The 144,179-nt window shown below is 43.7% G+C and overlaps 3 protein-coding genes and 2 long non-coding RNA genes across 7 annotated transcripts; 1 reads left to right on the top strand and 4 right to left on the bottom strand.

Annotated features, from left to right (window-relative positions):
* Positions 1-9,824: 9,824 nt before the first annotated feature.
* On the bottom strand, positions 9,825-34,328 carry AMER1 (APC membrane recruitment protein 1). Of its 3 annotated transcripts, XM_037135156.2 has the most exons (3): positions 34,210-34,328; positions 26,185-26,303; positions 9,825-13,509 (listed from the first exon to the last, which is right to left on the bottom strand). In XM_037135156.2, the coding sequence occupies exon 3, from the start codon at positions 13,409-13,411 to the stop codon at positions 9,896-9,898; it is 3,516 nt and encodes a 1,171-aa protein (XP_036991051.2). In that variant the 5' UTR covers positions 13,412-13,509; positions 26,185-26,303; positions 34,210-34,328; the 3' UTR covers positions 9,825-9,895. The 3 variants fall into 3 exon arrangements, with proteins under 3 accessions (XP_036991051.2, XP_036991049.2, XP_036991050.2); XM_037135154.2 differs by lacking the exons at positions 26,185-26,303; positions 34,210-34,328 and adding an exon at positions 25,478-25,631; XM_037135155.2 differs by lacking the exons at positions 26,185-26,303; positions 34,210-34,328 and adding an exon at positions 25,320-25,471.
* Positions 21,049-27,875, top strand: LOC128627614 (uncharacterized). Its single transcript, XR_008391857.1, has 3 exons — positions 21,049-21,142; positions 22,459-22,576; positions 26,898-27,875. It is a non-coding gene; the product is annotated as an uncharacterized LOC128627614 (long non-coding RNA).
* Positions 34,329-36,103: 1,775 nt separating the features above from the next.
* On the bottom strand, positions 36,104-42,411 carry ASB12 (ankyrin repeat and SOCS box containing 12). Its single transcript, XM_037135173.2, has 3 exons — positions 42,251-42,411; positions 36,816-37,665; positions 36,104-36,379 (listed from the first exon to the last, which is right to left on the bottom strand). Exons 2-3 carry the CDS (start codon positions 37,609-37,611, stop codon positions 36,246-36,248), a joined length of 930 nt encoding a protein of 309 aa, XP_036991068.1. The 5' UTR covers positions 37,612-37,665; positions 42,251-42,411; the 3' UTR covers positions 36,104-36,245.
* A 2,396-nt stretch (positions 42,412-44,807) lies between these two features.
* MTMR8 (myotubularin related protein 8) lies at positions 44,808-112,526 on the bottom strand. The gene is made up of 14 exons (XM_037135151.2): positions 112,470-112,526; positions 92,468-92,590; positions 88,576-88,738; positions 84,815-84,972; positions 82,081-82,209; positions 80,790-80,924; positions 77,692-77,824; positions 75,959-76,068; positions 70,144-70,269; positions 69,232-69,281; positions 65,649-65,849; positions 63,469-63,597; positions 48,393-48,516; positions 44,808-45,161 (listed from the first exon to the last, which is right to left on the bottom strand). Exons 1-14 carry the CDS (start codon positions 112,491-112,493, stop codon positions 44,808-44,810), a joined length of 1,959 nt encoding a protein of 652 aa, XP_036991046.2. The 5' UTR covers positions 112,494-112,526.
* Positions 112,527-135,878: 23,352 nt separating this feature from the next.
* Positions 135,879-142,306, bottom strand: LOC128627615 (uncharacterized). Its single transcript, XR_008391858.1, has 3 exons — positions 142,179-142,306; positions 140,827-140,955; positions 135,879-136,218 (listed from the first exon to the last, which is right to left on the bottom strand). It is a non-coding gene; the product is annotated as an uncharacterized LOC128627615 (long non-coding RNA).
* Between the last annotated feature and the right edge of the window lie 1,873 nt (positions 142,307-144,179).

Below are 144,179 nucleotides of genomic sequence, written 5' to 3' on the forward strand. Positions count from 1 at the left end.
TTCCCTTCCCTACTTTATTTTTCTTCATTGTACTACCACTAGCTGACATTCTCTGTCTTTCGTTTATTTATTTGGGTTATTATCTGCCATCCCCAAAAGTAAGCCTAACGAAGACAGGGTTTTTCCCTCTCTTGTTCACTGCTGCCCCCTCAGCACCAAGAACAGAACCCGGAATACAAGTGTACTTTGTATTTGTTGAGCCAAAGAACATCTCTGCCTTCCGATGTGAAAGGGCTGTTACAGGCCCAAAGAGTGTAGAAAGCAGAAGAGATCTGTGTACAGGCTCCCAGGGACTAAGTGAGGCCAATTCCAGTTCAGTACAAGAAGGAATATCTTAGGCATTAAAACTGCTCTAAGAGGCCTAGCTGGTGTGGGCCAGTGGATTGAATGCCGACCTGAGAACCAAGGGGTCGCCGGTTCACTCCCAGTCAGGGCACATGCCTGGGTTGTGGGCCAGGTCCCTAGTGGGGGGGGCACATGAGAGGCAACCACACACTGATATTTCTCTCCCTCTCTTTCTTTCTCTCTTCCCCATCTCTAAAAATAAATAAAATCTTAAAAAAACAAAAACTGCTCCAAGAATCGATGCTAGTAGAGGTAAGCAGGAACAGGATGGATGGTGTAGAAGTAATTTAAGCATCAAAGGGGAAGAGTCTGGAAAGGGGCGTAAACCTGAGATTTTATGTTCTCCACTGCCTCATTTACAGGTGAAGAAACTGAGGCTCTGAGAAATTACCTGAGTTTCCATCAGTTGCAGGCAAAGCAGGGGCCGAGATCTTGGGATCCTGAAATCTAGAATAGTAAAATCAGTTTTTATGCCAATTTTAAAGATTTTATTTATTTATTTTTAGAGAAGGGAGGGAGAGAAACATCGATGTGCAAGAGACACATTGATTGACTGGCTGTCTCTTGCACACTCACAACCCGGGACCTGGCCTGCAACCCAGGCCTGTGCCCTGACCAGGAATCGAACCAGAGACCTTTTGGTTCTCAGGCTGGTGCCCAATTCACTGAGCTACACCAGCCAGGGCTCTTTTTTTTTTTTTAAAGATTTTATTTATTTATCTTTAGAGGGTTAGGAGAGAGGGAGAGAAACATCAATGTATGGTTGCCTCTAGTGCCTCCCCTGCAGGGAACTGGCCTGCAGGGAACCTGCCTGCAACCGAGGCATGTGTCCTGACTGGGAATCGAACCATGATCCTCTGGTTCACAGGCCCATGCTTCATTTTTTTTTAATAGGCAGTATTTTTGTTGAGGTGAGATTTATGGAAATATCTATGTGTGTTTGCATCTGTTGTCTGTCAATGACATGCCCCCCGCCCCCCTATTCACTGGCTCTTTGGAAGTAACCAGAGCCTTGACAGACCTCTCACAAGAGGGATTTCACAGTATAGAAACCAGAAGCAGGCTGAAGCCACCAAATCTATCATGCTTTTACAAAAGCCTAAACTCTCCTCTGAGAACATTTTGTCAGAAAGGAGAAGAATGAGCCTTTGGAAAGGCCAGAGAGAAATAAAGAAGGGAGATTCCCAATCCTCCAAGCTCCCTCTGGAAAGGGAGAGCTCATGAGTCTGGGGCAGAAGGAATTCATATGCTACTTACGACTGTGCTTTCTGCACGGGAATGGATGGCTCGAGGTAGCCAGAGGGAGGTAGAACCTAAGTGCCCCTGGTCCTCTACTTCCCCTCCCACACTGTGGGCACAGAAAATGAGGATGTCAGTGGTGACTGTAATAGATTAGAGATTAGTTGTCCTTGTTATAATTTCTGGGGAGCACAAGCACCCCCTGGATTCTGGTGCCACTCTTGGGGGGACGCCAGTCATGATTAATATGGACTTCTCTGCTTTCCTGTCAGAATGGGGAACTTGGAGTCAGAAGTCAGTCACTTTAAAGAAACCAAACAAGGACTATTTCTTGCACACCCCCATATCCGACACCCATGCCATCTTCGGCCTCATGAAGGACATGACATTATTTATAATCACAGCCTGGGTGGCCAGTTGGTGATGGCTGCTGCATGGGATCCCTTAGGCAGCCTCATGAGGTGCTCCACAGTCTGGGAGAACCATGTGGAAAATGCACTCAGGCATCCAAAGCAGGGAAGTGGAAAAGCAAGAGGGAAACTGAAGGACCAGAGGAGAGCAGCCTTCAAGAGCCCATCAGACAGTAATTATTCTCCTAGAGAATGAGACCGTTTCCCACTGTGGCCATTAAGTGATTTACAATTAAGTAACTCTTCATGAGGCGGTGCTCCAATTGACGGTGAAGGTCCGAATGGCAGGAGACCTGTTCTCCAGGCATTTAAGTGCTCATGTCTATTGACTCACTCTGCTATTCATCATCTTTCCCAGGCCACTTATTAGCAGGTTTAAGTGGGAGAAGAGTAGGGCCCACCTGGCTGGAACAATGCACCAAGATCCAAACCTGGAGGTGGAAGTGGGTAACGGCAGTCCCTCCCTGCGCTCATAAAGGCCCTGGAGCTGGGAGGCTTGGCTGGGTGCAATAGGAAAAGGAAGTAAAGCTTTAAGATGCTTGGTTTTGAGCCTGCTGCTGGGGGCATTGCTGGGATTCCGACCCGAGCACTGCTAATTACAGCTAACCAGCAGCCTCACTCAGGTACAAGGGGAAAAGCTGAAGGTTTGGAGTCCAGTGATCTGGCTGTGAACTTTGGCAAGGGTCTTCATCTAACTGAGGCTCAGTTTTCACATCGCAAATGTGGGTAACAGCTATGTGAACCTCACAGAGTCAAGAATGAGAGAAGCTAACGTAGATAAAGTGTGTAGTGTCTGGCACATACCAATGATGTTATGCATTCTGCACTTGGAGAATTATTAGTAGTAAGTTTTCTCTCCCACCACATCTTCCACCCCAGCCTGTACACCCTCTCTCTTGCTCAGACTTGCAGCCAACGTTGTGCATTACCACGATCAGGCCATTTCACTGTTCCATGCCTTGTTTCCTCCTTCATATAGTGGGGATGAAACCATCGGCTTTGTTCCCCTGTTGCAGAGGCCTTTTAGGTGACAGTGGAGACTGCCGACTTGAAAGTGACGCCCTCAGGTCACTTGCTTGTGTTGACTAACTAGGTCTTGCTCACAGAAGCCACATAGCCCCGCCTGTGTAGGAATGAAACTGGGAAATGACACAGGTGTTCGGGCAGTTGTCACTACCAAACCCAGTAAGCAATGACAGTGATGGAATCTTTATGGGCACTTTATTCAGATGATCTGAGAAGATGGCGGGTTCATACTCTAACAGACCCTCCTCTATCCAGGCCAGACTTTGTATACCAGGGAATAAACAAGGTGCGGTGAGGGGTTTTGAAATTCAGGGAGGGTCAGGTAGAAGAAACTGCAATATTCCTGTCCTGGGCGGTCATGTGTTCCCAGGGGCAGGTGGTCCTCTTTCTCTTCGTGGAACACAATGGCCTGTATGCCTCCACTTTTCTCCAGGCAGTAATCTTGAGCTGTGCCCCAGGAGGTGGTCTGTTTCCCTGGAGCCAGGATGGGCCTTATCTGTAGTTTCTGAAACAAAAGCTTTAACATATGCATTACTTACTAGGCTTATAACTATTTCCCTTAAACTAAAACTTTCCAACTCTTGAGTCCCCTATCAGGAATTCTGCAGGGAGAAGAGAACAGTCAGTAGAGTCCTGGGCCCAGTCAGGATGGAGGCAATGGGAGCCAGCAGCTTGCCCATCGCACCTCCCAAAAGGCTCACGTGGAGGTCTCTTATCTGGTGGCTTTCCATCTGCTCTAACAGACACCGGGAGCCAAGGCAGCCCACTTGCTGGGTGCAACCCCAGCCCCCAGGTGAGCCATCAGTGGGGCCGCCCAGGATGGTTGTCTCACAGATTGGAGCAAGGTCTGAAGAGGTTTCCTCCACCAAGGCCCCCTTCCGAGAGGCATAGGACTCCCCAGGCGGCCCCAGTGAGGGTGGCCATCAGTCACAGCACCACAGGAGGGGCTCTTACCCCTCATCTTGCCCCTGGCATCTTGTCCAGTCATGTGGGGCACTGCAGAAAAGAGTTCCACCCCAGGCCAAGGGAGTTCTAATGAGAGTAGGGAGCGCTGGACTGAAGTAGCTGGAAGAGTTCCCTGGGTCAGAGGTAGCCCATTTCCTGACTTGCTTATGTAAATGGGTGTAGTGCATGCCACCCACATTATATATGGAGAAACGGATTTGTCCAAGTCCCAACTGATGAACGATGGGCAACAATTAGGACATTCGCCTGCACCTTCCGGACTCCACAACCCCTGTGAATTTCCAATGGATATAATAAGACCTCCCAGATGGTGTTGCTCCCAAACCTCCCGGAGCAAACCTGACCCTCTTCTGCCTTCCATAAGCTGCAGCCTGGGGCAGAGAAGTCACTTCCTGTGGAGTATCAACACCCCTCCGAGAGATTCCCTCTTTCCTCTCTTGCTCATTTACTTTATTCTGGCTTTGCTTGACTCAGGAGTTCCTGGGGGCCACAGAGGTCCTTTGCTAGTCTGGGAAGGGGGTCCAGGCAGCCCTCCTGTGTTGTCTGCAGTGGCACTGTCCGCCGTGCTTTCAAGCAGCTATTATTTCAGGCCTCCTGGCTTGGACATGGCAATTGGATAGAACTCAAGGAAGCCCCCCATCTGGTGTCAGACCCCCTTGCTTGTCAGGGGCTGAGGGTAAGAGTCTGCATTAATGAAACCAAAGCTGTTAGCACCATCACCTTTTCCTGGTCGGTGGCACAGGGAGGACTTAAGTGTGGGCAATAGGAAGGGGAAGTGATTGCCACCTAGATTAGGACAAGCTGGGAAATCAGGGCATGCCCCCAAGGTGACTGGGTCATTACTGCGGTATACCTGTGGTGCCTAGCAGATGAGATGCACAATAAGGGGCGAAGCCACATGCTCCCCACTCAGCCCCGTGGCTGAATGGGTGATGCTGGCAGCTGCCTAGATAGCATGTCATCTCTACCCACTGGCCTGGGAGGAGGATGCCATTCCTGCAGCTTGGCCTGAGTCCCACCAGTAGACACATCCTTTTGGTGGAGCTGTCAGGAGGTGGTCCACCTTCTTGCTGTCTCCATTTCCCTTTAAGGGCAAACCCAGAAACTATGGCTCACAGGCACGCTGCCATAGAACAAACCACAAGAATGCACTTTAGTGACTGGGGGTCCCTCTTGAACCTGGTTTATTAGCATTCAGCAAAAGAAACATAGGTTGTTACAAACAGGAAGTGCATCAAGATATCCAGATGTCAGTGAGAATTGGGATCGGGGAGGTCACGATCCGGGCGACTCTGTGACGTCTCAGGAACAGAGAAGGGGAAGTGAGGGTGCATCCAGGGGCCACACTCCCCTCTCTGTACTGGGAGAGAAAGAACTTTTATACCTGGTGTTGGGATGTACTGCAGTTTCTAATTTCTTCCCTCTGTCCCCCAGCCATTTTATTGAATAGGACCTAAATATACATTCCTGGTTTCTTCCCTCCCACCCCAACCCCCGTATACAGCAGGGAAAATAAGCACCAATAGTAAACAGGAATAATAATTAAAATCCTGCCTCTCGGTAAGCCCAACCCTTATACATATACACGCCATGTGGATTTTCTTCTTTGGAGTGACTACAGGATGAAAGTGTGGGGATCAAGCTGGTAAGCCATAGCCCCCCCGACAGTCACTGTTTCCCAAAGTACCATCCATGTGTGAGCTGGAGCAGGGCCAGGGAGCGGGAATGGTGGTAGCAGGGAGAGACTCCCCCAAAGCAGCATGAGGGGGCAAGGAGGTCCCCAGTGTTTCTTCTGGGTGAATGTCCCAGTAACTGAGCTCCTGGTTAAGTCCCATGCAAGGGTTTCCTGGATAAGACGGCTAATTCCTGATGGTTTGAGTATCCCTGCCATCTGTCTCCCCCAACTTTGTGGGGAGACAGGGCATGGCTGAAACCCTCTGCCCTCCCCAATGGGTGGAGAACGTCCCTGTCCCCACAATGTTCCTTTGGAGAAACTTGACATGACAAGTAGCACAATATGGGCACTCTGGTTTCAAAACAAAAGCACAGAACATAAAGGAGAGAGTGTGCGTGTGAGAGAGTGAGAGAGAGGTACTTCCAGAGGGGTCTACAAACAGGGAAGGGTCCAGAAGAAACAAAATAAAGCCATAACACAACACACTGTCTACCAGGTTCCACATGCCTGAGTCACCTGGCATTTGTCTAAGTACCTGGGCACCTTCTGCTGTCCCTAGCATGGAGCGGGGGATGGACAGGGTGACACATCAGGGCTGGGGAGAGGGGCAAGAGTGAGGGCCCTGGGCAGCTGAGATGTCAGCCCTCTGCACAAGCAGCAGCAATTTTTGTGTCATCTTTGTTTTGTTTAAAACTGTAAACAGCACCGCTTAAAAATAAAATATATCAGAAAAGAACAATTGATAAACATTGTTTTCCATGAATATAAAATGCAAACAATACAAAAATAGATAATTGACTTTTGAGATATATATATATATATATTAAAAACAACTTGGATGCAACATACACATGGGTAAACTTGAAGTCTCCCTGCTAATCCCCCATGCCTCCCTCTAGCAATTGGGCCCGGGGGCCAAGGGCACGTAGGATAGTGGCCCTGGCAAGGGTGGGAAAGTCACTGGCAGCAGGATAAGGGAAACGCACCCTGGGTTTGAGAAGCTACTTCCCTCCTGGGTACAGCACAGAGGAGGGAAACTAGTGTCAACTGAAGCCTTTGGCCCAGGGGGCTCATGAACTTGTGCCCAGGCTGAGTCCAAATGGGCAGAGCAGGCCCTACCTGGGCCCCAAGGCAGGGCTTCCTCAGAGGTGCCAAAGCACCGAGAAGCTGGCGACCCTGGGAGAGAGGCCTCCTAGGTGGCCTGTTCTATCCAGTCACTGGGCCCCCAAGGACCATCTCATTTGGGAATTTTCGGGATCAGAGCTGTCTGGCACTAGGTAAGCCTGCTGGGTAGAGAGATGAGGGCAGCCACCTCGTCTCAAGTCACATCTTGCCTTGAAGTCATGTCCAAAGGCAGTATCCCAAGACCTTGCAATGTAGACATGGTGTTCACCTGGTCACAGCCTCAGAGGTGTGGACTTGACGTCAACACCTTTATTCCAGGCATCCTTGGCATCAGCCATGCAAGCACTGGCCCACATTTGGGAAAAGGCCCAGAGCTTGGCTGGTTGTTCCAGCATGACCCTGTATCACATGTCCCTAGGCAGGTCTTTCTTCCTCTTCGAGGCTGCAGCTGGGATTCGGCCAGCAGCTGCTTGGATCCCGAGTGAGACTCTAAAGGAGTCTCCTTCTGCAGCCATGCACCCTGACTGCCCCACTTATGGTGGTGAGGATCCTGTCCCTGGGCTGGCCAGGAACCGTGAAAGGACTTGCAGGCAGCAGTGTTGTCCAAACCATAAGCTGCTAATCGGTCCTAGGCCCTATGCTGTGGTGCACAACCTTCCCAAAGGCCAGCAAACTCCGTCAAGGCTATGACTTCTCCCTTCAGAGGCAGCGCCTCCTGCTGCCCTCCTGTCATCAAGGGCAGCTCTCAGCCCTTGGCCAAAGGCTGACCACCTACTTTTTTCTCTTCCCAGATAGGCCGGTGGCCCAGTGAGCTCTGGAGGCTGGTGATGGCTCTATTACCTGCTGTGGCTGCCAGAGTCCACATCCAGACAGGAGCTTGAGCTGCCCTAAAGGACAAGCAGAGACAGAGGAGGCAAGTAGTGGGTTTTCCCGTGGTAAAGGCATTTGGTGAGTGTTTACTTCCTGCCAGCCAGGCCAATAGTCAGCCCCACCCTCCCGGGGCAACTTTGGTGAGAGGACAGAAGGTTGGCATTTGGGCATTTCCCTCCTGGAATGCTGTGCTTGGTGTGAGGAGGGCTTTCCTCACCCTATTTCATTCTCCAGCACCAGGGCTGACACATCTCTTCATGATAGAGACAATGTCAGCCTGGGGAGCTGGTCTGGGTCCCTTGAGTGGTGGTGTTGGTGCCATGCAAACTTATGTGATGTTCCCAGGGTTACAGCTTCTACCAGCTGAGCCTGATCTGGGAGGGGAGGGGAAGGGCCCTGGGCCAACCCCAATCTGAGAAAGGGTGACAAACACCAGTACAAATATATCCCCAGTGAGGGGCACTTTGCCCACAAAGTCACCTCTGTCACTCAGGAGGCCAACAACACCCATTCCTAAGCCAAACTTCTGTATCTCAGGAATGGCAGGAGTCCTGTCGACCTCTTCACAGGCAAGAAGATGGGTGGGGGCAGGCCAAGGACAGGAGCGGCCATGGGGGGCGGGGGCACAAGGGTCATCATTTGTCTGGGTCAACGCATCCCAGTAAAAAATATTCCATTTGCTATTTCCAATCAAGAAATTTAAAAGGAACCTCTCGTATTGCTGATGAATGAGAGGCCAAGCCTGGGAAGATTAGCCTGTTGCAATGACTTCCCAACAGCAACTTCTCCCCACCAGTATTTCCAAGCTAGTTTACCACTGGCACTGTGCAAATACAGGGCAAAGGAGGGTGCCATTCATTCTATAAGGGCTACAACTGCCATGTGAATCGGCATCCCGAAGCTTGGTAGAGTGAGGGCAGGTCACAGTTTTCCCTCTCAAGAAGCCTGGTCTTTAGCTGAGCCTAAGGGCTCAGCTACTTGCAAAATGAAAGTTCTTTAGAGTTCTGGACAGCAGCCTAGGTGCCTTTGGTGTCCGGTCTCTTGGGAGTGCTGGCCCGGAGCTTCTTGATAGCAGCCAAATGAAGGGGCAGACAAGGTATAAGGAATTATTTTTAAGAGAGGAAGCTATTTTCCCTTCTAAGAAGTTGGGTTGCCTCAGGCTCTGCAAACTCTGAAATCCTCTCCTGTTGCCTCAGACAAATGGACCTCCATTTCCCATCCTTCCCCCCAGGGAACCTGCAAAAACCCCAACCCCTAGAGCCAAGCCTAATTTAGGCTGCTTCTCTTCTTGTATCTCAATGAAAAGAATGTATTCTTTGTGATGAGATTATGTCCATTTCCTTTGGAGGAAAAAAAAAAAAAGAACCGACATTCAAAAGCACCTGTAACTCCGGAAGTCACAAGCTTAAGAGAGGAAAAGGGAGAAACAAAAATCCTATCATTCCAGAGCTCAAGACTTATGGCAGTGTCTGTGAGAGAAGCCTATTTTGTCTTCTGTTTGCAACTGCAACTGGATTCATTTGATCACTCCATTAAGGGGATTAGCATTTTTGTCTTCAACCCAAGCTATGGCGGGCCAGGTTAAAAGGCCCCCATCTGGTTACAATGCCAAAGTCCACAGCAGTAGGCGGTGAGATACATGCTACTTGATCCTCTCTAAGGACAGCTAGCTGGGACAAATAGATTATAGTCATCTGATGTAATGGTGGCAGCTATGCCAAGACAGAATGGAGTGGGGGTGGGGAGGATCTGTACCATAATTTCACATTGCTAACAGCAAACAGGCTCCCTGCCCCCACAGGGGAGGCAGTGCAGACCTGGCTGTTCATCAGGGGTTCATCATTCACTGGGTGGTGAGGTGGCAGGGGGTGCTAAGGGTTCAGCCTGTGTCAAGGATGCATGCTCTCTATATAATCACTAACTTGGCAACTGGAATAGGCACAAAATTACAGCATCCTGAACCCTGCATGGGTCACAAGAAGAAACCCCGAAAGCAAAAACTGGAGCACAGCAGCAGCAGCAGCAGCGGCCTCCTGGGGCAGATGTACTTGAGCTGAATGTGGCCACAGATGGCAGGAGACGGAAGTGGGAAAGCAAAGGCGAAAACTCATAGGAGCTTTCCTTGGCCCAAAAGATTTTCAAGTGAAACAGCAACCCCCACCCCCCAATCCCTCTGCCCAACCCCAGATCCCCATTCACATGCTCAGGCCCCGTGCCCCCGCTCCAGCATTGGTGACGACTACTCAGCTAGGTTCCCTTTCACAGCAGTGGAGGAGTAGCTGGTGGGGAGACAGGCACCTTGCCCAGCCCTCTCCTTTGCCAGGTCGAGGCTGGAAGCCCCGTAGTGAATGGGCTGAGGCTGTAGGAGCTCAGGCCGGACCCTGGGCAGCTGAGGGATGCCATGGGTGATGCCCACAGGCTTGGCCTGGGGAAGAGGGCTGGGGCCGAAGCCTCCAGAACTGGAGGAGCAACTGGGCTCATTGGCAGGCAACAGCATATCTCGAGGCCTGGCCCTCGAACTCTGGGAGGCCTGTGGCTGGAGGTTGTAACAAGGGCCTATGGGGAGGGGTAGGTGCGAAGGCCGAGCTAGTTGAGGCCCAGATTCCCCAGGTGCCCTTGGCTCTGGCCCTGGTACTGAGAGCAATGCTGACATAGCCGCAGGAGGTACGCAGCAGGCTGCCTGCCCGTAAGGAGACTGGCTAGAAGGCCCATCCGATTGACTGCTACTTATCCAGGCAGGGCCCGTCCCCACTGGGAAAGGACAGGGAGCCCAGGCAGGCCAGTCATAGGCCCCTGGAGGTTCAGTATAGAGGGACAAGGGACTGTCTCGGCCCCATTCTTCCTCTTCCTCTTCATCCGAATCTTCCTGCTGAGCCTGAAGCTCATCAGACTCCATGTAGCCCGGGGCCAGGTGGGACTCGGACAGCTCCAGGTCCAGGGTCTCTGCCGTGTCAAGGGAGCGGCTCCTCCTGTTGAGGGCCATGGCGGCAGGTGGAGGCCGCGGGTGCATGCCAGGCAGTCCCAAGTATCGAGGAAGACTGCTCACCCCCCAGGGCAGGCCTTGGTAGAATCGGCTGCGGTAGTTGTTCAAAGAGTGTTTCTGGTAGTAGCCCAGCTCAAATGCTTCCAAGGAGGCCGCCAGGTCCTCATCATTGTGGAATTCCGGATTCTCTTCACATTTGCCTTCCCCATCCCGTTCCACATCAGCAATGTCGAAGGTCACCATGGGGGGCAGCTCAGGGAGGTTTTGAGTGAAAGATGAGTCGGAGTCGGAGCTACAGGACATGCTAGAGAAAAGGTTGCCATTGCTGGTGAACTCCACAAGGGCTTGCGAGAAGCTCACGGTGGCATTCCCTTCCTTCTCGACCTCCTCTTCCTCTGGCTCTTCAGGGGGTGAGTAAGTAGGGTAGGCCCTCCTGGGAGACCCTCCAAAATTTGCTTCTTGCATGTCTGGCTCAAACATAGCATCGCTCTGGAAGAGCTGCATCAAACAGGTACTTTGATCTTTCTTGGAGCAGGTTCCCTCGAAACGCTTCTCCAGAGGACGGAAGTCCCTCCAGTCCGGCTCGCTGCCCGCTGTGGCAGGGAAAGCTGATGTGGTTCCTCGGTGCGAAGTCTGAGAGGTCCCTGATTTTCCTGTCACCAGGCCCATCACCGATGGGCCTAGGGGTCTCCTCTGATACTCTATGATGGGCTTCTCTGGCCATGCCTGGACCTCTCGGATTTGAGCCTCTCGAGCACGAGCCTCTCTGGCCTTGGCCTCCCTAGCATAGGCCTCTCGGGCACAAGCCTCCCTGGCACAGGCCTCTCGGGCACAAGCCTCCCTGGCACAGGCCTCTCGGGCACAAGCCTCCCTGGCACAAGCCTCCCTGACATAAGCCTCTCGGCCTCGGGCCTCTCTGATGTGAGCTTCCTGGGGGTGGGCCTCTCGGGCGTGAGCATCCCTGGCATGAGCTTCTTTTGTATAGGCCTCCCTGGTGTGAGCCTCTCGGGCGCGTGCCTCTCGGGCCTCTCGGGCCTCCAGCTGCTCCCGCCGAAGTTCCCAATACAACAACTGCTTCTGGATGGTCACCAGCCGTTCTTCTTCTGTCTCCATGGCCCCAGGTGGTCGAGAGGAAGAAAAGGGCTGAAGGTTCAAGAAAGGGTCAAATATCTCCGAGCTGCGACCATGGAGGTCATAAAGGCAGTCATCCCCGGGTGGGGACTCCTCAAGACTGTCATCTGGCTCGTAGAATTCATAGAGGGCATCTCCGCTGTAGCTGTCTCGGGGCAGGCAATCCCTGCGGACGAGCCCCAGGGCCTCCCCGGAATCATCCTCAAATCCGGGTGTGGTGGAGTCATAATAGCCTTCATCACTGTTGGGGGCAGACTCCTGCTGGTCACTCTGAGGAGTCAAAAGGTCTCCAGGAGCCAGGCCAGGGTAAGACCGAACTGGGTCGAAGAGCACATAGCCCTGGTGGCCTGGTGAAGTGGTGGGCTGATAGCCCACATTCATATTGGGTCTTGGGTACATCTGACCACTTGCCCACAGATATTCTAAGTCATCATCTTCTTCTACCTTGGCTTCCTCTTCTTCCTCCTCTAATTCTACCTCCTCATCGTCTTCTTCTTCCTCTTCCTCATCATCATCATCTGGCAAGGCCATCTCTTCCCCACCTCCTTGGTAGGTGACCATGCAGGAACTTCGCTTGGTCCCATCTCGGTTGGCCCTCTGGCCTCCAGAGGCCATGCTGTCTGTCATACTGTCCATGTCCTGCTCTGCTATGATATCACCGCATCCTGTCAGTGAGTCAAAACTTTTCAGGGAGGTGACATCTCCAAACAGGATGCTCAGTTGGTCCCCCACAGGGCCATTGGGTAGATTTGCCTCTCCAGCCACCACCTTCTCCCCTGTTTCTGGGCTCTGGGGCTCTTCTGGGCCACTGGCTTCAGGGGCAGGACTGGGCTGCAGGAGTGCTGAGGCACAGCCACCCACGGGTTTTTCTGGATCTTCACAGGCTGTCTTCTCAGCGGCTGCTACAGAAGGCTCTGAGGCTAAAGACACATTTGGCCCAGGGACCTCTTGGGGTTTGGCATTTTCCTTTCTCAGGTCTGGAAGGGTTTCCTCAGCGTGGGATGGGAGGACTGAGCTGACATGCTCACGAGGCCTGGCTCTGGCCTCCTCAGGCCCCTTGGCCCCTGGCTCCCTTTGCTCAGCACCAGAAACCTTATTCTTCCGGTGACGGCGAATACTGCTGAAAAAACCTTTCAGGCCTTTCTTTGGCTTGGGCACAGAGGAAACCTTCTCGGCCCCAGCTTTGTCTACGGCTGCCACCACAGACGTCTTGTGCTTGGACCCTGTCTCCAAAGCCCCATGGGCGCTCTGGGAACTGGGAAGCTGGCAGGGCGACTCGGGCAAAGGTAAGGAAAGGCCGGGTCCTTCACCGACAATGTCTTCATGGCTACGGGCCGCTTCGCTCAGGCCATCGTGGGTCTTGCTCTTGCTAAGCCCCTTCTTGGAGCTGCCTTTCCCAGAACTTTTGCTCCGTCCCCCTCCAAAGAAACTAGGCAGGGTACAGATGCCCTTCTTGCCACCAAAGAGTTTCATGGCAGTTTTCTTCAGCCTACCTGGGCCAGACGAGGGCGGCTCGGATGCTGGCCCTTCTGTCGTCTCAGCGGCCTTGTTCTGGGCTCCTTTCTCTGCCCCTTGTTCCTGGGTATCCACAGAGGCTGCTGCTCCCTTGGCCTGAGCAGCTTCATCTTTTTGGGTCTCCATGGTGATGGGGACAACTCAGGTGTGTTCAGCTGGAAATGCAGCGCTCTGACTTCTGGGCACTATTATGACGTCATCAGTCAGGAAGCATCACAGTGGGTCTGGAGGAGATGAGAGAGAGAAAGGCAGAGAGAGAGCACTGGTGAGCGAGCAGCCAGGCAGGGTTTGTTTTCACAGGTGTCTGTGGTTTCAGGCTTCAGTGGAACCAGAGAGAAAGAGAAAATGTAGGGAAAACCTTAATGGAGTCCATATGCTTGGCTTGCTGGGCCAGCCTCCTCTGGGGCCCAAGACAGCGAAACCCTACACTGAGCTACAGGCTGCTGTCAACCCTACCCCCCACGCACTGGGCAGGGCGAACTGCAGATGTGAGAACTGCCCAGTGGTGCTATTGGCTGAGGGAGGGGTTACCAGAAGGGGGAGGTAAGGGGGAGGTTAGGGAGAGGCAGGAAAGGCAGGAGGGAGGTCAGCTCTGACGACAGAGGAGTTTTCAAAAGCATCTAGCAAAATAGCCCCTGGAGTCCTCACTCAGCTCTGCAGGATTCAGGCCTCGAGTTCACTTCAACTGGGGTTGTCCCTGACAGTTTGCCCAGGGAAGGAGAGTGTTTTCCGGAAAAGACACCCCAAATTTCTCCTCCTCTCCACAGGCTCCCTAAACTGCCAGCCAGCCCATGCTCTAGGACCTTCAGAAACCCAGAGTAGCATCCTCACAGATCCACATTCTAGAGCTGCAATTCAGGATCTGTTGTGAGTGCTGTGTGGTGGCCTTGCAGCAAGGAACTCTCTGGGTTTCATATCCTCCGTTTAAGATGCCTAGCAAAGCCTCCCCGAGGTGGTTATGTGGGGGTGGGGGACATCTAGGTCAAACTCTCGAGTGTCCTGCTGGGAAGAGATTTGAAAGTGGCCCTTGGCCACTGGAACTCCCAAGTTCTACTTCAGAACTGTGAGACAGACTATTTCTTTTCCACTCCCCTCATTATTTTGGCCCCCATCTATAGAGGGAACTCCTCAAAGGCGCATCTCCATATGATTCATGTTCTTGGCCTGGGAGTGAGGCTCTGACCATGTATTTAAATAAATAAACCTGGTGCGCGAGGCACACCCTTCTGGTCCTGGCTCACAATCCTCCAAACATCCAAATGCCACAGACATGGAATAAAAAGAAGTGGGGGGAAAAAAAAAGCTACCACGCATCCCTAGCTATAATGCAGGCCTCCCCTCTCCCAAAGCTGATGTATTTATTCCAGTTAGTACAGCTAGGCATGGGCTGGATCAGTGAGCAGCCTGCTAAAACCTAGTGACCTGTCCCTGGAAAGTCCCTACCTCTATGTCCTTTCCCTGTAGAGTAGCCACTAGTAGGCAGGGAGTTAGGATAAGGGGAGGCAGAGCAGCTGCTGGGGGCAGAGAGAGAGAGGTAGGATTGCTGTTGTCCCAGCAGCAGCTGGCCAGCACATCAGCCCTGGGATTGCTTGCCACCACAATAAAAGTCATGCATTCACCTCCAGTGACAGACAATGGAGCAGCAAGGCGGGTGGCGGGGAGAGGCTGACAGTGACACTCTGGCCTCTGACCTTCTTAGAGGAACCCTCCTGGAGCCCTAGTCCTGTTTGGCAAACATTAATTTTGCACACTGAGCCTTGCTTAGCTTGGTATTTGAAGCATCAGTGTGGTGCACGCTTCCATCAGGAGCACTCTTCGGAACTGAATATTTAACTTGGAGGAAGATAATGGCTGGTTATCCAGAAAATAAAAGGGGAAAAAACCCTCATCTGATCCCTTCTCTGCAGAGATTTGTATTGCCATCTGCTCAGGTTAGGGTACTTTCCCTGTGTGACATGTTTTTATGTGACCTTGTTCCAGCTTAGCCCTGCAAATGGTAGCCTCAATTAATAGTGCCTCCCCCACCCCACAAATATACAATCGTACACACCCTCCCCCCTCCGAGTCCTGACCCTGGGTCTGATGGGAATAGAGGCCCTATCATGTATTTGAACACCCCCCCCCAACTTTCCAAGGCACAGATGTTTCTGTCCCAGCCCTGAAATTACTGACAGTATTGTCATCACAGTGTGTGCATGACAGAGATGGGGTGGCAGCAGGGCCGTTGTTTGTGAAACTGCATTCCCCTCTGTGGAATTCATGAGACAAACATCTCCTAACATTTGGTAAGTGACAGACACTGAGCACAGTGATGTGAGGGTGAGACAAGAAGACAGAATCCCTTGTAGCCCTTGCTTTTGGGAAGCTCCTAGACTAAGTGGGAGAGATATGAAACAATCAGAAAGCACGTGATGCAGGCCTCAAAGAAGCCCTTCCCCATTACTGCTTTAGCTTTGGTGGAAGGTCGACATTCTTCATACCTTGTTATCATATCCTGGGGAAAATCTGAAAGGCAAAAGACATCCCCTCGGGCTCAGAAAAGCCACCTTGAAAAGGAAGCATTCAATCTGACTTTTGTCAGACAGGAGTGAGTAGCAATGGCAGTGATCTAGGGACAGGGAAGGGTGACACTAGCAGCTATGAATTGGCATCAAGGAAGACGGAGGGAGAAGTGAAAAGTCATATGGGCCTAGATTTCCTCATGAATCGAAGGCTGCACTGTCCCTCTGGGCCTTCTGTTGCCCTCACCCCTGTGCTCCCTTGGGGTAGAAGCCTACCCACTGCTCTCTCTATTGTCCCCTTCCCTGCCACAGGCATCTGCAGTCTGTTGTGGAAGGGGCCATGGGCCACACGTGGGGGTCCAGGCCATGGCAGAGGACCCAGAACTGGCAAGGCACTCCTCTATGGAAATCAAAACAGCTCTTTTATCTATTGCCGTCTGCCCGGTCCACTGCAGCGGTCCGTGATTCAGATGGGATAATGGACACCAGAGCACTTTGTAAACTGCAGAGCATGATGCAAATGAGAAAGATTGGCCTTACTGTTATCATTACCGCCTTCCTGGGCGGGTCCCAGTTACTTGGGAAGTAGCAGACCGTGTGTCCCAGGCTGCTCATTTGGGAGAGCCACTTCCTGTGGGGAGCCTGAGGGACCAGCAGTCTTGGCCCACACTGAGGGGAGCCAGGTGTGAGGGGATGTTAAAGACACGTGTGTGCATTTATACAAGTCCTCTCCTGAGGGCAGTTTAGATCAGCCTCTGATCGTGTGGGGCAGTTGTAAATGAGGCAGGGTTGTGTCCTGGGACTGCGATTCTCTCCCTCTAGCTTCAGGCCTTCTTCTTAATGAGGCCCCGGGTCATCTTTGCTGGTCAGAACCACCCTGGAAATGGGTGCCCGGTCCCACCTCCCTGCCTAGCACTGCCCAGGGCCATGTATGCCCCAGAGCAACTCACCGCATCTCTGTGGGCTTTCCCCCAAGATAACAGCATAGTAGAGGGTAGTGATGACAGGTACCTGGTAGCCCCTGACCCAGCCAGCCCCACTGAGCCACTGTTGGCCCAGGCCCCTTGTCTCCTTCCCTCGCTACCCTTCCAGGTCTCAGTGCTGTCCTTCCCCAGTGGACTATGCTGCCTTTACTTGAGGCCACAGAATTCATTGGCCAGGAGAGCCAAGTGTGGCAGAAGGCAAAGGGGACAAGAAGGGGGAGACTTTGTAGCTCTCCCAGCTTGGGACTGCCTCCCATCACACTTCCTGCCAAGAAAGCGGTCCTGCCAAACATAGCACCCTGCAGCCCTTCCGAGTCTCGACCTGGGTGCTGTCCAAGCATCAGGTGGACCTGATGCATTAAGCAGGGTCATCAAACTCATTTTCACCAGGGGCTGAATCAGCCTTGCCTCGCCTCGTGGTTGCCTTCAAAGGGCAGAGTGTAACTTTTAGGACTATGTAAATGTAACTACTCCTTAACTAGGGGCAAGGAGCTCCTAGCTGCAGCCAGGGTAGAAACAAGGTGCCTGCTGATAAAACAAGGTGGAGGGCGGGATTCTGCCTGCAGACCGTGTGTTTGCTACTTGTGTTCTAAGGTTAGTTTGTGGCCCCAGGCAAGGGCGGCTTGCAGCAGCCAACATGCCAGGGTGTGGGCTGTGGCCACCCTGCCCCCAGAGCCAGCTTCAATATATTCTGGGGCCAGTGGAATACTGGCTACTAGGACAGAGCTCGTTCCTTCCCCTTGCTCTCAAAACATAGGCAGGAGCCCAGCTGCGAACCTGCCTCAGGGACCCTTCTTGGAGACAACAAAATAGGTACAGCCTGAGCCTTGCATGGCCCAACATCCTGGGGCCAGCTCAGCCAATGTAGAGAAGGCTGTTGAGGGAAGGAGTGTGAATTTACGTGGTAGCTCCAGAGGCACGCCCTCAACCAGCCACAGCTCCTCAGAACTCCTCCAAGCAGTTTTCCTGGGGGCAAGCTGACTCTGAGTCCATCCTGCCATTGTGTATGGAGTGGGCTGAGGAAGGAATGGTGAGGATAGGGAGCCCCCTCACTGCTCTCCACCCTTGAGAGTCAGCCAGTTCTGCACTACAAACGGCTCTGCCCACCTGAGGGAAATCAGCAAGTTCATTCAGTTTGCTCAACGGAAAAAAATGAGGCTATTGAGATGCCTACCTCTGAAACCTATTGTAAAGAACAAAACCAATGCACAGAAAGTACCAAATACAATGCATTAGATAGCAGAGGCTCAAAAACACAGCCAAAAATTACTTAAATATTTTATTCAAACTATAGTTGAACAATTTCTAGCAGCGAAACTACTTCAGTCAGGGTTGAGTAGGGTGCTTTCTGGGGCTCTGTGGATAACTTATCAAACCCCTTTGGACCTTAGTTTCCCCAGATGGTAAAGGAGGGCAGCTGTGTAGGTATTTCACAGGAGGCCTTAGTTTCTGTTTTAGCTGAACTTTGATATTCAGGGACGAAAAAGTTGCCTTGAGTCAACTACTGGCTAACAGCTCTGGATTATCTAGGAATTTCAACCAGCCAGATTCTTTAGCCAGGCCAGAAAGATCAACAATTCAACCTCAGCTACAAGTACTAATATCAAAAGAAAGTGAAAATTAACAGACATCCTTCACCCAAGTCAGGGTTCTTACCAGTTTACAAAGCGCTCCCCACTCCCTCACCCACCATTGGCCCTTCTCAGAAATTGCCCCGGTGGGGGATGGTCACTCCTGGTCACAGAGAAGGAAGCTGCGGAGGCTTGGGAAAAGATCTGCGTAAGGTCACACAGTGGGCTAGTGACAGAGCCATAGCAGCCCCCAGGCTTCCTGAATTCCAAGTCTATGACATTCTGCTGCACTGCGCCGGCCCCTAGTCACGAGAGGAACACCGAGAACAAGGACCCTGCGGGTGCCCGGCACACATGGGCCTTCGTCTCCTCCTCCCATCTCACCCCTGCCCTGGCCCAGCTGAACCTTCTCAGGGGTACTTCCAGTTGTCACCGGCTGCCACTGTTTTGGCCCCATCTAGCACATTCCAAAAAGCCTGCTGACCAGAATCCAAGGGCTGCCAACCTAGGCTGTGGCTGCTGCCCTCATCAGCAACACCCGCCCTAACTCCCAAGGCATGGAACATGTTGCTCTCCTCTCATTTCCCTTGGGAGGTGAGTTGGAGGGGCCAAAAAAAAAAAAGAGAAAAGGTTCAAACAGAAACCTGCCAACTGGGACAAAGATGCAAAATTGGAGCTATTGTTTGAAGAAAATGACCCATGACGAGACCAGAAACTTAATCAACCACTCCAGAAGCCCATAGCAAGGTCCGGTCTCAAAGCCATTTGTTCAGGGACTAAAGAAAGGGCTGCCCAGCTTGGTACCTTTTGGTGGTCACAAGCTATCCCTGCGATCACCCGTCACTAATTTTCATACTTCCTGTCAAGGGGCATGTCCTCCCAAGAGGGCATCCCACCAACTCTAGAGGCAGCAGAGACCCCCATAGGGCCCTCTCTCCCCTGCTCCCACTTCCTCCACCCCCAGATGCCTGTCAGCTGAGTTGATGACATACTCAGCCTGTGGTAATTCATTCTGACAAGCCTCAGTCTGTCCATTCATCTCATTGGGATGGACCCTCCTTTATCTTACACTCACTACATCTAGCATAGAACAGAAGCTCAAACGACGTCGGTTCCACTGAATTCCAAAGCAGCTGAAGTTCATCAGCCCAGAACTAAAATGCCAGCTTTACCCCTCACGGGCTGTAAGGTTTGACAAGATGGCCTAACCTCTCTTGACACTCAAATGCCTTCTCTGTAAAATGAAGAAAATGGTACCTGCCATGTAGGATTGTGGGCAGGATTCTAGATGATACATGTGAAGGGTGCTCTGGCTGGTGTAGCTCAGTGGCTTGAGCGTGGGCTGTGAACCAAACAATTGTGGTTCGATTCCCAGTCAGGGCATAGGCCTGGGTGGTGGGCCAGGTCCCCAGTAGGGGTTCATGAGAGAGACAACCACACATGGATATTTCTCTTCCTCACTTTCTCCCTGCCTTCCCCTCTCTCTAAAAATAAATAAATAAAATCTTTAAAAAAATGTAAAGCGCAGCTTGCTGACTGGGTACAGAGCAGATGTTTAAGAAAGGACCCTTGTGATGGGGCCTCTCACAGCCACTTCTCCGTCGCAGCTCCTCAGCTGCTACCCTGTGTCCTCCAAAGATGACACAAACCTCTTAGCTGAACTCCCTCTGGTCCCCCCTCACCATGCTGCAAAGAGGACACCCCACCCCCCCTGCCCATCTCCTTCCATCTCAACCATCCTGCATGCCCTTGCCAGATATTCTCACAACCCTGATTTCAGCGTACCCCTCTCCCACTTACCAAATTATTCCACGTTGGGAGGGCCAATCCCCTTCGTCCAACCTTCAGCACTTGCTCTCTCTGCAGGTCTCACTCCAGGACTCCTAGCCTCACTCCTCCTCCTTAGCCCCGGCCCCCAATACACAGGGGCCTCTCCAGTCTGAGAAAATATGGTCATCTGCACACCACCTCTCCCAAGAAATGGGCTTTCCCGGGGACTCTTCTGCCCAGCTGGTCTGGAACAACAGGAACTCTTAGGGCCACTGACTTGCCACTCCCCTCTCAGGCTCCTGAGCCTCCTTAGAGAGGAATGTATTTGAGATGGATTCCATGCCTGCACAGTAAAGCTTCCGCTGTGTCTGTCGGTACTAACACAGCAAGGGTGAGAACGCAGCCAGGAGACAGCCGTCCCCCGCCACCGCCCACCCCAGCTCAGATGAAGAACAAGAGGTCAGTTAACCTCAGGGAAACAGATGTGATGAGGCAGCCGAGGGAAGCCTGCAGAGGGAAAAATCCTCTGAGTGAACAATGCAGGTCCCTGACTTTCCTATGTATTGGCTCCCATATATAAACCATAACCTATGCGAGAGGCCAGCTAAGGAAACTGAAGCTTAGGAGGGGATCAGGACTGGTGTGCTTAGAAGAAGAAGCCTTGGATTGGGGGCCAGGAACTTTGTGCTTTTGTGTAAATTGGGCAAATCCCGTCTTTGTTCTGGGCCTCAGTTTCCCCATCTACAAATGAGAAATGGTATCAGGGGGCCCACTTGTGACAAGTTTAGTGAGAAGCTGCAGGAAGGGTAGTCCTGTGCCCACATTTCTAGTGCCTGCTGAGTCATGAGGCATGGTGGGGGCATGTGATTTGGGAGGCGCTAGACTTCTCTGGGAGGCCTGCATCCCTGGCTCATTGAGCCCAGTCCACCATTGCAGGACTGAGATGCACTGCGGCCCGACCTCACTCCTCAAGCCTGCATCCCATGACTCTGCCCAACATTTTACTCTTTGAAAATGCCCTAGGCATAGCCTGTGAGTATCTTTGCTTTGACCAGAGAGGAGGGGTACCACAACAGGCCCGCTGCAGCCCTCTTTCCCTGGGAAAAGCTGCAGCCCGAGGAGCCCTAGCTGGAGAAGGGAGTGAGGATCTGCTTGGAAGGCAAGCAGGGGGGAAAAATACTGCAGGCAATGAAAGCAATAGAGACTCTACAACAAGAAATGCAGATCAAATGGTTGCAAAGAACCCCACAGCATCAGCATGTCTGCCTCTAACTCTCCTAAGACCCCTTGAGCCACTTTCTCCATTGTCTGTGTTTTCTCCTAACCCTGGAAGGGCGGTGCGGGGAGCGGTACCCCCTCGTTCAGCTGGCACCTGCACCTCTGCAGTGGTTCTGGTTTCCCTCCCTGCCTTGCCGGAGATATACTTGCACATACACAGGTTTGCAAAATAAGACCGAGGGCAGGAGAGGAAAGGCTCTGTGATTATTTAATTCAGAGGACAGAAGTTAGAGGTTGGAGAGGTAGTTTAACACCCATGGAATGTCCAATGGGTTGTTAAGAAGAGCAATGGTGGCCAGCTGCTCTCAACTCCACCCCCAACACATACACATACACATACAGTTTAAGTACAGCATGAGAGACTCATATCAGCTCTGAGAAAGAACTTCCTGACAGCGATGTGGGTGAAATGATACAGGAAGCCTACGAAATGCCACCTTTGTGAGCTTTACCTTTATCACCTATTTTATCTGCGTGGACAGGATTCCAAGCAGGGGAACTTATGGAATAATGCTGGGAACGCCCTCTTCTAGCCTCAAGGAGCCTGTCTGTAAGTGAGGGGGTTGGAGGCCCATTCTTCCTCTTTGGTTTTGTAAGCAAATCAGTGACCTGCCAGGCATGCTGCTTATTCCTCTCATTCCCCTAGATGAGGGAAACAGAACTGCGTTCCTGTCCGCACCCACCCCCACACTTTCCAAGAATGTAAACGTAATAGTTCTTGAGGAATTTTTCACAGCTCCACCATGCTAGGAGACAATCATTAGACTCCCAGCATCTTCCACCTATCTCCCTTCCTTCTGAAACTTGCAGCCCCTGACAGGCCGCCGACCAAGATCGAGAAGCACAAAAGAATCATATTAGGGTAGGAGGGACTCCAGGAGGGGGGGGTCCCCAAATTCACCCAGCACCTCTTCACTCTTGAGGAATGGATGTGGTGAGATGAAGAGTTGGTTCATGAGATGCATATGGAATGAAGGCCACTGGACCCAGTGGGATACAGTGGAAAAAGCTACTGCACAAGAGGCAGCAGCCTGTCCCCTGACCTTTAGCGACTCCCTGTTGCTTTCCAGGGCTCAGGATTCCTGTCCCTAAGCACAGAAGTCCAAACTGATGCTCCCTGCAGGTCTGTGCAGCTGGAAGGAAGGGGATCAGCAGAGGCCTGGGGGGCAGCTACCTTCCACCACAATGGTATGTAGGCTCCACACTCTCTCCTTCCCTCTCCCTAACCCCAACAAGGCAGAAGGGAGGCTGGCATGGTATGGTTTCCCTCTAGAGATAGCCTACCCCGCAGCCCTACTTCCAGGTCCAAACGTGGCCTCTTACCTGCTGGACTTAGAGCATGCTTCTCCTCTCTCCTAAGACCCCACTCTAACACCCTTGCTAACATTCCAAGTTCTTGCGGCGTATTTATGCGCACGCACGCGTGCACACACACATACACACACAAACTAAAACCTCCTCATTCCCATTCTTCAATGGCACCTTCCCTATGACCTTATCCCCATTCCACAGTCTGGCATTTGGGAGCCACCCCCCCCCCCCGCCTCCCCGCACTGGGCACCCACCACTTCAGAGCCACAACCAGAAAATAACTCACCTCACTCAACCAGCCTGCCTGCTGCTCACTCCCATTCCGAATTTTGCTTTGACCTTTACCCTTTCTTTGCCTACCAAACCCCTCTACTTTCTGAAAGCTTCCCAGGACGAGCCCCTGACATAGAGAAATCTGCCATTTCTCTGGTTTGCCTCTAGGCTCACAAATCAGCAACCAAAGGTTATGTGTGTATTCTGGGGTCTCGGCAGTTCAGGTACTGAGCTTGCTTTTGAAGGGAGATGCCGTAATTGAATTTTTTCTAGTTTCAACCCATCCCCCTCCCTCCATCCTCATTAGGCATTGTCTATAAATACCTGGGGCCTTGAGTATCATTTCTCTAATCACTTTTGCATGGATCTGGACAAGTGCAAGTTGGAGAGGTAAAGGTCTTCTTGAAAGCTCTACAAAGAAAGCCAGCGCTTCTGCAGCATTCCTTAACTGCTATGCATTGCTAAGCTTTGAGGGGGTTGGGCCTGAGTTCCAGGGTTTGTTTACCCTTCTGAGGGGCTCTGAGAGAACTCAGACATCCGTGATATCAGGGAGACAATGTGGCAGGGAAACCTAAGTACAGTTGGCCTCCTATTATACTATAAGCCCCAAATACCCAAGGGACTCAGGCAGCTTGGAAGAGTTCTGAGAAAGAGGTCATCAGGGGTTGCAAGAGACAGGCAGGAAAGGCACTGAAAAGGGCCCAAGGCAGGGGGCCAGAGAGGAAAGAGAACCTGGACATGTAGGGAGAGTGGGTTTGGGTGGGGGGAGGGGAGTTAGTTAGTTAGGGTGGGTATGTTAGGTGGCTGTTGGTTTGAGGCAGGGAAGAGGGCTGGTCCAGCCCTGGGCTGGAGATGCCCAGCTGCCAAGTTGGGGGATTTGCATTGGCACCAGTCAAGGTGGGAGGCGGTGAGTGTAGTATGGGATCTGCAGTACTTGCTGGTGTCACAAAAGTCCCCAGCTAGCCTTCCTGGCAAGTGAGGGATGTACTGGGTCTCACTGTCTCCTCTCAAATGGTTCACCACCCTCAGAGGTTGGTCAAAGGTCCATGAAGGGCCTGCCAAGCTCCTGGGTTGCTCACTCTGTCCTGATCCTCAGAAAGGCCTAGACTCCATTGCCAGAGGCACACAACCGCGCAGTGACTGAGCGGTGGGCGGGGCCGAATGAGAGGAGCCGCACTGGGGGGAGGGGGCTCTACTGGAATCCCCAGGTGTGGGGTGGGCATTCCAACAACACAGTACCCTTCACCCTGCCCATACCCACGTGGAGGCAGCAGGAGGGCAGAGCCGCAGAGGGAGGTGTTTGTGTGCGGGACAAAGCTTGCTTTGACCTCGAGGCCCAGGCCAAGAAGAGCCTGGCCAAAAAGGAGGCCTACTGTGCGGGGCCAGTCCAGGTGCCTACCGGGTGCCTGGTCTGTGGCGTGCCTGGTGGGCACAGACCTCACGGCCAGGGAGGCTAGTCAAAGTCGGGTGGCCACCAGTGTCATAAATGTCTGCAGCAGACAATGACAGCGGCCCGGTGGGCCGGGTATTTTAAGTAACTGCGAACTTGGAGGGTTTGTCTGCTTCTCTAGCTCTCTCACAACACTCAGACGGTGCTTCCCCTACTACAGTAATTGCTCCCTCGGCTTCTGACACAGAAACCCCCTCCCAGCGTCGTGGTTATCACTATTTTTAAACGGGAGGCTGGAGAGAAAAACGCGGCCAGTGCACTACGAGGGGAGAGGAGGCTCGGTGAGGGGGGAGACAAAGCGGCCTTGCAGTTCTAAGCCAAGGACTAGCTTGAGCTGCAGCTGTAAGCCCAAGGTCCAGCAAGAGAGACACCCCTGCCAGTCCGCGGGGGCGGGTGCCAGACGAGCCCGGAGGCCCAGGAGTAGGGGGCGCGGCTGGTTGGAGCCGCAAAGCCGAGGTTCGGAAGGGAAGTGGGCAGTTTACAGGCCCAAGTGTGCTCCCTGGGAGGAGGCAAACAGTGTAGATTAGATACCCCAATCCGTCCGACCTAGGCCACTGCGTTGGCTTCGTCCGCAGAGGAGAGAGGCAGGAGATGCGCAGAGGAGGGGAGGGGCAGCTGCCGAGCTGCTGGGTGAGCGATACCCGCGTAACATAGCTGCTCCAGCTAATGTGCTACAACAAAGCTGCAGAGCTCCCGGCCTACAAATGCACCGCTGGGGGTGCTGGCTGGCAGCTCCCCTCTTGGGACCGCGCAGCAGCACGTGCGGGCCTCATCCCCGCCTCCCCGAGAGCCCGGAGGCATGGCCCAGGGTAGCCCGCCCGCCTGCCCGCCCTCTTCCCCCACCCCACCCCCCAGCCTCGGTGGCCCGCGACCAGGGGACTCTGCTCTGGCCCTCACCGGACAGTCCTCGAAGCAGCTTCCAAAGGGGAGCGGAGAGCGGCCTGGACCCTGACCGGACCAGCCCTAGAGCTCCTCTCCAGGCGGCCAGAACTGAGCACGCGGGACTGCACCGGACCGCGGGCAGGCGGAGCCTCCAGGCTGCCCCCAAAGCTTACCCGGCCCGGTTCGTTATCCAGTCCGGTTATTGTCTGCTTCGCCGCCCTGGCCGAGGCTTGGAGCCTCGGCTGCTGTGGCTGAGGGCACCGCCACCGCTGCCTCTGCCGCCGCCGCGGCTCCAGTCACCTCCTGCACTGGCTCCCCTTCCCCAGGCTCTGGGCAGCTCCCCCATACCCCCGCACCCCCCCGCCAAAACTCCACGACCGTAGGGTGGGGCGTCCGCGCTCTGATTGACAGGCGTGTGGCCCAATCGCCACGGCGGGGAGGCGTGCCCGAACCGCCCTCTGTTTTCCTCCGAGTGTATCTCTTTAAATGCAAATAAGCCTGAGAGCGGTGTTGGCAGGGGGCGGAGAGGGTGCTGAACCCCTCTCAGGAACTCCTTACTCCCTCCCCCAAGCCGGGCGGGCGGCTGTATGGGGACACCGCGAGCTTGAGGGGTCGGTCCCGCCCCGGTGGGGCTTGCAGGAGCCCTGGTTTCGGTTTTGCATTAGTCCCATTTCCGTGGTCGCCATGCAATCGCGCTGTGGTGCCCTGGCCGCCACCTGGCAGTTTATTCCAAAGCGCCAGACGGGCGGAGAGAGGCGGGGCGGAGTAGTTGGGGAGCGGGGGTGACTGCAGAGCCTTTCGGAAGCTTGCTGGGCCAGATCTTAGGCGTAGAGAAGGCCCCGCAGCCCGCTCCCCCAAGCCGCTCAGAGGAAGGACTCACCTGCCAGGAAAGCCAATTGCAGCGCTCGCGCCCCAGCTTCGTCCGTCTCTTGGGCACACCAGGGCCTTTAGGGACCATCTAGGCCAACTGCCACCCGTTACCAAGGGGTCTGCTGCTGCCTAGAGAAGGGGTGGCGCATTCCCAAGGTTACCCAGCCTGCCAGCGACAGGGGCAGATTTGGAATTCCAAACCCTGGGCTCCCGGTCCAGGGCTTTCACTTTTCTTCTCTGGAGAGACTTGTTTCCGTAGTTTGATCCACATCCAAATTTCCCAGCTTTCACGGAATTCGACGGGATTCCAAAAGTCTACAGAGGGCCCCTAAAGCTTTTAATGGTGACCCAGGCTTTGTGAAAAGTAGATACTGAGAAAAAATATCTTGTCTGTGTCCAGACTGGAGGTTTCAAGGCTGAGGGCGGACTCAGGAGGCCTGTATTAGTCTTGCCAACTGCAGTATCTCGGATGGGGGCGGGGGCAGCGTGAACTTGGGTCTCTAACTAGGCTGAGGGCATTAAGTGGCATTCGTGGCTGCCAGGGCCAGGTGAGCTGAGGCAACAAAGAATCTAGTTCTACCACTAACTAGTTCAAGAATATCCAGAAGGCCCAGCCATAAAACTATGTGAATGTCTAAAAACAAAGATTGAGGGGAGATGTGGGGGGGGGGGCGGCGGTGTGGGGAAGATTAGAGCACAATGCCTGTCATTTTTCCATTGTAGGAAGAGGATTCTCCACTGCTGTACTAGGTCCTTTCTGATTTGACAAGATCCAGCTGCTAAACTCGGAAAAGGAAGACTGCTGTCTCTGCATGGAGGGAGCACAGGAACTGACATGGATGCTAGGGCTGGGATCTGGCCCGTTCTGCCTTGTACTTGAAGTATGACCTTGACCAGTCCATTTTCCTCTCTGTGCCAGTCCAGCACTTCATCTCCACAAGAAGGGGATAAGACTGGTCAAGCTCCTTGATCTCTTCCAGCTCTGACAGTTCAACTCAATTCTTCCTATAATATCCATGATGTTCTATGACCTTCCATGACATTCTATACATCTCCAAAAATCATCAATTTGAATGGCAGACCTCCTGTTCTAGTCCCTGTTCTATTCTATGTAAATGGCAGAGAGAAAAGAGCTGCCACAAGCTGGCTCATTGTAGGACTTTGTTGGGCAAGTACATTTTCCTTCCTTGCCTCAGTTTCCCCCATTTGATTGGCTGGGCTATACTATTTCCCTGGAGCTGTGGTTTCTTGCTTTGCAAAGTCCTGCTTCTCAACTGTTGCACCTGATTTGGACGTGTCTTTTTTCCAGAGCCTCCTCTGTAGGCTTCCTCACTGCCTCGTGCCTCTGGTTGCTTCCCACCTATTGACATTCCTCCCAGAACCCTGATTTACTGAAGTAGACCCAACATTACAACTTGGGGAAGACAGTTTCCAAATCAGGAGCCCAGGGAAACACGGGTGCTGGACAGTGCCAGGAAGAGAGCAGGTGGGCAAGCAGTCGAGTGGCGGGCCTGAAATAACCCTGAGGTGAGGGGCGCTGGTGCACGCCCTTGTGACAGGAGCTAGTCCTCTGTGTTCTCTGCTCAGCTGCCAAATAGTCAGTCACACCAGTCAGCTTTGGGACTAACAGATAATGAACATTGGGTTGGGCCCAGAAGCAATAGGGCTTCAGGGGAAATAAAATGGACTTTGCCATGCTGATGGGGTCTCCCAACTGGGTGCCTGTCTTCTTGGTCCCGATAGTTTTCAGTCTCAGGAGAAGATTGTGTATGTGTGATGGGACGTAGGAGGGCGGGGAGGATGAGTGTGAGGGAAAGTGGTAGGAGAGGGAGGTCAGAGAGGACATGGGAGGCAGATGGTGTGTGGCTTTGTAAGTAATTTTAAAGACTTTAGATTTTGCAGGATTTTGAGCTAACTGGCATGCTCTTAGTGAAATGTTGCAGGGGTGTCCAACCTTTCTGTGTCTCTGAGACACACTGGAAGAAGGGTTGTCTTGGGCCACACATTAAATACAGAAACACTAACAAACACTGAGGAGTAAAAAAGTTTTAAGTAAATTCACGCTTTTGTGCTGGGCTGCATTCACAGCCATCCCAGGTCACATGCGGTCTGCGGTCTGCGGGCTGTGGGGTTGGACACCCCTGGAGGGGGCTGTAGCAGCGATGGAGGAAGAAGCGAGACCAGGAAGGAAGCTCCTATAGTTATACAGGTAACAGCTGATGGTAGCACAGACCAGGGTGGAGGCAGTGGAGGTGGCGATAAGCAGTTGAATTTTGGATATATTTGGCAGATAGAATTGACTCATTGCTGATGACACCAAGTGCCCACAAAAGCATAAGAGTGAGTGATTGGCAAAGTGAGACTAGAGCCAGGGAAGCTGGCCCTCCAAAAGCTGTGCAAGACCTGGGGTTTTATGAGAGATGGATTTACCAAGAGCGTATGTGAAAGATGTTGCCCAGAAGTTCAACAAGCTAGAAAAGCTTCCACTGGACATGGATCTGGGAAACCACTGGGGATGTGGCCAAGGCTGGTGGGAGGATGGCTGAGGGTGTCCATCAGATGGCAGTAGGGGGTCCGTGAGGAAAGAGAGATTATAGGTAGCCTCCTTGTTCTAGAAGTTTGACTACAAAGAGAAGGTAGTGAGAGGCGGCCAGGGCCCTGAGGTTTGGGTTTGCTTTTATTTATTATTAGAAGATTTTATTTATTTATTTTTAGAGAGGGGAAGGGAAAGGGAGAGAAACATCAATGTGTGGTTGCCTCTTGTGTACCCCTTATTGGGGACTCAGCCTACAACCCAGGCATGTGCTCTGACTGGGAATCGAACCGGTAACGCTTTGGTTCGCAGCTGGAACTCAATCCATGGAGGCACAACAGCCAGGGCTGGGTTTGTTTTTAGAAGATGGAAGGATGTGACCTTGTTTGTGTGCCAAGGGGGGAAAATCAATCAAGTTGAAGATACAGTAAGCAAGATAACTGATGGGTGGGAGGCCCTGGATAGGTGTGGGGGACAGGATCCAGAGCCCCCAGAGATGAGTTAGCCTTGGCCAGTAGGAGGGACTAAGACAAGAGGGAATAGGTGCACCGAAGTTTCTGGTTATGGGAAGTTAAAAGATGTTTTTTTTCCAAAGAGCTCTGCCTGCTCTGGGAGGTTGATAGCAAAGTCCCCAAAGGAGAGGCAGAGCAGTACTGGGGGAGTTTCAAGGAAACTTGCTTATATTGGACACAATTTGAAATAGTTACTACACAGAATGCGCAAGCTGATAAAGGCCTGGCTAGGGTACCTCCCCAGGAATGTACAGCATTCCTATTCGGTTACGTGAGATCCTAATTCCTAGCTATGTGACCTTGAGCAAGTTACATAACCTCTGTGCCTCTGTTTTCTTCATCTGAAAATTGTGCATGAGTAAAAGAAGGTTTATTGAATGAAATGAGTTAGTCCCTGCTTGGTGATGACTGAGCACAATGCCTAGCCCATTGTAAATGTTCAATGTACATGAACTCTTTAGATTTCTATCATAATTAATTATTTCAATTTCTTCTATGGTGTTCATTAACCCAGGTCTAGGAGAGGATGATAGCTTGATGCAAAGTTACTGTGTTACCAGGTGAAAGATGGAAGTAACTGAATGAACAGGGAAGGAAGTGAAGACAGGGGCAGTGGGGGGGCAAACGGATAGAAAGCAGAGAATCATGTGGTACCTGAAACACAGAGTGTGGCACAGAGTAGGCCTCAAGAAAGATCTGTGGACTGAAAGAATGGAAGATCCTGCAGGGTCCAACTACAGGGTTCTAGGAATGGCACTTCTGGAAAAGTAGGCAATTCTGTCTGGGAAGGGGGACGGACCTGCATTTTTAGGCAGGGACAAGGGCGAGTGGTGGTCAAACAGAAGGCAGATAGTGTTGTGAGAGTCAGGGAGGTGAAGGAACTGCTGGTGAGGGTACTGGCGGGGCCCAGCCTCTGCTTTTCTACTGGGAAGAGGCAGGCTGTGGTGGGAAGAGGCAGGCAAAGTAGGAGCTAGCAAGTAGACAAGTCTTTGAAAGCCAATGTCTGCTGTGGCTGTGGGTGGACAGAGGTCAGAAGGTAACAGGATGAAGCAGATGGTTGTTTACCTTGCATTTTGGTCAAGCAGATGGAAGAACAGAATTCTATGGGGCTAGAGAAACAACGAAGCCCCTGATTTTGGAAATAACCAGAAAAGGTAGGAAAAGGGCCCTGGCTGGTGTAGCTCACTGGATTGAGCGCGGGCCTGTGAAGCAAAGGGTCTCTGGTTCCATTCCCGGTCAGGGTACATGCCTGGGTTGCAGGTCGGGTCCCCGGTGAGGGACACAGGAGAGGCAACCACAGGTTGATGTTTCTCTCCCTCTCTTTCTCCTTCCTGTCCCCTCTCTCTAAAAATAAATAAATAAAATATTTAAAAAGAAAAGGTAGAGAAAGGGAGAGCTACCTCACATGCCCTGCCCCTCACTCTACTCTTGCCCCAGCCCCTTTAGCCAGTGCTCCCACTCATACACGATGCAGAACATGGGCAGAACATGGCATGAAGGGAAAAGTCCAGGTCTGAGCAACAAGGAGCCCCGTGTGTTCTAGTCCTGCCTCTACCATCACCTTACTGTGTGATCTTGGATGAATTCCTTTCCTTCTCTGGACCTTCATTTCCACATGCACACAAATAGTTCCATTTACCTTATAAAGTTGTTCCAGAAGTAAATGAAACAACGGATGGACAAATAATTCGTCAACAGTCAAATGCTCTCTGCTTGCAAGAGAGTGGTTAGACTAATGCTGCCAAAATAAACCCATGCATATATGGCCTGTTAACTTCTGACAGAGGAGCTAAGATGCACAGTGGGAGAAGGAAACTCTCTTTAATAAATAGTGTTGGGAAAACTGGACAGCCACTTTCAAAAGAAGGAAACAACCGCTAGCTCACACATACACACAAATAAACTCCAAGTGGATTAAAGCCTTGAGTGTAATACCTGAAACTGTAAAACTGCTAGAAGAAAATACAGGCAATAAGCTTCTTCACACAGGTCTTGGTGATGACTTCCTTGTATTTCATAGCAGAAGCCAAGGCAACCAAAGCAAAAATAAACCAATGGAACAACATCAAACTGAAAAGCCTGGGCACACATCGAAACATTATTTATAATAACCAATTTATAAACAATGCTGTGGCAAAGGAAACCATCAAAAAATTAAAAGGCAACCTACAAAATGGGAGAAAATATTTGCAAACCATGTATCTGATAAAGGGGTTAATATTCAAAAGATTAAAAAAACTCATGCAACTCAATGACAAAAAAAACCCAATTTGATTTAAAAATGAGCAGAGGCCCTCCTGGCCAGGTGGCTCAGTTGCTTGGTGTGTTGTCCTGTGCTTCAAAAGTTTGCAGGTTTGGCCTTGGCTGCTGTGGCTCAGTAGATTGAGTGCCAGCCTGTGAACCAAAGGGTTGTGGGTTCGATTCCCAGTCAGGACACATGCCTGGGTTATGGGCCAGATCCCCAGTGCGGGGTGTGTGAGAGGCAACCACACATTAATGCTTCTCTCCCTTTCTCCCTCCTTTCCCCTCTCTTAAAATATATAAATAAAATCTTTAAAAAATACTTTGTGAGTTCAATCCCCTGTTGGGGTGTGCATGAGAGACAACCGATCAAAGTTTGTCTCCCACGTGGATGTTCCCCTCTCTCTCTCAATTCAATAAATAGATACCAATAAGTAAGTATCCTCGGGTGAGGACTAAAGAAATGGGCAGAGGATCCGAATAGACATTTTTTCCCAAAGAAAACCCACAGATGGCCAACAGGTGCTCAACATCACTAATCAACAGGGAAATGTAAGTCATAAGCACAATGAGCTATCACCTCACACCTGTTAAAATGGCCATTATCAACAAGATAAGAAATAACAGGTGCTGGCAAGGATGTGGAGACAAGGGAACCCTGTCCACCGCTGGTGGGAATGTACACTGGTGTGGCTAGTAGGGAACATAGTATTCGGGTTCCTTAAAAAAATTAAGAATAGAACTGCCATATGATACAGCAATTCCACTTCCAGGTATTCACCTGAAGGAAATGAAAATGCTAACTCGAAAAAATACATACACCCCACTCTCCGTGAAGCTTTCTTTATAATAACCAAGACATGGAAGCAGCCTACGTGTCCATCTATGGATGGATGGATAAAGAAAACATGCTGTCTATCTACTGTATGTATACTCAGCCATAGCAAAGGAAATCTTGCCATTTACAACAACATGGATGGAGCTTGGGGGCATTGTGCTCAGTGAAATAAGTCAGAGAAAGACAAATCATGTCTAATCTCACTAACACGTGGGATCTACAATTTTACCAAATGACTGTATAGGTGCAGAGAACAGATTGGTGGTTGCCAGAGGCATGGTGAGGCGGGTGGGTGAAATGGTGAAGAGGGTCAAAACTTACAAACGTCCTTTTAGAAAATGAACAAGTCATGAGGATGTAATTTTCAGCATGGTGACTGTAATAAATACTGTATCCCATATTTGAAAGTTGCTAAGAGTGTAGATCTTAAAAGTTCTCATCACAAAAAAATGTCATAACCATGTATGGTGACAGTTGCTAACTACACTTATTGTGATCATGTGACAATACACACAAATATCAAATGGTTATGTCATATACCCGAACCTAATATAATGCTGTACGCCAAGTATATCTCATCAGGAAAAAAATGTAATGCTGGCAGATTTGCCCCGGGAAATCAGAGAATGTGTTCTCTGTACATTCAGCAAGCCATTTTGATGACTGTGCATACTTCATTGCAAGAACTTAAATCTTCAAGTCTGAAAGACCAGAGTATTTAGGGCCTTCCCCAGGCTAGTTCCTGGCCTAGTTCTTGTTCAAATACATTGAACTCGAACCAAACTTAACTGGTAATCCAAACTGCCCTGCTTCCCCCCCCCATTTCTATGTCATTGCTCTCCGAGTTCCCTCCACGAATACTTTTTCTTTCCTCTGTACTAATTAAAACCCTTTCCATCATTCCATGCCAGATCAAATACCACCTCTTCCATCATAATTTCCTTCAGGATAGCAGCTGAAGGGGAGCTCTCTGGTTTCTGAAATGCAACAGACCATTTTGCACTTTCAATCTAGCCTGTGGGGGCCACCTTTCCGAACGAAGGAAAATAATTTTTCCTTTCAAGGAAAGAATGCAGACTGATCAGTGGCATGTGAAGAGCAGAGCTGGCTCCGGGCTCCAGGCAATGACAGGAAGGAAGGGATTAAGGGAGGGAGGGAGGGAAGTCAGGAGGAAAAAAGGGAGGTGAGGAGGAGACAGGGAGAGACAGAGAGAAGGAGGGACAGAAGTGGGGGGGCTAGCTCAGCTGCAAGGGTTAAGATTTGGTTTTCTTGGAAGCTGGTGGCTGTGTTGGGGGTTGTGGGGAGACTAGGTTATCATTTGGGACCAATGCCAACAAGAGAGGAAAGGCCAAGGGAGAGATTACACTCCAGGAACAGTGATATCACCTCTGCCTCACACTCACGCCTCCTAGGGAAGGTTGCCTCAGAAGATTCATCATCAGAATTGGAGAGGATCCTTTCCAACCCCTGGCCTGTTGTCTGGATGGGAATGGTTAGGCCTGGGAAGTGGAAGGGACTAAAGCACGAGGCCTTGAAACTTGTCTCTGCCCACCAGCAACACAGGCAACTGGAAATAGAATAGCCGATAACATGGGCGCTTAACTTAGGGTTTTATTCTGCTCATCTGGGAAATGGAGTTAAGAGTTTCAGCCCTTCCTCTGTGTCTAGAATTTGGTATGCTCTCCTACACCCTCCTCAAGCACACGTCCTTTGAAATTCTCAGAGGAGCCACATGCTTTCACGGGTGAACCAGAGAATCTGTGTCCCAGATGTCACAGGGGATGCCACCCTGGCCAGGCCCCATTCGAAGGGCGCACTTTCCTGGGGGCCTATAGTAAATGGGGTTGAGTCCTAATCCCCAAGGGTCTTGAATAAGGGGCTGGGGTGGGGGGAAGAGCCGGGAGAACTCACCTGTGAGAAGGGAGGTGGGGCTGCCTGCCCTGAAGCCCTCTGTCTGTGCTTCCAGCCCAGTCCTTCAGTTCTCTTTGCTCCCTGCAGATAAACAGTTGCACCACTGTCCAAAATGCATCAGAATGAAAGTCTGGGAGCTGAGTGGGCAGGACCCCAGAGCTAGATGTCCAGTGCAGCCACTAGGAGCTAGGGCGAGCGGAGGAGGGAAGAGGTAGGAGAGGCAAGTCAGTTCATGATGCCATTGCATGCCTCTCCTCCCTAGTGATAGATTATGATGTAGAGGGGCTGTCAAGGCAGCTCCCAGAAAGATATAGTGCTTCCCAGGTACAGATGATCTGGGCTCTCCTCTCTCATTCCTTCACCTTGGGCCTCTCTCACTGCGCTTCCACATCCCCACACAGATGTCTTGCAGGAGAAATATGAGAAGGTATTGTGGAAAGTTAAAGAGTTAGCAAAATGAAAGTGCCTGGCTCTGAATTCGTGTCGTTATCTCTGCAGGTCTTGTTTTCTTCCTTCCCCCACTTTTCTCCACAGCAGAGGGGACTGACTGATCACTGCAGGTCGTGATTTCTAGGACCCCTCTTTGGTCATCTTCTGGCTAGGTTCCACCAGGGAGAGGCACCGGTGGGAGGGTAGGAAAAGTGGAGAAGCAAGAGTATTTCGCCTCCATCTTTTGTGCTTCTTCTGGTATCTGCTGTGTATATTCATGGTTCCCACTGTTATTACACTTCCCATTCTGCCATATGATCCCAGTTTCTGACCCAGTTCACACCACATCCTCCCACTGTTCCTCCATTGTTCACCTCTCCATGATCTGCCTTATATTTCAAGGGGGCTAACCCCCCCCCTTAGGCTGTGTGTCCCAGGCTCTCAAATTAGTTCACTTCCAGTTTTCCCTAATGAGGGAGACATTGGAGGCAGATTGAAGGGCAAGAATGAGGGAAAGGAGCCATGGCTGGTGTGGCTCAGTGGACTGAGCACCAACCTGCAAGCCAAAAGGTTGCTGGTTCGATTCCCAGTCAGGGCACATGCCTGGGTTGTGGGCCAGGTCCCCAGTAGGGGGCGTGTGAGAAACAATCAACTGATATTTCTCTCACATATCAATGTTTCTCTCCATTTCTCCCTCCCATCCTTCCCCTCCCTCCACAAATAAATAAATAAAATCTTTAAAAAAAAAGAATGAGGGAAAGGAAAGGATACTTTTTTCATTTCCTCTGGTTTGGGCAGTTTTTCTCTCCTCTGGTTCTAGCACCTGCGGACAGACCTGTGATCCCACTTGCCAACAGGTGACCCCTGTCCCTGCACTCCCGACATCCTTTCTCCCTCAGTCCTTTAGCCAGGGATAGTCTAGGACTCCCAATACCACTCACATCTTGGTTACCTTCCTGTCCAGCTCAGATTCTCTGCCTACTACCTATGTAACCCGTTTCTTTTCTGCATTAAATTTGGTCATAAACATTTGGAAGTTTATTTTCCCAGTTTTGTCTTGATTATAAACTGGACTGAAGGGAATGCAGCTTGTGGTTGAAAGGTGAGTGAATGGGAGGCTCGCTGGTCACTTGGCTCAAAATAATAGGGGACTGGGTGACAGGCCCTGAAAAGATACGTGGCAGCAGCCAGAGAAATGGAGGGAGGTACAGGGCTGAGCCAGCTGCAGCTACCCTTCTGCGCACTTGAATTCTTTAAGACCTTGCTTCTAGAACAACACAGCTCCAAATTCTCTCGAGGATTTGGGTAAGCGGGTGTGGGCCATTGGGTTAGTTTTCACATTCTCTCTTTCAATGGCCACAACTCCCACACCTGTCAAATGCCAGACCATCACCGCCCCTCCTGATGGCCAACCACACTATTACCCAGCCCTCCTCCCCCACACCAGACACAGCAGCCACCAGGGTTTATTTTGTTGATGATTTTATTGTGGAGGATAATACAAGAAAGCAGCTCTGAGTGAGTGGGAGGATCTCTAGTGCCCTCTACCTACCTGGGTCCCCAAGAGGTTTTTGGGTGTGTTGTGGATGTCTGGGTACACTGCAAGATTACAATTTGTGTTGGAGGTAGCTAATCAAAGCAGGGGGGATATCCAGGTGGTCAATGGCTTGCAGTTTGCTGGCCTGGTGCAGAGCTCTGCGGATAACTAACCGGGCCTGTGACAGCAGTGTCCGTGGAGTGGCTACAGCAAGGAGAAACAGGTCATGAGAAGCGATCATCAGGGCAAGTCTCCCACTCAAGGCCACATTCACCCTGCCCTCGCTACTGCAGCCCTAAATGTCCTCTTCCTTCTAAGAAGTGCCCCCCCCCATTTCAATGTATGGTACCAATAGGGACACACTGGGGCCTAGAGAGCGCATGCTCAAGGCCACAAGGCAGTCACAGGCAGAGCCAGAACAAGATATCAGGCTACCGCTACCCTCCCCTACTTCATGTTAGTGATCTTGTCCCTAATAAGGAATGTGTAACCTCTTCTCCACAGGGCCTCCAGTAGTGGGAGGATGATTGTGTTTTCTGCAATTCATCCCAGAAGGACTGGCTTGGGGGATGATTTGGGGACCGGGGACCTGAGACCTTCACACCAGGAAGCTTATAGGATCGACCCACTTGACACTCACCTCGGGCTCGAAGCAATAACAGGATGCCTTTATTACTTTTCCAGTTCAGGTCCAGGAGAACAGATGGAAGGTAGATGTTAGCACCAAAATCAATTAAGAGCTGGATGTACTCTGGATCGCAATGGTGGTGGAGGCAGGTTTCCAGGACGGTGCGGGGCTGTGGAACACGAGCTAGTAGGTACTGGTCAGTGCAGTTGTAGTTGGGGTCTGCCCCGTACAGCAAAAGCAGGCGGAAACAGTCAAGGTGCCCGTAGACTGCAGCCAAAAACAGGGGGCCGGAAAATGAACTCATGCTCAGCACCCAGACTGGTAGTTTAACCTTGACATTTGGATCTGCACCATGACCTAGGAGCTCCTGCAGGATGGCAACAGCACCATCACGCGCGGCTGTGAGCACGGGAGAGCAGTTGTTGTAGATGCTTCCACTGGGAGAGGCACCGGCTGCCAAAAGCGTGCCCACGCAATCCAGATGGCCGTGGCTGACGGCAGTAAAAAGTGGTGTCTGTGCCTTGATGTCCAAGCTGTCAACATCAGCGCCGTGTGCCAGAAGGACCTGCAAACAACTCAGGTGGCCAGAAGAAGCAGCCAAGTGCAACGGTGTCCCAGGAACACCCCAGCCACTCTTTGTGTTGATCAGACGTTTATACTGCTCCTGGCGCAAAAGCTGGTCCAAGGTGTGGGAGTCATTTCTGTGCACTGCTTCACTGAGAGCCTGCTTCTGCTCCATGTCCGTGTCATCCTCCTCTTTGTTGGGCTGCAGGAGGGAGAACATTTTGCTGATGTCCATGAAGTTCATGTTGCCTTATGGGAGCAGAACTATCCTCATCATGAGGAAGAGAAGATGCCAGCTCTGTGGATGACAAAAAAAGGGGAGAGAGACTGAGGGTCCCCATCAAAAGCCTGGATACCAGCCCTTGCCCTTCCCCCCATCCTTCACCATCAGGTTCTCCACTCATGGGTCCCCGGCTTATAACTCCTACTCCATGTTATTTTAAGCCACAGAGACCGCTGCCAAAACAGATCAGGCCTTTTCACAGCTTGGTGCCTTTGAATATGCTGTTCTGTCTGCCCTTCAAACTGCTACATCTGGGAAGCCCTGCCTAATCTCCTCCTCCCCCAGCTCAGGGATTCCCAAAGATCACAAGTCGACTTTAGCTATGAAGTTTCACACCACAATTCCACTTGTCTGGGCTTCATTACTGTGTAAAATCCATAATGAGGACCCCCGCATTCATCTTGTATTCCTCCACTCCCCACAGGACTTATATCATGGCTGGGGATTTGGTAGATGCATCTTCCTTAGTTCAGAATGTGTAAGCTAATGAGAGGGCTCTGGCTTGGCAGTTTCTAGGCCAACAGAATGGTGCTTTGTGATGTTAAGCTCCCATCCCTGAGCATTCTGACCCCACCTCTTAGCCTGTGAGATGAAGTGCAACCTCTTCATGGCCCCTCATATGTGACCCCCCTCAGATTCATAACTCATGCTTCAGGCAACAGAATGGGTGGGAGTGACATTTATTGATTAAATAAAGAGGTGGCATTACAGAGAACCCACTTCAAGTAAAATAGAGTCGAAGAGATGGCAGAAAATAGTGGAGGTGTCCAGGCCAAGTTCTCTTCTCCAGTGACAACTGCATTCTGCCCTAAGACCGTTCTAATACAGGACTGATTGATTAGCGGCACCTCCTTGAAACCCATGCCTTCCCCATCCCTCTGAGTCAAATCTTTTCCCATCCTCTCTGCCCCACCGGCCTATAACTTTGCCTGAACCCTCACTTCACCTCTCCCCATTATACCCAGACCCTGTGAAATCACCCATGGCACAATGACTGACTCAAGGTAACTCTGACCTTAACAGTCCTGTTTCTAGTGTTTAAAGTCAGTTGCCCCCCTCAGTTTGTAAAGTCAGCAGGATAAGCTGGTGGGTTTTCCAGAGCCCGACTCTCCCCACTCTCCCATTACCTGCAGCTGTGGCCTGGGGGCCACACACTGCCTTTTATTTACTATCCACCCCCCCACCTTTGTGAGCCTGGGACCTCAAGCACACACCTCAAAAACTTTTTCACCTTTAGACCCCTCCCCACGCACAAACATCAGCTTCATATACGGTCTTAATATTACTGTATTTCGGGACTATAAGATGCACCCCCCCCATTTGGGAGGAATAATGGTTTTTAATGCTGCTGTTGAGTTCTGTTTATGTTTATATTGGTGAAATATTATGTTATTTATGTTATTAAATATTTTACCACATTTTTTGCTTCAAAATTTTTTTCCTACTCTACAACCTAGGTGCGTCTTATGATCCAAAAAATACGTTACTTATTTTGGGGTACAATTATAAGAACAGGATTTTAGAAATAAGGCAGACCTAAGGTGGCAACTTAGCAACCCCAGAGCTTAGCTGAGTAACCTTGGGCAGGACTCTTCCTGTCTTTGGACTCAGTTTCCTTTTCTGTAAGACAGAAAGAATAGCCCCTTGCCTCATGAGTCTATTAAGGGAAAAGAGCTACCATATATTAATATTAGATTTGTTGTCCGAAGGTGAGCTTCTTCTCTTTGCACCTTCAATCTCCTCACTGGCTCCTTCCCCACAATCATCTTAGGAAACAAAACAAAACACTTCTATGGTCCTTTGTCCCACCTCTAGATACCTTTCCTTTCCTCTCTTCTTTATAAAACATATCCAAAGAGTTGCCTACTGCCTATTTCCCCACCTCTCATTCCTTCCTCACCCCTCTTCAGTCTGATGCTACTTACCCTCAATCACTGAGATATCTCTTTTAAAAAGGCATCCTTGTGGTTAAATCTACTGGCTGCTTCTCAGATATTTCCTTCTCAGACTTTCCTGGGACCTCTGTCCCCACTGACCACTTCCTCCGACATGGTCCTCCCTTGGATTCCTGGTCAGCACACTTTCCTGATTTCTCTCCCCTCTGTTCTCCCTTGAAAGTTATTTCCCTAGTTCTCCTCTTGATCCTCTTCTTCCCAGTCCCATAGCTGTTGCTGTCATATTTATCAGCTCTCTCTTTAGCAAAATAGTATATATTCACTGAGCTTGTTCAGGCACTTCAAAGTCAGCAGATCACACCACCACCAGCTGCAGTATCACAAAACTTGATCCATGACTCAGTTTCTTAGCATCCACCTGGTGAACCAAACCGAAAACTCATCTCTGTCCTTTTATCTCTTTGTTCCACTTCCATCCACCCAATTGATCAAGTCCTGTGCATTTTACTTCCCAAAGATCTCTATAACAGGCTGCTGCCCTCAGGTCCATCCCATTGCCAGTGCTTTATCTAGGCCCCCATCCTCCTCTGCCTTAATTGCTATCGTGGTCTCCTAGCTTGTTTCTCATTTCAATATTTTCTCCACGTTGTGGTTGAAATTATTCAACCACAAACCTTATTCATGCTAATCACGTTTTAAATCCCTTAATGGTTTCTCTTTCTTTCAGAGTATAGCCCCGATGTCTTAGTCTGGCTCAGAGGTCCTTCATGAACAAATCTTGGCCAACATCTCCAACCTTACTTTCTACTAAACCTGTACTTACACCCCAAGATTCAGCGATAAGAGAAATGATGAACCTCCATGAATATACCTTCTTCTGTCACATGCATTTTCTTCTGACGGGTTAGTTCCTTCAGGGTCTGTGCTTTTCTAGCACTATAGGAGTCATTGCACCATATTAAGTGCTTCTATATGGCTCTGTTTTGCTCCAGTGAAAATGAAAGGCCATATGAGGTAGTGGTAAATTGGGCTCTGGTGTTCTGCTTCAATCCCAGATCCACCACTTGGTAGCTGTGTGACCTAGGGCAGATCACTTAATCTTTCTGTGCCCATTTTTTCATCTGTACAGAGAAGATAATAGTAGTACCTGCCTCAGAGGGTGATTGTTAAGACTGAGTTAATACACATTAGGTGTTTAGAATGGCACCTGAATGGAGTACTCAGTAACTGTTTTTAATGTGATGATGTTATCCATGTTTCCCTATTCCCCATCCCATTTTTCTACTGCAACCTGAACAAATGAACACACAACCCTCCTGCACCTTGTCTCCACATTTATACTGCAGCTCCCAGAATCCTCAGCTGTGAGGGCCACGCTGAATTCCATGGGCTTCATTCATGGAAGGTTCCTTTACAAATTATTTCTTCGGACAGAAAGCAAGGACTCCCTTCTTCATATATATTTTTTTTTGTGAGGGAGGACTTGTGTCCAGGGAGATGAAAGCAGGGGGTGTGCAGAAAAATGCCAGAGGTCTCACTAAGATCATACCGGGAACCCACAGCAGGGTCCATCTAATGAGCTTCCAGAGGGAAATCAAGTCATGGTCCCCAGTTGGCTTGGGCACCTTAGTGGGTTGTGCCTTATTAGATAAGAAAATCCACTCTACTTGTCTAACATCACCTTGTTGCGGTTTACTAATCAATAGTTATTATGTAACCATGGTGTATATAAGGATCCCCTTCCTCATTTTCAAAGTGCTGGGGTTGTGTGTGTGTGTGTGTATGTGTGTGTGTGTATGTGTAAAAGAGACATTGGCCCCTATGGCAATCTTTAGTCCCATTTAAGAATGATTCTTAATACGTAAAATAAAATTAAATAAAATAAGGTAAAAATACATAGGCTTAAAGCAAATAAGTTATATTGAGAGACAACTATTAAATACTTAAAAGATTGTATGATATAGTGACAAATGTTCCTTATTAACACATTACATAACAAGATCTAGTAATTTCTATGTTGATGATGAGTATAAATGACAATTCCAGAAATCTGCCATGACTGTAATATGATATGAAATGTCTGTTATTTCTTCTGGTGACCAAGTTACATAAACTAGTAATACTGCCGTCATTTGCTGCCTGCATTCATCCTTGCAAGAAATGGTAAATTTCTAGTTACAGATGAGGGGAATAAAAGGTCCCATCTATATTTTTGCACCCTTGGAAGCCTGTCTGAAGCCCTCTTAAGGGTCTATGAATCTGGGTTAAGAGCTCCTAGTGGAGAGTGGCTAGTTTCTGCGGGCCCCGGAAGAGTCCCCAGGCTCTGCCATTAGTAGCATGTTTCTTACACTCACCTTTCCCACACCCTGAGGAGCTCTGTCTGCCCTTCTGCCCTAAGACCACCCTGTTGCACCCCCCCAACACACACACACTCATAAATACCACACAAGGACATAAAGATAAATCTCAACAGTCTCTGAATTGTATAAGGTTCATTTGTCTCAAGAAGTAGGTCCATTGGACTCCAAAGCCTAGACAGACTCAGTAGGAAGCTGTCATCATATCCCTCTTTCCCTCTGAGGGTAGGTTTACCTGCAGACCTTCCAAGTGTCCCCAGAAACCACATGCAATGGGAACAACCCATGGGCCTGCAGGCTCACTGACTCCATGGCAGCACTGTGGGGTCCTAGGCCGCAGGTACTCACCAGGCTTCTGCCTGCGGCTGCATTGCCCAGGGTCGCCACTGTCCCCACCTCTCTATGAAGCACTGGGCCCTGATGGTTTGCCCTTGGGGAGCCCCTGCTGCCCCAAGGCTGGAGCAGGAGAGACTCTCAGTTCCCACTGTTAGCACTGCCTAAAGGCTGGGCGTCAGCCCCTGGGCTGACTAGGTCCATAGGGCTAATTTTAGGTTGCCCTCCACCCCCCTCCCAGGGCCGTGTTATCTTACTAGTGACATTCTGGGAGTGATCTCAGCCAGAGGAGGGGGGCCATTCCATGGGGAAGTCCTGGAAGGACTGACTACAGATAGACAGGTGCCTGGTGAGGTCAGGGCTCATGCTCCCAATGTGTCCCTGTGGACCCCTGCCCACCATTCAAATGGGCTACATGGCTAGACCCCTGAGCTTCCTTCCTGTGGGCCACACCTTCCTTTGGTCAGGGGCCTCTTTTTCCCTCCCTAACGTAGCCTTTCTGGATTTCCTTTTCCTTTCTTGAAGGTCCATCAAGACTCCCCCCAACACACACTCCCAAGGGCAGTGGAAAGCAGAGACCTCTATACTAGAATGTGTACCAGCAAGGTTTTCTGAAGTTTAATAAGGTCCCGATCATGCATAAAGGCCTCCTCAGTCCACTTACCCACTGGGCTTAGCCTGAAGAAAATGCCCATAGCTCCCCCACTCTTCTCATACCTAAGGCTTCAAACCAGATCAAAATGATTTGTACAAATGACACTTTTTTTTTCCAGAAGTAAGAAGTCAAATGAGAACCAAAGCATCTGATGATTTAAGTTATATAAGCCAAAGACCAAATAGTGGAAAGAGAAGGATCAGAGAAGATGCAACAGAAAATCACTTTACTGCTTTAACATGAAAGGAACAAGGCAACTATCAAAAAAAAAAAAAGGTAAATTAAGAAATGGTTCCTACTGATAAATGGAAAAAACTCAAAATAAGCTAGTTCTTAAAAAATACAGAATTTAACAAGTTACTAACAGGAGGTAAGTAAAAAAAAATTTACATATAAAAGAAAGGACAGCCAAAATGATTTACTATTTTTCCTCTAACGAGGAAGACCGTTGTGTGTCCCTAGTTTAGCTAAGTCTGGGTAAGAAATCAAGGAGCTATACTGGCTGTCCTGTGCTACTTCTCACTGTTAAATTAAAAGGCACCTCTTTCGCACAGAGAAAAGTAACTAATGAGGTGAGCCTTTAGAAAGGTGTTTACAACTGGATGTGGTAGTACAGAGATGGCTCTTTCACTAAGATATCTCATTTTTTAGTGTAAACCAGAAACAGAGCATTGGAACAGACAATCTTGGGTGAGAACCCAGATTCTGTTGGTGATGGGATTCTGATGACATGCATTGCATGACCCCAACTGCCGGAGGCCTACCCTCCCCCAGCATGTGAAAGTGGATAAACCATGACTAAATATCCACTAGGAAAATGTACAGTGAGTGTCATCAATCCCAAGGGGGAAAATCTGGAGTTTAAACCAAAAGAAACTCACCCGGTACCCAAGGAGTACTTAGCCTTACTAGAAGAATGGACTTTGAAAAGTGTACATTAGCACAAAGTGATACACCGGCCAAATTATAAAAGTTGTGCCAACTGTATCTAAAAATCCACAAACTTGATGTGATATCTAGAGAAGCAAAACCACTGGTTTTCACGAAAAACCTAAGAGCAGGCCTGTTTCAGGAAAACTCGGACGGGCACACAGGCCACTTGTAAGCTGGGTCTAAAGCAGTAACATTTTCAATTGTCTCCTGAACTGATGTTGAAAATGCTAATAATCTGTGTTATTCATTCAGACTCCACAAATTTGGAATCAATCATTTTTAGAATGTAGCTGATTCACGTTTACCAATGGACTATATGAAAAAAGGAGTTGGCTAAGTGAGTATTATAAAACCCAGCTGGGGTGTGGGTTGGGCAAAGCAAGTGTAATTTAAGAGAACTATTCCCTTGTATGTTTTAAATCATCAAGGACTCATGCACCCATGTTAACAGTTAAGGAACATTCTGATTTATTTCTCAGACAAATGTCAGGGTCTTTATTGGCAATAACAATAGCTTACATCTGATGAGTAAACATACACAAAAGTGAATTTTTCTTTTAAACCACTCTGTAAGTCAGTTATCTGTAACACACCGTCTCTCCAACTCCTCCCTCAGCAGGATCTTAATTCACCACTATGACATTTCCACTTTGTTCTTAGGCTACAGCAGTGAGGGGGGGGGAGTAGGGAAGGAAAATGGAATAATGGAACCAGTGTAATATCTCAGTTCAACATCTCTGAGGTTAAATCCCATTCTAGAACAATAACATATTCTCTCTTGCTTACACTCCAGGCCAGCTTGACACGCATGTATTGGTTGCTGAATTAGTAAATGCCCAAAATCCCCTTCCAGATTTTTAAGTGGGAGGAGGGGTGCCCAGACCCTGCCCATGTAAACCAATTAGAAAAGCAGCATAACCTTCTTTGGCACAAGGATTTTTGTGGGTGCTACAGGTGCGCCCAGCACAGAAGCAGATAAGTAGCTTACTGTTGCTGGGAGCAGCCTGCCTCCTCGCTGCTAGCCTTGGAGATGCCTATGGCCTCAGAGGCACCCATGGCCTCAGAGATGCCTGGGTCTCCAGAGAAGCCCACATTCTCAGAAATGCTTATGGACTTAAAGCTGCCTATAATCTCAAATTGTTCATACTGGTAGTCGCCACACTGGCATTTTGCTTGATCCTTCTGAGCTTGGAGGCCTCCTTCCCTGGACAAAGCATGCAGGTCTCCCATAAAATCAAGAGGATTGGTCAAGGGACTTTCCGGATGCTGAGATAATAAATCCCCAAAGTGACAGCTGGTAAAGAGTTCTTCTGGTGGCTCATCGAGAGCTTTCAATTTCTGTTATGGGAGCAAGGAATGGTTGAAAAGAATTATAAACAGGAGAACAACTAGGAAAATATCACACAGACCTGCAGGGATCCTGCCTACTATTACTCATATGGTATCAAATGACCTTATGTTCTTCCTACTTTACCCTTAATCATTTTTCTTTATCATTTGACATAGTGCTTTAAAAGCCCAACCATTAAAAGATCCTCAAGCCTGGCTGGTGTAGCTCAGTGGATTGAGCGTGGGCCTGAGAACCAAACAACTTCAGTTCCATTTCCGGCCAGGGCACATGCCTGGGTTGCAGGCCAGTTCCCAGCAGGGGATGCATGAGAGGCAACCACACATTGATAATTCTCTCCCTCTCTCCTTCCCTTCTCCTCTAAAGACAGATAAATAAATAAATTATTAAAAAGAAAAAGATCCTTAAGGGTCTTATGTCTGTATAAAGGTCTTTTTCTTCCAATAAATACAATTTTATTACTGGGAACAAGAGGGCAAGGGGGAGGCTCACTAACATTTGTTGAATGCCTCTATGTGCCGGAAACTTACATAAAGGATTTCCTCTTATACTCATAAGAATCCTACTAATTAGGTATTAGCTGTATTTTACGGATGAGGAAACTGAGGCTCAGAAATTTAAGTGAGTCACCCAAATTCACACATTTAGGAAGTGGTAGGGCTGGGATGTGACTATTTCTTTTTTAATGCCAAAGCCTATAATCTGTGTATAACCTGTCAGCTACTTCATGCTACCTCCAATGAATATTTGCACTTTCAGGGACAACACAATGACTCAACGATACTTAACTTTCTGGCAGTCATAGACCCTTTTGAAAATCTGAAGAAAAGAATGGACCTACCTTCTCAGAACACTGCATGCACGAACATATGTGAGCATGAGATAGCAATGTACACAAATTTTAGATAGAATTTCAGGGCCATCACAGAGGCCCTAAAGACATCTGTGGATACCTGTGGGTTCATGGACTCCAGTTAAGAGCTCCTGCCTTAGAGAACAGGCATATTCATTTTCTTCCAGATACCACAAAATCAGTCAATCAATCAATCTGTCTCTGTCTCTATCTTGCTCGTGCATACACATACACAGTGATAATCCCTGGAGGGAAAAACTAAATGGGTAGATAGCTGGGGAAGTTTTTTAAACATTTCTTCATTTGGTATACTTTTGTATTCTATATATTCTAACTTTGCACATCAATTACCTTTAAAAAATTTCCACAGGGTTGCCCTGACCAGTATGGCTGACTTGGCTGGGTGTTGTCCTATAAAGTGAAAGGTCACTGGTTTGGTTCCCAGTCAGGGCACATGCCTGGGTTGCAGGTTCGATCCTGGGTCAGGGTGCCTTCAAAAGGCAACCAACTGATATCTCTCTCTTACATTGATGTTTCTCTCCCTGTTTCTCTCTCCCTCCCTCTCTCTAAAAATAAACAAATAAAAATTTTCAAAAAATAAAAAATAAAATTTTGACAGGTTTTTTGGGTAATAATATTAGGGGCCATTCTTTTCTTCTGTAAATTAAAACATGATATTTACCATTATGTATATATTTTTTAAAGCCTGACTTAATTTTTTAAATTATTTATTTATTTATTTATCTTTAGAGGGGAAGGAGAGAGGGAGAGAATCATCAATGTACGGTTGCCTCTAGTGCGTCCCCTGCTGGGAACTGGCCTGCAGGGAACTGGCTTGCAACCCAGGCATCTGCCCTGACTGGGAATTGAACTGCAATCCTCTGGTTCGCAGACCTGCGCTCAACCCACTGAGCTACACCAGCCAGGGCCTGACTTAATTTTTTACTTTATAATCAGAGAATGATCAGATTCTATCTAGAATGAATCTGATTCTCTCTCAGGAATCAGTTAGCAGTAAGTTAGATGGCTTAGTCTACTAGAAGTGACCTGCCTGCTGTGGAGGCCCTGTTGCTAATAGCTAAAAGAGGAGGCAGGGGACCCTAGGAAAGTTTTCCTGCTTCTCAGGGGGGAGAGAGGGGGAGAGGGAGTGGGGAGAGAGACAGACAGACAGACAGAAAGAGAAACATTCATCAGTTGCCTCCTATATATGCCCTAACTGGAGATTGAACCCATAACCTAGGTATGAGCCCTGACCAGGAAGGGATTGAACCTGCAGCCATTTGGTGTATAGGATGATGCTCCAACCAACTGAGCCACCCAGCCAGGGCATCTCTATTAAGAAAAAATGGAACACCTGGCTGGAGTAGCTCAGTGGATTGAGTGCAGGCCTGCGAACCTGAGTATCGTGGTTCGATTCCCGGTCAGGGCACATGCCTGGGTTGCAGGCCAGTTCCCAGCAGGGGACTCACGAGAGACAACCATACATTGATATTTCTCTCCTTCTCTCCTTCCCTTCCCCTCTTAAGATAACTAAATAAAATCTTTTAAAAAACTTAAAAAAATGGAACAAAGTAACTGACTATTGCTTTCCAAGAGGACATTCAAAAGATTGAGATCTGATGTAATCACAATACATTCATTTTCCAATAAAAGGTATTTGTTTACTTATGGGAGAAGAAAAGCTATGCCTTAATCTGGCCTAAAGTGGGTTCACACCCGGTTCCTAAATAGCACACCCTCCCTTTCTAAGAGTTCTTTTCTAAGAAGTACTCCTCCCCCTCCCTCAAACACACTGTTAAGGACCACTAGATTCTAGAAGCAGCTCAGCATTTTTCATATTTTGAAAGAAAATCTTAACTTATTTAATCTGTAATTAAAAACAAGTGTCTGATTTGGGTTTTGCTGGTATTATAGAGCAAAATCAACACACACAGGGAGAGCACTCAATGAACAATGTGTAATCTATGTGGGGAGAAAACGAGAATTTTTATAAGGTTTTCCTAATTTAAAATATAACAATTTCATTGTTCTTACCAGTATATGTAATACGTTATACTCATTCTTTTGATGGATAACAAACACCAAGTACAACTTCCCTGTTGTTCCCTCTTGTTCCTCCTAGTAATTACATCCAAATCAAAAAGGGAACCAATCCACTTGTTTCACTAGCTAAGTGTGATATCTACCACATTCTATGGGGAGTAAGAAAAAGAGTTGTGCCTCAGGCTCTGTATACCCAGGATATCTGGAAGCCAGAAAATATAACAAGCCAGCCAGGCACCTTCTCACAAGTACCAATTCAACTCCAAGTGGGCTGGGTCTACACAGAATGGGAAAGAGGGGCTCACTTTGAGACTTTTTCCAGAACCACTTCTTGTTTGTGGACACCTACCTGCAGCATTTTCTGTTTCTCAATTTCCAGGAGGCTCTCTATCATACTTTGCTGGGGATGTAGCCCTTTGTCAAAGCGATTATACATTCCACACCAGAACCTTGAATAAACAAAAAGAAAAAAGTGCATGAGTTTAGCCGGAGGAATAGATTACTATTTCTTTCCTTATGTCAAGAAAATATTACCCTGGTAGGTGGGCAGATCTGAAAAATAAGGTAATTTCAATGACATTAAAAAGACTGGATACCCTGGCTGGTGTAGCTCAGTGGACTGAGTGCAGGCCTGCGAACCACATGATTGCGGTTCGATTCCCAGTCAGGGCACATGCCTGGGTTGCAGGCCAGTTCCTAGCAGGGGACTCACGAGAGGCAACCATACATTGATATTTCTCTCCTCTCCTTCCCTTCCTCTCTAAAGATAAATAAATAAAATCTTAAAAAAAAAGACTGGAGACGCTCCTAACTGAAGACTAAAGTTCAAAGCAGAAAGAATTCTGCTGAAAGAGACACTTTGGATGTGAGCAAATTTGAGCTTCTTTTTAAAAACTAAGCAGAACTTTAAAAAAACATTTTACTTATGTTATTTTTAGAGAGGGGAAGGGAAGGAGAAAGAGAGAGAGAGAAACATCAGTGTGTGGTTGCCTCTCATGTGTCCCCACCCACCAGGGACCTGGCCTGCAACCCAGGCATGTGCCCTGACTAAGAATCGAACCAGTGACCCTTTGGTCCACAGGCACTCAATCCACTGAGCCACACCAGCCAGGGCTATACTCAGAATTTTATTTATTTATTTTATTTTTTTATTTTTTATTGATTATGCCATTACATTTGCTCTATTCCCCCCTCCATTCCCCTCCACCCTGCATACCCCTCCCCCCACCATTTCCCCCTTTAGTTCATGAACACGTGTCTCAAATTCTTTAGATTCTGTATTTCCCCTACTATTCTTACCCTCCCCCTATCTATTTTCTATCTACTGTCTATGCTACTTATTTTCTGTACCTTCTCCCCCCCTTCTCCTTCTCCCACTCCCCTGTTGCTAACCCTCCATGAGATCTTCATTTCTATGGTTCTGCTCCTGATCTAGCTGTCCTCTTAGTTTGCTTTTGTTTTAGGTGTGGTTGTTACTAACTGTGAGTTTGCTGTCCTTTCACTGTCATCTTTTTTATCTTCTTTTTCTTAGGTAAGTCCCGTTAATGTTTCATATAATAAGGGCTTGGTGATGATGAACTCCTTGAATTTGGTCTTATCTGAGAAGCACTTTATCTGTCCTTCCATTCTAAATGAAAACTTTGCTGGGTAGAGCAATCTTGGTTGTAGGTCTTTGGTTTTCATGATTTGGAATACCTCTTTCCAGCCCCTTCTTGCCTGTAAGGTCTCTTTCGAGAAATCCGCTGACAGTCTGATGGGAGCTCCTTTGTAGGTGACTGTCCCCTTAGCTCTTGCTGCTTCTGGGATTCTGTCCTTCATTTTAATTTTGGCTAATGTAATTATGATGTGCCTTGGTGTGTTCCTTCTTGGGTCCAACTTCTTTGGTACTCTCTGAGCTTCCTGGATTTCCTGGAAGTCTATTTCCTTTGCCAGATTGGGGAAATTCTCCTTTATTATTTGTTCAAATAAGTTTTCCACTGGTGGCTGTGCCTTTCCCCCTTCTGGTACCCCCTATAATTCAGATGTTGGAACGTTTAAAGATGTCCTGGAGGTTCCTAAGCTTCTCCTCATTTTTCTGAATTCTTATTTCTTCATTCTTTTCTGTTTGATCATTTTTTTCTTCCTTCTGGTCCACTCCCTTGATTTGAGTCCCAATTTCCTTTCCATTACTATTGGTTTCCTTTGTATTACCATTCATTTCAATTAGTTTAGCTTCCATATGGTTCTCTAATTTATGACTAAAATCAACCAGTTCTGTAAGAATCCTGATAACCACTGTTTTGAACTGTGCATCTGAAAGACTGGCTATTTCTTCATCACTTAGATCTATTGGTTCTGGGGCTCTGAGTTGTCCTAGAGCCATTTTTGGTCTATTCGTGCTGTTAAGTAAGCGGAGCGAAGCCTTAGTTGTTTACCAGGACGGGGCGACCCAGGTCGCTGGTTTGTGACGCTGTGTGTGGGGGCGGGGTCAGAGAGGGAGCTATGGCGGTCCTCTCTGCTAGCCCAGGACGTCCAGTCACACCACTCGCCCCAGGCTTTTTTATCCGATCAGAATTGTGGGAGCCTGCTGCCCCGCGCAGGCTTCCCTTCTCACTGGTTTCTCCGCACACAGATGTGCGACCGACCGACCGCAGACAGCCTGCCGCGCCTCTTCCCTGTGTGCTCCCATAGCTAGCTCGCGATCAGCGCCTTCGGCTGCTCGCGCACCGCACACCACCTGTTCGGGGGTTTTTTCTTGCCAACCTGCTCCGCTGCTGGCTTCGCTTCTCTTACGGGTTTAGCTGAGCATTTCGTTGTCTTTGGACTCCATATTGTCAATTTTCCATGTGGCTTGGTTGTGATTGTTGTTAAAAATAGTTGTTCTTAGATTTGGTTGTGCACAGAGGCAAGGTGGTTCCTCCACCTACGTCTCCATCTTGGCGGAAGTCCTCTATACTCAGAATTTTAGAAAAATTCATAGTGCTTTTGCTCATCCTTGCCCACCATCTCCTCAGTGCAGCACAGTGTAAATGGGAGGACTGTGCTCAGTTTCTACTTCTTCCATCAGGATGTAAGGAAAAAAACTGAAAGTTGCTTGCAATGTTCTGGCTTGTCTATGGGCTGCCCAAAGGATTAATTCATGTCTCCCCTGCCATGAATCACTAACTGGAATGGTCAAAGCAGTGGCAGGTGAGTGGTGCAGGGATTGTGCCGACACTTGGTGCCTTGGGGCAAGAGATTATGGACAGAGGAATACAAGAGAACTTCCAAGGCTTATGAGAAGCAGTGGTGAAGCTCTTTGGAAAACTAGTACATGTAAAAGTACTTGAGTATATGGGGAATGGGATTAAAAGCATATGCACAAGCCCAGAGAAAATACATGTCCAGAAAAGGTTTAAATGGATCCTGAACTTTTAAACTGACTTCATTAGTATAGACCTTCCCTTGAATGGAGACAAGTCCTCAAAGACTGGGGGGAAGTATTGAATTTTTAAATGCCCCAATTTCAAGAAAAGATGATGAATCATACAGAGAAACAGAGACACATAGTCCATTCAAAGGAATGAAACAAATATCCAGAAACCTTAAAAAGTAGAAGGCCTTTGGGTTACTTGACAAAACATTTAAAACTGCTTTAAATATGTTTATTGAGCTCAAAGAGCATGAGGACAAATAAACAAAATAAGGAAAATGATTTAGAATCAAAATAAAATATCATTAAAGAAATAAATATGTTAAAGAAAGAACCAAACAGGAATTCAGGAGTTAAAAAAACAAAAACACAGCCCTGGCTGGTGTAGCTCAGTGGATTAAATGCGGGCCTGTGAACCAAAGGATCATGGTTCGATTCCGATTCAGGGCACATGCCTGGGTTGCAGGCCAGTTCCCAGTGGGGGATACATGATAGGCAGCCATACATTGATGTTTCTCTCCCTCTCTCCTTCCCTTCCCCTCTAAAGATAAATAAAATCTTTAAAAAATTAAAAAATAAAAACAAATACAAAACGAAAACACTAAATTGGAATATTCACTAGTTTATTGGAATATTCACCACAAATTTAATTAGACAAAGGAAAGAATTGGCAAACTTGAAGGCAGGTCATTTGAAATTAATGAGTTTGGGGAACCAGAAGAAAAAAGAATGAAGGAAAGTAAACAGAGGGACTTCCGGCCAAGATGGAGGCGTAGGTGGAAACACTGTACCTCCTCGCACAACCGACTTTATGAACAACAAATATTTAAAAACCAGAATGTAACCAAAACAGAGAGAAAATTAAACTGTACTGAAGTCTGACAACAATGAACCATTCATCCAGACTGGTATGAGGGGCGGAGTCAGCGGGTTGTGCAAGATGAAGCTGCTGGACCGACCCAGGCATGCTGGCAGCGGTTGGCAGATCCCATGCGTGGGATGGGTAATGGGCAGACCCAGTGAGCGCACAAGGCAGCTGGCTGACCGTGGTCACACATTCATGTGCAGATAAACCAGGTGAAAAACCGAACAGTGAGACAGACCGCATGACACAGGGCCCCAGCGCTGGGAAACAAAGCCTAAAAGCACCAATTGGAAAAACTTTCGGGGGTCGAGGTGCCAGGAGAGGCTCCAAGGCTCACAGAGAGTTCCTTGGAGAGACCCACAGGGTCCTGGAGGGTGCACAGGCCCACACACCTGGGAACTAGCACCAGAAGGGCCCAATTTGTTGGTGGGAAGCAGCAGAGGGGACCAAAATCCGAGAGAGAGCAGAACAAATGCCATTGCCCCTCTCTGACCCCACCCCCACATACAGCATCACAACCCAGTGACCTGGGTGACCCCGCCCTGGTGAACACCTAAGGCTCCACCCCTCATATGTAACAAGCGCAAACAGACCAAAACATTATGGCTCAAGAAGAAGAACAGCTCAAAGTCCCAGAGCCAATACTTGTAAGCGACGAAGAGATAGCCAACCTATTGGATGCACAGTTTAAAACACTGGTGGTCAGGATGCTCACAGAACTGGTTGATTTTAGTCACAAATTAGAGGAACATATGAAGGCTTCACTAAGTGAAATGAAGCAAAATGCATAGGGAAACAATAGTGATGGGAAGGGAACTGGGACTCAAATGAAGGGAGTGGGCCAGAAGGAAGAAAAAAAACAACTAAACAGAAAAGAGTGAAGAAGCAACAATTCAAAAAAATGAGGAGAGGCTTAGTTAGGAACTTCCAGGACACCTTGAAACGTTCCAACATCCAAAGTACAGGGGTACCAGAAGGGGAACAAGAAGAGCAACAACTGGAAACCTTATTTGAACAAATAATAAAGGAGAACTTCCCCAATCTGGCAAAGGAAACAGACTTCCAGGAAGTCCAAGAAGCTCAGAGAGTCCCAAAGAACTTGGACCCAAGAAGGAACACACCAAGGCACATCATCATTACATTAGCCAAGATTAAAATGAAGGAGAGAATCCTAGAAGCAGTAAGAGATAAGGGACAGTCACCTACAAAAGAGTTCCCATCAGACTGTCAGCTGATTTCTCAAAAAAGACCTTACAGGCAAGAAGGGGCTGGAAAGAAGTATTCAAGTCAGGAAATCCAAAGACCTACATCCAAGATTGCTCTATCGAGCAAAGCTCTCATTTAGAATGGAAGGACAGATAAAGTGCTTCTCAGATAAGGTCAAGTTCAAGGAGTTCATCATCACTCAGCCCTTATTCTATGAAATGTTAAAGGGACTTATCTAAGAAAAAGAAGATAAAAAAGATGAACAGTGAAAGGACAACAAACTCACAGTTATTAACAACCACACCTAAAACAAAAGCAAACTAAGAGGACAGCTAGTTCAGGAGCAGAACCATAGAAATGAAGATCACATGGAGGGTTAGCCACAGGGGAGTGGGAGAAAGAGAAGGGGGGAGAAGGTACAGAAAATAAGTAGCATAGACGGTAGGTAGAAAGTAGATGGGGGGAGGACAAGAATAGTATGGGAAATATAGAATCTAAAGAACTTGTGACACGTGGTCATAAACTAAAGGGGGGAATGGTGGGAAGGGGGTGCAGAGTGGGGGAATGGGACAACTAATGGCATAATCAATAGAACATATTTTAAAAAAGTAAACAGAGCCTAAGGGAATCATGGGACAACATGAATTATACCAATACAGGCATAATAAGAGTCTCAGAAAGGGGAGAGGAATGGGAAAGGGTGTAGGGGTTATCTGAAGAAATAATGGCTGAAAACTTCCTAGATTTGAGGACAAAAATTAATACAGAGTATAGGAAGCTCAGAAATTTTCAAGTAAGATAAATCCAAATAGATCCACACCAAAACACATTAAAATGAAACAGTTTCTCAAAACAAAGAGAGAATCTTGACAGTAGCAAAAGAAAAATGACTCCTTATATACAAGAGAGCCATTAAAAGATTAACAGTGACACTTCCAGAAAGATGGCAACATAGGTAAACATGGCTTGCCTCCTCACACAACCACATTCAAAATACAACTAAACTATAGAATAACCATCACTCAGAACTGGCAGAAAGTGAGTTGAATGGGAGTCCAACAACTATGGAAGTAAAGAAACCACATCCATCCAGAATGGTGAGAGGGGCAAAAAGGAAAAACTGGCTTGTCCCACACCCACATCTACTGGATAAAAATTCAGGAGGGATATCTTGGGAGCGAGGAGTCCAAGCCCCATACCAGGCGCCACAGTTCAGGGTTCCAGTGCCAGGAAGGTGAGTCCCCCAACTTCCGTCTGCAAAAACCAGCAGGGATTGAGTCAGTGGAAAAACTTCTGGAGTCCCAAGCAGTTCCTCTTAAAGAACCCACACATGAACTTACTCAGACTCAGTCCCTCTGAGCCCCAGCACTGGAGAAGCAGCTTGAAAGGCATCAGTGGCATACAGGGAGGAACTGAACTGAAATGTCTGGCATCAAGGGGAGAGCTAGGGACAGCTTTCTCCCTCCATAAAGGTGGGCAAAAGCCATTGTTCCTTTTCGAAACCCTTTCCCCACAGGGCCACAGAGCTGGCAGGTGGGTGCCATACCTGAGGCTCCATCTACCTGGCTAACACTGTTTGCCCCACCCTCAGGAAATCTTCATTCCCTGAGGCTCCAGCCCACCCAAATTACGGGCCCACCCAAGCTGTGAACAGTTGCTTTTCCATATGAATGGGTGGTCTTGGTTCATACTTCACAACTTCCTAAATTCTCTCAAACAAGCTATAGCTGGCCTCAATGAACCCCCAGCCCCCATACCTCTTGCTAAGTGGCCCCATCCCTGGCACTAGCAGCAGCCAGTCTAGGTTCACAGCTTGACTTCACCTGGGAACGTCTGAGCCCAGCACAAGTAGTAGTCATCTGTAGATTGCTTTGTAACTCAAGCAGGGTACTCCCAGGAAGAACACAGGTGGAACTCCACCACCCTGCCCTTGCACAGCTGATTCTCCATGGTGGGTGGAAGTTGGTGATCAGTGGTCACAGCAAGTCCTTGCCCCTGACTGGCTTGGGTAAATCCCTCCCATTGATGTACCAATGGCAACCAAGGCTAAACTACAAGAGTAAGGTGTAGTCAACCCACACAAAGGGCACATCTCAAGTATCCAGCTTGGGTGATAGGGAAGGCTGTGCCACTGGGCACTGCAGGACACACCTACTACTTTAGGCCACACTACCAAGACATGAAGTCATAGCAGTTCCACCTAATACATAGAAAAAACACAGGGTGGCTGCCAAAACAAGGAGACAAAGAAACGTGGCCCAAATGAAAGAACAGATCAAAACTCCAGAAAAAGAATTATACAAGGTGGAGATAAGCAATCTACCAGATGCAAAGCACAGAACACTGGTTATAAGGATGCTCAAGGAACTTAGTGAGGATATCAACAGCATAAGAAAGATCCAGTCAGAAATGAAGGTTATAATAACTGAAATACAAAGTAATTTACAGGGAAGCAACAGTAGAGTGAATGAAGCTAAGAATCAAATCAATGATTGGAAACCTAAGGAAGCAAAAAACAGCCAATTAGAACAACGAAAAGAAAAAACAATCCAAGAAATGAGGGTCATGGCTGTTGTGGCTCAGTGGATTGAATGCTGGCCTGCAAACAAAAGGTCAGCACAGGTTTGATTCCCAATCTAGGACACATGCTTGGATTGCAGGCCAGGTTCCCAGTAGGGGGCATGCAAGAGGCAACCACACATTGATGTTTTTCTCCCTCTCTTTTCTGCTCTCTAAAAATAAAGAAACAAAAAAAATGGAATAGTATTAAGCAGCCTCTGGGACAACTTCAAGAGTTCCCACAATTGCCCTGGCTGGTATGGCTCAGCAGTTGAGTGCTGGCCTGTAAATCAAAGGGCTGCTGGTTTGATTCCCAGTTAGGGCACATGCCTGGGTTGCCAGCCAGGTCCTCAGTGTGAGGTGCACGAGAGGCAACCACACATTGATCTTTCTCTCCCTCTCTTTCCCTCTCCCTTCCCCTCTCTAAAAAATAAATAAAATGTTAAAAAATGTTTTTAAGTTGAAAGACTTCCAACATTCACATCATAGGGGTGCCACAACAAGAGGAGAAAGAGCAAGAAATTGGAAATCTATTTGAAAAAATAATGAAAGGAAACTTCCCTATTTTGATGAAGGAAATAGACATGCAAGTTCAGGAAACACAGAGAATCCCAGACAAGATGAATACAAAGAGGCCTACTCCAACACACACCATAATTAAAATGGCAAAGTTTAAAGACAGACAATCTTAAAAGCAGCAAGAGAAAAGCCATTAGTTACCTACAGGGAAGTTCCCATACAATTGTCAGCTAATTTCTCAAAAGAAACTTTGCAATCTAGAAAGGATTGGCAAGAAATATTCAAAGTTGTGAAAAGCAAGGTCCTATAGCCAAGATTGCTCTACCCAGAAGAGCTATTCTTTAGAATTGTAGGGCAGATAAAGAGCTCCCCAGACAAGAAAAAACTAAAGGAGTTCATCATCACCAAACCATTATTATATGAAATGTTAAGGGGACTTATTTAAGAAAATGATCAAAACTCTGAACAATAAAGTGGCAATAAATACATGCCTATCAACAATTGAGTCTAAACAAACAAAGCAAACAAGAACAGAGACAGAATCATGGGTACAGACAGTGTTTTGATGGTTGCCAGATGGGAGGAGTATATGGGAGAACAGGTGAAGAGGTGAGGAAGAAGGTTAAGAAGTATAAATTGGTAGCTGCAGAATAGCCACGGGGATGTAAAGCACAGTATAGTAAATGGAGGAGCCAAAGAACTTATACACATGACCCATGGACATGAAGAAAGTGGGGGGAATTGCCTGAGGAAGTTGGGGATGCTGGCTGGAGGAGGCCCAAGAAGGAAAAATTAGGACAACTGTAATACCATAAATCAATAAATGTAATTTTCAAAAGTAAATAAAAAGAAAATAAAAATAAAGAATATAAACTATACCCAAGTGGGATTTATTCCTAGAATGCAAGAATGATTTAACATATGCAAAAATAATCAATGTAATATACTGCATTAACAATAATTGGGAAAAAACACATGATAATCAGAAAAAAACATGACAAAATTCAACAACCTTTCATGATAAAAAAATAATGTATATACTAGAATAGAGGGAGAGTATCTCAATGTAATAAAGGTTGTATATGAAAGATGAAAGACTGAAAGCATTTCTTTTAAGATAAAGAACAAGACAAGGGTGCTTATTCTTGCCACTTTGTTTTATACAGGACTGGTGGTCCTACACAAAGCAATTAGGCAAGGAAAATAAATAAAGGCTTACAAATTGGAAAGGGATAAGTAAAATCATCTTTGCTTGCATATAACATGATCTTATATGTAGAAAACCCAGAGTCCATACACAAAACAGTTTAAATTCAGCAAAGTTTCAGTATTCAAAACAACACAAAAATCTACTATGTTTCTGTGCATTAATAATTATCATCTAAAATGAATTCAAGAAAATTATTCTATTTATAATCCCATTAAAAAGAATATAATACTTAGGAGTAAACTTAACCAAGGAGGCAAAAGACTTGTACACAGAAAACTGTAAAATGCTGCTGAAATCAATTAAGGTAGACACAAATAAATAGAGAAAGATATTTCTTTTTCATAAATTGAAAGACAATATTTTAAGATGTCAATACTACCCAAATGATTTATAGATATAATGTAATCTCTGTAATATACCACTGGCAGTTTTTACAAAAATAAAAAATCCCAATGCTAAAATGTATGTGGAATCTCAAGCAACCCCAAATAGCTAAAACAATCTCAAACAAGATGAACAAAGTTGGAAGCCTAGCACTTCCTGACTTCAAAACTTATTAGAAAATCACAATAATCAAAACAGTGTAGATGCTAACCTAAAGAGAGACTAACGGACCAATGAAACAGAAATAGGAGGCTTGGAAGTAAACAATCACATATATGGTTAAATAATTCTTGATAAGTATACCAAGATCATTCAGAGGGTAAGGACAGTCTTTTTAACAAGTGGTGCTGAAAAAATGAGATATCCATATGCAAAAGAATGAAGTTGGACACTTACATTACACCATATACAAATATTGAGTCTGAATGCATCAAATACCTAGAAGTAAGAGCTAAAACAGTATAATCAAAACTTTTTTGAAAGTTCAGAATCTAATTAAAAACTTGTAACAACCAGGAGAATGCTAATGCACACTAAAGCTGATACATTTCGATAAGAATGTGTTACAACATTTTGACTTACCTGCCTGCTGGTTTTCACTCCCTAACCGGAATGGCAGTTTACATTAACAATGTGGCTTTCTGGTGCCAGAGGGGACAATACAGACCTTTTTATCAAAATATTGTGGTTGTGTATTTTGACTTCTCTAGTATCCTCCAATGCATGGGCTCAGGAGCTTGTTTTGCCCTAGTCAGAACTTTATCAGGACTGGGGTGGCCTTCCAGACAAGGTCAAAAGAATTTAAAGGCAAATGTACTAAACAAGGTCAGCTGAGGCAAGAGATAATAGATGGGGCAAGCAGCAGACATACTGAAAAGTCTTGGAAGAAAGAGGTTTAGGAAGACAATATCTGTACATGGGAAAATAAGGGCACTGAAATACTCCTGTATATAACAGGGTATGTAGAAGGCCAGGTATATGCCTAGGGCTAGACACATGCTCAGAAAAGACTGAAAAAGATTCTAAGCTTTCACCTGTTGCTGACTTTTAGGCTCTGTACCGCAGGAAGTGAAGACTAAGGGAGAGTTATAAATGGCCTGGCTAAGCATTGAAGGTGCACACCAACACAGAGCCAATCTGAAAAGACTGAAAATTACTTTTATTTTATGACACTGAAGGATATGTCTGTCAAAGCACTAGCTGACCACTTAAGCTAGTGGAAGGAGAATTCAGTTAGCACACATGTCAAAGAATATAGCCTTGACAAAAATAGTTTTGAGAAGTCACAGATAGCAACAAACCTTAAAGGGAGGGGTCTGATTTCCAGAATATCACATAATATTCCAACTGTCCAGTTTTCAACAGAAAAAAATAAGAGGCATGGAGGAAAACAAGAAAATATCACCCATTCATGGGGAAAAAATTAACAGAAATTGTTCATGAGTAAGCCCAGACATTAATCTTATTAAGCAAATACTTGTCTTAAATATGCTCACAGAACTAAAGAAAACCAGGAAAATGAAATTTCACCAAGTGAAAGTATCAATAAAGAGAGAAATTATAAAAAGAAACCAAATAGAAATTATAGAGATAAAAAGTACAATAAGTGAAATAAAAAAGTTAACTAGAGGGATTCAATAATCAATCTGAGCAGGCAGAAGAATGAATTAACTGGAAGAGAGGTCTATTGAGATCGCCCACCCTAAGGGGTAGAAAGGAAAAACAATGATGAAAAGCTGAACAATCTGAGGGCCCTGTGGGAAACTATACAGCACACCAACACACACATAATGGTATCCCCAGAAGGATAGAAGAGATAGAAAGGGTTGGAAAGAATATTGAAAGATATAATGGCCTTTGAATATTTGATGAAAGATATGCACCTAAACATCTAAAAACCTTAAGAAACTGTAAGTAGGATGAATCAAACATCAAAAGACAGGATCTTAAAAGCAACAAGAGAGAATCTACCCACCACACACAAGGGATCCTCAATAAGATTAACAGCTGACTTCTCATTGGAAAACACCATAGCCAGAAGGCAGTGGGATCACATATTTAAAGGGCTAAAAGAAAAAAACCACCTGTCAAACAAGAATTATGTCTGGCAGAACTATCCTTCAAAAATAAAGGAGAAATTAAGATATTGCCAAATAAACAGGGACCAAAGGAGCTAATAATTAGTACATGTGCTCTACAGAAAAAAACAAAAAAGTGATCTTTAGGCTGAAATTAAAAGACACTATACAGTAATTGTAAGCCATACAAAGAAATAAAGTATAGCAATAGAGATGACTAATTAGATAAATACACAAGCCAGAAATATTACATTTTTGATTTGTAATTCCTCTTTAAAAATTTCAAAACAGTAATTATAGGTATATGTTAATGGGCACACAATGTATAAGGTGTAATTTGTGAAGACAATAATATAAAGAGGGGAATGGGGCAGTATGGGAATATAAGATTTTGCATACAATTGAAGTAAAGTTGGTATTAATAGAAACTAGATAGTTATGAATGTAGGATGTTAATTGTAATTACCAGGATGACAAATAATAACTAATACATATACAGAAAAGGAAAGAGAAAGGGATTAAAATGATATACTTAAATATTGATTTAATACATTTTCCAACCGTAATGAAAAAATTAAGGAACAGAAAAGATAAGATACATGCCCTGGCTGGTGTGGTTCAGCTGGTTGGGTACTGTCCCACAAAGCAAAAGGTCGCTGGTTCGATTCCTGGTCAGCACACATGCCTGGGTTGCATTCCATCCCAGATCGGGGCGTGTGCAAGAAGTCAGGACGCATATGAGGGGCTACTGATTGATAGTTCTCCCTCACATCCATGTCTCTCTCCCTTTCTCTTTCCCTTCGCCTCTCTCTAAAAATAAATAAATAAACTCTTTTAAAAAAATATATAGAGACACGAGTGGGAAACTTATTTGAACAAATAATAAAGGAGAACTTCCCCAATCTGGCAAAGGCAATACACTTCTAGGAAATCCAGGAAGCTCAGAGAGTCCCAAAGAAGTTGGACCCAAGAAGGAACACACCAAGGCACATCATCATTATATTAGCCAAGATTAAAATGAAGGAGAGAATTCTAGAAGCAGAAAGAGATAAGGGGACAGTCACCTACAAAAGAGTTCCCATCAGACTGTCAGCTGATTTCTCTAAAGAGACCTTACAGGCAAGAAGTGGCTGGAAAGAAGTATTCCAAGTCATGAAATCCAAAGACCTACATCCAAGACTGATCTACCCAGCAAAGCTTTCATTTAGAATGGAAGGACAGATAAAGTGCTTTTCAGATAAGGTCAAGTTCGAGGTCTTCATACTCACCAAGCCCTTATTATATGAAACATTAAAGGGACTTACCTAAGAAAAAGAAGATAAAAAAGATGAACAGTGAAAGGACAGCAAACTCACAGTTATTAACAACCACACCTAAAACAAAAGCAAACTAAGAGGACAGCTAGATCAGGAGTGGAAACATAGAAATGAAGATCACATGGAGGGTTAGCAAAAGGGGAGTGGGAGGAGAAGGGCGGAGAAGGTACAGAAAATAAGTAGCATAGATGGTAGGTAGAAAATAGATAGGGGGAGGGCAAGAATAGTAGGGGAGATAGAGAATCTAAAGAACTTGAGACACGTGGTCATAAACTAAAGGGGGGAATGGTGGGGGAGTGGATGTGCAGGGTGGAGGGGAATGAAGGGGGGAATAGAACAACTGTAATGGCATAATCAATAAAATATATTTAAAAAAATAAAAAGATATAAAATACATAGAAAATAAGAAACGAAGTGGCAGAAGTCATTTCTTATCAGGAATTATTTTAAATATAAATAGACTAAATTGTCCAATTAAAAGGCAAACTTTGCAAAATGGGCTAACAAAAACATGATCTAAAACATGACCTAACTCCATGCTATCTTCAAGAAACTTGCTTTAGAGTCAAAGTGAAAAAGGTCAATGGACAGAAAAAGATATTCCATGTAACAGTAACCAAAAGAGAGCTGGAGTGGCTATGTTAATGAAGATCAAGCAGACTTTAGGTCAAATTGTTACAAGAGACAAATAAAGATATTACATATTTATAAAAGGGTCAATGCATCAAGAATATATTATTATAAACACATATGCACCTAACAATAAATCCCAAAATATATATGAAGCAAAAATTGATGGAATCAAAAGGAGAAATAGTTGATGGAACTGAGGGGAAAATATATACAGTTTTACAGTAATAGCTGGATCCTTCAATATTTCACTTTCCATAATGAACAGAAAAAAAGAGGTGGAAGATCAGTAAGAAAACAGAGGACTTGAACAACATTATATATCAATTTGAACTAACAGACATAATAAAACAGCATACCTAACCACAAAAAATATATATTCTTCTCAACTAATACACATCATTTAAAAATAGGTTTTATTTATATTCTCCAGGATATAACTTGTATTAGGTCTTAAAACAAGACTTAATAAATTTAAAAAGGTTAAAATCATGCAAAGTATGTTCTCTGACAACAGTAGAATAAGATTAGAAACCAATTACAATTACAAAAGGAAAGTAGGAGAACTCACAAATATGTGGAAATTAAGTAACACACTCTTAAATAACCAATTGATCAAAGAAACCATAGTAGGAATCTTAAAAAAAAAATTTTCAAGAAGGTCTAATGAGGGCCATTTGGCAATTAAAAGCATCCATATTGGAAAGGACTAAGTAAAACAATATCTATTCAGAAATGACAAAATTTTATATATGCAAAATCCTAAGGAAGACACAAAACAAACTATTAGAGATAATAAACATATTCAGCTCTGTCTTATACTCCATTCAGTTGTGGTCAGTGAACACAAGATCCTGCATTTTTTATTTATACTCTTTTGGAAAAGTATAGGAAACAATACCAACCCTTTCTATTTCTCTCTTTTTCCTTCTCTATGTTGGAGGAAAAGATGGGAAAGAAGAGTAAGATACATGGAAAGACGAAGGATTGAAGCAACATCCTGACTGGTTTTATTACTACAAATGAACTATTATTTCTTGTTTATTTCCCTATATGAGTAACAGTAAAATCCTGAAAACTAAAAGGAGGGTGACTTTGTTTTCGGGGGCAGGAATGGGTGCTGTGGGGAGAGTGTCTACTCCACATCAACTTGTGGAGATGATGGCAGCTACACAAGGAGAGTCAAAGAAACTGAGGCCCTGAGGCCTACTGTAAAAAAGGAGGGAACAGCTCAGGAACTTACTGAATATTGCAGGGCATAGTACTAGGATCGAGCATCCCATACATATTTAAGCCTTTGTAGAGAGGGTTCTTGAAGTCTGGTTTCCTCTGAGCCAAGAAAGGCCACACAGAATGGGTTTTCTCATAGACTCTGTAAAAAAAAAAAAGCCCCCAAATTAAAAGCAGCAAGTCAGTAAACTCAACAGTCCTGTTGAAAAAGATAATCAGCCAAATGTTACTAATAAGTAACCCAACTCAAGGGAGAGGGATAGAACATGACAGAAGGAAAATGGTAGTAAGGGGCTAATGAGCATTGATTGAATAATGAACTTTCTGGACTTCAATTTACCCATTTTTAAATGAGCAAGAAGTTAGCGTTTCCATATCAGAGAGCCTCCGCTGCAGGGTAGCTATGTGATCTTAGGAATGACCCTGGCTTTCTCTGGGCCTGTCTTCTCATTCACATAACGTGACCTCTCTGGTCTCTTCTCTTCTAAATCCAGGACTTTATGAACTGGTCACCTTTCCAGTTTTAAAAAATCTGGATCTAAAATATGATTTAAAACATGATCTAACTCCATGCTATCTTCAAGAAACCCACTTTAGATTCAAAGTGAAAAAGGTCAATGGACAGAAAAACATATTCCATGTAACAGTAACCAAAAGAGAGCTGGTATGGCTATGTTAATGAAGATCAAGCAGACTTTAAGTCAAATTGTTACAAGAGACAAATAAAGATATTACATATTTATAAAAGGGTCAATGCATCAAGAATATATTATTATAAACACATATGCACCTAACAATAAATCCCAAGAATTTTTTAAAATTCTGGTAAGTTAACAGATAACTTAGAGGGTGAATTTCTGGTTCTTCTATATTTTATTTCATTTCAAGACAGCTTCTCTTCCTCTTAGAAGGTTTATAAAATGGTGAAAGGCAGTTGGTAATTTATATTAGCAAATACTTGTAAGTTATCCTAGGTGAACACCTAAAGACTGTGATATTTATATCGTAAGACTAATTCTTATATCTTAGTTGAGACCATGGGACCTTGCTTTTCAAGCAAGGAAACCCCTTACTTAACACCTGAGAAAGCATGGGATCCACTGGTCACCCACGAGAGCTGCCACATGACTATGCAGGCAAAGGTCATCTGCACATATCATCTCAAGGAAGAGAGCAAAGAGGAGTGGTAGGGGTGGTAGGACCTAAAATTGTAGTCTTGTAACTTTTACAGACCATTCCAGGAAGGCCAAAGACCCTCTATATCTTTCTTTCTCATTTGTTGCTGGGTAAAAACAGAAAAAAAATCTTGCAGAGGTAAGGTAGCTAATATTTTTTATTTACTATGTGTCAAATACTGTTTCAGACTGTATGCAAAACCCCTCATTAATTTTTTTGTGATATTTTATCTCCAAATTAGTAATGAGAAAATGAGACCAAAAATTAATTTGTTAAAGTTAACATAGCTAGAGGGTAACGGAGCCAAAATTTGAATCCAGGTCTCTCTGATTCTAGAGAATCAGAACTAATGTTACTTTTCCTTTTATGAGTGAATGATACTCCTGTCTGTTTTAAGTAATCACTATTTTAATATGTATTAAAATGTTCAACTTCTGTACTTTTACATGGAGATTCACACTTGTGTGGGGAATGGGTCTAGGATATATTAGCTTCATTTTAAGAGGGTAGAAAAAAGAATATGGAATAGATCTTGAGTTTTAATTCCTAGACAGAACTGATGTGTCTAAAAGCATCTGGGGAGAGGGTTTAAGTAAGGTCTGGTTGCAGAAGAGTATCTTGGCAAAATGGCTTCTGTGTAGGACAAAATCCTAAAATAACTGGATTTTTATGAGAAATATCCTGATAGTTAAATGTTGACAACTAATTCACAGTTAAAAAATACTCCACACACTAAACAAAACATGCCTATTGAGCTATAATTGGCTAATGAGCTGCCATTATATGATTTCTGACACAAGTGATTTCTCTGAAAGGCAGGTATTATCTCTAACGGAGGAGCAATCTGAGGTTCTGAGGAATCCCCATGCAAACACTGAGTGCTTTATGCTTCAAAAGTTTCTTTTTATCATACTATCTCTCTTTTCCTGAACTTCTGTCTCAAATTTAGGGTGTTGGCATATTCCTTTTGTACTCATCCATCTCCCTATTCAGTGTTTTCTCCCAAACTGAATTTACCTCATGTCTTCCAGATCCTTCTGGCAGTTTCCAAGGAAGTTCCCAAACTGGCAGGAAAAAACATGATCATGGATCTCCAGCAGGAAGATTTCATTAAACTCAAAGGCACAAGGAAATTGTTCCATCAATTGCCAGATACAGTCTAGGAATTGGGTGAAGACAGGGGATACTTCTCTGGAGTCCCCATGCAGATGGCCACACCTGAGAGATGCAAATAAATGTAAAAAAGACAGTGGTTAACATCAGGTATTACATTATTGGAAGAGGCTATAATGAGGGCACCTTTTGTCTCTGTTGGCATTGGGAAAGAAACATCTCAGGCCAAATGTCATGTGAAATCTCGAAGCCTGTTAAACCCAACAGACCTCATAACTACTGGCATTCCTTCACTGTCATCAACTGTAAGCCCTTTGGTCATCTATTCGATTTCCTCTTACACCATTTTTAAAACTGAACTTTTCTGCAATGATAGAAATGTCCCATATCTGTGTTGTCCAATATGGTAGTCACTAACGCATTAAGCACTTGAAATGTGGCTAGTATGATTGAGGAACAGAATTTTTAAAAAGATTTATTTATCTTTAGAGAGAGGGGAAGGGAGGGAGAAAGAGAAGGAGAGAAACATCAGTGTGTGGCTGCCCCTTGTGCACCCTCTACTTGGGGATCTGGCCTGCAACCCAAGCATGTGCCCTGACTGGGAATCGAACCAGTGGCTCTTTGGTTCACAGGCCCATGCTCAATCCACTGAGCTATGCCAGCCATGGCAGGAACTGAATTTTTATTGTAGTATTTAATTTTAATTAATTTAATTTTAACAGCCACATTTAACTCTATGTGAACAAGGACCATGACTATGTTGTTTATAGTACAGTTCTTGGCACGAAATAGATAACAAACACTTATTATATGAATAAACAAACCCCACCCTAGAACTGTTTAATGTTTCCTCTCCTGTGATGCCCTCTTTACCAACTCTACTATCCACTGAAAACAAACATGGCATCCTCATATTTTACACTGTATATTCCACCTTCTTATTTAACTTAAATATGTCTCACCAAGGACACCATCTGTTCCTGGGGCCCAAATCAAATGGAGAATGCTCATCATTCCCCTCTCAGAAAGCATAATCCTGAAACAGGGCAGAGGTGGGATCAACTTTCTCCTTGCTTCCACCACGGCTTTCTATTATTGTTTTCACTCTCTAAAAAACACTTCCATTATGAGTCATGCTATTGAGTTTACACTACCTTCCCCTTCCTCACTATTGTCTTATACCAATCTCTGGGTCACTCCCCCATGTTTTCTGAAGAATCTGACTCCTGTCTTAAGTCTTATCTTCGGGGTCCACACAGATGACCTACACTGACTTAGCAGGTTCCTTAACTAGCTCAAATCCAATTACCTTTGCCAAAGTCTTCTTCTATCCCACTATCAACCCTCCGTATCCATGGCCATAGGCTGGTTCTCAAAGTTATCTAAAGGTTCATACTCCATTTTGCAATTTTAATCTCAATATCCTACTCTGACCACATATTTCAAAGGCTTCTCATATTACTTCCTCCAGTCCTTATCTCTGGACTTCTCAACCTGCCAGATTCTTGCTGGCTTCCCTGTCTTCCTTATCCGGCCTATGCTCTATGGTCTGCTCCATCAATTATTCTCTCCCCCTTTTCTTCAATTTTCTGGTCTTTCTTGACATTATTCTCATTTAAAATGAAACTATAGATGAACCTAAGAAGCTATGTTCTCTGCTCCCAAACCCTGACTGATGAATCCTGCTTGAGAATATTATAAAATCATGCAAACTGATGCCATTTAAAATAAAGTCTCCATACTCAGCTACAATGTAATTGCTCCCCAATAATCTTTATGTACATTCTTAACAGTTTTCCCATCAACTTTACAGCTTTTGAAAATTTTAAGCTATCTTATTAAACCCTAACCTATTTCACACTAGTGTCTACAGTGTCACTGAAAAAAATCAAGGCCATCAAAAAAAAAATCTAACTTCTGTCTCTGACACTCACACTGTTACTTCTTTCACTGTCTGTCCTTCCATCCAGTCTCCATAGAAGAGGTGTTCTTAGTTATAGCTTTAACTAATCTTTTCTTTTCTTTATCCTCACCAGAGGACATGCTTATTGATTTTAGAGAGATAAGGGAAGGGAAGGAGAAAGAAAGAGAGAGAAACATCAATGTGAGAGAAAAACATCAGCTGAATGCCTTTCATACATGCCCTGACCAGGGGCCGAACCTGCAACCTAGGCATGTGCCCTGACCAAGAATCAAACCCACAATCCTTTGGTTGTGAGATGATGCTCAACCAACAGAGACACACTGGCCAGGGCTCACTAATCTTTTCATTTGAAGGGAAGTGTTCACTCCCTCTTGTCTCTTCAGGAATCTTATTCTACAAAACACCCACTGTCTCTTTCAAATCCACAACCTTATATTCCTGAATGTTCTAGAATGCCACCAATTTTAGGAAGCCTTCTTTGCCCCAGAGTGGGTTAGGTTCTTTTGTTTATGTTTTGTCGTAGTGTTTATCAAAGTATAATGTCATCACCGATTTTCTTTTTTGTAAAAGAAGAGACAGATACCATATTTGATTCAACATAGTCTCCTCAAAACCTGGCATATTTCCCGGCCCAATGTTTGCTGATGAAGGAAGAGCAAATGGATAGATTTAAATGACTAGGAATTGTAATCAAATGCAATTATTTTTTGAAATTATTTTTGAAATTACTTTATTATTGTTCAAGTACAGTTGTCTACATTTATCTCCCATCACTCTCCCTGCACCCCAGCCACCCACCCTTGGTTTTGTCCATGTGCCCTTTATAGTTGTTACTGCAAACCCTTCCCCTGGTAATCAAATGAAATTAAATGGATACATACCAATGGAAAAGAACGCAACCTGCATTTGAACTTCCTTGGGGGTAAAACATTTTATATGTCTTTGAAACCAGCTCGGTGTCTAATACAGTATGTAGCACGTTGTTAGGTATTTGGTAAATATTTGTTGATTATTCTGATAACAAATCTTTAGTGAGGCTATCTTCCTTATAGCAGACACTAGACACATGTAAGGCCTTCCACCACTTCTTACTAGAGAATGGAAATCTGCACCTTTCTTTGTTCTATAAATGTTAAAAGGTGCATTGTCTTACACATTATTCCCTCTGCCTGGATGCCCTCTTCAGCTCACTGTTCTGTCTAGCAAACTCCTATTCATGCCCCCAAATTCATCTTCAAATGCTGCCTATTCCTAGATGCCTATCCTGACTTCTTCAGGCAGAGTTAAGCACTTTTTCCCTCTGTGGTCTGTGATGCCTTGTTCTTTCCTAATATATTTAAGAATTTGATAAAATTATTTGTACACTTTTAAGGAAGAGATAATATTCTAGTCACCTTTGTAGCCCTAGTCCCCTAGCACAGTGCCTGAAATACTTCTTGATGAAAAGAGATTTCTGCCATGTTCAACTTACTGCTCCTTCATACAAGAACATATTGGGTTTTGCTAAACCTTACCCTAATGACCTCTTCTTAGCCTCCTCCTTTAAAATGAGGATCTTTTTACCTTTGGGAGAACTTGTGGCCCATGGATATCCATTCCTTCTCAATCAGGATCTTCATTGTTATACAAAAGAAAAGTTTGCATTAGGAAAAATCATAAAATGAATTAACCATATATATAAAAATATCCAAATACTTTGCTGAAATGGACTTTGTACAAGTTTGGGTTGAACTGATAATTAAAAAAAAAGTTAATTTCCCAAATGATTACTAAGTAACTAACTTGTATTTGCTTTAAGGGCCTATACAGTTTTCCTTCAAATTTCAAATGCTCCCAGGAGAAATTATTCTGGATATGTATCCAGTGTCATACTTCTTTTGGCCTTTATATGATGTGTGGCAAGGACTGAGACATAACTAAATGCAATCCTGATCAACATAATCTTAAATTCAACCTATGAAAAAACAGGACTCCAAAGTCAATACTTGGGTTTGTACCAAGAACAAATCTTGGTACAACCCTATTTTCACCTGTTTGTTTTTTTTAAAGCATTTCTAAAAAAATGAGAATAAACTCCTTTGTGAGTTCTGTTTCTTAGGTCAACTAAGAAGCTTTGGATTCACTGCCAGAGAACAATCATAAGTGTGATACCCAAATAGCTGACATGTTGAAGATGAAACCATCTGATAGCCTATTGAATAGTCATCCACTTCAGCTTTGCACACTTTTGAGTCTCTCCTACTCCTTACAGCAGTCTCTTACATTCAACTTACCTTATGATAGGTAAGAAACTATGCTCAGTGTGCAATGCAAACTGTATAGACTGTAAATGCCTAATTTAGTAGAAAGAAGCTAAATTGAAAAACAGAACTATTTTTATAGATTTGGAATTCCTTACAAGTTGGTTGAAAGTTCTTTTTGATTTATCCAGTCTTTTGCTCATCCAAAGTAAAATACCAGTGTTGGCTCTCTTACCATGAGACCGTTGAATGTCCTATAAAATGGATCTAGGAGGATGCTGGCCAAAGAGCAGACTTGTGCTGTGCGGTCCCACCCATCAGAACAGTGGACTAAGACACTGGCTTTTTCTACCTTTATGGCCTGTGGAGATAAGAGGCAAAAAGTAGCATCAACAACTTTTACATAGTATGCTTGGTGAATAAATAGGGTTTCCAAACACCATCTCTACAGCACAGAAAACCTGGCCTTACTGGACTACATTAATTTCTTATCATAATTTTGGCATACTTTATGGAGAATGAAAAAATGGAGTGCAAAAAAAAAAGGGGGGGGGAAATTACCTAACAGCAAAGGAAAATGAAAACCAATACATGATTCAGCATTAAAAAAATAAGGGAGTTCCAAATTCACAAAACTTCTGAAGACAAGAATCAACCAACTATCAGAGAAAGGAGTGGGCAAGAGGAAGAATTCATGCCCCCAAAATACAGAATGGTTCTGCATTCCAGTCTTAGATCTGACAATAATTTCCTCTGGACTCTTCAGACATTTAGTCTTACTAACAAATTCTTCCAACTTAAGATGGAGAGGTTTACCTGTCTTAGGTCTGTTTCTGTACAATCAGAATGATGTAAAGATCTGGGTAGTGACCCAACTTGGGCAATTTTGGCAAAAATGGATATTGAGCATTCACTTTTTCATTCTAATAGTTAATTATGTATCTCTCTGTGCCAGTTACATGCTAGATATTAGAGATACAATGATGAGACTCAGTTCTACCTGCAAGGAGCTCACAAGCTAGGGAGACCGAAGGTAAATATCTCATAAATAAATACAATACAGTGAATAAAAACTACTGCTTTCTAGTCATATGCAGTAATTATATCCTTTTGTAGGAGCCAGGGAAGCTTGAGCCTTGAAAAAAGAGTAGGATTTCCTCAAGGGAGAAAACAGAAGGAAATTAATGTATTCACTCATTCATTCATCCACCCACCTCGCTAATAATTACTGAGTATTCAACAAACATTACAGTGTGTAGTGGGGATACAAAAGAGACAAACACTTACATGAAGAAGTACAAACCAATGATAACTAAAATAATAAAAGTCCATACAGGTAAAACAAAGGCACAAAATAACCAAAGAACAGGAGGCAGTTTAAATGGGCTTCTCAGATGAGTAGGCATTTGTCAGATTGATGAGAAAAGGACATTCCAGGCAGGGGGCACAACATGACAGCATGTAGAAAGGCAAGGAGGTATGGCATAAGTGAGGTACTCTTAAGTACCTTGATTGAAGCTAGGCTTGGAATGAGAGAATGAGAGAAAGGCCTGCCCACAAGGACAAGGACTAGCCTGACAAATGTGCGTTTCATCTGATGACAAGAGAGAGCCACTGAGGTGTTAAAAGCAGAGGCGTGCCATAAGAGGTGCTCACTGTGGTGGCAGTAAGGAGAATGGATTGGGTGGACATGAGTTTGGATTTAGGAAGACCAGTTGCAGAGCCACTAAAATAGTGAAAGGCAAAGAAGGCCTGAACTAAGGTAGTAGTATTGGGGCTGAAAAGGAGAAGACGGATGGTAAGAATGAAAATAGATATGGGACGAAGGAGAAGAGTCAAGGATGATTCTGAAATGTATAAACAGTGAACACAGAAGAAGAGACAAGTTTTGCTAAGTGTGGAGACTAAGTAAGAAGATATCAGTTTGGGGACTTCCGGCCAAGATGGAGGCATAGGTAGATACCCTGTGCTTCCTTGCACAACTAAAAGAAGGATAACAACAAATTTAAAAACAAAAAACAACCAGAACTGCCAGAAAATCAAACTGTATGGAGTCCAACAACCAAGGCATTAAAGAAGAAACCTTCATCCAGACCAGTAGGAGGGTTGGAGGAGGGCAACAGGGTGGTGGCTGGAGGATGGGGCAAGGTGGCAGCTGGCAGAGTGGGCGGTCCCACATTCGCATGAGAATAAACCGGGAGGGACAACCTGGGCACAAGACAGACCACACAACCCAAGTTTCCAGAGCAGGGAAATAAAGCCTCAAAAACCTCTGACTGAAAAAACCTGTGGGTGTTGAGGCAGCAGCAGGAGAAACTCCCAGCCTCACAGGAGAGTTCATTAGAGAGACCCACAAGATTCTAGAATGTACACAAACCCACCCATCTGGGGATCAGCAGCAGAAGGGCCCAATTTGCTTGTGGGTAGTGGAGGAAGTGACTAAAAGCCTGCAGAAAGTGGAGCAGGCAGCACTGTTCCCTCCCAAACCCCTCACCCACATACAGCACCACAACACAGCAAGGAGGGTTGCCCCGCCCTGGAAAATACCTAAGGCTCCACCCCTTACTACATAGCAGGCACACTGAGACCAAAAAAAAATAGCCTAAATGAAAGAACAGATCAAAGCTCCAGAAAAAATACAACTAAGCGACAAAGAGATAGCCAACCTATCAGATGCACAGTTCGAAACACTGGTAATCAGGATGCTCACAGAAATGGTTGAGTAATGGTCACAAAACAGAGGAAAAAGTGAAGGCTGTGAAAAGTGAAATAAAGGAAAATGCACAAGGAACCAACACTGACGGGAAGGAAACTGGGACTCAAATCAATGGTTTGGACCAGAAGGAAGAAATAAACATTCAACAAGAACAGAATGAAGAAACAAGAATTCAAAAAGATGAGGAGAGGCGTAGGAATCTCCAGGACAACTTTAAACATTCCAACACCCAAATCCTAGAGGTGCCAGAAGGAGAAGAGGAAGAGCAAGAAATGGAAAACTTATCTGAAAACATAATGAAGGAGAACTTCCCCACTCTGGCAAAGGAAAGAAACTTCCAGGAAGTCCAGCAAGCTCAGAGAATCCCAAAGAAATTGGACTCAAGGAAGCACACACCAAGGCACATCATAGTTCCATTATGCAAGATGAAAGATAAGGAATCTTAAAAGCAGCAAGAGAAAAGGAGACAGTCACCTACAAAGGAGTTCCCATCAGACTGTCAGCTGATTTCTCAAAAGAAACCTTACTGGCAAGAAGGGGCTGGAAAGAAGTATTCAAGTCATGAAATCCAAAGACCTACATCCAAGATTACTTATCCAGCAAAGCTATCATTTAGAATGAAAGGGCAGATAAAGTGCTTCTCAGATAAGGTCATGTTAAAGGAGTTCATCATCACCAAGTCCTTATTGTATGAAATGTTAAAGGGACTTATCTAAGAAAAAGATAAAAAATATGAACAGTAAAATGACAACAAACTCACAACTATCAACGACCAAACCTAAAAGCAAAAACAAACTAAGCAAACAAGTAGAACAGGAACAGGATCACAGAAATGAAGACCACATGGAGGGTTATCAGTGGAGAGGTGGGGGATGGGAGAAAAAAATACAGGGAATAAGAAGCATAAATGGTAGGTACAAAATAGACAGGGGGAGGCTAAGAATGGTATAGGAAATATAAAAGCCAAAGAACTTATATGTATGACCCATGGACATGAACTAAGGGGGCCGGGAATGTGGGTGGGAGGAGGTGTACAGGGTGAAGGGGAATAAAGGGGGAGAGATGGGACAACTGTACTAGCATAATTAATAAAACATATTTAAAAAAAACAAAAAGAAGATTTCAGTTTGGGCTATGGTAAGTCTGAAGTAGTTAAGGGACATCCAATAGTGAGCCCAGTGGATAATTGGATATGTGTGTCTCAAGTCCAAGAGGGGGCTGTAAACTCTAAAGTCCAGAGTGCAGATCTGTCCACTCGCTATGTAAATAGAGACGGTAGTGGAAACTGTGGGCATGGCTGCTGCTGCCCAGGCAGAGATCAAAGTGAAAAAAAAAAAGAAAGACCTGGAAAAGCAGTGACTTTCAAAGGGAAGGTAGAGGAAGGGGGATATTTTGAGAGTCGGCCTGTGAAAAAGCAGCCTGAAGGTTAGAAAGAAAACCATGAAAGAGTAGTTGGATTAAAACCAGAACTACAAAAATAGTTCAAAGAGAAAGGGATTAACAGTGCCAAATGTAGCAAACAGGTGAAAATACAACAAAGATCAGCCCTGGCTGGTGTGGCTCAGTGGATGGAGTGCTGGCCTGCAAACCAGAGTCGCTGGTTCAATTCCCAGTCAGGGTGCATGCCTGAGTTGCAGGCCAGGTCCCCAGTAGGGGGGCATGCATGCATCAGGCAACCGCACATCGATGTTTCCCTCCCCTTCTTTCTCCCTCCCTCCCCCTCTCTAAAAATATGTAAAATCTTAAAAAATTAAAAAATAAAAAGTAAATGTGACAAATAATAAAAAAGCAACAAGTTGTGTAGTTATTAATCAAGGGAATGAGGAATGTCTTAACTAGGAAAATAGCAGTCAAGGCTGGGAACAATGAATAGATTCAAGAAACACTTGTGAGGTAGCAGTGATAGAAGTAGGCAATTGCCAGATGGAGGGGAAGAGAGAGAATTCAAGGCTGACTGAGTTTTCAAGCTTGTGATAAGGGACATGTGGTGCTAGAGATGGGGAGCACAATATAACTATGTAATCCCAAGCCTATCTTTTTCACCCATTCAAGGTCATCAAGGAACATGTATAAAGGACCCATGGACAAAGCCAAAGGGAGGAAGGATTGAGGTTGGGAAGTGGGGTTGGGTGGGGCGGGGCAAAGAGGTGGGGAGAAAATAGAGACAACTATACTTGAACAACAATAAAAAAGAATAAAAAACATTCAACCAATATTTATAAGGTTGTACTGTCTACCAAATTAATCCCTCTTTTCTATCCTCACTCTCTTTGGCCTAATGAAGTCAGCTTCAGAAAGGGAATACAGATATATGGGTATAGGGCATGTGAAAAAGGAACAGTATGAAGAACAGTTAGAATACTGGGCTTCAAATAATGAAGTGGGTCACATAGTAAACATTAGTAGCATATTATAATAAAAGTGTAAACAACAGGATTAGGAAGTAAAAAGCATTAGGGCTAGATATTTAAGGCAATTAATGACATATACTCTTCAAACATTTTAAGCCAGAGGCTATATATCTCATTAGTTTCAACTGAGACAATGACAGCAGAGTGGTGAAAAGTCATTCTCTCCTTTTACTTCTACAAATAACACGTGGGCAGGGGGAGGTACTGCCAAGAGGGAGAGTTCTCATATAGGAATACATACAGACAAAACTTCAAAATGAGAAAATGTACGCTCCTATTTTCTTCTTTTTTTACATCACTTAACCAGTGATACAGAAGCTAGGGGTCTGCAGGTCAGAAAATAAATGTCAGCATGAATGAGTGATGAAGCCTGCCTGGAGTCCATTCAGAGGCAGACATACAGAAAGAAGTCATAAAAGGTCTGCTCAAAGGTCTGAATGCCATAGATATACAAGCTCTACATGTATTTCACACCCACTCTTACTTATTATACTTGATACCTTAAAATCAACACCAAATACAACAAAGAATATCTGAGCTAGAAGGACCAATAGACATCATCTAGGAGTTTTTAATCTGAGGTCAGGGGTCTGTGAAGCCTCTGAAATTAAGGTCCACTTTCTGTATGTGTAGCCATATGTATATTTTTCCAGAAGGAGAGGGTCAATACTATTTCCAAATAGTTCTTTGGACCCCACAAACTTTATATCATTAGATTCTAGCCCGACTACTTTGTTCCACAGATGAAGAAACTGATGCCCAGAAAAGGGATAAAATTTGCCAAGGGCACACAGAGAATTAGTAGCTGAGGTGAATGTAGAAACTAAGATTTTTTTCAATATTTTTCCCATCATGATACACTGCTACCTCAAGAAATCCCGTAATTAAAGTCAGTGCAAGTTCTTAAAAGTCCTAATTATTACCTTTGCAACGAAAGTTCCAGCATCCATAATAGCTTTAATGTGTGTCAACCACCCTGAGCTGTCCAGGCCACTAAGAAATTCAGTCACTGTTGGAGTTTTCGATTCACAAACTAAGGTAGAAAGGGAAGCAGATATTGAAATTCACAATAACCTCAATTTATTCACCAGGAAAGAGGAAAAAGTGGATAATTTTGTAAACAAGAAAGCTGAGGCACAGAAAGGTTAAATGATTAGATAGAAACCACACAGTGAGTCAGGGACAGGATTAGGGTTTAGAGCCTACCATATCTTCCACCATTGGTCTCTCCTTTCTTGAGTTGTAGAACCCACCCCAAGCCCACAGAAATCTCTTAAGAGCCAGAAGAATGAGTCAGTAACCGCAGGAAAACACTCACATGTCTTATGATTAGAAAACACATTTGCCCTGGCTGGTGTGGCTCAGTGGACTGAGTACCAGCCTGTGAACTGAAAGGTTGCTGATTTGATTCCCAGTCAGGGCACATGCCTAGGTTGTGGGTCAGGTTCCCAGTTGAGGGTGTGTGAGAGGCAACTGATTAATGTTTCTCTCACACATCGATGTTTCTCTCCCTCTCCTTCTCCCTCCTTTCCCCTCTCTCTTTAAAAATACATAAAAATTTTAAAAAATTCTTTAAAATACATTTAATCCTAATTCTACCCAATCATCCTAACTCTTCAGGCCCTTAATATCTAGCTGTATTCCTACTCCCTCACCTACTCCCTGCATCCCTGTGCAGTCTCAATGGGTTAGGGAAAAAAAGTTAATTTTCATGTACTTTGCACTGGTTATCCAGCAGAGGGCAATCTTTTACCTCAAAAAATCTGTAAAAAGTCCTGTTCTCTAAACCTGTAGAATATTCTGGGACAACAAAAGAAAGGAAGAAGAGATCCAAGGAAGAGGAACACTAATACTTTAAAAAGGATGCAGACTGTGGAAACAGGATTTAATGAGGACCATGTAAGGGAGAGGTCTTGGCCTGTAACCTAAGAACAAAATTGAATAAAAGAGGGGAAGAACAGGGAGTTCACTAAAGGCAGGTTTTCGCCATCTCTTCCTGAGTTGTCATACCGCGTCATGGAATCCTGGGTAGTGGCTCTGAGAGAAATGTTTCAGAATCAAGGGTCCTGCCAAGCCCCAATCTCACCTTGCCCCCACTCTGACCCCAATTATTTTGCATCGATGACAGATGACCTATATTGTCTGACATCAGCTTCATTCCTCTGAAGTCTAAATTCACCCCCTTCATCAGCACAGTGATAAAATCCAACTGACTCCTTGCAGTAGATTAAATGAGGTGATTTCTTACCTTGAGGATGATGCAATGAATTCCAAATTCATTTATACTTATGTTGACCTGTCCACCCCTAAATGCCTGACTGTAATTCTATAGAGAGAAATAATTTCCACAGCAACTAAACCCAAAGGGACTTAACTAGGTTGTGAAACTGAACATCTTAGTTCCTCTGCTGGACCAAGACTGCTATAATTCAGTACTATGCAAGCTGGGCTCACATTATCGTTTAAAAACCTTATCACCTATTGGTCCTGCTCACCTAGTTGTTTTTATGATCTACCCCAAATTAAGCATGTTGTGTGTGTGTGTGTGTGTGTGTGTGTGTGTATATATATATATATACATATATATATATACATATGTATGTATATGTATGCAACACTAGGGGCTCTGGCCTATCCAAGGTGAAATCCTTCTAACCTTCCACGAGTTTCTGCAGGCTGCTCCGCATCACATGGATGTTCTCAATGCCAATGAACCTGAAGCGAGTGTTGGCATAGTAGTCTTCGTTTTCATACCCCTTCCCAGCTATTCGGTTGGCCAAGGCATTCAACTGCAATATTTGAGGAATAATAGAGCAGATTGGGCAGGTGATAAAATAACAGGATTCACTAATCTCAATGCCTTATTCTAAACAGTTTTAAATCTTATCCACTGAAAAAAAAAAGTTAAATCTGGGCACATTCTGGAATGGAGAGAATTTCAATGGTTTTTATATAAGGTTATCTTAAGGAACAGAGTAGTATGGAGGAAGATTTAGTGTTCTTGTTTTATTACTAAAACCCTGCTTAAGAGACTCAAGGATATGGCAACTATGAGGATAGCTGGTCAAACTGAAATAATTTTGAGCTTTACCACAAAAAAAAATGTTTTCTCAGCTGAAACAGCTTTACACTGGGAAACATGTGAAAGTTCAAAAATCCTTTCAACTGAGAAGTTCTAAAATAAGTCTAAGAACTTTAGGGATAATTAATTCTAAATAGCTATCTAGAACAATGTCTAAAATATGCACAAGACAAATGACTTTCACTCACTGATAAAATGAAATGGAGATACCCAGACCTGTTTTTAACACTATGTTCAGCTTGTGGTAATCAGAATATTTCTAGGTCATAAGGAGAATATTGGGCAGGATAGAGAGTAAATGAGATGTAGTCAGGAGATAATAATATAATAACTAGGAAAAAAGGCCAAAATAACCTCTATGATGATAACCATTTTACTAATCAAATGGGTTTGTTGCCTGGGCCTGTTTTCTCATCTCCCAGTATCATGCATTTTAAAAGACAGGAGGAGCATATATGTGGACAAGGTATCATTTTTGTATTGATAGAAAAGAATGCCATTAAACCCTCAGAAGCAGAAACCTTTCATGTTAACACATTCAGGGAAAATAGTCTCTGTGTCAACATGTTCTGTTTAGAATGCCAGATACTTTTAAAGGGAGAAATGTGATGGTACTTTGGTTACTTATCACACAGACAATGCCACTGAGATTCCATGATATTAATGACAAATGTCAAAGGTACACCTGTGGAGGTACAAGCAACAGCCACCTCGTAGCAAGGAAGTTTGCTATGACTGATGAATGCTTCAGCAAACAAAACAAGAAACAGCAGCCCCTCTCCAGGTCAGGGCAGCACTAAAAGGCCAGCTACTGCAGATAGCTACCTGCATGGCATTACTGTACAAGCTTTGGGAATATGTCTGGCAGATTTGAGTAACAGCTCCGTATTAGCAGCCTGATGTTCAAGTAGGTAAGAAATATATTATTTATTGAGCTCCTAGCATACCAGACCCCGTACTAGGTCCTTTACCTATATTACTTCATTTTATCTTTACTACAACCCCTCAAGATAGGTATTTTTATTATTCCCATAATAAAACAGTCTCAGAGAGCTGAACCAACTTCAGCCAGAATCATACGGATAAGGGCTGACAGGAAGATCTGACCCCAGGTTTGTCTGACTCCTAAAAATGTAATATTTTACAACTACAGTAGAATTTCTACTAAAAGTACAGATGTAGCCATCCAGAAGGGGAACACTGCTCAATATTTCTAAGCCTTCTGAGAGGAAAAGGAGACCTGTTAAAGGGGCTTTTTGGTCTTGTGTTTGGATAGAAAGTACCAATCATTCAGTTTTTCAAAAGCATGGTATGTTTCCCTTTACCATTTTAAGATGATTTCATCTTGACAGATACAGATTTGATTAAACTTTTTCCAATCTGGAATGACAGATGCAGTTATGACTGAAGCAAGACAGCAAACTCAGGAGAAATTCAAAGATAGTGCCTGAGCAGAAAGGGAAAAGATTTTCTCTCTTGAGCCTAGGCAGCCCTAGGTAGTGACTCTGGAGACTGGCCAGTGAGTGATCCCAAAATGGGACAGGAAGCTGTCTAAGGCCATCATCTGATTTCATGCACAGCCAGTTGCTTAATTGTGATGCCACAACCACCTGGCTTAGGCTTATATCTGAATCACCAACTTAGCAATCACTAGTGAACAATGAAACTTCCCAGTCAGCCACACTCCGCACATCAAATTACAAACATATTTCTTTCTGGAGCTGTCTGTATAAAGGCCATCCTTTAAGAAAAGGGAGTCTGTCCTTTACTTGCCTCATGGGACACAATTAATTCTTCAATCCCTTACAGAGCTAGACAAAATGAGGAAGGTCAAAGAATTAATGAAGAAGAGTTTAGGCTGATACTTAGGTTGATCTGAGGACCCTCCTTTCTGTCACACTCACATTCAAAAGGGACAGAGCCTGGAAAAACACATTGTAACAGACCACACAGTATCTGGCTCTTAGAAAAATCAAACAGTTTCACTAGGGCCATGTCCACTGCCAAAATCCATGGCAACCTTATGTCCCTGCTCTTTTCTTTTTTTCTGGGACCAAAATTTAAACTTCACTTCACTGAGTTGGGAAACACTTAATCAGTGAATAGTGCAGGGTGCTAAAATAATTACCACCACATAAACTGAAGAATTTCTGTTAATCATTAGTAGTGACATTTGTGAACCCGATTCCTTCAGGAGACGTCAAAATATCATTCACCCACTGTGGTTTGGTACATTACTCACAAAAAGACATGTTGGTAGTAATGTTGCCAGTGTTAAGTTAAAGTGCTGTATCTGATAGTAAATTTATACCACAGAAGGAAAATACTGAAAATTCTAATTGATTAATAGATTTAGTGAAAAAGAGGAGGGAATATCAAAGAGCCTCCAGGCATTTAATTCAGATGTCATGAATTCAGGAGGTGGCAAGGCCAGGTTGTTCAAAGTACCTTTGAAAGCATCAAGGACATCTCACAGTCTTGCTTGACAGTGAGTGACAGGCTATAAAAATGGGCTCCCAATGGCTTCTGAAAATGATTTTACACAAAGTCTGACACAATAAGCCCACATACACAAATACAACTTTCCCAATAACACTGTGAAGCTCAACATGTAGGGGCAGGGATCACAAAATTAGTGAAGTTAGAATATCCAAGAGGTCACTGATAAATACCCTCGGTCTTGTGTCTATAATATACATAAACTGGCTCCCTGGGTTTGTTTGTCCAATAGCCTCTAGCAAGCGCTCGTCATCTTCACAGCGAGTGTAAAACCCACACAGAGGCTGGCTACAGCGGCAAATGGAAGCCTGTAAGGAAAAAAATCTGTCAGTTGAGGGATCATATGCACAGGTGGTCAAAAAGCCTCTTTGATCCCAGGTTTAGTGAGCAGAGAAAGAAGATGAACCAACTTAGGACAGTGAAGCAAAGAAAGATGTAGCTTTGAAGCCCAGCTGTTCCGTTGACATTGAGCTCAGTCTCCTGCCTTCCCCAGGCATGTGAGCTGTGTTACCACAAACTGCTGCTCAGAATAGTCTTTTTTCCCCTTCTACATGGTGAGGATTCTCGACCTAGTCTTAGCAAATCCAGACAATAGGAACACCACATCTTGAGTGCTTCCTCAGTAAAATCCTATTCTCAATATGTATTGGGTTAGTATTTTTCTGAAACAGCCCTGCTCTTTTATAGTCCCAATCATAACATTCATATAAAGCAGAGGTTTGCAGTGGCAGCAGATTTCAAGATAGGGCAGAGATTTAGTCTTAAGAGAGCAGGGTTCATGCATTAATGTCAAATCAGAGGGGCTACTTTGCTTAAAGCCATGTTGACATAAAAGCAGCTATTTAGCTGGTATGTTTGGTAATGAGTAGTTAATGGACTGTTCTGCACTGTAGTGTGGTTTTTAAGGGTCTACTTGCTTTGATAGTTTGACACAAAAATACCCACTCATTTCATTATACTCTTTTAGCACCCGAATAGTTTACCTACTTGAGAAAATGACTATTTCTCTAACTCCAGGTCTCAGAAGGACCACAAGAGGAAAGAACTATTATTCCTTCCTATGGAAGGGGACTCAAATGAATGAGTTAAGTGTTTTTCCCCACTACCTTAAATCATATTAAAAGTAGTGAGAAAGAATCAAGGACATCTGTGTTCCAGTAAAAGGCCAGAGTCCTCAAATATCCTTTAATTCAACAACTTCCCCTCAAGCTGGAGACCACAGAGAAGGAAAGAAACAAGTGAGCACACTAAAAATGCCACTTAACATTTGCACAACACTTTACAATGTACAAAGTACACACATATTTTTCCCTCTTGTGACCCACTTAAAAACCCTCAGAGTACTAAAGTTCAGGGAAGTAACTTGCTTGAGGTCACACGGCTGTGAAGTGGCAGTGGTGGGACTGAAACCCAGGTCTTTTAGAGCCAAGTTTAGTTCTCATGAGAGAAGTTTGCTTAACTCACATTATTCTCTTTGTAGAGGTAGCAGAGCACAGGTAACCGTTCTTTACTTCTGAACTTCGAACTTCCAACCAATGTTCCCAAGGTTACAGACTTAGGAACCACTATTTCAGGAGGGTAGGTACTGCATATCTAAAAGAAAACTCATTTTTTTAACTCAATATATATTTTTTGCATTTTTCACTTGCTATTAGCAGGTTGGAATAGCAATTACTCGCACACTAGCTGTCTGCTATTTATCATCCAGAATCATCTGTTCCTTAAGAAATAGGAACATAAATATCCTTGATGTAATAGCTTTGCCAAGTATGCCATTATTTTCTAGAAAGAAAGGTATTAAGTCACATAAGAACAAAACGTACCAATAATATAGGTAGAAATGCACATTACGGGTAGAAACACACATATAACCCTATCCTGGCATTTGTACACTTGCCTATCAAAGCAAACAATATATATTGTAAATAAGTATATTAAAACAAATATACTCAGATATAAAGCAGACAGGTATAAAAGAAGAACATGATTTGCTCTTTCTTAAAATGCATACTGGGCTCCTAGTATAAACATCTTGAGGGCCTTTAAAACACTAGTCTGGGGGTGGAAGTGTTGACGTTTTAGGTGTGATATTCACTCTACAAAAAGACTGATAAATATTCTTAAATTCACCAGCTTTTAAGTGGTTACCAAATATATCTTTCTAAAGAGACAGTGATAAAATATTATAGCAGCACAGACTTGACATTGCCAAGTTAGCTCTAATCACTACTCTAAGTAGTGATTTAATATTATAATATTAAAATATTATAATAGCACAGACTTGACATTGCCAAGTTAGCTCTAATCACTACTCTAAGTAAAGAACACCCATAAACATTTGACGATGGGTCAAATAAAAATATAAATAGGCAAAAAGTTTGAGTTAGATCACATTCAATGTTCTATGTAACTAGTTGAAGTCAATATCCTCACAATGCAGAACTCTGACAGAGAAAAAGTTCTATAACCATCCTCTTACCTGGACTCAAACTTCGGAGGAACGAGTCATATAAAGAGAAATAAATGGAACTTCCCTTTCAACTCAGAGAGCAACATGCATCCAAAGTGCCAACACGGATATTTCAGAGCTCATCTGGGGGACTTAGCCCCATATTAGAACCAAAAAGAATTCACCCCACCTCTACTCATTCCTGTGAAGTATGACCTTAACAAGCCACCTCACAAATGGCCCTGCTAAGTGACAGTTCATCAGTCTTCCTATATAGCAGATATTCAAAACGGTTATCAGAAAGTCATTACAATTTCTTTCTTTTAATGATAGTAAAAAACTGTAAGTAAAGATCCAACAATTCAGAGATACCACTTAAACACCAACAACTCCCTGTGCAGAAAAGTTTTCACAGCAAGTCTGACTGCTATGCTTAGAAAGGCCTGCTTGCAAGTCTGGCCCTCAGCTGGTACCCAGGAACTTGACTTTTGGAAGGGTTCCCACCACCCCTTAACTGATAAGAGTGACTAATTGTGCCTAAACTGTTTGTACAATGTGGTTTATGCCAAGCACTTTTTTTTTTCCTTCTAGGCATCTGAAACTTTGGTATATACTAGGCAGAGAGTGCCTATGTGACCGCTGCCCCTCCACCCAAAATCCTGGGCACTGATTATCCAATAAGCTTCCCTATAGACAACATTCTCCACATGTTGCCACAATTTGTTACTAGAGGAAGTAAGCATGTCCTATGTGACTCCACTGGGAGAGAACTCTTAAGTTTGTGCCTGGTTTTCTCTGGATTTTGCCCCCTTTCCTTTTGCCAACTTTGCCTTGTATCTTTTCACTTTAATAAATCACAACCACAACTATGACTATATGTTGAATCCCATGAGTCCTCCTAGTGAATCGTTCAACTTGAGGGTTGGTCCTGTGAACCACCAACACATTCTCAGACCTCTCTCTTAAGATCCAGACTTAAATATATACTTGACATCTTTTGAATCACCTGGAACTCAGTCTAAAACTGAAGACACTGCCGTCTTCTCATGCTCCTTATCTTGGTTAACATATCCATCACCTACTTGGTCATCTAAGCCAGAAACCAGGAAACCCGGGATGCATACTAAAATTCTTCCTCCTTCTCCCAGCCACATTCTTTGGATATTTCAAGTATACCACTTGAATATCTCTTCAAACCATCTCCGCTTCTCCATCCATACTCATTGCCTTAGTTCAGGTTCTCATATCATTCTGCATTCTTAATCAATTCTCCACACTATTATCAAAGTTATCTTTCTAAAATACAAGTATATTCACATTACCTTCCAGATGAAAATACTCTAGTAACTCCTAACTGCCTTCACGATGATAATATTCAAATTCCTTAATTTGGCTATGAAGCCCTTCATGATCTCACTTCACTTCCTGACCTCTTTCCTTCTCTCCCTGTATAAACTAAGATAGATTTCCTTCTCCGTGCTATTCCCCAAATCATCAGACTGTTCCTGGCTTCCCAGTCTGAATTCCATATCCTTCATCTATGCTCTCACAGCACTCTCTGCTTTAGACTATGAGAACTCTTACTTAGTGTCTTGAGTGCAATAGGTAGTTAAGAAATGTTTGTTGGCATGACTACACACTGAATGAAAAGGAGAGATTATGATTTTTTCTTTTTTCAAAACCTTGTTTGCTAACATTTTTCTGTTTTAATTAAATGGATCTAAAGGAAAATGACAATGACAAAATTACCTCATAGTTTCTGTTGGCATCTGTTATGGTCCAGTACCTGTTGGGTATTCCCATACGCCCAAAATCTGATATTGGGTCAATCAGTTTCCATCCATTTTCCCTCATCTCTTTTGTAGATATGGGATTATAAAAAAAAGCATACAGATCTTCAAGTAATGCTGGACAATGGAGATAAACACAAAAACAAGAATGAGTAAAACTTTACACCAAATAATGCTTAAAAAGGCTAGACTTCCTTTCTTTCAAGGGGAATGTTTGTCAAACAGCCCCAGAAAAGGACAATGGCTTGTATACAAGGTTGCCTTGATATAAGGAATAAGAACTGGAACATTGCTTTTGAGTTTTCTTTTAAAAATGATTTGAGTTTTTCTGATACCAACACAAAGCATGAACATTCTGTCTGGCTTTCTGTGAATTGTTGGATAATGGACTTAGATGAAGCTTCCGGGATTATTCACATGTTGGGGAAGTGGTCCTTACAAAAGTTGTTTTTTTTTTAACTGAGCTCCAATATACTAAGAGTACTATTTGTTGTAACACGTTGCAAAACATTAACAATGTTTTCCAATCTGCTTATCAAGCCAATGCCTACTTCTGGGTGATAAATGGCCATTTCTTCTCTTCCAGTCAACCCCACTTCTCCCTTCACAAGATGCAACGTGCAACCAATAACTCATCTGCCTAATTTATGGGGCAACAACTTTTCCAGAGACGGATGGAATCTGCCAGGGCCTTAGGAAGTGTTGGGCCATCTGACAGGTAACCTCTGTCAAAAAAATACCAGCAAATTCTCAAAAATTATTCTGGGTAAAGGGTGAGAGAAAATTGGAGAGAAAATTAAGAGCATAAAAATCCCACAGATTAAATCAGATGAAGCTGATGGACTGGCCTAGAGGTGGGGCTGCAGGATGAGAGGGTGAACTGGAGGAAGCAGAGATAACTTGCATTATTAAGGACTCTGATAAAAAGCCCTAATCTTCTAATTGGAACTGAAGATCAAGGTGGAAATAGTGGGCCAAACAGAAAGTTTATGAGACAACATGAAACAGATTTCATTCCAAAGCAGAATTCCTTCCTGAACTAATGAAAAAATTTCACAAGTTAAAACTTATTAAAAATTCTTTTCCTATTTACTGAATTTACTGGGATGACACTGGTTAAGAAAATGATGCAGGTTTCAGCCCTGGCTGGTGTTGCAAAATTTTCCTGTGAGGCCATCCAGTCTAGGAGGTTTGTTTGCTGGGAGTTTTTCTTTTTTATTACTGTTTCAATTTCATTAGTTGTATTCAGCCTATTCAATTTTTAATTCCTCCTTATTCAGTTTTGGAAGATTATTGATAGGTACATATTTACTGCTATCTTATTATTTAAACTATGTTCCGCTCCTCCTCCTATTTCTTCTTCTTCAAGCGGGCCCCTTAACATTTCTTGTAATATTGGTTTGGTAGTAACCAACTCCCTTAGCTTTTTCTTATTTGGAAAGCTCTTTATTTCTCCTTCAATTTTTTTTTTTAGATTTTATTTATTTATCTTTAGAGGGGAAGGGAAGGAGAGAGGAAGAGAAATATCAATGTATGGTTGCCTCTCATGTGTCCCCTGCTAGGAACTGACCTGCAACCCAGGCATGTGCCCTGACTGGGAATCGAACTGCGATACTCTGGTTCACAGGCCCGCACTCAATCTACTGAGCTACACCAGCTAGGGCTCTCCTTCAATTTTAAATGATAGCCTTGATCAATAAAAAGTAGTCTTCATTGTCAGTCCTTGCTTGCTTTTTATCACTTTGAATATTTCATGCCAGTCTCTTTTGTCCTGAAATGTTTTCTTGAGAAACCAGCTGACAGTCTTATGGGAGCTCCACTGTAGGTAACTGTCTTTCCCTTGCTGCATTTAGGATTCTGTTTTGTCTTTAACCTTCTCCATTTTAATTATGATGTGTCTTGGTTTGGGCCTCTTTGGTTTCATCTTGTTTGCGACTCTCTTTTTCTTCACTAGGCTAGGAAAAGTTTTTGGTCATTATTTCTTCAAATAGTTTCTTGATCCTTTGTTCTCTTTCGGGTACCCCTATAATGTGGATGTTATGCTTGATCCTGTCCCACAGGTCCCTTAAACTGTCCTAATTTTTTAAATCCTTTTTTCTTTTTTCTGCTGATTGGGTGTTTTTCTACCTTGTCTTCCAAATCACTATTTCAACCCTTTGCTTCATTCAACCTACTGTTTATTCCTTCCAGTGCATTCTTCGTTTTAGATATTGTATTCTTAATTTCTGACTGGCCCTTTTATGGGTTCCATGTACTTTTTCATGTTGTTGTGCATTCTTATAACCATCACTTTGAATTCAATATCTGATAAATTGCTAGCCTCTATTTCATTTAGCTTTTTCTGGAGATTTCTCCTATTCTTTCATTTTTGGGCCTGTTTATTTTTTCTCCCCAATTGGCTCCTTGTTTGTGTTTGTTTCTGTGTCTTATGTACATCTGCTATGACTCTCAGTCTCCCTGGCGTGGCCTCATGTATTATGTACTAGGGGTCCTGTGGGGTCCAGTGGTACAGTCTCCTGACCACTTGAGCTGGGTGCTCCAGGAATGCCCCTTGTGTGGGTAACGTTGGCCTTCCTGTTGTAAATGAGTATTGATTGCTATTGGCCCATTTGTGTATGGGATCAATCTACAGGCTGGTTGACTGTGAGGCTCACCCCGGACCATGGCATGCGAGCTGCTGTGCTATTGCTGACCACACTAAGCAGGGTTTGCTTCAGCAGGGTTTGGCACCTGCCAAGATCTCCCTTTGGATATGCTGCCTATGAAGCTTATTAAATCCTGCTCTGATGTTGTTTGAAGCTGGCCACTTGGTGTGTTGTTTCTGGGTCTCTTGTGAGGTACCCTGGTGCCGCCTGTGACTGTCCCTCAGCAACCTGTTTGGACAAGTTTCAATGTGGCTTCTTCTGTAAATCCGTGGTTATAAAACTTCTCTTTAGCTAGCCTTCAGTTGGTTATTCAGGATGATTGTTCTATACTTTAGTTGTAATTTCAGTTTGGTCCTGGGAGGAGGGGAGTGTAGCATCCACCTACTCTGTCATCATTTTGCATATCAAGACCCTACAGGTGGGTCTGCTAACTTCTCCCAGGCCCAGGCTTCCCACCTTTAAAATGGGAACTACCTTTCTTCAGAGGGTTACCCAGCTGACTTGTCCACCTCAAGAGAGCCCTTCCCTCATAAGTGGCTCTAAGAGTCAGAGAAGATCCATGAACAAAAATGTTCAGACCTATCAGAAGTTAGAGTATCGTAAATGGAACTGGTGATTTATGGGAGGGCTGACTTTGTCATGGAGCCTACCTACATGGAACCATGTGAAGATCTCTCTCTTTAGATAGCCCAGAGGGTGGCCAGATGGTGGATACCAGGTGATCCAGGTAGGGGTGGCAAAGCCTACGGTGACAGTGTCTGAGGAGACTGAGGTGACTGAGGCCCGCAAGTAAATATTATACTTAAAAAGCAGGAGGGAAAGAGAAGGGGATAACATCTATTACATATCTACTCTATATAGCAAGTACAGAGTGAAATGCACAAATGGATTTAAACCTCAAAACAACCCCTGAGGGGAGCTTATACTATCACTGCTTTTACAGATGAGGAAGTTGTAATCAGGGGCTTGTCCAAACAAACCCAGATCCAAACTCATAGCCCATGATCTATCCAGTATGAAGTTCTTGGGGGAAAAAATCTAAAATGGTTTTAGATAGAAATACTATCATAACTACCTGTCTGAGAAAGCTTGAGCAGCGAAATATAAACCTCCTGGCAAACTGTGTCAGAGTCTAAAATAAAGTGGGCCACCAGGAAGTTCTTGCAGCGCACAATTAGGGGACAGCCCTCGCTAGTTAAAGGTAACTTCTCCACAGTGGCAATGTGATGCACTGCAATCTGCAAAACAGAAAAGAACCAAAACAAATTCACAGTCATGCTTAAGTTCTGTCATTATCAGTGGCCTTGACTCTCAGTAATGGCAACAGAATAACCAGAGTTGTGATCACATATATAGCTATCAACCATCCTTTGTAAGACACAACTGGGTTTCTCTCAAACAGAAGTAAATAGTGCTAAAGCAATGAGAAGAAAATTGCAGTGTTATACAACTTCTCCCTCATTCAGGATCTAAGGTTACCAAGGTTGGGGCAATTGTGGTAAACTGGCTCAGTACAGATGGCTTCTGGCACGCTATGGTGAAATTTACAATCATGGTAGAATAATTGTCACAGAGAAAAATAGGACTTTCTTTTGTTCTACTAATTACTAATTAAAATTAATAACTGGTATTGTGCTTTATTTCTCATGAGGTTATCCATGACCATTAACTATTTAATCTCTGTAATAACCCTTTGAGGTATAATTATCTCATTTCAGGAATGAAGAAACCAAAGCTCTGAGAAGTGAATTCCTCATCAGAGGTCACACAACCAAGAAGTGCACAAACAGGACTTGAATCATGGCAGTCTAATTCCAAGTCCAGGGTTCTTTCTCTAAGAATTCTAAAAACTCTAGTCCTGGAATTAGGATTTAACTAGAAATAGTGGGGAGAAAATTTCTCTCCCATATTTTACACTCTAGTGACAGTAAAGCAAAGATGAAATGGGGGAAAAGCTGACCTGTGTAACTTAGGAAATGAGTAGAGACTATAAGACTAATTGCTGAAGGAACTATACATAAGCACTATACTATAGTTAGTAAAGTTGTGTCCCCTGGGAGTACAGGTTAAGGAATCTGATTTTTTAAAAAGATTTTATTTATTTATCTTTAGAGGGGAAGGAAAGGAGAGGGAGAGAGAAACATCAATGTATGGTTGCCTCTCGTGAGTCCCCTGCCGGGAACTGACCTGCAACCCAGGCATGTGCCCTGACTGGGAATTGAATCACGATCCTTTGGTTTGCAGGCCTGCGCTCAATCCACTGAGCTACACCATCCAGGGCAGGAATCTGATTTTTTACAGGATGATTAAATCTTTAGTTGCATCATTCCATGCCATGCTGATGCCAGCAAAAAGAAATGCATGAAAAGTAAACTGGTAAAAAGGAATTGCATCCAAATAATAGAATAGAATAATAGAATTTTTTTCTTTATAGATCCAAAAAACTGTGGAATCATAGTTTTACATTTTAGCCTTTAATGTTCTCCTCCAATCTGTGTCTGTAATATTTCCTGCAACTAGAACTTGGATGTAATCTTTTCATTCTTTGGATCCCCTGCCCTGTGCCTGGAATGGCCTTTTGATCATCACTGTCTTTTCTTTTCCTCCATTCTTCACATGCCATGCCCCAGCCCTGATTCATTTGGAAAAGCTGTCTCTTCCTGGAACTCTTTCAATTGCACCCACCATCTAAGAATGGGGCAGGTATGGGGATCACTCACATATTCCTAGCAGGGATTTTTCCATCTTAATTTCTGTCTTAATTGCTTTGTCAAACTCAGTTCCTGCCATGGCAGTTGTAAAAGGGTAAAAAAAAAACAACTACTGACAATGTAATAGGGATTAATACATCGAATTTCAGGAAAATCAAAGCCCTGTTGATCAACACATGAGATGTATGTTTGGGTAGTAAAATACTGATCATCAAGCTTGGGTAGCAGGCAAAAAAGTGGTGAATTAGGAAGAGGAGGAAAGTGGAGCTGATGAAGGCTGAGGAGAACTTCAGTAATAATACTAATTGGGTAAATAAGCCTCCTTTGATATATAGAAATGATTAATATAAGTTTTGCCATCCAGATCTAGCCCCCTGGGTTTCAAATAACACCCAATAGGAACATATCTAGGGAAATGTGTGCTGTCTATAAATGCAGGTAGAAAGGGAAAGGCTCATGGCACAGTACTAAAGACATATTTCCTGAACTGTTAGAAATGGAAGAATCCCTGCTAATTACACAATCTAACCACCTCATTTTAGAGATGAGAAAATTGAAGCCCAGAGAGCAAGAGTCATTTCCCTGAGGCCATATAGCCAGTTAGTGCATAGCTGAGTCTAGCTAGAACCAGGTCTCCTGATTCCTCTTTTGGCATTCCTTTCATCACATCAAAGGGAGCAAGTACAATATCAGATGGGGAAAGTTCGTGTTGTTTTAAAAAGGAGATATTAAAATACAGTTGAGTCTTGAACAATGGATTTGAACTAGGTAGGGTCCTCTTATGTGTGGATTTTTTAAAAGATTTTATTTATTTATCTTTAGAGGGGAAGGGAAGGAGAGAAATATCAATGTATGATTGCCTCTCATGAGTCCCCTGCTGGGAACTGGCCTGCAACCCAGGCATGTGCCCTGACTGGGAATCAAACTGTGATACTCTGGTTCGCAGGCCTGCGCTCAATCCACTGAGCTAAGCCAGCCAGGGCTAATTTTTTTTTTAAATAAACAAACAGTTGGCACTGTGTTTCCACAGGTTTCGCATCCACAGATTCAACCACAACAGTATTTTCAATCCATTGTTGGAAATCCATGAGTGTAGACAGCAAACCGTATGCTTAAGTCCTTCGCATAAAGTCCAATGCATAAAATGGCATGCTTTGATAGATTTTGGTATCTGTAGAGGATTCTGAAACTGATCATCCTCTAATATGAAGGGATGACTGTAGTTAAGTTTTGGGCGAGTCAAAAGGTGAATGAGTATTTTTAATTGCATAAGGGTTGGTACCCCCTAACCCTGTTCAAGCATCAACTGTACTTATTTCATATGTATATTCAGTTTAATTTATTTTATACTTATTCAATAGTATTTATCATGAGCCAGACACTATTTTAAGTGATTAAAACATTAACATTTTTATTCTCATAACAAGGTTATTATCAGTATGCTTATTTTACAGATGAGGGAAGTGAGACACAGAGAACTTAAATAAATCAGCCCAAGATTATAAAGGTAGTAAATGTTAATTCTGGGATTTCACACTGAACAGACTGCCTCTGTAGCCTGTGATCTTAATCACTATGCTATGCTGTACATCTGAAGCATGTTGTACTTCTTATAAAGACTTCTAAGCATCAATGTGGCTAATGATTAAGTTAAGATTAAATGATGCTACTTTAGGATGGGGAAGGTGTAAAGCCATGTACTAAGCTATGGGTACTAAGCTAATTAGAAAACATTGTTGAAAAGTGTAATGGGAAACATACACATAACATACACCCTGTCTTAGGTCAGAGAGATGGTCTAAATCATTGATGCCCAAGGTACAGTCCATGGGCCACCAGCATCACCTGAGAGCTTTCTAGAATTTCAAAATCTTAGGCCTGAGATTCTGTATTTTTTAAGCTCCTAGGTGAAACAGATACTGCTAGTTATGGGACCACATTTTATGGGTAGTAGGGCTTTAAATTACTTCTAGTTCATAAGGATGCTTATTGACGAGACTCAGAAAAGAAGCAGAGGCTTCTCTACCTAAAAGTATCAAGGAAAATTCCCAAGTGGTTGAAAATGACTAAGATGACTATAGTTAATAACTTGAGGGGTAAAAGGTCATATAATTCAAGCTATGTAAAGACCCCTAGAATAGGTCCCTTGAAGAAAAGGTTTTACAGCAATTTATTACTTGAAATTTTAAGAAACTACTATATTAGAAAGTGTATACACCCAACTCTTCAAGACCCTTTGAAACCTCATGAACTTACCCATGTTTCTTGCTGTGCTGCACCAGAAGCCTCCGCATAGATCAGGTGAGTTGCAGTAAGATACAGAATCCCATTAGATAACGTCTTACCCGAAAAATGATCCAGTAATGTCACGTTTTCTACCTGTTATTTGGGGGCGGGGAGGAAACTGATTAATTACGTGTGTTGAGTTGATGGCTTAAAGTGAGATAATTCAAAGCCAGATAAATGCTGTTAATTTGCTACAGAACTTCTTTGAGGCCTTCTAGTTCCTGCCAAGGTGTTAAACTGATATGACCTGTTTCTTTTTCCTAAATCAGCCCTGTAGAAACTATAAAAGTGAGAAGGAAACACGGCTTCTAGGAAGGATTAACCTTCTATATGATGTTACCATGCTGGGGTAGGTGTGGGTGGAAGATAAATAAGACATAGAGCCTGTTGAGATAATTATCTCATTGGAGGGAAGTTTCAGTTACTGTATGTGTTTATCGATAGGGGTAAATAACATCAGTTTAGATCTTAAGCTAAAGGCCAAGAAAATATAATATATAACTTTGTATAAAGCAGGAGAAAACTCGATCTATCCAATGGAAAGCGGGAAAGGAAAACAAAAACAAAAAAGAGTGCCATAAATGAACAGTATAAAATGAAATGCCAGAAATAAGTCCCAATGTAAGAGTGATTACAACAAATGTACATGAATTAACTTATCAATTAAAAGACAGACTTACAAGCCCTGGCTGGTGTAGCTCAGTGGATTGAGCACATGCCTGCGAACCAGAGGATCGCAGTTCAATTCCCAGTCAGGGCATATGTCTGGGTTGCAGGCCGATTCCCTGCAGGCCAGTTCCCAGCAGGGGAAGCATGAAAGGCAACCATACATTGATGTTTCTCTCCCTCTCTCCTTCCCCTCTAAAAGATAAATAAATAAATCTTAAAAAAAAAAGACAGACTTACAGACTGGATTAAAACAAAATACTCAACAATATTCAGTCTAAAAGAAATACATTTAAAGAGGTGCACACCTTGGCCAGTGTAGCTCAGTGGATTGAGCACTGGCCTGTGAACCAAAGGGTAGCTGGCTCACTTCCCACTCAGGGCACATGCCTGGGTTGCAGGCCAGGTGTCTCTAGTAGGAGGCATGCAAGGGGCAACCACAAATTGATGTTTCCCCTTCTCTTTCTCCCTCCCCCTCTGTCTAAAAATAAATAAAATCTTTTTAAAAATCACTTTAAATGCCAATGGTCTAAATACACCAAAAAACAAAAAAGATTGTCAGTGTGTATCAAGAAAAAAAAAAAAAGACGCAATCTGACATTGTCTATAAGAATCCACTGTAGCCCTGGCTGGTGTAGCTCAGTGGATTGAGCATGGGCCTGTGAGGCAAAGGGTTGCTGGTTCAATTCCCAGTCGGGGCACATGCCTGGGTTGCAGGCCAAGTCCCCAGTAGGGGACATGTGAGAGGCAACCATACATTGATGTTTCTCTCCCACTCTTTCTCCTTCCCTTCCCCTCTTTCTAAATAAATAAATAAATAAATAAAATATTTTTTAAAAAAAGAACCCACTGTATTCTTGTATATGGTATAAATTGGTGGTCTAGCTTCATTTTTTTCATGTACCTGTTCAATGCCCCCCACAGCATTTATTGAAGAGACTGTTTTTACTCCACTGCATGCTCTTCCCTCCTTTGTCAAATATTTACCATAAAGGTGTGGGTTTATTTCTGGGCTCTCTGTTCTGTTCCACTGATTTATATTCCTGTTCTCATGCCAGTTCCAGGCTGTTTTTATTACACCATATACAAAAATGAATTCAAAATTGACAAAAGACTTAAATGTAAGCTGTGAAACCATAAAAATCCTAGAAGAAAACATAAGCAGTAAAATCTTAGACATCTCTTCAAGCAATATTTTTGCCAATATATTTCCTAGGGCAGGGGAAACAAGAGAAAAAATAAACAAATGGGACTATATCAAATTAAAAAGCTACTGCACAGCAAAAGAAACCATCAACAACAGAATGAAAAGGAACTCACTGTATGGAGAATATATTTGCTAATGATGCATCTGATAAAGGGTTAATAGTCAAAATTTATAAAGAACTTAAATAACTCAACACTAGGAAGACAAATAATCCAATTAAAATATGTGCAAAGGACATGAAAAGACATTTCTCCAAAGAGGACATAGAGATGGTCTACAGACATATGAAAATTTGCTCAGCATCACCAGCCATCAGAGAAATGCAAATTTTAAAATCACAATGAGATACCACTTCACACTAGTCAGAATGGCCATCATAAACAAATCAACAAACGAGTGCTCGTGAGGTTGTGGAAAAAAGGGAACTCTAGTACACTGTTGGTGGGAGTGCAGATTAGTGAAGTCTCTATGGAAAACAGTATGCAGATGCCCCCAAATTAAAAAATGGAACTGACTTTTGACCCAAATATCCCACTTCTGGCAATATATCCTAAGAATCCTGAAACACCAGCTTAAAAGAACCTATGCACCCCCATGTTCATAGCAGTGTTATTTACAATAGGCAAGATTTGGAAGCAGCCTGTCCTTCAGTAGATGCATGAATAAAAAATCTGCAGTACATTTACACAATGGAATACTGTGCAGCTGTAAAAAAAATCTTACCCTTTGCAACAGCATGGAGATTAGTATGCTAAGTGAAAAAAACCAGTCTGTGAAAGACAATTACCATATGATCTCACTTATTTGTGGAATCTAATAAACAAAAACTGAAAAACAAAACAGAAACAGGCTCAGATACATGGTACAGATTGACACCTGTTCTAGAGGGGTGGGGGGAAAGGTAGACTGGATGAAAGAAAGTGAAAGGATTAGCCAAAGAACAGATACACATAACCTACCCATAGACACAGATAACAGTGTGGCGATGACTGAGAGGGGGAGAAGGCGAAGGGTGGGGGAGGCAGGCAAAGCAGGGGATAAGGGAACATCTGTAATAGTGTAAATATAAAAATAAACTTGAAAAACCTGCTTTAAACTTCAAGACACATATGCATTAAAAGTAAAGGGATGGAGCCCTGGGCGCCCTGGCTCAGTGGATTAAGCACCAGCCTGTGAACTCAAAGGTTGCCAGATCAATTTCCAGTCAGGGCATATGCCTGTGTTGTGAGTCAGGTCCCAACTTGGGGGTGTGCGAGAGGCAACCGGTCAATGTTTCTCTCACACATCAATATTTTCCTCCCTCTCCTTCTCCCTCCCTTCCCCTCTCTCTGAAAATAAATAAATGAAATCTTCTAAAAAACAGTAAAGGGATGGAGACAGATATGCCATGCTAACACTAAAAGTTGAAGTAGCTATATTAAGTAAGATTATCAGGGATAAAGAGAGGCATTACATAAAATTCTCCAAGATGATACAACAAACTTTAATGAGGTAAAATGGACAGAAGTGCAAAGAGAAATAAATGAATCACCTGTTATAGCTGGAGGCTTTAACACCCATCTATTGACAGATCCAGCAGGCAGGAAATCGTTAAGCACATAGTTGAACTGAACAGCACCATCAATCAACTGCATCTAATTGATGTCTATGGAATACTTCATCCTATAACAGCCTGAATACATTTTTCTCAAGTTCTAATATGGAACATTCACCAAGACACATCATATTTTGTGCCATATAATACATCTTAACATATTTAAAAGAACAGAAATCATACAAAGTATGCTCTCAGAACACAATAGACAAACTAGAAATCAACTACAGAAAGATAGCTGGAAAATCTCAAAATACATGGAAACTAAACAATACACGGGTCAAAGAAAAACTTTTTAAAGAAATTTTAGGCCTGGCTGATGTGGCTCAGTGGATTGAGCACTGGCCTGTGAACCAAAGGGTCACTGGTTTGATTCCAAATCAGGGCACATGCTTGGGTTGCAGGCTGGATCCCCAGTGCAGGGCACACAAGAGGCAACCACACAATGTTTCTCTCCCTCTCTCTGTCCTCTCTCTCTAAAAAATAAGTAAATAAAGTCTTTCAAAAATGAAAATTTAAAAATATTGTGAAATAAGTGAAAATAATTTTTTTTGTGAAAACAATGCTTAGAGGGAAATTTACAACATTAAATACATAAAAATATCTAAAAATCAATAATCTAAGCTTCCATGTTAGGAAGCTAGAAAAAAGAAGAGCAAATTAAATTCAAAGTAAGAAGAAGAAAAGAACGAATAAAAATTAGGGCACAGATCAATCTAATAAATAGGAAAACAACAGAGAAAAATTAATGAAACCAAAAGCTAGTTAATTCAGTGAAGGATCAGTAAAATTGTTAAATATCTAGCCAGGTCAACTAACAACACAAAAAAAAAAGAGAAAGAAAACACAAATTACTAATATCAGAAATGAAAGAGGAGCCATCACCATCAGACATTAAAAGGATAATAAATAAATATTATAAATCATTGTACACCTACAAATTTGATAACCTGGAGAAAATGGACCAATACCTCTACCAAAGCTCACACAGGACAAATAGATAATCTGAATAGGCTTATATCTATTAAAGAAATTGGGACTTCCAGCCAAGATGGAGGTGAAAGTGGAAACATTGTGCCTCCTCGCACAACCAAGTTTTAGTAACAAAAACGCAGCCAAAACACAGAAAATTGAACTGTACGGAAGTCCAACAACAATGAACCATTCAGCCAGACCGATAGAGGGGCGTAGTTAGTGGCTGGTGGATCGGGGTTGGGCAGGAAAGATCGGCCTGACCAACCCAGGAGCACAGGTGGTGGTTGGCAGATCTCAGGTGTGGGGTGGCAACGGGCTGATCCAATGAAGGCACAAGGAGGCTGGCTGACCCCGGTCACACATTCGTGCACAGATAAACCAAATGAAGGAGCCAGCAGTGAGACAGACCACTCAGGTTAGGGCCCCAACGACAGGAATTAGAGCCTGAAAACACCAATTGGAAAGACTTTCAGGGTTGAGGTTCCGGGAGAGGCTCCCAGGCTCACACAAAGTTTGTTGGAGAGACCCACAGGGTCCTGGAGGGTGCACAAGCCCACACACCTGGGAACCAGCACCAGAAGGGCCCAATTTGTTGGTGGGAAGCAGCAGAGGGGACCAAAATCCGAGAGAGAGCAGAACGAACGCCACTGCCCTTCTCTGACCCCACCCCCACATACAGCATCACAACCCAGTGACCTGGGTGACCCCGTCCTGGTGAACACCTAAGGCTCCACCCCTCATATGTAACAAGCGCAAACAGACCAAAACATTATGGCTCAAGCAGAAGAACAGCTCAAAGTCCCAGAGCCAATACTTGTAAGTGACCAAGAGATAGCCAACCTATTGGATGCACAGTTTAAAACACTGGTGGTCAGGATGCTCACAGAACTGGTTGATTTTAGTCACAAATTAGAAGAACAAATGAACACTAAACTAATTGAAATGAAAGGAAGTGCACAGGAAACCAATAGTGATGGAAAGGAAACTGGGACTCAAATCAAGGGAGTGGACCAGAAAGAGGAAAAAAATGACCAAACAGAAAAGAATGAAGAAACAAGAATTCACAAAAATGAGGAGAGGCTTAGGAACCTCCAGGACATCTTTAAACGTTCCAACATCTGAATTATAGGGGTACCAGAAGGGGAAGAGGAACAGCCACCAGTGGAAAACTTATTTGAACAAATAATAAAGGAGAATTTCCCCAACCTGGCAAAGGAAATAGACTTCCAGGAAATCCAGGAAGCCCAGAGAGTCCCAAAGAAGTTGGACCTAAGAAGGAACACACCAAGGGACATCATCATTACATTAGCCAAGATTAAAATGAAAGAGAGAATCCTAGAAGCAGCAAGAGCTAAGGGGACAGTCACCTACAAAGGAGCGCCCATCAGACTGTCAGCGGATTTCTCAAAAGAGACCTTACAGGCAAGAAGGGGCTGGAAAGAAGTATTCCAAGTCATGAAATTCAAAGACCTACATCCAAGATTGCTCTATCGAGCAAAGCTTTCATTTAGAATGGAAGGACAGATAAAGTGCTTTTCAGATAAGGTTAAATTCAAGGAGTTCATCATCACCAAGCCCTTATTATATGAAATGTTAAAGGCACTTATCTAAGAAAAAGAAGGTAATAAAATGTGAATAGTGAAAGGGCCGCAAACTCACAGTTATTAACAACCACACCTAAAACAAAAGCAAACTAAGAGGACAGCTAGATCAGGAGTGGAAACAGAAATGGAGATCACATGGAGGGTTAGCAACAGGGGAGTGGGAGGAGGAGAAGGGGGGAGAAGGTACAGAGAATAAGTAGCATAGACGGTAGGTGGAAAATAGACAGGGGGGAGGGCAAGAATAATATGGGAAATATAGAATCTAAAGAACTTGTGACACATGGACATAAACAAAAGGGGGGAATGGTGGGGGAGGGGTATGCAGGGTGGAGGGGAATGAAGGGGGAAATAGGATAACTGTAATGGCATAATCAATAAAATATATTTTTTGAAAAAGAAATTGAATCAATAATTAATAATATTCCAAAAAAGATAGTACAGGTCCAGATGGGCTCACCGATGAAATCTACTGAACACTTAAAAAAGAAATTATACCAATTCTCTAGTATGTCCTCTAGAACACAGAAGCAGAGGGAATGCTTCCTAACTCATTCTGTAAGGCCAGGATTACCCTACTAGAGAAACCAGAAAAGATTTCTGCTGCACAACATTGTACCCATAATTATCAGGACTGTATTACATACTTTAAAAATTATTAAGAGAATAGGCACTATGATAAATATTCATAACCTAATAACAATAAAAAGGGGAAAACGTACAGACCAATATTTCTCATGAAGACATAGGCAAAATCATCAACAAAAAAACTAGTCTATTATTTTGCTAGGGCTGCTGTAACAAAGTATCACAAGCTAGGTAGCTTAAACAACAGCAATTTATTGCCTTAAATTTCGAGAGGATAAAGTACTAAATCAAGGTGTCAACAGGGTTGGTTCCTTCTAGGGCTATGAGGGAAGAATCTGTCCCAGGCTCTCTCCTTCATTTGTGGATGGCCATCTTCTCTCTAGGTCTTCTCTTCACGCTGTCTTCCCTCTAATTGCATGCATGTGTGCAAATTTCACACTAGGGGGCGTGCGAGAGACAACCACATATTGATGTTTCTCTCCCTCTCTTTCTCCCTCCCTTCCCTTATAATCTTGAAGAAAATTAAGAAAATAATCTAACAATACAATGGCACTACATACACATCTATCAACAATCACTTTAAGTATAAATGGTTTAAATGCTCCAACCAAAAGACATAGGGGTAGCTGAATGGATAAGAAAAAAAGACCCATACATATGCTGCCTCCAAGAGACCCATTTCAGATCAAACATACACACAGACTAAAAGTAAGGGGATGGAAAATGATATTTCATGCAAATGGAAAGGGGGGGAAAGCTGGGGTAGCAGTACTTACATCTGACGGAAGACTTTAAAACCAAGGTAAGAGACAAAGAAGGGCACTACATAATGATAAAGGGAACAATCCAACAAGAGGATAACCCTACTCAACATTTACATACCCAACATAGGGGGCACCTAAATATGTGAAGCAAATCTTAATGGACATAAAGAGAAAAATCAATAGAAACATAGTCTCAGCTGGGGATTTTAACACCCCTTTACTTCATTGGATAGATCTTCCAGACAAAAATCAATAATGAGACAGCAGCCTTAAATGACACACTAGATCAAATGGATTTAATTGATATCTTCAGACAACATTTCATCCCAAAGCAGCAGAATATACATACTTTTCAAGTGCACATTGAACATTTTCTAGGAAGAGACCACATGTTAGGACACAAAACAAGTCTCAATAAATCTAGGAAGATTGAAATAATATCTAGCATCTTCTCAGACCACAATGCCATGAAACTAGAAATCACTCACAAGAAGAATACAGAAAAACATGCAAAGACATGGAAACTAAATAACATGTTATTAAACAATGAATGAGTCAACAAGGAGATCAAGGAAGAAATCGAAAGATACTTTAAAACAAATTAAAATGAGGACACGACAATTCAAAATCTGTGGGACACAGAGAAAGCAATCCTAGAGGGAAATTCTTAACATTACAGGACTATCTCAAAGAAATAAGACAAAGATCTAATAAAACAATCTAACCTCACACTTAAAGGAACTTGAAAGAGAACAAAGCCCAAACTGAGCCAAAGGAAGAAAATAATAAAGATCAGAGCAGAAATTTTTTTAAAAAGAGTCTAAGAAAAGATACAAAAGATCAATGAATCCAAGAGCTAGTTCTTTGAGAAGATAAATAAGATTGACGAACTTTTAACCAGACTCATCAAGAAAAAAAGAGAAGGACCCAAATAAATACAATCAGAAATGAAAGAGGAGAAATAACAATGGACACCAAAGAAATAAAATGTATTATAAAAAATACTACAAACAATTATATGCCAACAAACTGGATAAAATGGATAAATACCTAGAAATATGCAATCTTCCAAAATTTAATAAGGAAGAATCAGAGAATCTGAACAGACAGATTACAACTAGTGAAATTGAAGCAGTAATCAAAAAACTCCCAACAAAGAAAAAAAGCCCTGGACCAGATGGCTTCCCAGGGGAATTTTACCAAACATTCTGAGAATATCTAACAACTCCCCTTCTCAAACTATTTCATAAAATTCAATAGGAGGGAAGGCTCCCAAACTCATTTTATGAGGTCAGCATAATGCTAATTCCAAAACCAGATAAAGACATTACAAAGAAAGAAAATTATAGGCCAATATCCCTGATGAACATAAAATGCTAAAATCCTCAACAAAATATTAGCAAACCAAATATAGCAATGCATCAGAAAGATCATACACCATTATCAAGTGGGATTTATTCTGGGAATACAAGGTTGGTGCAACATTTACAAATCAATAAATATGATTCACCACATAAACAAAATGAAGGATTAAAACCACATGATCATATCAATAGATGCAGAAAAAGCATTTGATAAAATCCAGCACTGATTTATGATAAAAACTCTCAGCAAAGTGGGTTTAGAAGGAACATACCTAAACGTAATACAGGCCAAATATAATAAACCTACTGCCAGCATCATACTCAACAGGCAAAAACTACAAGCATTCCCATAAGATCGGGAACAAGACAGGGATGTCTGCTTTCACCTCTACTATTCAGCATAGTATTGGAAGTCATAGCCATAGCGATCAGACAAGAAGAAATAAAAGGCATCCACATTGGAAAGGAAGAGTAAAATTGTCTTTATTTACAGATGACATGATACTATACACAGAAAATCTCAAAGATTTCATCAAGAAACTACTAGAACTGATAAATGAATTCAGCAAAGTAGCAGGATACAAACCTAATATCCAGAAATCAGTTGCATTTTATATGCCAATAATAAATGAACAGAAAGGGAAATTAAGAAAAAACAAACCCATTCACAATTGCTACAAAAGGAATAAAATACCTAGGAATAAACCTAACCAAGGTTGTCAAAACCTGTACTGGAGTTGGACTCTTACGTGATGTAATGTACAAAAATTAACTCAAAATGGATTAAAGACCTAAAAGTAATTCCAAAAGCTATGTAATTCCTGCAATAAAGGTCAGGGGAAGAGATTCAAGATAGTGGATTTGGTCATTACTTCTTCAAAGTGAATGACACAAAAAGCACAGGCAATAAAAGTAAATGAAACTAAAGCAAAGGTGGAAATTTTTTAAAAGAATTACCAAATATACCAAGCATTCCACTTATGAATGTATATCTAAATAATTCAAAGCAGGATCTTGAAGAGATATTCACACACCCTTGTTCACTGCACCATTATTCACAAGAGCCAAGAGGTGGAAGCAACCCAAATGTCCTTGCACATATGAATGGATTTAAAAAATGTGGTATTTATACACAATGGAATACTTTTCAGCCTTTAAAAAGGACATCCTGCCACATGGATATTGTCCTAAGTGAAATAAGCTAGTCACAAGAGGACAAATACTTTATCATTCCACTCATATGAAGTATCTAAAGTAGTCAAAATTATATAAACAGAAAGTAGAAAGATGGTTGCTAAGGACTAGGGGGAGGGGTGCTGGGAGAGGAAATTAGTGTTTAGTAAGTAGAGAGTTTCAGTGTTGTAAGATGAAGAAGTTCTAGAGATATGTTGCACAATAATGTGAATATATTTAACACTACTGAACAGTACACTTAAAATGAATATGTAAATTTAATGTTATGTTTTAACTGCAATAAAAAACACTCATTTCCAACCCCCCCAAAAAAAAACTAACATATTCCTGTACTGGCTAGGAAGGCATGTATTTCCAGCCCAGAGTCACCCTTGCTACAAGGACAGATACAGAAAGCTACACAGTGGCTGGAGAAAAAGGAGGAAGGGGAGCAAGAAGTATGTATGCAATTGCAGAAGGGAGGGAGGTAAGGTGGAAGGACAAGGCCATAGCAGGAGTAGAGTTAATAAACGAAAAGCCAGATTCAGCAGGTCCAATGTAAGATAAAGGGGAAAAAAACTACTAAAACTTAGGAGACACTTTAAGGTTAAAGCCCCAAATGGAGAAGAAAGTTGCTATGCTCTGAATGTTTGTGTCCCCACAAAAGTCATATGTTAAAATCCTAATGCCCAATATTACTGTATTTGGAGGTGGGACCTTTGGGAGGAAATTAGGTTATAAGGGCAGAGCCGTCATAAATAGGATTAGTAGAATTAGCGCCCTTTAAAAAAAAGGCTCGAGAGAGATTCCTTGTCTCCTTCCACAATGTGAGGACATAGTGAGTAGCTGACAGTTTGCAACCTTGAAAGGGACTTTACCAGAACCCAGCCATGCTACCACCCTAATCTTGGACTTCCAGCCTCTAGAACTATAGGAAATGCATTTGTTGTTTATCAGCTACCCAGTCTGTGGTATTTTGTTACAGCATCCCAAATGGATTAAGAAAGAGGAGGGGAAAAAATAACCCTCAGGAATGTTTAGGCACAGAATAAGTAGAAGAGTAGGAGTGAGGGTGGGGCATAGAAATGTATGTGGGTAAAGCTACAAGTAATGCTACAAGAGAAACACCAGGTGCATACAATTTCCTTTCCTAATGGGGCAGTCGCAGGTAGGCATTTGCTAATCTGAATGCAGCCAGTCAAGGTCTTATAAACTTGATAAGAATAGTTTGGTAAAAGCACGTGATCTCATTAGCCAATCTACAGTTAAACGAAAGTAGGCTTGCTACTGTTAGAGGAACTGTGATTAAGTTAATAGGAGAAATCAGTGCCAGTTGGAATAGAGGCTCACTCTCACTGTCAGGAAAAGTCACAGTTCAGGAAAAGAATGGGCAAGAGGTTGAGTAGTAGAAATTTAAACTATAAAACATTTATAAAAATATATAAAAACAAAAACCATTCTTAGCTCTTTCCCACCTGTCCCAGGGCAGGCAGCCTTGAATGGCAGGAGATGCTCAATGAGAAACACTGGCCACTTGGAAAGAGCTCTACTAAGGCCCAGGGAACTACCTAACAAAAGGCTGCAATATCCATGTATGAAGAGTACTGTGTTTGTCTTGGAGGGTAGTACTGGAGGAAGTCTTGGAGTGGGGACTGTTGATACTGAAAGATTTGATATGTACTTCCTTAGGGCTCCACACTGCAGGGAACATGTGCCCATTTACAGGTGAGACCTTGTAGGAGACCTGCTTTTATCTCACAGAAACCTGAGATTATAGGAAACCTAAATTCCTATAGAATATGTATGTGTGTGTATGAGTGTAGAGCAGGGGTAGGGTGAGAGAAAGAAAAAAAGGGAGGGATGAGGGTAGAGACATAAGAGACATGAGGGGAGGAAAGGAAAGGGTAAGGAAGGTAGGAGAGAAAGGGAGAGAAAGGGAAGGAGACGGGGCAGGGGAGAAAAGGGAAGGAGGAAAGAGAAAGAACATGAAGAAAAAAGGAGAGAAATGAAAGAGAACAGGAGGGAAGAAAGAAAGGAGGAAAAGAAGAGAAGGGGAGTGTTAGGGAGGAAGAAAGGAAGGAAAGAAGAGAGGGAGGCAGGGAGGGGAGACTGACCACTGCTAGCTACTATACAAACTCTAATTCCCAGGCAGGACACCCAATTGCTTTGTTAGTTTTGCACTCCCTGGCGATAGACAGAGCACTGACACTTACAAAATCTTTGCTCTAGGACAGTGATTTTCAACCTTGTTCATCTCATGGCACATATAAACTAATTACTAAAATTCTGCAGCACATTAAAAAAATAAATTTTTTGCCATTCTGACAAAAATAGGTATAATATTGATTCATTCACACTGGACAGCTATTGTTGTGTTGGTTGTTGTCATTTTGTATATGACAATTTAAGGGAAAAGAGGTCAGTGCCCCTGACCCAATAGTCAGGTATCTTATGTTTTAAAAACTCTTGGTGGGGGGTAAATGCAGACAACTATAATTGAACAACCATAAAATAATTAAAAACCAAAAACCAAAAACTTCTTGCAGTGCAGCAGTGTACCATGGCACACTGGTTGAAAATCACTGCTCTAGGGGAAGTTGGGCTTTTTTTTTTCATTTCCCTTCCAGGAAGAAAAGAAGGAAGGAAAGGAAGAGATCAGGTACATATCACAGCTCTCAGAATCCATTTACCATCTTGACTTTCCACTGTTATTGGTAATAACTTAGATACACTACAAAAATAAATACAAATGAGACATCTGGCTCCAGGCAAAACAACAGTGTAATGAGATCCATCAGCAGTACACATGTCCAACATAAGCCCTACCCCGTGTGGCATCACCTCGGACAGCAGAGAGAGTTCATAATGAAAACAACGGCTGCCCTGCACATATTAAAAAGGCTTTCACCTACTTTCACAACAAGCATCTCTAATTTAAGTCTCTTCTTTGAAGTAATAACTGAGAAAATATGTAAAGGGGAAGGGGGTTGGAAAGGAAAAGTTAGAGGGCCAATGAAGTCTTTTGTGTACGTACAAAGTCATTTGCAGCAAGTGTTAAAAATGCAACCTAGACATGCCTTGAATTTATGCCTCCTCACACTCTATTTTTCAGCACTCCTCCAATTAAAGCAAATTTGAAACTATGTTCTATGAAGCCTAGTTCCACAGGATGTTAACTGATGTACACACACACAGTGTGGTCAGGTTAGGGAAACACTGGGTTAAACATATATAAGTAGGATTCTTTATTATGGGGTTTCTCAGAGATTTTAATGGCAAAATTCACTACAGATCTCCACAGTGTTTACAGTATCAACATATTTTACTTGAAATTCTTTTTACTTTTTTTTCAAACAACATATCTTGTGGGACTAGTAATCATCAGGAGTAAAGTTTAGGAAATGCTAGTATAATCCAATCTGTTCACTTTATTGAAACAGTACAGTGCAGGCTTTTGAGTCACAGGCTGTCTGCTTCATATTCTGGCTCTCAGCAACCTGCTCAAGCTTTCTGGGTCTTGATTTCTACATATTTAAAATGAAGATAATAATGGCATTGTTGTGTTACATGAGTATATAAACATGTAATGCTTACATAAAGCATTTAGAATAGTGCCTGGCACACTGTAATTGCTCAATAAATGGTAGATACTGTTTTACTCATAAGGAAAATGAAACCTAAGGTCACACAGCATGTCAGTATCAGAGCTGGGACTAGAACCCAGGTCTCCTGACTCCCTGTCCAGAATGGATTTCTCAAATAAAGAAAATGTCTTTGGAGCTCATCAAAAAATCTTTCTGTAACTGAACAACAGTAAAAAAAAAAATTAGCAGTGACCAAACTAAATATTTAACACATAAAAACCATAGGGTGAAATATAGTAAACCATTAAGAAAACTTTTTATTTATAATAAAATTTACCAAATGCTAAAAAAAAAATTGAACTTCCAAAATATAAATTTTCTGAACAATGCTAGCCAGAGCAAAGGTGTTTAAATCTATTTGTTTGGTTATATATGTCCCTACATTTGTTTACCTTTTCTTCTCTACCTCTTACAGCCAAGAGATCTAGACAACACCTAGCAGTGATCAAAAAAATCTTTGGAAGGGCCCTGGCTGGTGTAGCTCAGTGGATTGAGCGCGGGCCTATGAACCAGACAATCGCGGTTCGATTCCCAGTCAGGGCACATGCCTGGGTTGCAGGCCAGTTCCCTGCAGGCCAGTTCCTAGCAGGGGAAGCACTAGAGGCAACCATATATTGATGTTTCTCTCCCTCTCTCCTTCCCCTCTAAAGATGAATAAATAAAATCTTTAAAAAATAATAAATAAATAAAAATCTTTGGAAGGGTTACAAAACCTTTAAAAATTCTATGTCTATAATTATAATTATTAAAATTAACCTATTAACTCTTAAAAATCTTTCTAAAGAATTTAAGTATTGTACCACAAAACAATATCTAAAAACACACAGCCCTAAAACAAATCCCAGTGGTTTCTAGAAATAACAGCAAAATACAAAGTAAGGTCCAAAGAGGTTTTGGTGGTGAGAAATACAATTCCAAAGCTTATAAAATAGTGGCCAAAATGCCAGACCACTGCCATCAGAGCTTCCCAGGTAGCCTCTGTCTTTGCACTGTAGTACCAAGAGTCACTCTGGATGCTCAGGAAAATCTCCTTCTTTGAGACAGGCAGATCTTTGAGACCTGCCAGGACTAGTGTATACTAAAGCCTCTACCACTATTTGGATGAGATGAAAACTGAAAAGCAACACACAATTATAGAGCACTTAGTATATGCCAAGCCCTTATCATACCTTATCTTAATCTTCATCATAGTCTCAAGAGGTAAATATTATCCCCATTTCACAAATGAGAAAAATGATATTCAGCATTTGTGTGATCTAGCCAAGAACTCAGAGCTAAGAAATAATACATCTGGAATTCAAACCCAGCTCTGTCTGTTCATGTCTCCCCCAACCCCCGCCCCAACTATGTTACACTGTTTTCTTGACTGAAAGAATCAAAGGAGAGCCAAGTGAATGGCTTTCCAGTTCTCTTAGAGAACTGGAAGGTGACTACTATCCTCATCTCCGGAAATCACATTTTCTTGACAATAAAAAACACTTTACCCAGTTTTATCTTGATTTATTCTGAGCCTGCCTCTTCCCTAAATTAATTTGAGGTGGTTTATAATAAAAGACAGATTTATAATTAGGTTATAAGAACAGAAAATCAAAGCCATGAAAAGGTAGAGGAAGCAATTATGCTAAGTACAAGGGCTAATGTATTTAATATGATTGAACACTAAATTTGTTTCTTAGTTTCTTAGAAGTCAAGCCAAAAATTGCCTGCTTTTAGGAAAGCCTCACATAAATAGTAATCTTGAGAGCACAAAGGGTAGATTGAAAAACACTTTGTAAAGTACTATAAAGTATTTTTACTTATTACTACTATTATCCAGAATTGCATTCTATACCCACCTGGCACTTCCAACTATCATGGCTCTTGTTTCAATGCTAGCTCCACACAATTTATCAGTCTGAACCAATCGTGCATACTAAACAACAAAAAGACAATGTTGGCTCTGCCACTTGCTAAATGTTTCACTTAGCAAAAAACTTGAGCCAGCTGGGCCTCAGCCTTCACATCTGTGAAATGAGAGGTTTGGGCTATAACCAAATGATCTTATTTACTTATTCATTCATTCATTCATTGGCAGATTTACTGAACTCACAAGACCATAAAATCCACTTGTTTTGAGTGCCCAGTTCAATGATTTTTTTAAAGTAAATTTATAGTTGGACATCCATCACCACAATATAATTTTAGAACATTTCTATCATGCCAAAAGAAACTGCATTTCCAATCCTCATTTAGATAATCTTTTAAAACGTTCTAGCTTTTATATTCTACATTTGTAGACTTACAAAACTTTAGCAGCTCTGCAACCTACCTATAGAACCAAATTCTTCAATCTACAAAATGTATCTCTCCAACTTAATTCCTTGAAACATCTCTCTCACTGCCTTGCTCAAATGAATTATCTGCCCCTGAGCTTACACTCTTGTACTTCTCTTGGCAGGGAGTTCCTCTCACCTCCCCAATCTCAGAAGAGTAAAACCTATTTATTATTCAGACTCAGCTTAAATGCCACTCCTTCTACAAAGCTTTCTTCATTTCATACTCTTCACACCTCATCTAGAACTGGAACCTTTTTTGCCTTCAAACTCCAACAGTATTTCATTTGTCCCTCTCATGAAAGTTCTCACTTTCATTCTTGGATCTTATACTTGCTCTCATCACTTTACTTGACTGAGATATCCTAGAGTGCAGTTGCTATAAGACAGCTATGTACCCTAACAGGTTCCATTGTGGGGTTTTGTAACTAATAACTAATAATGATGATAGTAATTGATAGCTAAACTAAGCATCTATGATGTACCAGGCAATGGTCTAAGCACTTTTACAAATATTAACTCATTTAATCCTTATAACAACCCTGTGCAATGGGTACTATTACTATCACCACCATTTTACAGATGAAGAAACTCAGGCATAGAGTTTCAGGCATAAGATCACAAATTTAGTAAAGTAGAAGAGTTGAGATTTGAATGCAGACAGTCTGGCTCCAAGCATATACTTTTAATCACTACAGTACATATTTCCAAGCCAGCTGAAACTCAATGTTAACTGAAAATCCTAATTAATAAGGTTCCATTCTGGAACAGAAAGGTTATTAAGAATTCTCAGTGCTAACTGACACCCAGAAGAATTGTAGGTGCTAACAGACACACAAAAGTGACAGGGTGGGGGAAGTACAAAGAACAAATTCTGGTTCAGACAGGACAGTCACTGAATCTTTGGGTAGCTCTGATGTGATACAAAAATCATTGTTAAATCCCAAGGTTATAACTTAAAAAGACAACTCCTCTCTCACACATAGGGGGTGAGAGTAAAAAATTGGTAGTATCTACTCTATCTGAATGTATGCATATCTTATGATCCAGAAATTCTATTCCTGTGTATATTCCAACAAAAAATGTATATGTATACCCATCAGGAAAATATTCTTTGTAACAGCCAGAACTAGAAATTCCCCATCAACAGAAGACTGGATAAATCAGTATAAACCACAGGTGGCATGTTAACAAAATGGAATGGTATATAGCAATGAGACTTATCTATAACTCTCAGGAATAATATGAATGAAGCTTTAAAACATAATGTCAAGCAAAATAAGCTAGACACAAAAAATTCATATAGATTCACATATAAATCCATTTATATTAAGTACAAAAAAGGGCAAACTAATCTATTCTGTTAGAAGTCAGAATAGTGGTTACCCTTGAGAGAAGTATTGACTAGAAGAGGAATGAGAAGACTCCTAGTAAGGTTCTATTTCTTGATCTGGGTGCTGGTTACATGGGTATGTGCAGTTTGTGAACATTCACAGAGTATAAACTTACAATCTATAAAGTTTTCTACACATATGTTACACTTCAGTATAGTTTTATTGAAAGTCTTTCCAAGAATAGAAGTAAGTACAAGCAAAAACCAAAAATAAAAGCCACTTTTGTATTTGACAGGCAGAACTAATAACTGACAAGCTCATGGTTATCTCTTTGACCTTAGATGAAGAAAACTGAAGTTTCCCCCTTTTGTAGAAATAGTAATTTAACAAGAGAGAGGCCATTTTCATCCCTAGCTATTACTGCAAGCCTAATCCTTCCCAGCAACTTACAATAATAATAAAAGAAAAAAATAGAGCTGTGGCAGCATACCACCTGTGGGCACTCAAAACCCTTCCAGGCACCAGAAATAATATCAATTTTATTTAAAGAACTAAGTTTTCATTTGGAGTTTTAATTTGCACTCCAAGATTTAAAATACCATCCATGCAGTAAAAGTGAAGTCTGGCCATGATGCATATTAAAATTTTCTTGAGCACTACTCTGTCTCCCCACCAGTCCAAAATTGAGCACTTTTATCTTTATTAGGCAAGTCATTTCACTACCATGGGTCTCACCTTCCTCATGTGTAACATGGGAATAATAATAGTACCTCCCTTATAGGTTGCTTTAAGGATCGATACCTATTTCATGTAAAGCAATTAACACAGTGCTTACCACATAGTTGAATACTCAATATGTTAGCTGCTATTAGTATTTTGATGTGGGGAGAATAATGGTATCTTCTCCCTTACAATACAGCTAGCCCAGTTTATAGCCTTAATCCCCCAAAAGGGAGATTTTAATGTTTTAAATATTTTAATATTATAACATTCAAGCACATGGACAGTTTTTCCTCCCCCTCTTCTCCAGGTTGGAAGAAAAAGGGAGCATTTCAAACAAGCTAATTTTGAACTGGGCAGTGTGGCCCAGGGTTAGATGAGTGGGGAGAAGAGGATGGATAACAGAAGCCCCTTTTCTTTGATGGTGACACCTTCCTATACTATGCCAGGGAAATGGGTCTAAATAACATGACCTGGAAAGGAAGGGACCAAGAAAAAGTTAAGGATGGAAGCTACAAGGGATGTGGTTATCATCATCAGAAAATGGGCTTAAAGATGTCAGGAAAGAAGAGGTTTGAAGGTTGGAGTTTCTGCTTTCCCCATCAGACAGCATCTTGATCTTGAGTCAACAAGTGCACAGAACACTTTTCCAGCTTAAAAAAAAAAAAAGCTTACATACACATTATTTTATCTAGTCCTCACAACCAGTCTCTGAAGTGAGCAAAGCAAATTTCACATTTGGTAGAGGAGAAAAGATTCAAATAGGTTAAATACCATAGTTTGCCATGTATAATGCCCACTTTTTTGCCCAAATTTTTGAGGAAAAAATAAGGATGTGCATTGTACATGGGTAGTACTAAATTCTGTATCTATATAAATGTTTTTAATTCTTTTATTTATATTTATGTGTTAAAAGTGTAATTCTAGAAAGCAATAACGATATCTGCATGCAAAACAATCCCCTGGAATGTGATAATCTGTTCAGTTTCTAAATATTAATTAATTAATTATTGAAACGAAAAATTTTTTTCCTGAAAGTTTGAGACAAAAACGTGGGGGAGGGCATTATACATGGCAAAATATGGATAATTTATCCAAAGTCAGCAGCTAGTAGTTGCGGGGACCAGCATTCGTGGCTTCAAAATCCATGCCCTTTCAATGACAACATACTGGACTTGGATGCGGACTTCGATTAGCCTCCGAAACGTTTCTTAAGATCCACAGAAAACAAAAATCAAGCAGACTAGTTGTGACCTATTCTCTGATCCTCAGCCTCGGATGGCAGAAAGAAAACTGACCGGAGGGAGTTGGATTTGGAAAGTGCCTGATGTTGGGGAGGGCAGGCAAGAGTAGGGTTCGTAAAGAGAAAAGACGTCGAAGTGGCTCTCACTAGGAGTTCGCCGCAAACAGGCGCCCACTAGCCTGGCAGTGAATGCTACTTTTGGGGTTTTTGCTCCTGGTTGAGCAGGGCCAGGTCCTGGTAGAACTTGTTTTCCCACAGCTCGGGTGGGACTGAAGAGAGGCTGTAGCCCCCCGAAACCCACCCACACATGCCAGGGAGCTGAGGCGGGGGCCGCGGCGGTGGTCCGCACAAGCCCCCCAGCAGGTTTAGGGGCTCAGGTGAGTCAAGAGAAGGGTCGGGAAACGTGAGATAAAAGAAGAAACCCGCCCCCAGAGGCAATGTCATGTAGGATATTCGAGAAAGGCGGTGACGAGTACAGCGACTGTGTGTAAAAGGGGGTGTGCGAAGTAATGGCTGGGGTGTGTCGCTAGCGAGGGTCGCGGCGCGTGGGGGAACGGTTGGCGCAAACCACCTTAGCTCCGCGCTGCCACCGCCCGCAGGAGGGTTCTAAGGGGAAAACTTCAGGGAAAAACTCAGTTTCCTTAAAGGGGGGTGCGAAGTAAGAAGAGACAATGCGGGTCTGGAACCAGACGGGGAACGGGACGTCAAAGAGCATCCAGAGGAGATGAGGGGGCTAAGTACCAACAGGTAACTACGGGCTCCCGCCTCACCTAACTCTTCTCCTTACCTTCGGCACCGTGATGTGGTCCATGACTGTGATCCCAGCTGGAAGCTCTCAGCGCTCCACAAGCTGCCTCGGAGACCGGTTTGCCTTTGCCGCCTCGCCAGCTTGCCCAACCAGAGCTCCTGCCCCCGCCCTCCTTTTGACGCAAACGTTCTCAGGCTCAAGTTCTCGTCACTTGATCCTCGCGGACTTTCCTATCGCGACACTTCCCCGCTGGTCGCTCCCGCCATCTTGGTGTCTGGCAAATGCCCTTTTCCTTGGGGGAGGTGAGTTCTGATTCAAACTCCAGGTTTGGTCCAGGAGTTCTTGTCTAAAACCCGAGTACAGCCACCCTTCTCACATCTTTTGATGCTGTAAGGATTCTGAGCATCAATACCATTTTACTAGTCTCTAATGTTAATAGTGATGACACCTTGAGGAGATACCAGACTGTACTTTCGTGGCATCTGGCTTTCTGAAGAGCTTCTTAGCTGTCATACCGTGGGAAAGTCATGATACAATATTTTTTTGAAATGGTTTATAAGCATACCCTCCTCTTACTTCTTTCCTTTACAAGTCTACTGCCATTAACCTAGTTATGGGCTGGACAATTGCAGTATCTTCATAACTTTTTTCATCACAAATGTGGTAAAAGTGTTACTGAGGAGATGGCGGGTGGGGTGGGAGCAGTGGGGACTTCTCCACTTCCTCAGTTCTTGCCTCCAGTGCAAGTTCAAGAAAAGAATTCAATCCAGAGACAACACGTATAGTTGAAATGAAATAGCAAGTTTATTTGTACACATATAGTGGAAATGAAATAGCAAATTTATTTGTACACTTGAGCAAAAAAGCTATCCCACTATTTAGGGTTCAGGAGTTCTACACTTTAGCTAGCTTCTAGGTACATCTTTCTCCCCCTTCTAGACCTTGAGATCAATATAGTTACAAAAGCTTTCTTTCTCAAGCAGTAAAGGCTTTTTGTCTTACTGAAATTGCTATAGAGACTCCTTTTCCTAGCACAGAACTTCAAGGACTCCCCTCCTCCTGTGCTACCATTGCTTGTGATGTTTGAAATGCTCCAAAATCTTATTGGGCTGTGCTCAGGACTGCTGACTTAATGGGTGAGACATCTCTCCTCCTTCCTGCCTTGTTTTACTAACTATCCTGCCTAACAAAAGGACCAACTGCCCCCTAGACCACATCTCAGATGAGGTGCAGATGGGTGCAATCACTCTGGTGTTCTCTATCAAACTTCTAATGGAAAAAAGAAGAGTCTGGGCATTGGAAACCTGAGTTGCAATGCCAGGACAACTCTTCTCTGTGCTCACTCTCCAATTGTTTTATGGCATTTAACACCATCTATTCTCTTTTAACCCTTAGACTTTGTTATAAAGTAGATCACTGCCTTCATCCTTAACCTTTCCTTTTCTGCTTCCCTCCAAGCTCCTCTTTGTCCTTGGTTAGCTACTTCCCTGGCTTCTGTCCTCGTTCCTCTTGTATTTTCTTTCCCTTGGTAATCTTGATTTCTTCTTCAAGTTCAATTCTTACCCTCTAGTAGAGAACTCCCAAATTTACATCTCAAGTCCTATGACTTTTCTTCTGAGTTCAAATTTCAAACTTCCAACTATTCTCACCCAGTTCCACTTGGGTGTTCTTGCTTCCATATTAAGGGCATAATGGCCCCAAACCAACATCTTTCACACCCTCCTCCTGATCCCTGAACTATCCCACCTCTGTCACCTACTATTTCTCACGTTTTCCTTGTCCCTATTAATGCCATCACCATATACCCAGTTTCTCAGGGAAAAAAAAAACCCACACTTCATTTCCATGCTGTTTGGGATAGTAAAAAGGGGGGTAGACTCCAAATTCAAAGTTCAGCTCTGCTATTTACTAATGGTATGTAATCCCGGGCAAGTTACATGTGACCCTGGGCAAGTTACGCAGCCTCTCTGCATCTAAGTTTTCTCATCTGTAAACCCATTCTAATAAGGTGTTTCTGAGGATTCAGAAAGGTAATATATACAAGGTGACAGGAGCATCTTAAGGGCATAGTGAATACTGATGGTTACCATTCCTTCCTCAACTCAATTACTAAAAATTTCCATTCTTGCCCTTACCGATATGGCTCAGTTGGCTAAAGGTTGTTAGTTCAATTCCCAATCCAGATGCATGCCTGGGTTGTGGGTTTAATCCACTTGGGCATGAGTGATAGGCAACTGATCGATGTTTCTATCCCTCTCTTTCTCCCTACCTTTCCCTCTGTCTAAAACTAAAATATTTTTTTAAGAAAGAAAGAAAAACATTTTCTTGAACCACATTACTCTCTAACTTCTAACTTCCCCCATTTCTTTGTTGCAATTTGTAGCAAAATCCCTCCAAATATTTTTTCAAAATTCATTCCTTCCTCCCATTTCTCTTCCTCTCCTCCATTCTCTTGAAACAACTGTAGTCACATTTTGCCCCCACCACCCCACCAAACTGCTCTTGTCAAGATTAGAAGTAATTTCCACATTGCAAAATCTATTACCCAATTCTCTCCTCTTCTTGTCCTCTCAGCAGTCTCAGATCACTGTCTTCCTCTTGTACAATTTTTTTTTTTTTGCATTCGACTTCAGGGACACTACTGTCCTTCTCTTGGCTTTTCTTTCCCAAGCTCCTTTGCTATTTATTCCTCATCTTACCTATTTCTACATATTGCAGTCCTGCCAGGACTCAGACCTTTTTTCTCTTCTCCATTTACTTTCATTTCCTGAGTGCTGCCATTCAGTCCCATGCCTCTAAATACTATTTATTTCTTCACAACTTTCAAGATGTTGTCTCTAGTCCTGATCTGTCCTCTGAGCACTTTGGCTTACATAATATTCAACAGCCTACTGTACATGTCCATTTGAATGTCTTATAGGCATGTCAAACTTACTATATGCAAAACCAAATTTTTTATTTCTACCTACATCCTCAAATCTGCTCTTCTGTAGTATATTTATCTCGGGAAATGACAACTCTATCCTCTCAGGGGCTCCAGCCAAATGCCTTGGAGGCATCCTCTTTCTCTCACATCCCAAGCCTGACACATAATCAAATCCTATCAGCTCATCTTTCAACACGGTCTCCAAATTCAATCTCTTCTCACCCCTGTGCCCTCACCCAAGCCTTTATTTGTCTTGCCTGGATCATTGTTGCAGTTCAGTTTCTAGGTTTTGTCCCTGTCCTCCCTAGAATTTATTCTTTACATAGCATCTTTCAGACTCTAGACTCTATAGTGTCGTCAATTCTTTACTTAAAACATTCCAGTCACCCCATCTAAGGACAAAAGCCAAACTCTTAATCACAGCCTATGAAGCCTTACATATGATCTAAGCCCAGTACCTGTGTGACTATGTCTTCTATCACCCAATTCTTTCTCTGTTTATGTGATATTGATCTCCTTGCTGTTCTCAAATATTCCAGACATGCCCTTGTCTCAGGACCTTTACATTTGCTGTTCTCTCTGACTAGAATACCCTTCCTCTAGATATCCATATGCTCACTCCCTTGTCTCTGTCAGGTCTCTGTCAAATGTCACCATATCAAAGAATCCTCGAGTACCTTATATAATATAAAACCACCACCACTCCTTCTCCAGCATTCTATACCCGCCTAACCCTTTTTCTTCATACTTATTAACACTACTTGATATACTATAAATGTTTTTGCCATTTATTATTTGTCTCCCCCTCTAGGTTGTCAGCTTCATGAGGGCAGGGACTTTGGGTTTATTGCTTGATCTCCAAAGTCTACAATACATCCGGCATGCCGTAAGTACTCAATAAATATTTGTTCAATAAATATTTGTTGAATAAATAGATTTTCAAAGCTATCTTAGATTTTCTCTTCCATTAACTTCAGCCATTTCTTCTAACATTCCCTCTTTAAGGCAAGTTGGTGTCATTTTAGAGGGAATTAAGGCACAGGCAATGATTTGCTAGAGGCTGCAGAAGAGTTGGAAGTCAGATTAGACCTACAGAAGCAAAGAAAGCCTGGGAAAATCTGGAAGAAGAAAATATTAGATTCAAAAAGTATTTTCAGTGAAAGGGATACTATTTTCTATTTATTATTTATTTCTCTTCTTCCATTATGATGTCAGCTCTAAGAGGTTTTTCTTTTCAGTACTGTAACCAAGTGCCTAGAACAGTCTTTGGCACATAGTGAATGCTTGATAAATACTTGCTGAGGGACTAGATGATGATGAATGACTCGAGATTCATAGCCGGTGTGGGGCAGAAGATAAACTAGAAGGAAAGAATCTAGAGCACAGATGGCAAACACAAAGCCCTCAGGCCGAATCCAGCCCTCCTTGTTTTATCTGCTCTGCACTCTGTTTCTACCTGGCAGTAGCTCAGAGCTCTCACTGAACTGTTCAGAACTAGTTACATTTATACAGTCCTAACGTTACATTCGGCCCTTTGAAGGCAGCCACAAGGCTGATGTGGCCCCCAGTGAAAATGAGTTTGATACCCCTGAGAGGGAGGGAAACAATGTAGAGGCTATTTTGGTCGTCCCCAAAGCAGTTGTGAATGGTGAGCCTGTGGGTTTTTTGACTTTGGACCTAGAGCTCAGATCTCTGCGAGATTAGCCAACATTGGAGATACCAGTTGCTGCAGCAAATCTCACTTGTCCTTCTATGTATCCACACTTCCAACTCATTTACTCATTTATTGCCCACTTATGTTCTACTTCAAGGGCCTTTTCCACTATTAGGGGTTGGCGTTCTTCCCATGGTATCCTAGGAAAGTAAGTAGGTATATCCCCCATGAACCCTGCCATCTCATCAACTAGAGACATAGCTTCAGAAAGCTACTGCCGAAGGTCACCCATGATCTGGTGGAGGATGACCACTTAAAGAGTCTTTGTGACCTCACTCCTGCTCCAGAGGTAGCTGGATAAATCACAGCAGAGGGCAGCTGGGGCATAACTTCAGACAAGACATCAAAACCTCTCTCTACCAGAGGTCTGCAGCAACCAACTATATTTTTAGCTGGTTTCAGTCCCTGCTTCTCAGTCATCTTGAGCTAATTGCCATCAAACATCTTTTGAAGACCAACTTGCCAGAAGGCACTTTGTTCATTGTTAAGACACAGCTTACTGGAGTCATGCAGCACTTAAAGGACATTAGCCCAGAGGTGTGCCAAGACTGTATCACCCTCTTTCTGAAGAGTAGGATGTGCTGTGCTGCAGCAATTAATCACCAATTCTCCACCCTGATTGTTAGCTTCTTACCCTGAAGGCAACTTATTCTGGGAGGCCCAGGAAGAAATTCAGATCTTGCTAGTGAGAGAGAGGGGAGAGGGAAGTTGTTTCTTCAGGAAATCACCCTTGGGGGTACTAAATGCTTGCTGATCCTGGGCAACCTGGACACGAAGGGCAACAATACCATGGACCTCCACAACAAAGGACAGAGTTGGGGCAGCCAGGCAGTGACAGTAATTCAGATCAAGTCTGTGTATCTTGTGTTGATAGGACAAAAAGGACCGGAAGGACAGCTTCTCAATCTGAATGATTTTGAGATGGCAGGTTACATCAGAGAGGCCATTCATCAACATGCTGCCCATTTCTAACAAAAGAAAAAGGTGATGTTGTTTGACCTAAAATTTGAGTTCAGTTTTATCTGTTTCTCTTGCTAAATTAACATGGTAGTGAAGGAAAAAGAAAAGGAGGTCTCAAGAGGCTTGCTGCTATGCGTGGGTGTAAGTATATCTGTGTGTGCCTGTATATGTATTTTTGTGTGCATTGGGGGATGGGTAAAAAGTTTGGGGTTCTTGTCCTTTTTTATACCTAGAATAACACCCTTCCCTTCTCAGCACCTGGACAAGAGAATACTGAGAGTAGTGGACAGGAGACTAGAAAATCTTGGTTCTAATACTAACTTTTTCTCAACTTACTATAAATTTTTCTTACTCTGAGCCTCAGTTTTGTTTTTTTAACATATTTTATTGATTATGTCATTACAGTTGTTCTATTCCCCCCTTCATTCCCCTCCACCCTGCACACCCCTCCCCCACCATTCCCCCCTTTAGTTTATGACCATGTGTCTCAAGTTCTTCAGATTCTGTATTTCCCCTACTATTCTTGCCCTCCCCCCTATCTATTTTCTACCTACCGTCTATGCTACTTATTTTCTGTACCTTCTCCCCCCTTCTCCTCCCACTCCCCTGTGGCTAACCCTCCATGTGATCTTCATTTCTATGGTTCTGCTCCTGATCTAGCTGTCCTCTTAGATTGCTTTTGTTTTAGGTGTGGTTCTTAATAACTGTGAGTTTGCGGCCCTTTCACTGTTCATATTTTTTTTACCTTCTTTTTCTTAGGTAAGTCCCGTTAATGTTTCATATAATAAGGGCTTGGTGATGATGAACTCTTTCAATTTGATCTTATCTGAGAAGCACTTTATCTGCCCTTCCATTCTAAATGAAAGCTTTGCTGGGTAGAGCAGTCTTGGTTGTAGGTCTTTGGATTTCATGACTTGGAATACTTCTTTCCAGCCACTTCTTGCCTGTAAGGTGTCTTTTGAGAAATCCGCTGACAGTCTGATGGGAACTCCTTTGTAGGTGACTGTCCCCTTATCTCTTGCTGCTTCTAGAATTCTCTCCTTCATTTTAATCTTGGCTAATGTAATTATGATGTGCCTTGGTGTGTTCCTTCTTGGGTCCAACTTCTTTGGGACTCTCTGAGCTTCCTGGATTTCCTGGAAGTCTATTTCCTTTGCTAGAATGGGGAAGTTCTCCTTTATTATTTGTTCAGATAAGGTTTCCAGTTGTTGCTCTTCCTCTTCCCCTTCTGGTACCCATATAAATCAGATGTTGGAGTGTTTAAAGATTTCCTGGAGGTTCCTAAGCCTCTCCTCATTTTTTGAATTCTTGTTTCTTCATCCTTTTCTGTTTGGTCATTTTTTTCTTCCTGCTGGTCCATTCCTTTGATTTGAGTTCCAGTTTCCTTTCCATCACTATTGGTTTCCTGTGCATTTCCCTTCATTTCAATTAGTTTAGCCTTCATTTGTTCCTCTAATTTGTGACTAAAATCAACCAGTTCTGTGAGCATTCTGATCACCAGTGTTTTGAACTGTGCATCTGAACGTTTGGCTATTTCTTGCTCGCTTAGAGTTATCGGCTCTGGGGATTTGAGTTCTTCTTGAGCCATGTTTTGGTCTGTTTGAGCCTGTTAAGTATGAGGAGAGGAGCCTTAGGTGTTTACCAGGGTGGGGCCACCCAGGTCATTGGGTTGTGATGCTGTATATGGGGGCAGGGTCAAAGAGGGGCAATAGTGGTCCCCTCTGCCATTTCCCACCACTGGGGCCTGTGTGGTCTGTCTCACTGCTCGCTCCTTCGCTGGTTTATCTGTGCACAAATGTGTGACCACAGTCAGCCTGCTGCCTTGCACCCTCACTGGGTCCGCCCATTGCTACCCCACGCCTGGGATCTGCCAACCACCGCCCATGCCTGGGTCAGTCCAGTGGATCTTTCCTGCTCCACCCCGCTCCGCTGCTGGCTCTGCCCCTCTTACCGGTCTGGCTGAATGGTTCGTTGTTGTCGGACTTCCATATGGTTCAATTTTCTGTGTTTTAGCTGCATTATTTGTTACTAAAACTTTGTTGTCTTTAAACTTGGTTGTGTGAGAAGGCAGTGTTTCCACGTACACCTCCATCTTGGTGGAAGTCCTCAGTTTTGTTTTTTGTTCAATGAGTACACTACGTCTCTAAGGGCCCTTCAAGCTCTGGAAATCTAGAATTTTGTAACCTCACTGTATTCTTCAAGGTCCAGCTCAAGCACTACCACCTCAAGGAATCTTCCTTTGTCTGTCTTGATATTTGGGGCTAACTTTGATTTGAATTCTGAGAGTACTAATTTTCTGTATTATTTGTTTGGCCTTTAATTACACTCTGCCCAACATTTCTTGGATGAATGTTCTATGTTCTAATTTAACTTTCACAGAGGTTAGTTATTTTTGTTTCTTAACTTGATTATAATCTCCTAAAGGGCAGGTGGTGTGTCTTCTACTTTTCTATTTCTCTCCTGGTATAACCCAGCATGGGAACCTGCCAGGAGAGCTGGTTACATGCATAAAATCATTTATCAGAAAAGGGGAAATTTTTCCAAAGTGGGGTTTCTGCTGGGTGTAGGTGATCCAGGATATTTGTGGCTAGATTTTCTTCTTCCAAGCTGTAACTCACTTTTGGACCATTTATCTGTTCATTGTTATCACCATCACAGAAAGTATGGGTGGGCAGGAGTTAAGAAAGGAGGTGAAACCTTCTAACAATTTGATCTGGCTTATTGCTGGCAGCTCTGGGAAAACTGGGGTGAGAGAAAGAAGAAATGAGAAAGATGAGGTTGTGTAAAAACCATGGTGTTTATTTGACTCTGCTGTCACCAGTTGCCAGGAGCAGTGATTATAAAGAACCCTATTCTCCTGGCTGGCATAGCTGAGTGGATTGAGCGTGGGCCTGTGAACCAAAAGGATCGAGGTTCGATTCCCAGTCAGGGCACATGCCTAGGTTGCAGGCCAGTTCCCAGCAGGGGACACACGAGAGGCAATCACACATTGATATTTCTCTCCCTCTCTCCTTCCCTTCCCCTCTAAAGATAAATAAATAAAATCCTAAAAAAAAGCCGTCTTCTGTGTTAATCACAGGGAACCACCTGTACCCACTCCCCCAAACACACAACCTCATGAGTTTGCAAAGTTCTGAGTTTCAACATGGAGTTTGTCAAAAATGTCTACAGCAGCGCCATTCAATACAAATATAATGCTAGTCACATATGTAATTTAAAATTTTCTGGCAGGGACATTAAAAAATTGAACAGGTGAACTTAATTTTAGGAATACTTTTATTTAACCTAGTACATCCAAAATATTATTATTTAAACCTATGATCTATACAAATATTATTATTGATGAAATATTTTACATGTTTTTATGCCAGAAATTCAAAATCTGGCCCTGGCTGCTGTGGCTCAGAGGATTGAGCACAGGCCTGTGAACCAAAGGGTTGCCAGTTCAATTCCCAGTCAGGGCACATACCTGGGTTGTGGGCCAGGTCCCCAGTGGGGGGCATGTGAGAGGCAACCACATATTAATGTTTCTCTCCCTCTCTTCTCCCTCCCTTCTCTTCTGCCTAAAAATAAACAAAATGTTTTAAAAAAACATCTGGTGTGTATTTTACATTTGCTACACATCTCAATTCAGACAAACCTCCTTTCAAGTGGTCAATAGTCACAAGCATCTAGTGGCTACCAGACTGTGTGGCATGGGTCTAGGGCAACCTCATCTAATGTTTGGCACCCCTGTGCAACATTGTGCTACTGCATCCATCCACCCATGCAACCAACACACTCTATGCCAGCATTGGCTAACTCATTAATGAAAATGTCAAAAAAAAAAAAGAGGCTTCATACACAAAATTCTAATGGAGATAAACTGCAGGACAGTGAAGTAAATGCTATGAAAAATTTGTGTTTCCAAATATGTATCAAGCCCCCGCTATGGGTCAGACACTGTTGTAGATCCAGCAGTGGACAAAAATACACAAAAACCCATTGCTCGTGGAGCTTACATTCTAACGGGAGAAACATAATGTGTGTCAGAAGATGGTAAGTGTCATGAAGACAAACAAAAATCAGTATAGACTGCAGGGGTGTCATACTCATTTTCACCGGGGGCCACATCAGCCTTGCGGCTACATTAAAAGGGCCAAATGTAATTTCAACTCTTTAACAGTTAAGGAGTAGTTCCATTTATGCAGTCCTAAAATTATTTCAGCCCTTTGAAGGCAGCCACAAGGCTGATGTGGCCCCGGGTGAAAATGAGTTTGATACCTGGTATAAAGGGTGATAGAGAATGATGAAAGAGACTATTCTAAATATGGAGTCAGGGGATATCTGTGCAGAGAGCTACTGAGGTAAGGGAGTGAGCCATGTCAAGAATTGGGGGATGTGTTGCAGGTAGAGGGAAGAGCCATTTGAAGGCTCTGAGGCAGAAGCATGCTTGATCTGTGGAAGAACCATCAGGAGGCCAATGGGATTGTACCTTCCAAGGTCAATGCTCCCTTTCCCACCTCGCCTGCAGCATCCTCGAGCATGGTAGTGATGCTGTCTCCGAGGGTAGAGCAGCAAAGTGCAGCAAAAGTTCTCATTGTTCTCCTTCTGGGCCCTCTCTAATAAAATTGGCTTACCGTATTTTTCGAGATATAAGACACACTCCCCCCCCGCCAAAATTTGAGAGGAATAATGGTTGTTAATGCTGATGTTGAGTTCTGTTTACATTTACATTGGTGAAATATTACATTATTAAATATTTTACCACATTTTTTCTTCAACATTTTCCCCCTATTTTCCTTCTAAAACCTGGGTGCATCTTATGGTCCAAAAAGCATGGGTAACTACTTTGTTGGCAGCCACATCATATTTCTAATTCATTGAGCTCCTGGTTCACTAAACCTCCTAAGGCTTTTTTACTCTGACTACTGTTTAGAAAAAAGTTTGAAATAGTGGCAGGTCAATAAGTCAGGAAAAAATTATACATGGAAGTGGCTTCATTAGATTCCCACTGTGGCATGGTACATTTCCCTAAAGGGAAAGAGAAGGAGGTGAGATGAAGGATGATGAAGGTGAATCCTTAAGATAATTGAGCCTTCTACATAATTCTTTCCAGCTTAGACCTCCCAAGCAAAAAGACATGTTCAGAAAATAAGGCTATTGAGGTAAAATGGCCTTGCCAGTTAGAGGCACCCAGGCAAATTCTTCATTTGAAGAATGAAGCTAGAGTTCCCAGATGCCCCATTGAACAAAAAGCTCCATTGGGCCTATGGCTGATGAGGCCCTGGGTGCTAAACTGGGAATGAAAAGCAAGCTCATGTTGTAGCTATCCAGCAGAAATCCTTGCCCTTGATCTAGCCGAAGTGAAGCACCGGACCTGGCCATGGCCCTAACCTGTTCCTATGGTGAACTCTTTCCCTAGACACTGAACGCATCTTGCATAAAAATAAGCTGGAAGTGAATGTGTGGAGAAACTCATTTGGGCTGTTTTATTCCCAGAAGTCACCACGGAAGCCCCATTTCTTCTCGATCCATCCTGTGTGCCCATGATGTTTTTGGTGCCCACAATGGGATTCAGAAGCTAGCCTTCAGCCCTGACTGCTGTAGCTCAGTGGATTGAGTGTGAGCCTGTGAACCAAACAACAGCAGTTCAATTCCCAGTCAGGGCACATCCCTGGGTTGTGGGCCAGTTCCCCAGGGGGGATGCACCAGAGGCAACCATACATTGATGTTTCTCTCCCTTCCTCCTTCCCTTCCCCTCTAAAGATAAATAAATAGAATTCTTTTTTTAAAAGTGTCAATATTATTTTTTTAAAAAAAGAAGCTAGCTTTCACTGGTCTCTGGAGCCCTAGTGCCCCATATTTCCTCTCTTGCACCTTGCAGTTCAGCCACACTGCAAAATTCCTTGTTTTTTGGACATGCTTCACAATTTTCCCTATGGTGTTCTCAGAATTCACCACCACCTACCTTCCCCCTCCCATTCTAACAACCTCAAGCACAGGTAACACTCATTTTTTTGAGGCCCAGCCACTGGCCCCATTTCTCAAAGGATATTATTTATTCCCCAGTTTTGGAGGTGTTTTCCCATGCTTTGGAATCCCTCACCTCCTTCTTTGCACCTTTGTCATAATACTTAACTCTTTCAACTTTCAGTCATTACTATGCATGTACATATCTTCTCTCCTTAATTAGCCTGATAAATTCCCCTAGAGATGACTATGTGGCTGCAACCCCCATTAGTAGACTTTGGTGCTAGAGAGTTCTCAATTAATACACAACTTTCAGGATTATTAAATGAATGGCAGACTTAATAAATTAATGGAGAAAGAAATAGCTCTCCAGCCAAACCCTCTCCTTGGTTTCCAGCAGTTCAAATGAGAATGAAGGGATGTTACTGGTGATTGCTCTCCATCCCTTGTCTCCCCCACCCCCCAGTATAAGTCAGTAATTCCCTGGCCTCTAGGCAGTGGGGTGTCTCACTCTGGGAAATACTTAGCTATGGTTTTGTGGCTTCATGTGATTATTATGTACCTTGCATAGTATGAACTCTATGCCAAGTGAATGGGTACACACAATTAATGGTACAGGAACTGAGTGAAAAACTCCCTTTTGGTCCTGCCCTTGCTTATTACTGCAAAGAATACACAGTCTCTTCACTAATTTACAGTTCTACATGCAGTGTATTTATTTATTTGTGTTTATTTATTTTCTAGATGGATTGCATATCAGTGCCTTTAAAATAGGATAAAAAGACTTGGATTCTGAGAACGTGAATCCCAGCCCCAAGCTCTCACTTAATTAGGAACATAATCATGCACTAGTCACTTACCTCTATGGGCCTCTGGTTCTTTACCTAGAAAACAGAGATGTTGATACCAGCAGGGTTGGTGTGGAGATCAAGTGAAAAAATGTGTACAAACTGCTTGGGGAAGTGTAAAGTGCTCTAGATATCAGGCCAACCATGGGGATGGCTGTGCAGGTGAAATTAGAGCCACCTAGCTTCAGGCAGGTGCTTGGAAGTGGGTGGGAGTGTAGGCTGAGCTTCCATGGGGTTGACAACAGTCTGGAAACTGGGTTCTAAGTGCCAGTTTTATCAGAGGCTTTAACGGATTTTTGGGGTGGCCAGAGGTTGAGGTAGGGGATAAGAATAAAGTGTTGCTTCTTGTATAAAGGATGGAAGCAGTTCTGTGGAAGAGCAGCAAGCAGCCTCATTCTTGTGACCCAGAGGGGAACAGGGTGGGCATTTCCTAATGTTAAAGCACTGAGTGCTTCATGGTTTATGAAAGGCTTTTGCCATTGATTCATTCAGCAAATATTTATTGAGTGCCTACTGTGTACTTATTGTGAACAGATGAATGATAATACAGTATAGTAAATGGTATTAGAGAATGCATTCATTCATTCATTCATTCAGATACTTACTGAGTACCCGCCCTGTTTCAAAGTGTTCTAGGCCCTGATAATTCAACAGTGAATAAAACAAGGAAAATTCCCTGCTCTCATGGAGCTTACATTTGAGTCTAGGAGACAGATAATACTCAAAATTAAGTAATATACAAACTGAATCAGATGGTGATAAGTGGCAAAACAGAAAGAAAAGCATGATTATAACAGAGTGCAGCCAGGCCTCCCCCCCAAGGAGGGATTTCTAATGGGGGTTCAGAACTCAGGGTGTCCAGGAAACATTAAAAAATATAGGATGTCCTCACCCCCACAAGTCTGAACTGGGGCATGGGACACATGAAGCAGGGCCATTGAGAGTTGTTCTGCATAGCAACAGTTTTGCAGATAGCCTCCAGGCATGGTCATTTAGCATATCTATAACTTTTAATGGGCTTTATGGATTAAATAGCTGTGACCCTGCTTTGAGCCAGGGAGATGGGATGCAACTGGGAGGCAAACTCCCCCTGGTTACAGCGCCTGCCTGTGTGTGAGCTTGGAGTGAGATCATAGGGCTTTGCAGAGAAAGGGGGACCATGTGGCTTTGGGGCTCCCTTTGTCATGCAGCACAGGAAACTGAGAAGTGAGATGTAGCAGCGATGCAGAGCTCTCTCTTAGCCGTTTGGAAGAATTCAGGAGAGATGCTTCGGGAAGAAAAGGGGTGAAAGGACCCTTGCTGATGGGCCATGAGAAGGTGCCATGTGATTTTGAAGTAAGAACTGCAGATCCCAATAACACAGCTGATGGTGCTGGGAACTGAGGGAGGCCTGGCAGCCAAGCACGGATTGCTGGGAAGAACTGGGGAATACATGAGTTATGGACTTCTATTTCTTTTCCTGAGATACAGTACCCTGGACTGGGAAAGGGGGGCAAGGAAAGACTGTGTGTGTTTGTGTTTCTGGGTGTTTTAAGGGACTTTGGGATCCCAACGAAGACATTAGTCATTACTCTAAGTCTGTATAACTTTTTTTTCTAAATACTTCTTTTTTTTTTTAATTTTTAGAGACAGGGGAAGGGAAGGAGAAAGGGAAACATCAGTGTGTGGCTGCCTCTCACATGCCTTCAGCTGGGGACCTGGCCTGCAACGCAAGCATATGCCCTGACTGGGAATTGAACTATGACCCTTTGGTTTGCGGTCCATGCTCAATCCATTCAGCTATACCAGCCAGGGCCTGTATAACTTTTTGAATAAATAATTATTTTCCTTTTCACCAATCTCTGGCATTAAGACATGTCATTCCCTGGCAGCGGGTAAGGCAAACCTTGTACAGGGAGATGCTGGGAGGGGGCAGTCCATTCAGTAATAGTATTTGGTTCTGCCCTGCTCCAGGTCTGTTCTATAATATGATTGTGTTTTGTTGACGACCCTTTTCCTAGTTCATAGCCAGTACTTTCTCGCTGTGTCCACACATGGTGGAAGGGCCTAGGTAGCTCTGTGGGATCTTTTCTTGACAGCACTAACTCCATTCATTAGGGCTCTACCCTCAAGCCTAACCACCTCTCAGAAGCCCCACCTACTAACTTTCAGGGTTAGGATTTCAACATATGAATTTGAACATTATGAATTTCAACATTCAGACCACAGCAGTTACCTTACTCATTGGCAATGTTAAAGAAAAGACCTAAGGGAGGCAACGAAGGCAAAGAAGGAAGCAGGGAAGGCAGTCGGGGTGGGCTGCTGCAACAATCCAAGTAGGAGATGGTGGGGGCACAGAGTAGGATGGTAGCAGAGGAGATGGAAATAAGCGATCAGAATCTGAATGTGTTTTGAAAATAAAGAAAACAGAATTTGACGATGGATTGGATATTGTTACAGAACAGAGGCCCAATGGGAGGCAATATTTGGCCCACCCAGGGATGCCGAAAACTGCTACAGAAAACAGGGCCCCCCAAGGACGGTATACTAATACCTACTGGGATTGTTTGTCAGCTGCCAGAGGAAAAACATCTCTGAATGCCAGAGATTTGTGAAAAGGAAAGGAAAGGTTTATTTAAAGCGATACAGACTTAAAGTAGTGACTCAATGTACCATTAATATATCAAAGTCCTTTAGGATACCCACAGACGCTCACAGCACTTCTTTCTCCCCCTGGCCTAATTCAGGGTACCATATCTCAGGAAAAGAAGCACACGTCTGTGTTTCAGGTTGCTGGCACTGTCAGCTGTGTCACCATCCAGGCAGGATCTCTAATTACTCCAAAGCCATGTGGCACCTTCTCACGATCTACTGGCAAAGAGTTCTCTCACTCTTCTTCCAGGCAAAGTCTCTCCTGCTTCCCAGGCCACACGGCCAAAGGGAGCACCCCAAAGCCATGTGGGCCTCTTCTACCAGAGCTGCAGGGGTCTGCACTCTGGTTAATACTGCATAGTTCTTTCCTTCACATGGCTGCGAAGAGGGTAGGGTAACCACTCTGGCAAAGCCAAGTGGTAATCCTTCTCACATGGCTGTGGAGGTCCTCACTCTGCCAAAACCACGTGGCTCTCCTACTTGGGCAAGGGAGGGTCCTCACTCTGCCCCAAACCACATGGCCGCTTTCCAATGGCTGCCACATCTGCATTTGAATCCCGGGGCCAGTCCTCCTTTGCAGCCCCATTTTCAACTCCTCCCACAATCAGTTACACCTGCCAGGACTCCTGTACCCTCCTAGCTTTACTGGGCTGCCACAGTGAGTCTGGGCAGGTGTGGTCCCATGGTGTGGAGCCAATCAACTCCAAGCTCTCAGGCAGGCGCTGCAACTCAGGGGGACCAGCCCCCAGTTACATCCTGGGTAAAAGCCACTCCCTTCTCCCTGGCTCAAAGCATGACCACAGCTATTTAACATATCTATGAAACCAGTTAAAGGTTATAGATATGTTAAATAATCATTCCAGAGGTTAGGTGCAAAACTGTTGCTAAACAAAACAGCTCTCAATGGCCCTGCTCCATTTGTCCCTTCCCCCAACTGACACCTGGGGGGGGTGAGGATATCTTAATATTTCCTGGACACCTTGAGTTCTGGACCCCATTCCAAATCCTTTTTTGGGGGTCCCCCTCCTGGCTGTGCCCTGTTACAATATGATAGAGACTATTCAATGATAACAACCTTCTTTTGGGCCTGAGCAACAGGAAGAATTTGCGGTTTGATGAAATGAATAAGACAGCAGAAGAAAGTTTGTGGTGAGGAGGTTGTGGGGTTCATAGATGAGGAACTTATTTTTGGTCATGTTAAGTTTAGGATGCCTATTAGAGATCTGAGTGGAAATGTCAAATGGTAAATAGGCAGTTGGTTAAGTGAGTCTGGCATTGAGAACGAAGGTCTGGTGTGGAGATACCAATTTGGGAGTTTTCAGAACATACTTGATATTTATAGCCACAAAAACAAACGAAACCACATGGTTAGTCTGGGGCCGGATGGTAAACATTTTGCAACAACGTGCAAAATTCTTCAAGGGGGGGAGCCCTAATTTGTAGCATTTTACAATTTCCATCAAGTGAATTCTCCCATTATAACCAAGTGCAATCTATCAACTAGTCGCAAAATTCCTGAAAATTGAACAGTTAGCTCTCACTAGCTAATACAAGTCAGGTTGGCTAGGATAAAATTTGGATCCCAGTGATACAGACCTTCCAGTTAGCCCCAATCTTCCTGACGTGGGCAAAATTAGACACATACTGAATATGAGGTTTGCAAACACATGAGCCTTGAGTCCTTTGGGTATTGGCCCTACTTACCAGAGAAATGGTGGCACGTCCCCCTCACAAAAAATCCTTACTGTCTACAAACTTCTCCAGCGTCTTTGATTTTCCACAGTGCCTCTTTGAGTAGGGGCACCCTCTTCCAAAGTCCCTGGCAAAATGCCAACTCAGTCTTAGCGAGATGGCATCTTAACCTATTGGTCTTAATTAATACATGACTTAGCTTATCACATTAGCTCTAGTCAGTTACTCTGTGGAGCACAGGTTTCTGAGGGAATCAGACACAGGAACAGCAAATCTGGAGCAATGGGAAGGGAGGGGGATACTGAAGGATCACATACATCTACACTGATGTGATTTCATTATTCATTCTGTATAGAAATGGCACCTCCATTTCTCCAGATGATTAGGCATATGCTTGGCAGCCATCCTCAACGCATCCTTCTCCTGCAAACCCACTCTCACATGTAGTCAGTCACCAAGTCATATTAATTATACATCCTGAATATCTCTTGAGTCTGTTTACTTTCCCTCCAATGCTACTGAAACATACTAATTTAAGCTATATATATATCTTTTACCTAGAATTTAGCCTCTTAGCTAGTTTTCCTGCCTTCAGGCTAACCACCTTGCCAATTCATCTCCACAAAGCAGCTACAGTGATGTTTTTAAAATGCAAATCTGATGGCGCTCTCCTGCTAAAAATACCCTTGTAGCTTCCAGTTATGTGTATCCTATTATTAGAATAAAAATGGAAAACCCCTCCATACCTTACAAAGCCTGGCAAGGTCAGGCCCTAGCTACCTCTTGAACTTCACTTTGTACTATATTCTTTTGCTCTAAACTACAGCTATGACCAAATGTTTTAAGCTATTTCTTACCTAAGGACCTTTGCATACATTTCTCTCTGCCTGGACCTTTCCTTGTTTGCCTCCCTTGCTTCTGTCCCTGAGTGTCGCCTAATAATACCTTCTCATTCTTCAAACTGTAACAGGGTACAGCTAGGGGGGGCAAAGAGGGATTTGTAATGGGGGTCCAGAACTCAGGGTGTCAAGGATATACATACACACACACACACACACACACACATATGAATGATATATGAATGATGTCCTCACCCCCACAAGTCTGAGCTGGGGGATGGGACACATGGATCAGGGCCATTGAGAGTTGTTCTGCATAGCAACAGCTTTGCAATAACCTCAGGCATGGTCATTTCACATTTATCTTTTACCTGGTTTCATGGATATGTTAAATAGCTGTGGCCAAGCTTTGAGCCAGGGAGATGAGAGTGACTTCTACCCAGGATGCAACTGGGAAGCAGCTCTCCCTGGTTACATCACTTTTGTGAGAGTGTGGAGTAAGGGGACCTTGTGGCATTGGCAAGAAAGAGGGGGACTGCATGGCTTTGGGGCTCCCTTTGCCATACAGCTTAGGAAGCTGGAAAGCAAGATGTAGCAGCGATGCAGAGCTCTCTCTTTGCAGTTTGGAAGAATGCAGGAGAGACACTGTGGGGAGGAAAGGGGTGAAAGGACTCTCACTGGCCGGCCATGAGAAGGGGACAGGCGGGTTTGGATTAAGATCTGGAGATCGCAGCGTGACACAGCTGATGGTGCTGGGAACCGAGGGAGGCCTGCCAGCCGAGCACGGATTACTGGGAAGAACCAGGGGCTACCTGAGCCAGGCTTCTATTTATTTTCCTGAGATACGGTTCCCTGGAGTGGGCAAAGAGGGGGATGAGGGACTGTGTGTTTGTGGGTGTTTCAAGGGACTTTGGGATTTTGATGAAGACATGAAGTCATTACTCTTAAGTCTGTATCACTTGAATAAATAATTCCTTTCCTTTTCACCAGTCTCTAACATGGAGAGCTATAATTCTCTGGCGATGGGAAAGGCAAACCTAGTACAGGAGACCCCAGGAGAAGGGGGGTCAATTTGTTAACATTGTGGGACCCCCTTCCCTGGCGGCCAATCATGGAAAATCATGGGAGACCACCTGTGCAGTACCTTTAAAGTAATACAAGTATTTCTACATGTGCAGTAAAAAACCACCAAAACTAGCCTGGAAGGATCCGCCCTATAAGAATAGAGTCCCTCCAGCCCATGAGGTCAGTCTCTGCTTGGAGTTGGCCTGCTCCCATGTTCTCGGCTATAAACTCTGGGTGTTTGGTTCAATTCTTTGTCCCGATCATCAAGGACCTGGTTACCTGTGACAATGATATTTTGTCCCCTGCCCCCACAGGTCCATTCTGCAATAAGATCTTACTTGAAAAGTTGCTTTCTCTAGTAAATCCTCCAAGAGTACACATAGCTAGGTTAGGTCCACCTAGTATAAGCTTTTAAGCACTCTGCATTTGCTCTTCTGACATTCAAAGAGCTCTTTCATGGTCTACCTTCCCTATCAAGCTGTTAGCATCAGAAGAATTAAAAGTAGTTTGCTTTGTTCACTGTTTCACTTTTCCATATCACATAATAGATGATCACTAAATATTTTTGAATGAATCAATGAATTACTATCTTACAGGACCCTTAAATTCATTATATTTAAGCTGAAATTATTATCTCTACTTGCTCCATCATACCTACTCTCTGTTTTAGTATTTTACATATTAATTTACAGCATCACTGGCTTCTATACATTCTCTCAAAAATAGAGCCTGAGACAAGTATTTAGAAACAGCAATTTATTTAGGAGATGATCCCAGGAATCACGAGTGAGGGAGCAGAGAGAGATATCAAAAGAGCAAATTTAGTACAAAGATGCATTATTGAGGTCATTGCTCTAGACAACGGAAGTTTGATTCCACTAGGATCTCTGAGAAGCACACAGGATGCCTCCCAGAACTGTCTACCCAAATATGTTTCAGAGGCTCAATGATACAGCTAATCCCATTTCCCTTCCTCCACTGACTGAGGGTTGCCTGTGTGGAGCATTTATCTTCCCTGCACTCACTTCTGGGTTCTTTTGAGAAAGTTCCCCAGCAACAGAAAAAGCACTAGGGTAGACTTGAGAAAGATGCTGTGTGCTTTTGAGGTAGGACACTAACAGCTAGGAGGGAGTCAGAACTGTCCATTACAGCTGTAGCTAAAACTCAGTGGTGGTCTATGGAGATGGGATATGGGTGCCAAACGTTTCTGCTTAACCATTGTATTATTTTCTAGAACTGTGTAACAAATTCCCCAAACTTGGCAATTGAAATCAAAACTCATTTACTAGCTCAAAATTCATTGTTAGAAGTCTGGGTGAGTATAGCTGGGTTCACTGCTTACAAGTTGTACAAGACAAGAAGGCTTTGCTCTCACAAGGCTGAAATGAAGATGTTGGCCAGTCTGAGCTCTCATCTGTAGGTGATGTGTAGATGACAGCAGTTACACCATTATCCTGCGTCCCTAAATGCATCAATAAGCAAGCCCTCCTAACACCACCAGCAGGCTTGGACCTTCTGCATTGGATTGTTACATGAAAGAGAAAAAAAACTGTTATTCTTAGGCTGAGCCTCTTTTAAGTGGTTGGGTAGGCTCTTCAATGATTTTTAAGGCTCTCTTAGATAAGTTTAAAAGTTCCCCTCAGGCATTCCCCAAAGAGCTCTGCTGTGTGTGCATGCGCTGGGTGACACCTGCCCACAAAAGCAAAGCGCTCCTGAAAAGCGAAGAGCTCTGCTCTGCACCTGTGCCAGTCGATGCCCGCTCACCTCAGGAACTGGTAAAACAAAGACATCTACTCCATGTCTGCGTGAAGGACACAGACATATATAAGTCAGACCCTGGCAGCAGTGCGGGCAGCCATATTCTTCGTTAGTGTTTGCTCCCTTGACGGACCAAACTCCCTTTCTTCCTGCCCTCTACTTTGTTTTCAGTAAACCTTCTTTTGAATCTGATGTCCATCTTGGGAGGGGGGGATGACAAGAATCCTTTTGCTGGTGACATTCTTGGGAGTAAACTTTAGTTCTATTTGTTACAGCTGTTTGCGCATATGGCAAGCATGTAAAAAGCTGCTGAGGGTGACATCCAATGGTTCAAAGACTGGCCTGGGGCTGACTTCACAGACTCGATTTTCCCCGGATCTCACTAATTCCTAGGCTCTTTTTTTTTGTCTGAAGTCTCCCCTTTCCTGAACGATTCATTTCAATGCCTTCTTTGCCTTAAAGACTGAGTCTCCCCCTTGACCTTCAGCTCAGCTTGCCCACCTTTCAGCTTCACTTGCTACTGTGTATAAGCCACATCCACAGGAAACTCTTTATGTCCCTTAGAAGCCTCAGAAAAAGGGAGGGTGTGGTTCAAATATTTAAAGCTTTGCAAGCATCATTATTGCAGTAGGAATCCTAATCCTCTTTTTTCCCATTCCTCCTCTTTTTATCACTTTCTTCCTTTTCTTCAAAATATGATTCAAAATCCTTCTATGAGAATAAAATCCCTATAACTTCATACAACCTCTTACATTACTCTCTTACTATGCATACCCTTTTGCATCCTGAACTACCATAACAGCTTGTTTTTTCGGGGGGCCGGGAAGGGGCTTAAGTAGTATGGCTACAACCTCTCCTACTTTCTTTCATTGTCCATTTTGTACTTACTGATATTGGAAGGAGAGAGAGGAATTTGCTTTGTAACTGAGAAAAGGAGGAGGGGACATGGGTTTTAGGAGAGATGGGGAGTCAGATTCAAGGGAAAGAGTGCACCTCGGACAGGTGCAAGCCTCAGATGTTTTGGAGGGTGGGGCACAATCATTTTGTTTAGATGGGAACTAGCAATGCTGTTTTGGAATCCAGGTGACGACAACTGGCATGAAATTGGATAAAGGTCCTTCTGTTCAGTTCCACATGGAGCCTCACACTACTCTGGCACCCCAGGGAGTGGCAATTTGTAGGAAGTGAGCAGTAGCATCAGTGGCCCACACTTGGCTTCCACATCACGGGCATCATCTTCAAGAGTTAACAGCGAGGCTCCTCAGAGCAGCTTTGCAGGAGGCAGATGTTGCCAAATGGGAACCAGTGCATGAGAAAGAAAACAGCAATCACTGTGTTGTGACTACAGCGGAAATACCGATTGCAAACACCATTGCCCCCTTCCCTGCACCTCACCCCCACACGTTGGAGACGCCCAGTAAAGTTTAAGAGATATTGGAGGCCCCCTGTTAGCAAGTGGGAGTGGGAATGAGAACTACATGCTCTTAACGTTAATGGACTGTGTATGTATCCACTGGCTAGTGAGGCCCAGAGGCAATTTGGTTAACTATATGTATTTGAATTCCCTTATATATGCTTTGTAAATATTCCTGGCTCTTGTCCTAAGTGTCCATTTTCAGTATCAATTTATGTTCCTTGTGAATAGAGACAATGTATTTTTTATCTCTGTTTTTGCTCTCTGAGACTTTAAAACCCTGTGTTTGTCCTATAGAAATCTTTTTGCTTCAGTTTCACTCCATCTTCCTTTCTCAGACATCCCCTGGTGTGCAGAAATTGGTTTCCACATATCTCGACCCCCAGCCCTTCTCTATGTTAACTACTTAATGACCACAATTTTATACAAAGACAATTGCTTTGTTAGCATCCAAATACTAGCATTTTATTTATAATGCATATATTTAAAGTATGAGTGCTTGCTTATTTGCTTTCATATCCAATAACTGGTATGCTCCACAATACAGTCTATAATAAATCTATATATTATTTAGTAGATTTCATTTACAACATCCAGAAAGTTTTCATATTTCAATTGTCAATACTATTTGAACACATATGCCTTAAAATGGTCTCATTCACATTATAATGACAACTTTGTCTTATCAAAACAAGTATACATACAGCACTATTATCACATACTAATTCTGCTTCAAACATGGACAACATTAATTAATATTAACTTCAGGCAAGCCATTACTTAAGAAAAACTTCAGGGGGATGGGGTAATTGGTCGTTTGGGAGTTGGTTCTCTTTTTTTCCTCTCCTTTTAAATAAAAAAGAAAAACACATTGCTTACAATTCAGCACATTTACTTACTTTGCTATAGTCAGTACTTAAAATATCAGCTACATGTGCCAAGATTATAGACTTTCTTTTTCTCATCTTCATGACAGATATTACTACATTATGAGCCTGATACTAAACAACATTCCTATCTGTGTATTCAGCTGCCCAGCCCTGGTAAGTAAATGAGCGGTACAGAGCTTCTATTTACTCACACCCACCACCAAATCAAAGATGAAGAGTGAATAAAATGTAGATGTAAAATGTGTGATAGCATGTGTGATAGCTTTGCTTTCACTGTACAACAAAACAGTGACAAAAAGAAACCTACTACCAAGTTGCTTATAACCTGTAATAAAACTGTAGACAGCTTTCAAACAATGAACAGCTTAATTAACAGATCAGCTACAACATGAACTCTTGCTTTTGGAATTCACTGTACAATTGTCATTCTTCTGTCCTTTCTCTTCGTGTTGTTCTGCAGTATGTCATTTTCTTGCCCAAGGTTTTATTTCATATTATGTCACTTTTTATTGTTTCATGTCCAATTTCTTTCTTTCTTGTAATTTCATGTTGTTTCATTTCTTGTCATATTATGCTATGTTGCTTTGTCACAGATGGTACACTTCACATGTCAGTTTACTGCATTTTTAGGAAATAAGATCAGGAAAGCTATGAAATATATTTTTCTCCTGATCTCTTTGATATTCTTCCTGGGCTCTCTGCAGCTTGCGACCCTTCAGCCTCCACTTGTGAAAACAGTATGTCACAAAGGAGGTCATTACCAATGAGAAAATAATTATCAACACTATTATCAAGGCCACTGTGGAAGACAGAGGAGCCTCCAGATGGGTGGCTTCAGCCTTTATGGTTGCATTCAGCTTATCAACATTCTCATAGTCCTCAGAAGTCCAGAAGGCAGGCATGAATGCTAAGTTGAAGGGTGATCTCATTGGAAGAAAAAGCAACAATGAAAGCGTTCCTCTCACAGCTTCCTGGCTTGAAGACGGCTGGAGAGTAGACTTGGATTTTCTGTTCCGGAAAATGGCAGCAATCTCCACTAGGTGGCCTCAGAAGCTGGTTTTGAAGACAGTGGAGTCAACTTTCCATTAATACTGGGTTCCTGAAGTTAAATTTGAAACAAGTTTTAAAACCCCAAGTGTAACTGCGACACACACAAGACGCAGGCAGTTCATTGAGTAGGATAGGGTACATTAATGATATTTTCAGAGAGGCAGCAGAACCCTGTGTCCTTTCTCTTTGATGTTAGTATTCACGCCCTTTAGCAACAAGCATGTCCCTTAAAGTCTTTAAGGAGAAATTAAGCATTTTCTAAAATTGTAGAAAATTGGGAATCTAGAAAAATAAACTGGGCCAAAATGGCAGGTATTTGGCAAGTGTTTTAACTCTACTTAAAGGAATACATTATCTGAAACCAGGAGAAAACAGTCATTTTGGATACACACCAACCCATGTAACCTGTGGTATAGACAACACAATACTATTTTCGACCTCCATCCTAGAGTAGTTCCCTTGATTGGCTGGTTTCAATGCAAGGACTCTGACAATGTAGTTAATGTAGAATAACAACAAATCTGAAAATAACAAATGCTTAAAAATATTTTTTTCAGACCCTGGCTGGTGTAGCTCAGTGGATTGAGCGTGGGCCTGCGAACCAGAGTATCGTGGTTCGATTCCCAGTCAGGGCACATGCCTGGGTTGCAGGCCAGTTCCCAGCAGGGGACAAATAAGAGGCAACCATGCATTGATATTTCTCTCCCACTCTTTCTCCTTCCCTTCCCCTCTTGCAAAAAATAAATAAAATATTTAAAATATATATATATTTTTCAAACCACATGCTTATATGCTGCTATTTTCATAATTACCATCTCTCCTTAACCCCAGTACTGCTCTGTGACCCTTCCTCAATTTGGGGAATTCTGAGTGATAACTTTTTTGGGGGGAATAATTATATATACCACAATCATAATGAATTTCTTTTTTAATTTTAATTTTATTGTCATTCAAGCACAGTTGTCTGCCTTTTCCCCTGCCACTCTCCTCCCACCCCAGCCATCCCCACGTAATGAATTTCTTCATGGAAGTCTGTAGTAGCCCTCCCCGTAAAGGGGAACTCACTGTCTGATTGCTAATTAACGATGTTGTTGAGCACTTTCCAATTCTAACACACTCCTGTTTACTATAAATTGGCATACTTTTATTATTAAAATGAACTAAATTAAATTAGCACTTTTCTCTAATCAAAGCACATATGCTCCCACAATATGTTAATTTCCAGAACAGTTTAAATGCTGGATTTTAGAGAAGTGGGGGGGGGCAAGAAATATGATGCACCTTGATAAAAAGACAGGATAGCAGATGTAAGGGGATGCACACGAGAAATAAAATAGTGGTATAAATTTATGGAAATGTAAACAAACTAGTCAAAGGTCAAAGTTCATGTTACAGGCAGTACACATTATGTTCTACTGCCCAAAATGTACAACACAGCGCAGAGGTGCTGCAGAAAGATCCTCCCATCAGTGACTCCAAGATTTAAATCAGAATAATCCCCATTTTGAGCAATTTATTCTTTTTGGTGGGTACCATTTGAAAAATGCAGCTTCTGAGAGTCCCTCAATGAGTATGTGGGGGATATATTTTGCTCACATCCAAAGATTTGAATGACTACACCATTATGTAAATCTCTTTGGATAAAATAGAAAATTCAACATAAAAATGACAAGGTAAATTTAGCTTTTGAGAGGGGAGCTGGGGTTCCATTTTATTACATTTAAAGAGCCCCTACCTTGTAGCTCCTGCTTTTAAAAGTGACCCATGTATCATGGTAGAGCAAGGCAGGCAAAAAGGAAGGCTTACATTTCTCTTCCCTTGGCCTTTTCAGATACTCAAAGGCAGAGATGTGTTGAGGCCATGGGCATGTTCTTCCCCCCAAGAGGCCAATTTATTCTCTTTTTAGAAAGATTTAACTTATTTTTAGACAGAGGGGAAGGGAGGGAGAAAGAGAGGGAGAGAAACATTAATGTGTGGATGCCTCTCCTGCGCCCCCCAATGGGGACATGGCCCGCAACCCAGGCATGTGCCCTCACTGGGAATCGAATGGGCGACCCTTTGGTTTGCAGGCCTGCGCTCAATCCCCTGAGCCATACCAGGCAGGGCCCAGATTATTCTTTAAAGAGCATCTCCCCTTCCCCCCACCACCCTGCGTTTCAGATCTATCTTCTGGCTTCATTAAAGGAACCTGTAGAGTTGGAGATATATCTCTGGAGTTTCATCAAATCATAGAATGCTAGACTATCATGGCTGGCAGAGGCTTTAAAGCAGTTAAAACTCTCTCTACTCCCCTTATATTTCAGTTTAATAGGCTGAGAGTCCAACTAGGAAGATGGGAAACCAGTTTGGAACTTTTAAAGTGATACACTGTCTGCAGCAGAGAATGAAATACCAAGTTTCCAATACCAGTTAAGTCATGGATTAAAGATTCAGTGTGAAGTATTTGTGTGGATTGGAGAACTGCTGCTGTGCTTGCTTTGGCAAGCAAGGGAAGTAGTGTGCTCTGGCAAACTGCTTTTCAAATAACCTTTAAAAACTGTCCCCATTCCTTACAGCAGCCTTAGTTTGATGGAAGCAGATCTTACTGACTGTGCAGTCCAGTTTGTGGCCATGAGCCAGTCTCACCTTTGCTGCTCAATAGACCATGGAGATCATCTCATGGCAACTGACTTTGGCTCCACTAGAAGACTACAACTCACAAAAGAATTTCTGTCACCAACTGTCACGTGCTGGGGCCAAACTACTTGGATAGTGGTTTCTACCACAGGGCGATCTCTTCTCCATCTATAATGTCTTTGTGTAAAATAATAATAAGCTCCTTACAAATAAAACACGCTCTTCTCAGACAAAAACAAAACTGTCCCCATTCAGCTCTGTGCGCAGTCCCCCACCTTAGCCCTCCAAAACTGGAATCTCATTAATGTCATGGAGTAGCCCACAGAGGGAAGACAAACCCAGAGCTCCTGCTCTCTTCCATGGCACTGTCAAATTACATGAGTGAATGATGATTTACATCAGAAGGAGCTTTCACAATTGGTCATACCAGTCATTAGTGTAAGTACAGATTTGGTTTTGAGTAACAGAGGGCACATAATGAAGCTTTAAATGATACAACTAGTGATTTCATTATGTCTATGCAATGTTGTATCACATTTCCTCTGTTTAGCAAAGTTTAAACTTCTAAGAAGAAATTTCAAGGGACAGGGAATGAAGGCAGGGGTGGGGTAATTGGAGGCCACAGATAAAATCAGTCCCTATACCAATTCTAGGCACTTATTCCTTGATTTCAAGTGAATCCAACAAATATTCATCAAACTAAAGTGTGTTCATGTTCGTGTGTGTGTGTGTGTGTGTGTGTGTGTGTGTGTGTGGTGCATGCAGAGGATACAGAGGGGCGGGATTCAGCTACAGACACAGAGAAGGCCTCCAGCCTCCTGGCCTCAGTACCCTGCCACAGGTACCATCGTGAAAATGAGTCCTGTCAGTGTACGTGTCACATGTCCAAGTCTATCAGCTTGTTCTTTTTCTCATTCCTGAAATTCAGCATCTGAAGTTCAAAGAACTTGCTAAAACCAACTCAAATTGATCACTTACCACTGTCTCTAAGGATATGTTCTTGTCTTCACTCCCTCCTCCCATGCCCTCCCTCTCTACCCTATAAGCCCTCCCCATGAAAAATTATCTCCCACACAATTTATGGATTTTACTTCAGTAGACACGCAAGAGAAAAAAAGCAGAAATCGAGACTCCATGGCCTAAAACTTTCTTTTATATATGTTTGTAAGAGTCATTGGTGATCATTGTGTCTATTTTAATGGTACTTTAGCATAGGTGGTAATAAAAATGTCTTCCATTAATCTGGATCTAAAAGGTTTTGAAATGCAGATAGTATTAAAATAAAAACATAAAAGACAGATACCATTAAAGCAGCATAGCACTAAAGCCCTAAGTCCCCAGTCAAGTTTTCTAGCACTATAGTTGTCCTAGGGAGGGGCAGGCACCAGCACATTTCTTATTTCGGTAGCCTGATGCCGAGCTAGTCTGCACTTAAAGCCGCCAGAAAGGAAGGGAGATGGATGGGACAGCCAGGGTTGCATTGCAGGTCTGCACATGCTTAGGGACCATCTTTGAAAACCACACACTGAAAATTATTGTCAACTCTTTATTCCTCCACAACTATCTGTAAGTCTATTCTCTTGCCCGAGTCTAGATGTATTGCTTTCGCAGATTAATTCCCTACCCCCACCCAAAATCAGGGTTATTGGCAGGTATACATTGGTTTCCATTTTAATCTGAGGTGGGGTAATCAATCACCTTAACGGTTACCTATCTGCCCCACCCCCCAGAATGCATCACTGAACTATTATTTCTTCTTTGAATTTCACCTCACGTCTGATGGGACATGGAGGTGGTAGATACTCTGAGAGGGAAATTATTACCACTCCCAAGTCAGGGCAGTTGAAAACACATTGCTAGTAAGGGTAGAATAAGATATTTGCTTTCAAGATAAGAAGATGGAAAAGAAGATAGGAAGACAGGAGCACTACTGTGTCATAGTTCCGTGAAGGTAGTGGGGGTAGGGCAGTCTAGGATTCAAACGGAGGGAAGAACTGGAGGATATTATACTCTTCCGTGGCTCCACCCTTCCCCAGGATACCTGAGGTCCAATGCAGAAGGCACAGACAGTCTCAGGGCGCTATTCTCTCCTTCAGGCTTCCATCTTCTGGGCCATTCAGATGGTTGGTGCAGCTACTACTGTCCTCAGACGGAGATGCCAGATACGATTCTGAAATGAATAGGGTCCATCCTCTGCGTAGGCCAGTAGTGTGCCTGCTCCACCCCACCCCACCCCACCCCACATCACCCCTCCCCACCCTGCCCTTTCCCTCCCTCCACCACTTCTCCCTCAATGTGGGATGAAACCTGTGTGTCTCAAAAGCGCTCTCAGGTTTGGGCTGGGGGATCACTGCTCCTGGGCTCCCGGAGGGTCAGCTTCCTGCTTTCCCACCCCTTTTCCAGGCGGGGTGTGGTGTCTCAGCTGTTACCTCCAGAACTATGTTGAGGTAGAGGGCCCTCGTGAAGAGATTGGAGATTTAGTACCGGCGTCCTTGGCACCAGCTGGATGACTGAGAATTCTGGAGGGATGGTATCACCGCCCACCGCCACACACACAGACACTGCTTCCCTCTCTTTTGGTTCCCACTCTCTCATCCCCTCCCCCTCCCTTTCTCCCAGTAATCCCAGAGCAGACGCATCCTTGGGGAGGGGTGGCCTGGGAGGAGCCTAGACATTCTGGGGACCCTTATATAGCAAGTTAGGGTCCCATCTCCACAAGTAGGGCCCAGGAATCCGATTGGATGCCGGCCCAACTGCAGGAAGCCAGCAGCCTGGGGATAGGGCCCTAGGACCCCAGCTCTGTCCATAGCTGCAGCTGGATCCGAATGCGGGTGACGAAGGGGCGAGTGCCCCAGAGGTGGACGCCCGGCTCCGCCCCCCGTATGCCTGTCCCATCCCCATTCTCAAGGAGAGCTCTGTCACGGACGCTCAAGTCCGCAGCCCTCCGCACAGGTGCGCCACGCTTTCCGCCATTGTCTCTTCTGCGCCTTCAGCTGCATTACTAGCTGAAATCTGCGGGAGCCTGAGCCTGGTTCTTGCAAATGGGTAAAACGAAGTTAAGAGAGGTTAAGACAGCCTCCTGGCTCAAGGTTATGTTGCAAGGTTGAGGCTGGGTTGGGGAGAAATCCCAGGCTTTTGGAGTCCCAGAACACTGCACTTTTCTCATCTGGAGTCCAACGCCGCCTCCCCAAAGCCTTGCGCGCTCAGCAGCACCCACACGCACAAACCTCATCCTGTCCTTACAAGTGTTTCTTTATGGCTAGAGCTCACTCTTTACCTCTTGACTCCCCATTACCCCCAGCCCAGCTCTGTTTGTCAGTGCCAAAGCCCCACCACCTACCCACTCACCCACCCACCCAGGTTTTCATCGAATGGGTGAGCGAGGCTTCCTACCTGTGCGGTTCCTGTACTAGGAACTGAGCTGGGCTCTAGATGATGCCTCAGATCCAAGGGTGCAGGGCTGTGTGTGTTGAGGGGGTCGGGTGCCAGCAGAGGACTGCTGCAGCCAGGGAAGCTCACTGTTAGTGCTGTCTCCCTCAGCAACTGAGCACAGCCTAGAACTGTTCAACTTTATTTAGGGGAATGTGGTCACGTGGGCGCGACCAAGAAAGGAGAAACGTGGCAAATGAAATCAGGTCACGGCGTCCCGGCTGCCTCCGCCCTGCCCCTCCCTTCTCACCACTGCTCGCCTGGAAGCCGCGCTACGGCTTCTAGCGGGATCGGGGAGACTGGTTTATTCCAGGTTTTTGCTGATTATGAAGTGGAGAGACAAGTGGAGATTAGGGCAACAACCGATTGACCACCTCCAGGTTCTGGAGAGGCGCGCCCCACCTGAGTGGACCTTAATGGGAGCCCTGGTGTAATTCATTGCTTTTGTTCTCTGTGTCTAAAACGGTGCCTGGCATAGAGGGGGCGCTGGGTAACCACAGCTGGTTGCATTGGAGAGAATGTACAGCATAGGTACACTCTGCCTGGGAGCTCTGGACGATGTCTCTTCTGGTTCTTTGAGTCTACCACTTGCACCCTTACTAACCTGTACCTCTCTCCTCTGAACTAAGCCCAAACCTCACCCGGGAGGTACCCTTCCCCTTCCTATTTCTCTCAGCAATGTCCAATTCCCAAGAGAGTCTGTGCTGGGACGCTGAGATGAACGTGATGGGTGGAATGAGGCACCAGGTAATCTCTCCATGGTCCTGAAGCACTCTGTGTCCTCCTCTTTGTCCCCCAGGCTAAGAACTAAGATAGAGACAGACCATCAGAATCAGAGCAGACCTAGGGTTCAAGATGTGGGACAACTGTAACCCAACAACAATAAATTAAAAACAAAAAGATCTCCAACATCTTCAGTTTACAGAGGCACAACCCACAGCCAAACCTCATTTCCTCCCCCACTCAGTCGGGTTCACTAAAGCTGAGGTTGTAAGGAGGATCCTAATTTCATTGTTTCTAGTTAATCTCAAACCATTGTTCCTACCAAAATGCAAGACCAAGCCCCTAGTTTAGGGGAAGAGATAGCTTTAGTAGAGGACCCTCCCCAATGCAAAGGGGGAAAGGTCTCCTGTCGAAAAGAGTAGGAGAGCTGCCTACTCTTTGATGGGGTGGGAATGAGGAGACACTCAGCTCTTCCTCTTTGTTAAACAGATAATGCAGATTTTGGAGGGTAAGGAATTCCTAGTCCAATTCAATTCAGTTTTCTATTACTGGTAATGTCCAGCTGATGGGAATGCAGATATCCATAGCATTCCAAAGCTCATTTGATTTCACCCCTTTATCTATAATCCTTTGCCTAAGAACCACCATGGATCCATGCTGCTTCTTATTTTTTCCAACTTAAGTTTTCTCAGACTGCTGGAGGACCTCAGGTTTGACAAGACATCCCTATGAGAGATCCCAAAGTTTCTGGACATACTAATGCAATATTTGATGAACTTCACTTCTGGGAAATTATTCTTGTGTCTTTGCTTCTATGAACTGGGCAAAAGTGACTCACACAGCTGCTGCAATATCCACTGGCAATGAACAGTGATGCTAGGAGAGGCAGACAGCGGCAGGAGGGCTTGGGTTTTGTAATTTTCACCCCGCCAATAAAAGGTACGACTATGACCTTTAGGGACTGACTTCAGAAGAAATTGGACAGGAAACAACAGAAGATGAAATAACATGAAGTAAGACCACAAGCAACAAAATGACATACTGCAGAACAACATGAAGTGAAAGGATAGAAGAATGACAATTGTACAGTGAATTCCAAAAGCAAGACTTCATATCGGAGCTGATCTGTTAATCAAAGTTGTTGATTGTTTGAAAGCTATCTTACCATTTTATTTCAGATAACTTGGTGGAAAGTTTCTTTTTGTTCTTGCTTTTTTGTAAAATGGAAGTAAAGCTATCACA

Source organism: Artibeus jamaicensis, unplaced genomic scaffold, assembly GCF_021234435.1.
Source record: "Artibeus jamaicensis isolate MK-2021 breed Jamaican fruit bat unplaced genomic scaffold, CSHL_Jam_final contig_457, whole genome shotgun sequence".
NCBI lineage: Eukaryota > Metazoa > Chordata > Mammalia > Chiroptera > Phyllostomidae > Artibeus > Artibeus jamaicensis.

Bases quoted from the DNA above. Each gene is read 5' to 3' on its own strand.
- AMER1 (XM_037135156.2), bottom strand. From the start codon at position 13,411: ATGGAGACCCAAAAAGATGAAGCTGCTCAGGCCAAGGGAGCAGCAGCC.
- ASB12 (XM_037135173.2), bottom strand. From the start codon at position 37,611: ATGAACTTCATGGACATCAGCAAAATGTTCTCCCTCCTGCAGCCCAAC. The intron at 36,380-36,815 runs GTGAGTGTCAAG...TCCTTGCTGTAG, and splicing joins GTTATTGCTTCGAGCCCGAG to CCACTCCACGGACACTGCTG.
- MTMR8 (XM_037135151.2), bottom strand. From the start codon at position 112,493: ATGGACCACATCACGGTGCCGAAG. The intron at 77,825-80,789 runs GTATTTATCAGT...CAAATATTGCAG, and splicing joins TTATAGACACAAGACCGAGG to TTGAATGCCTTGGCCAACCG. The intron at 70,270-75,958 runs GTAATAATTAGG...TTATCTCCACAG, and splicing joins CTGGAACTTTCGTTGCAAAG to GCCATAAAGGTAGAAAAAGC.